Source organism: Adiantum capillus-veneris, chromosome 5, assembly GCF_014529385.1.
Source record: "Adiantum capillus-veneris isolate H3 chromosome 5, ASM1452938v2, whole genome shotgun sequence".
Classification (NCBI taxonomy): Eukaryota; Viridiplantae; Streptophyta; class Polypodiopsida; order Polypodiales; family Pteridaceae; genus Adiantum; species Adiantum capillus-veneris.
Window position 1 is genome coordinate 131,741,634 of NC_140935.1, and position 144,179 is coordinate 131,885,812.

At 45.2% G+C, this 144,179-nt stretch overlaps 1 protein-coding gene and 2 pseudogenes across 9 annotated transcripts; all 3 read right to left on the bottom strand.

The window, feature by feature from the left end:
* Positions 1-6,135: 6,135 nt before the first annotated feature.
* LOC147458125 (uncharacterized) lies at positions 6,136-28,924 on the bottom strand (annotated as a pseudogene).
* Positions 28,884-61,131, bottom strand: LOC147458126 (uncharacterized). Of its 9 annotated transcripts, XR_015188199.1 has the most exons (9): positions 60,977-61,130; positions 36,599-36,723; positions 36,397-36,511; positions 35,761-36,073; positions 35,594-35,618; positions 35,384-35,467; positions 35,272-35,301; positions 32,008-32,113; positions 28,894-28,926 (listed from the first exon to the last, which is right to left on the bottom strand). XR_015188199.1 is itself a non-coding variant. In XM_086512873.1 (8 exons), coding segments are annotated over exons 4-8 (324 nt in total). In that variant the 5' UTR covers positions 35,864-36,073; positions 36,397-36,511; positions 36,599-36,723; positions 60,977-61,130; the 3' UTR covers positions 28,884-28,925. The 9 variants fall into 9 exon arrangements, 8 of the variants coding, with proteins under 8 accessions (XP_086368999.1, XP_086368997.1, XP_086368992.1 ...); XM_086512873.1 differs by lacking the exon at positions 35,594-35,618 and having other exon boundaries at positions 28,884-28,926; XM_086512871.1 differs by lacking the exons at positions 35,272-35,301; positions 35,594-35,618 and adding an exon at positions 39,064-39,183 and having other exon boundaries at positions 28,896-28,926; positions 35,319-35,467; positions 36,599-36,697; positions 60,977-61,131.
* A 7,365-nt stretch (positions 61,132-68,496) lies between these two features.
* On the bottom strand, positions 68,497-69,551 carry LOC147458127 (uncharacterized; annotated as a pseudogene).
* Positions 69,552-144,179: the final 74,628 nt, after the last annotated feature.

Consider the following 144,179-nt stretch of genomic DNA (forward strand, 5'->3'; position numbering starts at 1 on the left):
AAGCCTGAGGTCATGAGACAACCAACTCTTATTGTGCTAGATATGGTGGAAGATTGGCATAATCATCTATTGGATGGAGTGAGAGACTCAAATAATGGTAGCTAGAGTTTAGGATCTACATCATTTGCAAAGTTATGTTTAGAACATCCACCCATGGAAGTGAACATGCGATATTTATATAGAGATTGGGGTTTGGAAAAATTGAGAAATTCAAGAGAAATTTACTTTTAAAACCCCACCATCATTCCTAGGTTAGCTTGAAGAAAAGTATTTAGTTTGTACAACAACCAAAGTGAGGAAAGACAAGAAAAATTTAAATATTGGAAATTTGCATCCTATAATGTCCACAAAAATAATTTCATGTTAACATTAGGAGAACTACTAAAGCTTAGAACTAACCTATGGAGGAACTTATATAGAACTTTTGATAAAATGTAAATCAAGGGTCTAACTCAAGAGCATGTCAAGGAATTAAAACAAAAATAGTCTTAAAAAGAAAATCTATAAAAAAAAAAAATTCAGTGAACAAAGAATGGGACTATTGCAAGGCTAAAGAGAGCAAGCCACCTTGCCTATACTAGATAGTGGGGCTGGAATTTCCATTGACACCAAGAAAGTGTAGGTAGATTGGGGTAAACCCAATACTAGAAAGACACATATGAAGCTACAACTTGTAGATGGAAAAGTGGAAGGACGGCTAGGATTTTTAGAAGGTGTATAGTCAATTCTTATGTATAGTCAATTCTTGTGGCATTGACTATTAGCAAACTTTTGAAATTGTGGATTTTGGAAAGAAATCCAATCAAGATGTCATATTGGAAAAAGAAATTATGAGAGAATTGTAACTAATTCAAAACTTGGAATATAAGTATGTATACCTCAAAAAAGTAGGATCAATCACAATGTTCAATTAAGAAGATCATCCTTTCATAGATGTATCAAAACTTCCTATTCAAGAATTTGATTCATATTTGCACTAGATACAAAACTACCTTCATGATTATATGCGAAACCACAAATTTGGATGTGTGGTGCTTTAGAAGTTGGTAGCTTAACGAGAAAAAATTGTATCCTGGATTGGGAAGTGGAGGATGAAGCATATATTACAAAGCCGTTCCCTGATCACTTATTCAAGCCATTTGAATGGACTCGTGTTTTGGTGATAAAGGATACATCTATGAGTGAATCCACTCCTACTACGTTTTGCGATGAAGAATGTTATGATATGATCCCAATTTAGATACCTGCATTCAAGATACAAGAACAAATTTCCATCAATGTCTTGTATGGGCAAGAAGAAGAGATTGAATTTAACTTTTATGATGTTTCACATGGGATAGAAGAGATCTTATCACTTTTAGTGGCTCCAATTCAAGAATGCAATGCTCAAGTCTGCACTTGCTGGCAAGCAATGGGAATTTTTTATTTTTTATTGAATGAATGACGCAGATAAAAAAAAACATTACAAAAAGAAACAATAGGTTTTTAAAAATAACAACACACACAATTCCTACCATGAGAGTTAAATACTCATTTGCTTGTAAGGCAAAGGTTGTGTCAAAGACAAATTAATTGAGTGTTGTTTGTCACACAATAGAGAACCTAGAAAGGACTCACACAAGCAAATGAAGTAAAAAAAGAAACCTTAGAGGGAAATTGAGGTTGAAAGTGAACTTAAACTTTTCAAAACTAAGTGAAGAGTAAAATATAGAGAATTTGAAAAAGACGTTGAAAGAGATAGAGACAACACAAATAGAACTGTATAAAGATATGCAAAGTGATGTGGCTGTACCATCCCATTATGGAAGTGTATAAGGAATCGGCAAAACCATGACTCAATGGGTGTGTATATTTAAGTATTCATGCATGTATATGAGGGAGTAAAATGTAACCAAGTGGCTATGTCATGATGGTAGAAGCTATGTCTTGATTTGCACACACACACACACACAGAGAGAGAGAGAGAGAGAGAGAGAGAGAGAGAACATTCCAAGTTCACATAGACCATTTAAATTTGCTAGAGGATGTTTTAAAAACGTAGGGTTTACCTATAGTTTTAGCTAAGCAAAAAGAGTTTTTGTGAGATGCAACATTGGATTCACCCTAAGCTAAATGTAATCTCTCTTAAAACTTTTACAATATTGATTGTTCATTTTCAATCGTGTAGAAGGCGCTTCCGGTTTGGCTGATCCTCGACCATGAATCCCCCCTCCACCATCTTTGGAGAAAACTCTCCAAACCACCATATTTTTTCATCCGCCCCCCCAACTCTTGTGCTTACCCTAACCCTCAATACCCCTCCCATCGGCATTAGCCCCTTTCCCGGCTTTGTCTCGGTGGCTAGCCTCATCGACCCACCTCTTTCAAACCTAACCACCGCGATGCAATTTTTTCCTCTTCCCCCTCCACTTTGTCCTCGAAGAAGGTTTTCTTTAGCCCGGAAGAAATCTTGGGGCTTACCGCTAACTTGCCGATCAAAGATCTCGATCAACTCTCCATTCCTTTTACAAAAAACCTTGGAATGGGTAACACCCCTCTTTTTCTCCTCACCCCAGCATAGCTAGCTCCTCTTTCTCCAACACCAGCGGCATCTTCTCCAACACCCTACATAAGGACACCCTCACCAATCCCCCCCTTACCTTCCCCTTTTCCTTCGGCTCTCTGCCCGCTAGCTCTTCAAACTTGACCCCTTCTCCTCCTACAATGTCTCTTCCCATTTTGCCCGCCATTGACAAACCTTTGAAATTTAATAAAATTGTTTTCCTATCTATGGAGGAGTTTAAAGCCCTCAATTTTAAACTCAATAAAGCCAAGTCTCACCTCTCCCACCTACAAAACCTTCACTCCAACCAAAAAGCACCTCATAGTCTTTGCATGAAGCCCCCGCATCTTACCTTGGAGAAATCTCAAGCACAAGCACTCTTTAACGCCAAGATAGAAACCCTCAATATCCAATTTCAACTAGATTGCACCAAAGTCTACATCCAAGCCCAAACCCTACTTGTAAAGAACCTTCAAAAGAGCTTTGATGAATACCACAACATCGTGGAAGAAAGGCTTTTGGAGCTCATAAAAAAGCTTGCATCCATCTCTTTTCCAAGAGTACAACCATTGGCTTGGGCAAGCCAACTACGTGTGTGGAAAGAAGCCTCGCTCAATGAGTTTGATTCTCTCTTGCAAAATGATATTTTACAAACGCATTTGTTCTCTTCATTGAGCAAGGTGGCTCACAACGCTAGAAGGAGATCCCAAGCTTCGCTCCTAGAAGTGTAGAATCTCTACCAAAGGAAGAAACGGTGGGAGAATTGATACACCACAAAGTCACAACCCAAATGAAAAGGCTTCTTTCACCACCACCCCCAAAGAAGCATTCTTACCTGAATCCTCCCCTCCATGCTACCCACCATAAACTCCCTCCTTCCTCTATGATGGATAACACTAGGCTACCTTCCAAGAAAACCCCTCCCTTGGCCAAAACCTCTCATGAATAATTCACCCAGCAAACCTTTAAGAAACCCAAATCCACCCCCGCTTTGTCCTATCCTCGTGCAAACTCTCCCTCTTTTATTTATCCCATCCTTAGCACTCCAAAGAACCCCTCTCCACCCTGTACAAACCCTTCCCGCCTACCATCTCTTCTCCAAACCCCCAACTACCCTCTCAACTCTCCTTTGCCTAACACCTCCCGATTGTCTCAACCTAAACCACCTCACTTTAAGTTTAGCTTGTCAAAGACCTCAAAAAACTTGCAATGGAGGAGGTTGAATTAGGGATTGAGGACCCTACAACTTGGGTCCACTTGCTCTTCTCTCAACCTCCTCTTTTTCAACACATTTGGACCCCTTCTACTTGTACTTTTCCTCTCCTCCTCCAACCCCCCTTTTTTGGTAAAAATCATTGTAAGTATTGGCTTCCTCTCACAAACCCTCACACCTCTCTAAAATTTTGATCTTTAAAAATCTATCTACTTTCTCTCTTGAGCACAAAGTTACCAATCTATCTTCTCACAATCTCTCTAATCGTTCCCCCTCCTACGCCGAATACAAACTTCTAGGTCTTGGGCTCAACTATATTCCTCCCTCTCCTCCACCCTCTTTGGTCTCAATCCTTGAAACTTACTCTAACTTAGAAAGAACCCTTCAACTTAAACTTTTCTTTAAAAATGTTTGCCTTACCTCTCCTTTCTCTTTTTCTATCCATAATCCCTCTTGGAATCCTCGCTCTCCTTCCTCTACCCTTAACCTCGCCTTTGAGCACATCTTCACTTTCCTTAAACCCTTTCTCTCTCTCCCCCCCCCCCTTTACTCAAAACATTTCTTGAAGAAAACCATATCCTCCTTGAAAAATGATCGCAATATTCTTATCAAGCCAGCCGATAAGAATATGGGACTGGTAATCCTCTCCAAAGTTTGGTATAACAAAGAAGCACTTCGCCACCTCTCGGATCACCTTCCTTACTCAAGAATCTCTTCCCCTCCCTTATCTTTTGTTTCTTCCCTCCTCGACTCCATTGTCTCAAATTATCCACTTCTCCCCAACAAAGAACGAGTCTTTATCCTCTTTTCATCTCTTAAAAAACCCAAACCATGCCCTTTTTTCCTCCTACCTAAGATCCATAAACCCTCCCTTGTTGGCCGTCCCATTTTCTCTTACAAAGGATACGTGGTAGAAAATGCTTCTAAATGACTCCATGCACAACTCTACCCCGTACTCTTATCCAAACCCCAAAACCTCAAAGACTCCCACTCCCTTATCTTGGATCTCACCACCACCCCCTTTCCCCCTCATATTAGCCTTTCTACTTTCGATGTAGAATCTCTTTATCCAAGCATCCCCATACAAGAAGTTCTAATGGCTCTCAAAAACTCCATCCAAGACCTCTTTCCATCTCCTAAGGTTCACTTTATTCTATTTCTAGTTTCTCTTATCATTAACCATCACTACCTTTCTTTCAATGGGGAGTGATGTCACCAAGTCAAGGGTACGGCAATGGGTTCCAACTTTACCGTTGTCTACGCTTGCCTTTTTCTTTGCTCCTTAGAAGAAAGCATGAAGCTCCTTTCCTCTCCATTTCTTCTTTATTTTAAGAGATTTGTACACGATGCTTCTGGCGTATGCAATGGCCCTTCTTCCTTAGATCGTGAAATTAAAATGTGTGGCCGTTGTAAGTGCATCCCTCTTAAAATGTTACTACATATTCTAAATCTCCAAATTGGATGTGTGTTAACTCCTTGGACTACGATCACCGAAAGTACAAGCATGGGAACTACTTGCCCCTATATGTGCATCAATCCCCAATTCTTTTTTATCTACTTCTAAAAAATTTGTGGAGTGGTTATGTCTCAGGCATAATGGATGCCCCTACCTTTAAAATCTAAAGAAGAAGAAGTTTCCAAGAGACCTCAAAGTTGACAAAGAACCACATGTGGTCACCTGTCCAAGAGTTGGAAGCCTTCCCTCACTCAATTGAGCACTCTCTCACTCTCTCTCTCTCTCTCTCTCTCTCTCTCTCTCTCTCTCTCTCTCTCCACACTAAAAGATTAGAAAAATGGCATCACACTTGGACATATCAAATGCATATAGGTCCTGATGAAATTAACCATCCCTATCTCCCTTCCACAAAAAATGAACCCCATTCATGAAGATAGAAAAGTTGAAATACCTCCAAATCAGAGTGCCTTGATCCAAAGCACTCTGAAAATCATGAATGAATTGATCACATTACAATGTACAATCCAATTATACAAAATAGTGGAGACTTGTGTTATCAACCCCATTAAAACATTGTGGGAAGCTGGTTTTCCCATTTGAAGTATCTATTGAGTAGTTGTAGGAAGCTTTTGCCGCCATTTTGAATGAACGCACCCACCACTTGTCCTACATATTTTGCTATCATCCAAGATTTATTGCCCTTCTATATCTATGTACCTTTTGAAAGGCAATCATGAGCTCAATCAATAGACATTGACATCATTATCTAGGTGCAGTGTGGTGCCATGAACGCACTAGTTGAGTCGAGCAAAAGAAACCATAATTTTTCTAAAGAATATTTTACATTTGTGGTTGCACAAACACGATTATGCTATCTTCACTTAATTCTTCTACAAAAGACGTGTCCTTCAAGAAGGGGTTGCATTATGATGCCAAGATCACTAGTTCAAAATAAACAGAGGTGCATAGCAAAGCGAAAGAGATCAGCCCCCTACGACACAAAACTTATTATGTTTAAGAGTGGAAATAGCTATAGAAAACAACAGGTGAAGCCTCACATTGGCATTTTAAAACATAAAGGATAAAAGGAAGTCCTAAGGCCCTTAAATAAAGAGACGCATTTGCAAACGGAAAATGCTATTTGAAAACAAAAAGTTGAAAAGAACTCTTGAGCCACTTAAATAAAGGGACCGATTTAAAAAATTAAAAGGTGCACAAAAACTTTTATGCTTTTCTCCCTTCTCCTCTAAAGGTATTCCTAATTGCAACAGTAACAATTGGAAAGGACGGTTACAACATTGCAAAAGAGAGAGAGAGAGAGAGAGAGAGAGAGAGAGAGAGAGAAGAGAAAATAAACGAAAAGAGAAACAAAAATATATCATTGTGAAGTTGACCGTCTCTTTCTATGGACACAAAATGTCTTTTGACTTTCCACTTTCATATGTCTTTTGACTTTCCACCTCCATATGTCTTTTCAATCCCTAAACTCACCCTTCACTTACGCACTTACTATGCTTTGAAAGACTTTTTCTTTTCCTGAGATTGGGGAGACCTAATGGCATGTTTTATGCGAAATATGCGAAAAGGAATGGAATACTCCAACAAAGATCAATGTCGCCTTGAATATGATGGATAGATATATCCAATGTGGATCAGTAAGATATCTAATTAGGACTCTTTCTCTCCCGTCAAATGGGTAGCTATCCAAACCTTTTTAGGATCTTCTCCAGACTACCAATAGCCACATCTCTCTCTCTCTCTCTCTCTCTCTCTCTCTCTCTCTCTCTCTCTCTCTCTCTCTCTCTCTCTCACACACACACACACACACACACACACACACACACACACATAGAGGTCAACCCTTCCTATTTTGGGATGTATAATACCACACATGTACCTTGATTAGTCTCAAGGGCTGACTTCAATCTTTCGAAGACCACGTTCACAGCCTTGGCGACACACCTCAAGGGACACATGCCCAAACAGGTGCATCTCCCTCATAAAGAATTCGTTTCTCTTTCCATTGATGACATTGTGGCTCTTAAAACCCATGCTAGATGCTCTTGATGGTCTGCTTCGGACTTGGAGAAAACATTGTATCATCAAAGAATGTGCAAACATACTGCTTGTGCTCTCTAAAAATCCGGTCCATCATCCTATTGTACGTTGCAAGAACATTGATAAGCCCAAATGGCATCACCAAAAACTATTTTGACATTTCAGTAAGGATGTGACTGATTATTCGAAATCCACTCGTGAGTGCGAGTAAGCTTGTTTTCGTGTGTAGACTATGGAAGCTTTGATGAAGATCGAATTCTCCATAATTACATGAATGCTGAATGGCCTCGGCAAGACCATAACAAAAAATCATTACCACACTTCTTTTTGGGCAGGAACATTTTGCAATAAATCACTTCAAAAGTATATTCATATTATTAACATACAACCCCTCATAACAGACAAAATATTTAATCACTTTTTCTTGCATAAATAATACATTCCTTACTTGGATTTAGTTGGAAGTAAAGAAGCAAAATAGAAGAAAATACAAATCAATAAAGAGACAAACCAGTTCCCATTTTCAAAAATGCATTCAAAAAATTTCTAGTCAACCTACCACAATATGCCCCACATTAGTCCGTTGCATGGACAGGGGCAGATCTCTGCAAACTTCTCAGTGTCACTAGAATGTACTCTCCGTGAAATGAGATCATCATAGATGTCTGCATTAAGAAAACAAGGAAAACAAAATTCATATCCTTCATTGACAAGAGATACAATAAACAAAAAAAAAAAACCTTCAACTTTATATGCACAAATTATCAGTCCAAACCAACTTTCAAACAAGCACAAAAATATGATCTGTTATATTTTGTGTGCCTATGGGCTCATGTAATGCCTTTGGGCCTGTAATTTTAATTACGTGGCACCCCCTTCTTGTGTGTGTGTGTGTGTGTGTGTGTGTGTGTGTGTGTGTGTGTGTGTGTGTGTGTGTGTGTGTGTGTGTGTGTGTGTGTGTGTGTGTGTGTGTGTGTGTGTGTGTGTGTGTGTGTGTGTGAGAGAGAGAGAGAGAGAAGAAGAAGAAGAAGAGTTTTAACGTCGTAGGAAACTATCCCAAGAGACCTTAAAGATCTAGCCGACGAGCGAGAGAGAGAGAGAGAGAGAGAGAGAGAGAGAGAGAGAGAGAGAGAGAGAGAGATGAAATAAAATGATATTAACTTCTTCAAACGACCGAAGTGACCTATGAGACCAAAAAGTTACAAGTGTTGAATCTGATAGAATGTCTAAGTACAAAAAAGAGTTTTACTGTGAGCTACGCAACTAAACTAATTGGGGCTGTGTAGGGGGGATGAGAGTTGTAAAATGAGTGATACAAATCAACAAAGGTAAGTGGATCAAAATTAGAGAGATCCCTCATCGGTCACTAGAAAATCTCATCAATATCCTCCATGGTCAAGACTTTGACTAGGCGTCTCGCATGTCAAGCTAGAGTGATCCGGATCTTCTGTTGCAACCTTCGTCGATGTTGTGAAGCCCCTCGAGGTCATGGGCACTTGGGATCTCGCTAGCTCGATCGCTCGATCAATCAACGTACCTCTGGTGTGGGTGAGATCTGAACTCTGTTGTGATAAATGTTCCTCTGGCTACCCAATGGTTAGTGTGAAGAAATCTGTGATCCGCCTATGAGACTAGCTCTCCCTTGGTGTCCTTAGCAAGCTCTCTATACCTACACAGCTCGAATAAAAATAGTCCAAGACATCTCTGGTCCTCCTGTCTCATGACTCTAGAAAGTGATCCAAAACCCTCTCCGTATAGGCAATGAAAGCGATCGCATATCTCATAGTACACCGGGAAATGACATATGTAGTGCAGCTTTGTCTCTGGTTCTATATGGCATACGCGACATATTCTGGCCTCTGTTGCTACTCCTCGAAATCTGTCAGTCTCAATTTGAAGCTGATGCAAGGGTGTGCGTATATGGCCAATAGCACATGGTATCCCATGAGATAAGTGTGTATCCATGTATCGGGCCTAGTCACAAATCCGTCCTCCATGAGATGGAGAAGATGCTCTCTACAAATCTATCTTCATGCCCAACTCATGTATCAGTTGTATCGATATCCTCCTGGTATCTAGCTGAACCGAATCCGACATATGAGTGATCTTTGCCCGTGTGAGAGATAGGGAGGTGCGTCTAGGGAGTACAAGAATGGAGGCAATCGTCCATGCTGAAAACACGTAATTGAAACCATGATGTCATCTACCCATAACAACACGATGTATCACCTTGCAAGGCTAGCTGAGCATATCTGTCTCAAGGGAGATCCCATAAACTGTGCAATAAGGAGACTGATCTAGTAAGTGCCTCGACGAGACGAGGGGAGGGTCATCTAGCTCAGCTTGAATAATCTCATCTGGCACTAAAGCCTTTGCCCGAATCATGGGAAAAATCATCGAGACTAAAGGCCTCTCCATACATCGATGCTACCAGATCTGCCCTTTGTTCGAGGTTCCCGAAACTGAACCTGCGAACACATCCTCTCCGGTCCTCTCAAGGTTGCATAAGATTTGGTCATTCTAGTCTCTGTTTCTCTCCTCAATGAAAACACCGGTCCATTGAAGGCTACCCCAAGATAGGTGTATGCATCTGTATACTCCACTATCTCCTGACCGTATGTAAATGTGCTGACCTATAATGGAATTGGCCTATTTAACTTGAGAGTAGCGGGAATTTATGAGAGTAATTTTGAGAAATGACTTTGTGAGAATAGCGGGTGAACATAATTGAAGATAGCAACATAATCATAGCAATTAGTTAACTTGGCATGAACAATACTTTTGCAAGAGAGAGAATTTAGAGAACATGAAACCAGATAGCAACATAATCATAGCAATTAGTTACCTTGGCATGAATTATACTTTTTCAAGAGAGATAATTTAGAGAACATGACAACAGTTGAGGACCGGATTTATGTTGAGCCGGCCCCCCCTCCAATCGGCATTTATATTATGATTTCTCATATTAAGAGAGAGACTTGTTACAATACAATCTTTGTGTTCCTTGTGACCTAGGTGATGCAATGAAGATGGAAAGCTTCATGCATCACAAGCATAACATAAAATTGAAAAAAGCTTTAACTATCCCAAGCCTCAGTCGAAAGATCTCAAACACTTTCGAAGGTGGAGAGAGCTAGCAGCGAATGACAGTAGGGAAGAGGAAGAAGAAACATTTCATAGGAGAAAGAATTAGTTCCTCACTTATCATAACTATTCTTGCTAGTATACATAATAGCATAGTAATGAAGAAGGAGAAGGTGAAAAGCTTAAGCATTGAAGCATGGCTCTTGGTTGGATTTGCACTCCATAGCCAAGAGTGTTGGTGTAGGCTCTCAACCTCTACTTGCTTGGAGAAGGAGAGGGAGCTCTTGCGCTTTGCATAGTATACAATGAGAGTGTGTGAATGTGTGTGGGTGAGTATACCCCCTAACCAAACCCCTAGCTTGCTTGGGTCGACCCCCCCCCCTTGTAGCTCATGCTTGAAGCTCATTGGACCCCTCCATGCCTAGCCAATCACAAGCAGGATGCATTACTAGCAACAAGGATACCCTTGGGAAAAGTGTCCCTCTTTCTCCTTTGAGAGAGAGGACTTGATAAATTCAAAATCAATTAATTAAATCTCTTAAATTATCATTGGACCCCTTGGAATAGGCTTCAAGCACACTAGGAGGGCAACATGAGGAGGAACTTGCCAAGTGTCCCTTATGCTTTCTTTGTACCAAGTAGGCTTTGTGTGAGTATGTAGGTGTTCTCTCTCATCCCCCTCTTGTAGGGCTTGCCCCATCCTTCTAGGGATTGGATTTGCCTTTTTGACACCTCAAGCCCCTCATGCATAGGCCCAGTTCCCACCACAAGCTTGGCCCTTAAGCACTTTAAGCTTGGGTTGGGTTCTCACCTCAAGTACAACCCTAGCATCTCAAGCATGTCAAGCACCTCGAGCATCTCAATCTCATCAAGCACCTCAAGCACCTCGAGCATCTCAATCTCATCAAGCACCTCAAGCATCTCAAGCACCTCAAGCACATTAGTCATCAAGCGTGACAAGCAAGACAAGCACCTCGACTTGGGTCGAGTTCCCGCCTCAAGCTTAGTCCTAGCTTACTTAAGGTCAAAGGACTTTCACACACATTATTGGAGGTCTTCAATGAAGCTAACCCTAAGGTATTATGCTCCATTGGTTAGCCTTACTCTTTGATAGACCATCTCTCATTTGGGCCCCTTTATCATTGGCCCCATGTTGAGATAGATCTATAAGCACATGTCTATATCTTAACCCTTGTTCCCGTTTATTCTCCCACATCAAGTGATCGGTTTAATATGAGAAAATCATTTGGGTTGGTTAGATATTAGATTTTATGGCATTACCTATCTCTTGAAATCATAGTCGTCCTTGACTATGAGGTAGAAGAGATAAAGCCTTAGTCATTAGTCCATTTTACTTAGTGGATAGAGGATGCTTTTTTACCCTACGACATCTTTCCAAGATGGATGATTAATCCATTTGGCGCTTGGGAGACATAGCTGTCGCAAGCATGTCTACTCTTTAGTTCATTTTATTCTCCCAAAGTAGAGTGATCAATTTTACTTGGTGTTTGAGAGACGTCGTCATTACAAACATGATTTTAAGCATGCATACTAGTTAAATTTGTGCACAATTTAAAAGAAAACTAGTCTTACAAGACAAAAACATGGGTCATTTAAAAGAAATTGGTACATTTGCTTACTCTAATGTAGCATTGTAAGCATTGACAAGGTTCATACTATCCTTAAGCTGTATTCTTCCTTGCATCCATCTAGCATCTTCAAAAGGATAATTTTTTAATAAGATACCGTCGGATCATCTTACCGTGTCGTAGTACCTTGTCTTCATCCCGAAGGATAGCTTCAGGTTGTAACACCTCTTCTTGGTCTTTAACTTCGGAAGGGTCTTCAATAATTGGTTCACTTGGTGGCTCTCCTTTGTAGGGCTTGAGTAGGCTCACATGAAAAGCATTGTGTATGAGCCAATGGTTGGGCAATTTGAGTTGGTAAGCCGTCTCATTGATGAGCTTCAAGATTTGGAAAGGACCATAGTATCTTTTTGCTAGCTTAGGATAATACTTTTGATGGCCCGTAGGATTTTTGCCTGTCGTTTGCCGTAATCGAGCCCTAGGAAACTTAAGTAAGACGCAATCATTTTCTTTGAACGTTAAAGCCCTTCTATGCTTGTCAACAACAACTTTTTGCCTTTGTTGAGAGATGGATATAGCCTCCTTAATCTTTTGAAAAGATTCTTGTAGGTCACAACTATACTTATGCGACGAAGATCTTCCTATATACTTTCAGTAGCAAGGGACTTTTAGATCTTCCCTCAATGATCTCAAAAGGTGCCTTTCCCGTAGAAGTATGTACAATATTATTGTAAGCATACTCTACAAGTGGTAAGTACTTTTCCCATTGTGAGCGTTGATCTACTTTTGTAACATAAATCTTTAGTAGATCGAGTATCTTAAGATTGGCTATCTCACTTTGGCCATCCGTTTGTGGGTGATAAGCTGAAGAGATTCAATCTTGTTCCTAAATTTTCAAAGAGACCTTTCCAAAAATTACTCGTCATTCTAGGATCTCTATTTGACACAATAGATGTGGGTAATCCATGGTGTTTGAAAATCTATGATATAAAGAGAGTTGACATTTGATATGCCTTAATAGTCTTTTTGACAAGAATAAAATGTGCTTGCTTGCTAAATCTCTCGACTATTGTCAATATTCCCGTATTCCCATGGATAGACTTGGGTAATCCAAAGATGAAATCCATGGATATAATCTCCCATGGTGAATTTAAGATAGGCAATGGCTTGAGTAATCCAAGTTGCTTCCCTTTATCATATTTGGTCTTTTGACATACTACGTATTTTGAAACATACTCTTGTATGTCCACTTTCATGATAGGCCAATAGAAATACGTCTCTACTCCTCGAAGAGTAGGTTGAATACCTCTATGCCCCACTTATGGAGGAGCATAGGATTCATACATAACTTTCTCACAAAGGAAATGTGTAACACATAGCCTATTGCTGTGGAGAAGATAACCATCCTGCAAGGTGAATGGTTCCTCGTTCTTCCCCAAAGCAAGGACTGACATTATGTCTCTAAAGTCAGGGTCAGTAACATACTCATCTATCAAGGAAGATAGATCATTGTGAGTAGCTATAGACACCGCATTAACTTTTGGTGGTTGTGAAAGTGTATCAGTCACTTGATTGTGCTTACCAGTAATGTGAGCAATATGGAGATTAAATTAAGAAAGAAAATATTGGCCCATCTCATTTGTTTGTTGAAAATCTTGGTTTGTGTCATGAAATACTTGAGACTTTGGTGGTCGGTTCGTAGGATAAATGGAGTCCCCAATAGGTAATGCTTCCATGTGTCTAAGGCATGTAGAACAGCTATAGGCTCTTTCTCATAAATGCCCAAAACTCGTTCATCCATATTGAGCCTTTGACTCTCATATGCTATGGCATGCCCTTCTTGAAGCAAAATTGCTCCAAGGCAATCACCACAAGCATCACATTGGACCTCAAATGGGTTTGAGAGGTCGGGGAGCATGAGGACTAGTTGAGAGGTAAGCTTCTCCTTGAACTTGTTAAAAGAATTTTGCTCCTTAGCAGTCCATACATACTTAACATTCTTCTTAGTTAAGTCATGTAGTGGTCCGGCTACTTAGGGAGAATTTTACTATGAAGCGTCTATAGCATGCGCACATACCAATAAAGCTTCTTAGCTCATGTAAATTCCTTGGGTTAGGCCATGCTTTTATTACCTCTAACTTCGATGGATCCATATGGATACCATCTTGAGAGATAATATGACCTAAGTATTGAATCTCTTGAAGGAAAAATTCACTTTTCTTTTGGTTAAGAAAAAACTTATTCTCCATCAATGCTTGAAAAATCACTTAGAGATGTTGCTTATGTTCCTCCAAAGACTTGGAGTAGATGATGATATCATCAAAGAACACTCCAATGAATTTGCGATAAGGTCTAAAAATTTTCTCCATCAGACGATTAAACGTAGTTGGTGCATTAGCCAAGCCAAAAGGCATGACTAGATATTTATAAAGACCAAATGTTGGACGAAACGCGGTCTTTAGGATATCTTTATCCACTATCCTTATTTAATGATAGCCACTTTTAAGATCAATCCTACTGAAGTAGGTAGAACCTTGTAGCTTATCAAACAGACCTTCTACCCGAGGCACGGAAAATCTATTTTTGATAGTGATATGGTTTAGTGCTCGATAGTCCACACATACGGTATGTACCATCTTTCTTTTGCACTAAAAGGACTCGAGAACAAAAAGGAGAGGAACTAGGTCTCACCATCCCTTTTTCTACCAATTCATGTACTTGCCTCATGATCTCCTCTTGTTGAGCTTGTGAGATTCGATAGGGAGGCTTGTTAGGCGGTGAGCTTTCTGGAAGGAGCTCAATGCGATGGTCAACATCCCCTCATTTTGGAGGTAAGTCCATAGGGAGATCATCAATGAACACATTTTGGAATCCTTTTAGAAAATTAAACAAGTCTAACTCTTCTTAATCCCTAATACTTACATTTGATGAAACATTAGGATCTTTTAAAGACTCTTTGACAAAAATCATGTACGCAGAAACTGAGCTCTTCGTTGACTTATCAAAAGCAAGAGGATTTACAAGTGGAATAGTGTGCATGTTCTTTCCCCTGTAGGTGAAGTAGATTCTCCTTTCAGGAAACTTCATATTGACAGTCATGTGATCAAACCATGGCGCCCTTAGAATAGCATCCTCATGTTGGAAAGAAAAGACGAAGAAGTCTTCTTTGTCGACATAGCTTTGGACATGAAGCCTCAACTTCCCAATCAAGGGAGTAACAAAGGCTTGCTGTCCCTTGAAAGCTGCGTCAGCCGTTACCATATCTTGCATCTTGAAAGCTCGAATGTCCAACTTGATGGTCAACTCCGTTGATATGAAGTTGTGAGTAGAGCCAAGGTCAAACAAGATGAAGGCATCATACTCTCTTACATTTTACCAAGCATAGAAAAGTGATGATCCTTTGCAATGAACATCCTCTTTTGGAGCTTCGATGGTGGAAGCCCTAGGAGTCTCATTGCAAGCATTCTTTTTGGGGCAAGAACGATAGCCATGTCCTTGCTCTCACATTTGAAACACTTATAGTCATTGCGAAAAGCTTCAAGCTCTTCTAGAGAGAGTTTGTTTTTACCTTTATAAAAACCCTTCTCCTTGGACCGATTGTTGTTGTTGTTGTTGGAAGTGCCTTGGGAAGATTTGAACATTGGTTTTCCCCTTTGCATCATTTTTGTCTTTGTTTTCCATGGGCTTGACATTCCGTATAGCACCTTGATGGAAATTAATGCGTGAAGCAACAACTGTATGATGGATTACTTCGCTAATAGTACCAGGCCGTTCAGAGTTGATGTATTCGACCATCTCTTCAGGTAATCCGGCACAAAATTGTTGTCTTTGCTCGGCAAAGTCTATCTTTCGAAAGACAATAGCCTTGAGATGTAAATCCCATAACTTGTCTACATACTTCTGGATAGACTCATGAGAGAGAAGCTTCAAGCTACGCCATTCGATAAGCACTTTGTCCTTTGCATCGCTTGCAAGGAATTGCTTATTGATGGAAACTCGTAAAGTTTTCCATGTCTTTGGGGCTTCGACATTGCCATGAAGGCTAGCCCACCATTCACGAGCTGATTTTTGAAAGTGCATAGCTACATAGCGTAGCTTGCAGGACTCCGTAAAGCCCTCGTCTCCAAAGGCCGCATCGAATTGTTGAATGAAGGCCAACACTTTGTCGGTAGCACCAAAGGTGCCATCATAAGTGAGAAAAGAGATACTCTTTCCTTCCTCCTTGAACTTCTTTAGCTTTTTTGACCTTCACTATGCAGGAATGATTTGCGATGACCTCCCCTCTTGTATTCTCTAGGAGAATAGCCATAGCTTTCGTCGGAAGAGGAGGAAGGTGAAGAAGAAGGAGAAGAGGGTGACCTCTTCGTAGCCCTTTTCTTCCTTTGTTTCCTCTCTTCCCTTTCGGAGTGACGAGGAGAAGGGCTATGTGTTGATCTTTTTCTCTTAGGAGAAGTGGGTGATCGTCTAGACCGCCATCTTCGTGGAGCCACATCTTTAGAGGAACTTAATGTTTCATTGCTATCTTGCTCTTTGGATTCCTCCTCTCGAATGGGAAAAAGTCTTTTTTTGGAGGTCTCTTTAAGAGGCCTCCTAAGCTCTCTCTCCTCTTGGAGAGAAAGGGAAATTCCATAAGCACGAAGTTGTTGAGTAACTTCGGCTTGCAAAGCAGGGTTGCCCATAGCTTGCTGCAACCTAGTGACAAGATAATTCACAAACATGGGAGCATCATCATAAGCATCTTCATGTGCAAAATCAAAACTATCAATATTCATTCTGCTCTCTTGATTATTGCAGCCATGTTAAAAAAATTTATGTATGTACTTAGTGTATGCTTTGGCAATTAAAAACCTTAGTTGCCACTACTCTTAGCCTTTAAAAATCAGCTCTTAAATATCTACACCCACGGCTGGAAGTGGTTAATTATAGAGAGTAGAGGAGTAGATCTAACATAGCAGAGTTGCTGAGGGCTAGCTCCTTTCGGACTTCTTATAGCTCAATAATGGTAAAGCCGTAGACAAATGTAAAAAGACTCCATTATTAAGTCCAAAGCTCTCGAGATGTGCACCATATCCCACATAGTGGGTTGAACGAAACCGATAATAGATCCCAGTTCCACTTACCCTAATATAATTAACATCAACCATTTATAAGCTACTTAAAGACCTCTCTGCTTAAGCAAGAAAAGAGAAACCAAATGCTCTGATACCAATGTAATGGAATTGGCCTATTTAACTTGAAAGTAGCGAAAATTAATGAGAGTACTTTTGACAAATGACTTTGTGAGCATAGCGGGTGAACATAATTGAAGATAGCAAGATAATCATAGCAATTAGTTAACTTGGCATAACCAATACTTTTGCAACAGAGAGAATTTAGAGAACATGAAAACAGTTGAGGACCGGATTTATGTGGAGCCGGTCCCCCCTCCAATAGGCAATTGTATTATGATTTCTCACATTAAGAGAGAGACTTGTTAAAATACAATCTTTGTGTTCCTTGTGAACTAAGTGATGCAATGAAGATGGAAAGATTCATGCATCACAAGCATAACATAAACTTCAAGAAAGCTTTAACTATCCCAAGTCTGAATTCCAAGACCTCAAACACCTTCGAAGGTGGAGAGAGCTAGCAGAGAATGAGGGTAGGAAAGAGGAAGAAGAAACATTTCATAGGAGAAAGAATTAGTTCCTCACTTATCATAACTATTCTTGCTAGCATAGTAATAAAGAAGGAGAAGGTGACAAGCTTAAGCATTGAAGCATGGCTCTTGGTTGGATTTGCACTCCATAGCCAAGAGTGTTGGTGTAGGCTCTCAACCTCTACTTGCTTGGAGAAGAAGAGAGAGCTCTTGCACTTTGTATAGTACACAATGAGAGTGTGTATGAGTGTGTGTGGGTAGGTATACCCCCTAAGAAACCCCCTAGCTTGCTTGGGTCGACCCTCCCTTGTAGCTCATGCTTGAAGCTCATTGGACCCCTCCAGGCCTAGCCAATCACAAGCAAGAGGCATTACAAGCAACAAGGGTAGCCTTGGGACAAGTGTCCCCCTTTCTCCTTTGAGAGAGAGGAATTGATAAATGCAAAATCAATTAATTAAATCTCCTAAATTATCATTGGACCCTTGGATGGCCAACCAATAGGCTTCAAGCACACCATAAGGAGGAACTTGTCAATTGTCCCTTGTGCTTTCTTTGTACCAAGTAGGCCTTGTGCGACTGTGTGGGTTTTCTCTCTCATTCCCCCCTCGTGTAGGGCTCGCCCTCTTCTTGTAGAGATTGGATTTGACTTTTTGACACCTCAAGCCTCTCATGCATAGGACCAGTTCCCACCACAAGCTTGGCCGTTAAGCACTTTAAACTTAGGTTGGGTTCTCACCTCAAGTACATCCCTAGCATCTCAAGCATGTCAAGCACCTCAAGCATCTCAATCATCAAGCACCTTAGTCATTAAGCATGACAAGCAAGACCAGCACATCGAGCTGGGTCGGGTTCCTGCCTCAAGCTCAACCCTAACATAACGAAGGTCAAAGCACTTTCACACATTATTGAAGGTCTTCAATGAAGCTAATCCTAAGGTCTTATGCTCCATTGGTTAGCCTTGCTCTTTGATAGACCATCTCTTTTTTTACTTTTTACTTTTTTGGGCTAGAGCCGGCAAGCCAGCAAGGAACTTCCTTTGCTTCGCGTGCACGCAAACGAGTCAAAGACAAATTACCTTGCGGACTTGCCGACAAGGGAAAAAGCGCCTCCATGCCGTATCGTGGCATGTCAACGGGGAATGGAAGCAAGTTTCCCCCTCGGGGGAGTAAAAAGTCTTTTAATGCCATGTTAGTCAGTCCATGTTCCCTTGTTAGTCAAGCCACCTGAGGGTAACGTCGGGAAATCACCAAACGAATTCAGTGATGCATTTAAGGACCAAGGCTGAGAGAGAGGGACATACCCTTGTAACTCACAGACCATGCTGAATCTTGCCCAGGTACTCCAGGATTTTTGCCTGGTAGAAAAAGGCCCCCGTCCAGCGGAGGTCGCCTGGCATTTCTTTATGCCGAACTGCATCCCCCACTTCTCCGCCCAACTATGCAATCTATCTAAACTAGCCTGCAACTCCTCCTTAGACTCCGCAAATAAAACTAAATCATCTGCAAAAAGCAGGCCCTGGATCTTCAAGAGTAGGCCTGGAATAGCCACCCCAAGGTCAGTCGCACTCTCATCCAAGATGTCATTAATGAATATATTAAAGAGAGTAGGCGACGCGGGACACCCTTGACGCACGCCACGGGCGATTTGGACCTCCTCACTCAACTTCGCTCCCACCCGCACTCTGACCTTGGAAGATTGGTACAAGGCTCGAAAGAAATTCAAGCAACGACCTCCAATCCCTATGGCTGCCATCTTTAAAAAGAGCGCCTCGTGTGGCACTGTATCGTACGCCTTTTCAAAGTCAATATATGCCGCAAACGTCGGTTTCTTAACAACCTTTCGTCTGAGCACAATCTCTTTCAAGGCAATCACTTGTGCCACACATTCCTCCTGAGTCCGAAATCCGGCTTGACCACGCAAGAAGAAGTTTCTTTCCTCAAGTTTCACTGAGATCCTATTGATCACGAGTGAGGTCAAGAGCTTCAAAGAGATTGGAATAAGAGATATCCCTCTGTAGTTGTCCGGATTAGAAAGATCACCCTTCTTCGGGATATACACCACTACCGAGGTAGATGATGCCTCCGGCAACTTCCCTGAATCAAACCAAGTACATAGCAGTTTGAAGACTGCTCTTCCCATGTCTGTATTTGGTTTAAATCGATCCGATCTAGTTCCCTTATCTTGCATAAGGATCTTGAAAAATTCAGGGGGAATGCCATCTATCCCAGCTGCTTTATGTCGCTTGATCTTGCGACATACCTCTCGAACTTCAGTCCATCTAATAGAGTCATTGATGCCCTCTATTCTAGGCCAAAGTCGCACAGCATGGTTATGCCAGTGTTCTGGGTCCTTGATGTGTCCGGAGGGATCGACGAAGACGCGAGAAGCATGATCCTTCCAAATGTCTCGGATCTTCTCTTCGTCTGCCTGCAGCTCGCCGTTCTGGTCTCTTAGGGGTTGAGCGGGCCCTCCTTTTCTGCTCCCCCCTAGAACGGCTTTCATATGCTTCCACCAAGCATACCACTCCTTGCGTCTTGCCAATTCGACGCTCTTGAGCATGAATCGTTTGAGAGCCTCTCTCTCGCTTCTCTTCGTTTCAGCTCGCGCCTCTTTTCAGCACTCAACAAACTTCCTCCACGCCCTATCTTCACTAGAGGAATCACTCTCTGCATCCCGCAGAGACTTCCAAGCTTCCCGTCTTCGGTTGATGGATCTCCGGGCTCTCGGGTCTAGCCTAAAGCCTCTATTAGGCCTCTTGGGAGGCCTTACGGAGAACGCACCAACATCTCGAGAGACTCTTTCAGCTGCCTCCTCAAAGCTCTTCGACTGGCGGTTCACCGCCGCCTGCGTGATTTCCCCTTCCTCCGTTGCTTCTGGTAGGGAATCCCAGAAGTTGTGGTGCAAAAAGAGTTGAGCCGCTGGTTCAATTCTAGTCGCATCAATGGAGGGGGGGGGTGGTGGGGGAGGTTCCGCACACACCGCATCACAAACCAACTTCACCTTAACAGGCCAATGGTCCGACACATCCATCGATCTCTGGACACTGGCATGGCCGAGGAACTGAAGGGCCAGATCATTGGCCAAAAAGAAGTCAATGTCTGATCGCCCTTTACCACGGGAAGAGTGATACGAGAGTCCAGAGCCTCTCGTTTGGACAATCTTAAAATCAAGGTCTTCACTCCCCAGCCATCTCTTCATCGGGCACCGTCTAAGATTCCAATCCCCTCCGATCAGGAGAGGAAGGCCCTTTCTGCCCAACCTACGAAGCTTCGAAGCTAACGTGCTTAAAACGTCAGCTCGCTCATCCACTAATTGCCTCTGTGGGACATAAACATTTCCATAAATCCAACCATCCTTCATATTTAAAGGAAAGAGTTGAACAAACAAGGAGTTTACGTCCGACATTCCCAACTCAAAGGCTCTGAGTTCCTGGGAGACCAAGGTCACAAGTCCCCTGGCCCCTGGCTTATCAGACCCTGGCACTTGGAATGTCGAATACCCTGCCATTCTAAGGGGCCATGCACCCTGGAATAGTCGAGTCTCTTGGAGACCATCTCTCATTTGGGCCCCTTTACCATTGGCCTCGGGTTTAGATAGATCTATAAGCACATGTCTATATCTTAACCCTTGTTCCCGTTTATTCTCCCACATTAAGTGATCAATTTAATATGAGAAAATCATTTCGGTTGGTTAGATATTATGGTGTGGTGTTAAACACCATAACCTTGGTTTTGCCACGATTAATAGACAATCCACTATCATGGGCAAACGTATGTAAAGCATCTAAGTGGCGTTGCATCCCCTCTAGAGAGCTAGAAATCAACACAATATCATCAACCCATAACAATAGTGGGATCGATGTCCCTGCCAACTGTGCTCTATATCGCCATCCGTTTCAATGCAAGTGTAAAGAATAGCAAGCAACCTTGCTTCATCCCAATAGTGGAGCATACCAAATCAAAGCCATGATCCCCTAGATCAACTCTGTGAGTAGCTCCATCTCTTACAGTCTATGCACCACGCTAGCTTTGGGCAGTGTCAAAAGTTTTGCGAAATCCACAAGGCTACAATAGAGCCATCTACTATGTGATCTCCCCTCCTCAAAAATGGCTCAGAGTGTCAGAATGTGATCAAGAGTAGAGAAACCCCTCTTCAAATCTGCTAGTCCTACAGCACGTGCACCCTCTTTCTCTGCCCATCTACTCAATTGTTGCTCAAGGATGGATGCATACAGCCGTGCAAATGTGTGTACAATCATGATAGTGTCGTAGTTCCTAGGCTCCATAAGATGCCATGACTTGAAGATAGGTACAATAGTAGACAAACTCCAAGTATCAAGTAGGCCCTCACGCATAGCTCGGTAGAACATCACTGCTAGAAGCTCTACAAGCAAATCTCTGGAGGATCCGGAGGAGGTGGCTAGGGATGATAGATAGTGACTCGAGACCTCCGTGGAGGTGATGGCTCAAGGGGGAGAGTGCCCATTGGAAGGGGGGAGGGGGGGAGGGAGAACAAGAACAAGAGAATTTTAACGCCGTAGGAGGAGAGAGAGAGAGAGAGAGAGAGAGAGAGATGACCTATGAGACCAAAGAGTTACATCATGGTGGACCTCATACACACATATCCACCATATTGTATCTTTCTTTGAAGATACACACCCACCCATTCTCTCAAACAGCTTCCAATATAGAAGTTGTCAGAACTGATTCTGGAACAAGATATTCTAATTCAAACATTCCACCAGCCAAACCAGAACTAAATGGCGTCCTTTAACCATCCCAGAATGGCCCTTCTGTGTCTATGTTCTCAAGCATCAAAATGATAAACCCTCAAGTGGATGCCATGGCAAAAAAAAGGTCCTTCACAAAATAAATTGCAAATTGACAATTTAAACTCGTGCTTTTAATACCAGAACAGTCATAATCTGCAAAAATATAACTCTCATGGCAATCCAGACCAATAAACCAGTATTAGAATGTTTTCAAATCATTAAAGTCTCTTGAGCTTTGACCAAATGCATTATTTTTTAAGTTTATTGGATGAAGCAAATTATGTTCTAATGATTACCATAAACAGAGAACATGCTGTTCATAACACCTGCAAACAAAAAGCACAGTAAATAGTACCTTAAGTTGTAATATCAAAACTTTGAAGTTCATCACCCAAATAGTCTGAACATAAGATGTTTCACCCATGAACAGAATAACATATCTCAATATTCAATTTTGTGCATTGACACCGCTCGCTGCTGCTCCCGCGTACAGATACTTGGACGAGGCTACTATCAGATCGAGTTTGAGACCTCCGAGATGGCATCCAAGGTCATCGCCATGAGTCCTTTGACCATCCGAGTAGCTTGAGCCCACTTTCGATAGTGGAGACATGGTTTTGACCCTGCTTCGGATGTTCTAGTAGAGGAGGCAGACATCCCCATCTCCGTCTGCTTTCCGGTTTGCGGAGGGAGTACTTGCCACTTTTGTCCAGGATCGGCTCAGCCATTGGGACTGTCCTGGAGACACCTCGCACGGCAGCCTCAATAGCTGCCAAGGCGGCTGGCATTCCCTCAGTTCGCATTTTGGTCAGAGACACTCACACGCTCCCAAAGGTTATTCTTCTGCCTGAGGTGAGTGGAGGTTGGTTTAGACAGAGTGTGGAGTATTCGGGCCTCCTGAACCAGTGCTTCATTTGTCGACAGATGGGCCATCTAGCGAAGGCCTGTCCACGGAGGAGGCCTGGACCTATACCACAGACTCAGCCCCAGCCGGCAAGGGCTGGCCAACAGACACAGACAGAGGCACAGCGCACACATGCAGAGCCACCCTCTGAGCATGGGGCTCCAGCGGAGAAGGGATGGCAGCAGGCCCGTGGTCGACGACGACAGGGGCCACAGCAACAGCCTAGCACTCAGAGTGATCCTCAGGCGCCTACTCAGCAGCAGTGGGTTCCCACGGGAAACCGGTTTGGTCCTCTTGAGCAGGATGAGGTCCCTGCTCTAGCCCCCACCCCAGCTTCACCTTCGACAGCCCCTCCCCCCCTAGAGTCCCCCCCCGCCGCCTCTTCCCCCCGCCCCTCTACCTCTGCTGCTCCCCCCCCCGGCCCTCTTCTCCACCGATCCCCCCTGCTGCTCCTCCCTCCCCTCCCGCTTCAGTTCCACAGTCGACCCAAGGGACAGGGCCTTCTCCGGCTGCTAGGAGATCTCTTGGCAGCGCCTTTGCCACGAGTCGCTTGGCGAGAAAGGGACAGCCTTTCTTGCGGCCTCCTCTGCAAGTACAGACGTCTCCCCTTGCAGCTATCCCTCGTGGTCTGACGATCATTGACATCCGGCGCCGATGGGACTTCCTTCGACTACAACTTTACCCGTTTTCTCGACGACCCCTCAGCAGACCATGAGGCAACTTGCTTCAGGATCCATGTTCTGTTCCTTGTAGCTAGGGGGACAAAGGCCTTGGACTCAGCAGTTGGCTTCTCCTTTCCCCTTTGCGGCAGGGACCAGACTGAGTGGACTCTCGACTCAGTGTTGGGATGGTTGCACACACAGGTCCTAGAGTTCTCTCACCACATGGGAGAACTAGGAGTTACAGATATGCTTCAGACTTTGTGGCCATTGGCCAAGTTTGCGGTGACGCCTCCAGATACAGCAAGATGTAGACACATTGTGGTTTACTTCTTTGCCGATACATAGTGCTTGCCATGCTATGTATACATTCATGAGGCCTCCTGGACAAAGGAGGTTGCTTTACATATGGCTCGCACTGCTTGGACTTGGGCCTGGCACTCGTTTCAGTCACGCCTATCTAGAGGATGTTCGGATGCGGACTACTCCCCATCCAAGCCAGCCTCGAAGATAGCCCGTCTAGCTGCTGCGGCGGCAGCATCTGTTCTCTCTCGCTCCCCATGAGGATCGTCTCATGGAACGTGCAGGGACTAGGTAGGCCCCAGTTTCAGCGTCAGCGAGGTCGACTGCGCCAGGAGCTTTAGCGCTGCCTTGTGGGAGGAGAGATTAATCTCCTTATGCTTCAGGAGCACCATCTGTGTGAGAGCCGCATTAGACGTTGTGGTCAGCTCTTGCGTGGACGATATGATACTTTTTGGTCAGCTGCTTTTGGACCTGGAGGCATCCAGGGTGGGGTATGTATGACTATTGCGGACTCTTTGCAGCAGGCCATTGTGGACAGAGGGATTATTGTGTCAGGCAGGGCTCAGTGGATTACTATGCAGGTTCCAAATCCGGAGGATACTTTGACATGGAGTACTGGGACCTGCTCGGCCCATATCTCTGTAGTGCTTTTCAGTACATTTTGCACACAGGAGTGATGCCTGACAGCATGAGTGAGGGCCTGATCTACCTTATTCCCAAGGAGGGTGGCTCCTTGGATGAGATTCGACAGTGGCGCCCCATCACCATCCTCAACTCAGCCTACAAAATTCTTGCCAAGGCTCTGAGCTTGATGATTCAGCCACTTCTAGAGAGCCTTATACATGGGACTCAGACAGGTTTTGTTAAGGAACGCAGTATCCTTGAAAACATCTTTACTTTTTGGGAGGCTTCCGCCCTAGCACGGCTCCGTGGTCAGGACCTAGTGATTCTTCTTCTCGATTTTGAGAAGGCATACGACAGAGTTGACTGAGACTTCTAGAGGACACTTTACGCAGGATGGGCTTCTCAGATGCTTGGATCAGAGGGGTGTCAGCTTTGTACAGACAGGCTCACAATCAGGTGCTTTTGGCAGGAGGTAGAGGTGATCGGTTCATGCTCACGTTGGGTCAGACAGGGCCGTCCTCTTGCCCCCTTCCTCTTTCTGTTCTATGCGGAGGCGATGAGCAGGTTTTTGGTGTTGCAACAGGTTGGTCCACGGGGCTTAGCACTCCCTATTCGGGAGATGAGCTGCTGGACGATGAGTTTGCCGACGACTAAGCCTTGTACTTAGATGGCCAAGGGGCCAACCTTCACAGGTGTGAGCAGGCTCTGGAGACCTTCTGTTGTGCATCGGGCGCACTGATCAACTGGAGAAAGACAATGGCTTTCTCGGTTGGTAGTGCTCCTATGCCCGATTGGATGCCAGGAGAAGGTTTTAGGTGGATCTCCCCAGGGACTGCAGTTCGGTACTTGGGCTGTCAGGTTGCTTTGGACTTGTCTCCCCAGCAGCAGATCGCTCCCCTCCTCTTGACTATCAAGAGGAAGTTGTTACATTGGAGCTCACCACGACTTTCTTTGGCTGGCAGAGTAGTAGTGGCCAACCAGGTGTTGTTGGCGACTATGTGGTACATCACTTCTTACTGGATCTTCTCAAGTTCTTGTATCAACCACGTAGAGAGGCTGATCACGAACTTCCTTTGGTCAGGACGTGACACTCAGATAGCCCGAGCCAAAGTGGCTTGGCAAGTCATCACTCTTCCTTGTTCACAGGGAGGGCTTGGGATCATTGACCCAACACAGTAGAGCAGAGCCCTTCTTGGGAAGTTCATCGTTAGAGGACTCCTTCCAAGTGAGGAGCCTTGGAAGGAGTTCTTGCTACAGCGGCTTTGTGCTAGGGTGCCTCAGGGCAGAGGCCCCTGGCAACCTTCGACCAGATGGATCTTCACAAAGATGCGCAGAGTTGGTTTGAGCAGGAGATTGGAGGACCGCTTCGCTGTGAGTTTGCTTCGATCTTGGGAGCTCTTGCGGCGAGGCCGCCTAGAGCAGAGACAGCCTACTTGCACGGAGGAGCACCTACAGAAGCCCCTTATCTGGAACCCCATGGTTAGCACTCAGAGAGGCCACTTGGTTCGTAGTCGGCCTCATGTTTCCAGGGGTCCCATGGCAGCGGGTCCAGCACGCTCTCTAGGTGACTAGTTAGAGTTTACAGGCTTGTAAGAGGAGGTGCAGGGTCTCCAGCTCTACAGGGCATGAGAGAGGAGCAGAGCATGTGCCAGGACATCTCAGAGGCAGTTCCAGCTGAGTGGCTCACGCCTCTCGAGCCAGTAGCACCCAGGTGGATGGGAGCCTTCACACGACTGGAGGTTCTCATCTCAGTCAGGGCCTGCTCAGAGACTGTTCCAACTCTTTTCTTCGAGCTTCAGGATACGGGACGCCTACAACGAGTTGCAGTAGAGGCTCCGCAGGTGGCAGAGTGTTGTTTTCAGAGGATCCGAGTAGTGGACATCTGTGGGAGGACTTGTATCATAGATCCTGAACCAACAGCTCTTGAGACAGGACACTGGAGGCTGTGGGCTTGGGAGTGTTGTCCACTGGCACGAGTACAATGGGATCCTGGTGAGTAGCTCTGGAGAGACCCTTTCTCTTCTGCAGACCACCCAGGTGTCCCGTTCTTTCAGTACACTGTTCGACTGGGACGTCATATACTTGCAGCACAGAGGGAGGCCCGCCCCGCTACAGCACCTCATTGGCAGGAGGAGGGTCTCACAGCTGAGTTCTTGGCAGCCTTCTGGGAGAGGTTGTGGGACTCCAGGTAGCCGAGGCGAGTCACCTTGAGTGGCTGGTCGCACACACAGCTAGAGCAGTTGGGAGCTGGTTAGTGCATAGTGGTCTCTCGGCCGCATGTGCAGCTTGTGACCATCTTGCAGAGAGTCAACGTCACTGTCTTTGGGACTACCTCTCGGCCAAGCAGGTGTGGCTACGAGTTCTTTGCCTGATGCCTGCTCTCTCCACGGCTCGTCAGTACACTTGGGGAGCAGCGGCTTGGTCCACCCTCACGGGCCCGGCACTTCAGTTTGAGCTATCTTCCACCAGCAGGATGATAGTGATGCAGGAGGGGCGACCTACACTCCAGCTTGCTACAGAGCTTACTCCACAGGAGTGGTGCAGTGAGAGAGAGAGGAGTGTTGGGAGCTCATCAGTGGCCTGACACTCTGGTTCATCTGGCGGGCCCGTTGCTTCCGCATCTTTGAGGCTCGCCCTGTGCCACCAGCAGAGACTGTTCGCGATTTTTCGCTAGAGCTCATCCACACTCTCAGAGGACAGCTCCAGGGACTACAGGGCAGCTCCGACCGCATGCGGAAGCGCAGAGAGGCTTTCCTTCGACTCTGGCATCCTGGGCCTTTCTACACCATGGTCCAGGGTGTACTTCGATGGCACTACCAACCACCTGTGTGGCTTTTCCCTCCCCCGATTTCTTGATTTAGCCCCATTGTACATATGCTGGTTTTTTCATTGGGAGAGTCTCCCTCCATGGTTGTTGTAGCCCTCTCTTGAAGAGGTGGTTGTAGCCCTATGGGCAGTTTCAGTAACTAATAGAAGGATCTTTTTCTCAGAAAAAAAGCATATCTCAATATTCGCACTTTTGTCGTCTCCTGCAATGCCCAGATGGCACCCAAAAAGATCAAGAAGCCTGCATATAAATAATGAACGTGTCACGAGTACATATCATAAATGATGTACTGCACCCATTGTTTTTATGCTAATTGAACCAGGGCAATGTAATAACTATTGAGCTTGAAGGAGTCTACTGCAGTACCAATACAAAGGCCGCGAAGAAACCACTGTTTTTGATACTCATCGTAAGCAGAAATTCAGAAACAGAGAAAGAGCAGATGGTCATGAGCTTATGATGGTGGTATCCAGCTATTAAATGGCAAGGCCAACACAACAAGAAAAAAAAATGTAGAAACGCAAAGAAATTACATATATTTTTGGCAATATGTAATACAACGATCAAAGCAGCAACAAGGCAGGCTGCAGCAATTCTTGCTGACAAAGGATCTGTCGAAGCGCGAACAAGTACCATCCCCCAAAATGATGATCCAAGGTCTGCCAAATATGACAATAGAGCAGATTACAAGCATGAAACTTTTGCGAGGTCAGACTAACAAATACTGTACAAACGATGTGCATCAAAGTCAAAGCCAATACATCCAGCAGGAAAAATTATCCAGGACAGCCCGCTACGAGTGATTGTTGCACCACCTTCATTTGCATCAACCTTGATTCCCTCAACCTGCCAAAATTCCCTTCAAGTCTCAATCACATGCAGTCAACTAGCATCATTCCAAATCAATCCTCTTTCCAGAACACTGAACATTAACGCACTAAGCCTTAATATCATACCAAGGTAAGATTTTTCCTGCACTCCTTAAGAAGACATGATACAGCAACAATGATCCTAGATTATACTGAAAACTGTTATCAGCTTGAAGGGAGTCAAAACTGGTGTACTCCATAACTGGAAAAAAAAAAAGAAATGCCACACCGCAGAAGGTCAAGAACATACTCAACGAAAGAAATAGACAATGCTTAATGGCTCAACTTACAGCAAGAATCGCAAATATGAAGGCACCGACAGTTGCTATGAACACAACCTGGTTATGATTGCAGCAGTCTTGAAGCTTCCAAGTAGTAGACATTGCCAGATTCTGCTACCAAACAAATACAGGATGCCTGCTAAAGTGAGTCTGTTCTGTTTAGCCTTTTTGTCTATTTAAGAAAGAGTATCACTTTGTAGCCAACTGGTTAGAGTTAAGGGGAGAAATCCCAAGCTTGGCTTGTCAATTTCCCTATTCTCTCTCTCGTGGATGTCTGCTGCTGGCATATCTACGCTTCCGCATTGTACTATTCTGGTGGGGACATTTATTGTAAGGAAGAACCAATGACTTGCATGGCAGTTACAAGGTAATATTGTTTAATATCATTTCCCTGGGCTAAAATTTCTTAAACTCTCAAACTAGGAAGGTTTTTGAATATGTAGCACATCAAGTGCTTGTGTTTAAGCACAATCCAAATCAAGACTTCATATTAGCAAAGCATCCTTGTCTGTATTAAATGATGGGACCCCAAGGGCTCTTATATATGTGCCACAGAAAGCCATCTGGCCCAGCCCAAATATAGTATGTCAAATACATAAAATGACTAACTTAATAAATAGGCTATGAACTCATAGTGACTGAAGTTGAAGCAAAAGCGACCGTACTGGATACCAGGCGAGAGGATTAGTAGAGTTGGAGATCAATCGAATGAGGGAACCCAAAACTGAGTCCGCCAGTGCGTGACGTGCAGTGGGAATCACTGGATGCTGATGTGCCGGCAGCTTTTCGGTCCAGTCATGAAAGCAGTTTACTTTTTTGGGCGCTGTAGCTTTTGGGGACGCAGTTGCTTATGGGCCACATGCCTTTAAATATAGAACCTGGGGGACCTCCTCACTGTTGGTTGCAAACCAAAGCTCTCCTGGCTATTGTATCTATGAGAACAATTAACAAAGAAGTACCACAAGGGGCACATGACTTGAGTGGAGACTACGCTCTAGGGTGTCTCGCCTACAGCTTCAGTTATCTCTTTCTAGTTGCCCTACTTGCTATGTCAATTCAAGCATGGTGTGTCGTCTATTTCGCTGGCCTTAACAGTGACTTGCCGATTATAGTGGTATCTGAGCACCAGTTGACTTTTCTTCTGCGGAGAGTTCGATCCTATTTCTACAACCACCATAATGCAACAGCAGTTCCTCCAAATAATGAGGAAGAGTACGCATACGTGGAAGAGGAAGTTGAAATCAAGAAAGAAGTTTAGGCAAAGGAAGAAGCATCAATGCATGAGGAACAAGTGGTACATGGGGAGGGCGAGCGAAAAAAGAATCCTAAATCAGTTACACAAATGAGACTAAGGATGAGAAGCAGCAATAGGAGGTCTAGTTTCTTAGGCAGCATCTTCTTCATGATCCTCATTATGCCAAACACATGAAGGCATCACTGATGGATACAACATCTTGGCAGCAGAGAGGCACTATCAAGGCAAAGACATCCAACATAAGAATCTGCGTCTAATACAAGGAGTGAGGAAGCAAGGTTAGCAGCAACTACGAGAGATCTACTTTCTCTGACACGGCCACCATAGGAGTTTTGGGTGCACGTGCCGATAATAATGGCAGAGGCACAGATGCTGAAGATGTTGATGACTACAAGATGTTGGAAGAAGACAAACTACAGCCTCGAAGGCCTAGAAATTTTTGGATCGCACCCGATTGCCGAATTGGGTGTGGGCCATTGATCCCATCCAACCCATGCCCGTGTGAGATAGTGCTGAGGATCATCGAGCTGACCAGTAAGGCAGCGCGCCTTCAATGCTTATATATGTGCGCACGCAGCTTCTCGTTGCTCATAGCATGCCACCTCTTGCTTGGTGCCCTCTCAGCCTCCTACTTAAGCTTGTCTTCTCCGATAACCACCATCTGGAACTACGGCTCCCTGTTCGTCTTTGACCCCAAAGGCATGATCTGAGTAATACCCCCTACCTTTAAGATCTAAGGAAGAAGAAGTTCCCAACATCACTAGTCCAAGTTGACAAAGAACCACATGTGGTCACCTGCCAAGATCACTAGTCCAAGATAAACAGAGGCGCACAGCAAAGAGAAGGAGATCATTCCCCTGCGGCACTCAAAAAATTTCATGCTTTTCTCCCTTCTCTATGGCATGTTTTATGCAAAATATGAGAAAAGGCATAAAATACTGCAACAAAGATCAGTGTCGCCTTGAATATGATGGATAGATATATCCAATGTGGATCAGTAAGACATGATGTAAGGACTCTTACATTTCCGTTAAATCGGTAGCTATCCAAACCTTTTTAGGCTCTTCTCCAGACTAACAATATCCACCTCTCTCTCTCTCTCTCTCTCTCTCTCTCTCTCTCTCTCTCTCTCTCTCTCTCACACACACACACACACACACATAGAGGTCAACCCTCCCTATTTTCGGATGACAGAAACTATACCACACATGTACCTTGATGTGTCTCAAGGGCTGAGTTCAGCCTTTCGAAGACCACGTTCACTGCCTTGGCAACACACCCTCAGGCGACACATGCCCAAACAGGTGCATCTCCCTCATAAAGAACTCATTTCTCTTTGAACTGATGACATTGTGGCTCTAAACACCCATGCTAGATGCTCTTGATGGTCTGCTTCGGACTTGGAGAAAACATTGTATCATCAAAGAATGCGCCAACTTACTGCTTGTGCTCTCTAAAAATCCGGTACATCATCCTATTGAATGTTGCAAGAGCATTGATAAGCCCAAATGGCATCACCAAAAACTTTTTTGACATTTCAGTAAGGATGTGACTGATTATCCGAAATCCACTCATGAGTGGCAATAAGCTTGTTCTCGCAGACTAAGGAAGCTTTGATGAAGATCAAATTCTCCATAATTACATGAATGCTGAATGGCCTCGGCGAGACCATAACATCAACATCAAAAAAATCCTTATCACACTTTTTTTGGGCCAGAACATTTTGCAATAAATCACTTCCAAGTATATTCATATTATTAACATACAGCCCCTCATAACAGACAGAATTTAATCACTCTTTCTTGCATAAATAACACATTCCTTATGTGGATCTAGCTGGAAGTAAACAAGCAAAATAGAAGAAAATACAAATCAATAAAGAGACAAACCGGTTCCCATTTTCAAAAATGCATTCAAAAAATTGCTAGTCAACCTACCACAATACGCCCCACATTAGTCTGTTGCATGGACAGGGGCAGATTTCTGCAAACTTCTCAGCGTCACTAGAATGTACTCTCCGTGAAATGAGATCATCATACATGTCTACATTAAGAAAACAAGGAAAAACAAAATTCATATCCTTCATTGACAAGAGATACAATAAACAAAAAAAACCAGACCTTCAGCTTTATATGCACAGATTATCAGTCTAAACCAACTTTCAAACAAGCACAAAAATCAGATCTGTTATATTCTGTGTGCCTATGGGCTCATGTAATGCCTTCGGGCCTGTAATTTTGATTACGTGGTACCCCCTTCTTGTGTGTGTGTGTGTGTGTGTGTGTGTGTGTGTGTGTGAGAGAGAGAGAGAGAGAGAGAGAGAGAGAGAGAGAGAGAGAGAGAGGATATTAACGTCTTCAAAAGATCAGAGTGACCAATGAGACCAAAAAAGTTACAAGTGTTGAATCTGATACAATGTCTGAGTACAAAAAAGAGTTTTACTGCGAGCTACGCAGCTAAACTAAATGGGGCTGTGTAGGGGGGATGAGAGCTGATACAATGGGTGATACAAATCAACAAAGGTAAGTGGATCAAAATCAGAGAGATCCCTCATCGGTCGCTGGCGAATCTCATCAATATCCTCCATGGTCAAGACTCTAACTGGGCGTCTCGCATGTCAAGCTAGAGTGATCCGGATCCTCTGTTGCAACCTCCGTAGATGATGTGAAGCCCCCCGAGGTCGTGGGCACTTGGGGTCTCGCTAGCTCAATCGCTCGATCAATCAACGTACCTCTGGTGTGGGTGAGATCTGAACTCTGTTGTGACAAATGTTCCTCTGGCTGCCCAATGGCTGGTGTGAAGAAATGTGTGATCCGCCTCTAAGACTAGCTCTCCCCTGGTGTCCTCAGCAAGCGCTCTCTATATCTATGCAGCTCGAATAAAAACAGTCCTAGACATCTCTGGTCGTCGTATCTCATGACTCTAGAAAGTGGTCCAAAACCCTCTCTGAACAAGCAATGAAAGCGGCAACATATCTCATAGTACACTGGGCAATGACATATGTAGTGCAACTTTGTCTCTAGTTCTATATGGCATAAGCAACATATTCTGGTCTCTGTTGGTACTCCTCCAAATCTGTCAGTCTCGATTTGAAGCTGATGCAAGGATGTGCGTATCTGGCCAATAGCACACGGTATCCCATGAGATAAGTGTGTATCCATGTATCAGGGCCTAGTCACAAAGCCGTCCTGCGTGAGATGGAGAAGATGCTCTCTATAGAAAGCTATCTTCGTGCCCAACTCCTGTATCAGTTGTATCCCTCTCCTCCTGGTATCTAGCTGAACTGAATCCTAACGTATGAGTGATCTTTGTCCGTGTGAGAGATAGGGAGGTGTGTCCAGGGAGTACTGGAATGGAGGCAATCGTCCATGCTGAAACCATGATGTCATCTACCCATACCAGCATGATGTATCACCTTGCAAGGCTAGCTATCAAGAGGACTCAAGGGCTAGCTGGGCATATCTGTCTCTGGGGAGATCCCATAAACTGTGCATAAAGGAGATTGATCTAGTAAGTGCCCCGATGACGAGGGGAGGGGCAGCTAGCTCGGCTCGAATAATCTTATGTGGCACTGAAGCCTTTGCCCGAATTGTGAGAGAAATCATCAAGACTAAAGGCCTCTCCATACATCGATGCTAATAGATTTGCCCTTTATTCGAGGTTCCTGAAACTGAACCTACGAAGACATCCTCTCCAATCCTCCTAAGGTTGCTTGCATAAGCTCTACTCCACTGTCTCCCGACCATATGTAAATGTGGGTGTTGACTTCCTGACCCACTGAGGTGTGGCGTTAAACACCATAACCTTGGTTTTGCCAAGGTTAATAGACAATCCACTATCGTAAGCAAATGCATGCAAACCATCTAAGTGCCGTTGCATCCCCTCTAGAGAGCTAGAAATCAACACAATATCATCAACCTATAACAATAGTGGGTTCCATGTCCCTGCCAACTGTGCTCCTCTATCACCATCCGTTTCAATGTAATTACAAACCTCATCCACATACATACCAAATAGTGTTAAGGATAGCGGGCAACCTTGCTTCAACCCAATAGTGGAGTAAACCAAATCAAAGCCATGATCCCCCAGATCAACTCTCTGGGTAGCCCCATCTCCTATAGTCTGTGCACCAGTCTAGCTCTGGGCACTGTATCGAAAGCTTTGCGGAAATCCACAAAGCTACAATAGAGCCATCTCCTATGTGATCTCCCCTCCTCAAAAATGGCTCTGAGTGTCAGAATGTGATCAAGAGTACAGAAACCCCTCTTGGAACCTGCCTGTCCTACAGCACGTGCACCCTCTTTCTCTGCCCATCTACTCAATTGTTGCTCAAGGATGGATGCATACAGCCGTGCAAATGTGTGTCCAATCATGATAGTGCCGTAGTTCCTAGGCTCCATAAGGTGCCCTGACTTGAAGATAGGTACAATAGTAGACAAACTCCAAGTATCAGGTAGGCCCTCACGCATAGCTCGGTAGAACATCACTGCTAGAAGCTCTGCAAGGAGATCTCTGGAGGATCTGAAGGAGGTGGCTGCCTCGAAACTGTGTATAGGGATGATAGATAGTGAGCCCAGACCTCCGTGGAGGTGATGGCTCATTGGAAGGGGGGAGGGGGGGAGGGAGAACAAGAACACGAGAATTTTAACGCCGTAGGAGGAGAGAGAGAGAGAGAGAGAGAGAGAGAGAGAGAGAGAGAGAGAGAGAGAGAGAGAGAGAGAGATGACCTATGAGACCAAAGAGTTACAGCATGGTGGACCCCATACACACATATCCACCATATTGTATCTTTCTTTGAAGATACACACCCACCAATTCTCTCAAACAGCTTCCAATATACAAGTTGTCAGAACTGATTCTGGAACAAGATATTCTAATTCAAACATTCCACCAGCCAAACCAGAACTAAATGGCGTCCTTTAACCATCCCAGAATGGCCCTTCTGTGTCTATGTTCTCAAGCATCAAAATGATAAACCCTCAAGTGGGGTCCTTCACAAAATAAAATGCAAATTGACAATTTAAACTCGTGCTTTTAATACCAGAACAGTCATAATCTGCAAAAATATAACTCTCATGGCAATCCAGACCAATAAACCAGTATTAGAACATTTTCAAGACATTATTAAGTCTCTTGAGCTTTGACCAAATGCATTATTTTTTTAGTTTATTGGATGAACCAGATTATGTTCTAATGATTACCATAAACAGAGAACATGCTGTTCATAACACCTGCAAACAAATAGTACCTTAAGTTGTAATATCAAAACTTTGAAGTTCATCACCCAAATAGTCTGAACATAAGATGTTTCACCCATGAGCAGAATAACATATCTCAATATTCGCACTTTTGTCGTCTCCTGCAACGCCCAGATAGCACCCAAAAAGATCAAGAAGCCTGCATATAAATAATGAACGTGTCACGAGTACATATCATAAATGATGTACTGCACCCATTGTTTTTATGCTAATTGAACCAGGGCAATGTAATAACTATTGAGCTTGAAGGAGTCTACTGCAGTACCAATACAAAGGCCGCGAAGAAACCACTGTTTTTGATACTCATCATAAGCAGAAATCCAGAAACAGAGAAAGAGCAGATGGTCATGAGCTTATGATGGTGGTATCTAGCTATTAAATGGCAAGGCCAACACAACAAGAAAAAAAAATGTAGAAACGCAAAGAAATTACATATATTTTTGGCAATACGTAATACAATGATCAAAGCAGCAACAAGGCAGGCTGCAGCAATTCTTGCTGACAAAGGATCTGTCGAAGCGCGAACAAGTACCATCCCCCAAAATGATGATCCAAGGTCTGCCAAATATGACAATAGAGCAGATTACAAGCATGAAACTTTTGCAAGGTCAGACTAACAAATACTGTACAAACGATGTGCATCAAAGTCAAAGCCAATAAATCCAGCAGGCAAAATTATCCAGGGCAGCCCGCCACGAGTGATTGTTGCACCACCTTCATTTGCATCAACCTTGATTCCCTCAACCTGCCAAAATTCCCTTCAAGTCTCAATCAGATGCAGTCAACTAGCATCATTCCAAATCAATCCTCTTTCCAGAACACACTGAACATTAAGGCACTAAGCCTTTTCAACCATTATTGTCACTTCCTAAAGTACACGACTGATGGGAAAACTGCCCTTCAGCAAGTAAAAGATTTCTAGTCAACTGTAAAATTGACGTAAAACAGCATGCAGCTTTTGTGCAAAATGGGATAAACGTAGAAATTTACATTTGACACAGGCCCTCCCCTATCACAAAGCAAACACAAAGAAATTGGCCTTGTTGTAGTGAGTTCTTAATATCATACCAAGGTAAGAATTTTCCTGCACTCCTTAAGAAGACATGATACAGCAACAATGATCCTAGATTATACTGGAAACTGTTATCAGCTTGAAGGGAGTCAAAACTGGTGTACTCCATAACTGAAAAAAAATGAAATGCCACACCGCAAAAGGTCAGGCACATACTCTCAACGAAAGAAATAGACAATGCTTAATAGCTCAACTTACAGCAAGAATCGCAAATATGAAGGCACCAACAGTTGCTATGAACACAACCTTGTTATGATTGCAGTAGTCTTCAAGCTTCCAAGTAGACATCGCCAGATTCTGATGCGAAACAAAATACAGGATGCCTGCTAAAGTGCAGTCTGTTCTGTTTAGCCTTTTTGCCTATTTAAGAAAGAGTATCACTTTGTAGAAAACTGGTTAGAGTTAAGGGGAGAAATCCCAAGCTTGGCTTGTCAATTTCCCTATTCTCTCTCTCGTGGATGTCTGCTACTGGCATATCTACGCTTCCGCATTGTACTATTCTGGTGGGGACATTTATTGGAAGGAAGAACCAATGACTTGCATAGCAGGTACAAGGTAATATTGTTTAATATCATTTCCCTGGGCTAAAATTTCTGAAACTCTCAAACTAGGAAGGTTTTTGAATATGTAGCACATCAAGTGCTTGTGTTTAAGCACAATCCAAATCAAGACTTCATATAAGCAAAGCATCCTTGTCTGTATTAGATGATGGGACCCCAAGGGCTCTTATATATGTGCTACAGAAAGTCATCCAGCCCAGCCCAAATACATTATGTCAAATACATAAAATGACTAACTTAATAAATAGGCTACAAACTCATAGTGACTGAAGTTGAAGCAAAAGCCACCGTCACAAGAAGTTTTGGACAAATTCTCAGAATAATTCCCACATTGTGACTTACCTCAACATCATGAGCTTCTGTGAGGGAGGCATTGCATACCTAGCTAGGTATGCGGTGCCTCTCTAGCAGAAGCTCATGATGTTATGCATCGTATGAAAAACACTGAAATAGACTCCGTTTTCTTACATGAGAAAATTTCTAAATCTTCTTGTGCATGGATACCAGGCGAGAGAATGAGTCGAGTTGCTGCTCGTTCGATCGAATAAGGGAAGCCAAAACTGAATCCGCCAGTGCGTGACGTGCAGTGAGAATCACTGGATGCTGATGTGCCGGCAGCTTTTCGGTCCAGTCATGAAAGCAGTTTACTTTTTTGGGCGCTGTAGCTTTTGGGGACGCAGTTGCTTATGGGCCACATGCCTTTAAATATGGAACCTAGGGGACCTCCTCACTGTTGGTTGCAAACCAAAGCTCTCCGGGCTATTTTATCTGTGAGAACAATCAACAAAAAAGTACCGCAAGGGGCACATGACTTGAGTGGAGAACTACGCTCTAGGATGTCTTGCCTAGTTTCAGTTATCTCTTTCTAGTTGCCCTACTTGCTACGTCAATTCAAGCATGGTGTGTCGTCTATTTCGTTGGCCTTACAATGACTTGCCGATTATAGTGGTATCTGAGCACCCGTAGACTTTTCTCCTGTGGAGAGTTCGATCCTATTTCTACAACCACCATGAATGCAACAACAATTCCTCCAAATAATGAGGAAGAGTACGCAGACGTGGAAGAGGAAGTTGAAGTCAAGAAAGAAGTTTAGGCAAAGGAAGAAGCATCAATGCATGAGGAACAAGTGGTAGATGGGGAGGGCGAGCATAAAAAGAATCCTAAATCAGATACAAAAATGAGACTAAGGATGAGAAGCAGCAATAGGAGGTCTAGTTTCTTATGCAGGATCTTCTTCATGATCCTCACTATGCCAAACACATGAAGGCATCGAGGAAGCAAGGTTAGCAGCAACTATGAGAGGTCTACTTTCTCTAACGATAATAATGACAGAGGCACAGATGCCGAAGATATTGATGACTACGAGATGTTGGAAGAAGACAAACTACAGCCTCGAAGAGTATTGTCCAGGGCTCCACCTTGCATGTATAGAGACAAATATGGATACTCTGTCAAGAGGATGGACGATGAGGACGAAGACGAGGAGAGGCCTAGAAATTTTTGGGTGAAAGCGCAACCACATCATCACGCCAATTATGTATGACCACTTCACACCGATGGATTAACCAAAGGACTTCACAGACAGAGGCCTTGAAGTTTGATACTTTTCAGGGCCTAGAGATGCGACCAAAGGACTGCAAAGATGGAGGCCAGAGCCTTGAAGTTTGATACTTTTTCAAGGCCTCAAGATGCAAACAAGGCATTGGATTTTGTACAAATCTTATGAAACCAGCCCGTAGGGCGGTAGACTTAAGCTTTCACCCAAATCTTTACTCTTTTAAACTTTACGACACAGAGGAACTTCACGAATAAACTTGTGACTTGAAATTACACTTCAAATAAAACACGGCTTGGCAGCTAGAGCCGTTCCAAGCAGACAGCGATACCCTATTGGGCCCAAAGATTGGTGCCCCTTTCGATATTTCTTTATTCTTATTACACTTGGAAAAAACCTGTAAACTTCTACAAGCTGTCCCACTTTTATCGGGCTGAAATTTCCCTACTCTAACCTGATTTCGGTAAAATAACCACAATAGAAGTCTCCATGAACAAAATCCCCAATAAACAATGACTTTCCACGCACTTTAGAGCACTTTACAATACCTGGCGAGAAATTACAGCATGCTGAAATCTCTGTTTTTGGCCTTCAACTTGCACCAAAACACATGTACGGTAATTCCCTAGCTTCCCTTGTAAGCATCAAAACTGGCCGAAACCCTAAACCTACAAAAAAAACACAACAAGCTGTAATTTTCTATTTCTCATCATTTTGAGCGGAGCAAACACGTCTATACCTGTGTCAAGAGCTCCCGCATGCAATGGGACAATTACCCTGTAAATTAAACGAGTTTTCACGCGAGAAAACTCTCCGTTTTTGCATTCCTTCGCGATGGAACTGTGCATACTTGAAGGAGATTAGCGATTAGCTAATCCAGTCTACTATACACAAGGCTCTTGCCTTTGCAAACGCGCATAAAACCCCTAGAACTATCCATGGTCATCTGAGAAGCCCAACTAGTTGAGCATTACCATATGTGCAAAGGAGACGCGGGAGAGTAAATCATCGCGCTACATGAGACAAGGGAGAAGGCAAGCTTTCCTTTAAAGCTGTGATCACCTACACCCACTACTCACACACACTATGTAGCACAATAACTCAAAATCAACCTCCAGCCTCAAAAATGGACGCCCCCTCTTGAATGAGACCTTCTCGAGTGAGAGTTAATCTACAGGTTGCTCTCCTACTGCCACGTGTCCAGTTTGCTCCTTTTGGTTTAATTCCTAGTATCCACCAACTTATAAAGTCTTGTTGCGGGGCCTGAATGACTTTAATTGAGCCTAGCCACTTCTTTACTAGTCGGATTCCAATGCCGATTGGCCCAACCATCTCGTGACTACCTGGCCTGGACTCCTAAGGGTGAAACTCTCGGCCAACAACCGTTTCACATTGCCACGCAATGTTTGAGCATTTGTGATTTTAACAAGAGAGTCCCAAAAATTAAATAGAAATCAAGGGAAAGAAACCGGCAGATATAGATAATGGTTGTCACACTCTCGTGAGATACCCTCTCTTAAAATCGCAAACGTCCTCGATTGCATGCCATATATACATGCCATAAATGATTTAGTGTGGTAATCACTCTTACTCTTTTATCATCGCATGTATCCGCAAGAAAGGCTGTCAATCAATCATATGTACAAATGACTTTATGAGACCTTCATACTTTTGTCAAAACAATGTAAATTGTTATTGCATTGAATCCTTATGCACATATGAAGTGTTGTTAAGTGGACTATTTTCTCATTTTCTCGAGTAATTTCTTTTTATTGAAATTAGGATATTTAAAGATGTGCACTTGAACCGTAAGGTTAGGAACTGTAGATCTACTGGAATTATTAAAAGCCATCAGGAACGGAAAACTCTGATGCGTCATATGATGGGTGACATTAAGCATCGCGAAGGGGTTTTACCGTTAGTTCGGTGGGAGAGACCGAGAAACGAATATTCCTGATGTTTCACCTGATGGGGTGACGGGAGCATCAGAAAGGGAATATCTCGTGGGTCTGGCAGGAAACCCGAACTGGAAAGAGGAATACGCGTAAAGACGCAAGCACAAGAATAAAGATGGGTTCTCAGAAGCTTTTCTTAAAAAGCGAAATATTTTAACGAGTTTTCCGGGAAGAGCAGACGCTTTCCCGCGAGGAATCTATCTTTGCATTGCATTCGTGCATGTGGTTGCATCAAGGGACGCCGGGGAAATGTTGTGAAAGGCATTGTTTTTAACTTATACGGTTTTATTGAGTTTGTGGGCAAGTTCATACCAATTTTAAAATATGCCGGCCGCCCACTTAATAAGTGGGCAGCCACTTGGAAAATAAAGCAACAAAACCAGCTAGCGAGCAGCCACTTAGAAAATAAAGCAACAAAACCAGCCAGCGAATTCTCTCTCCCTATTTCGGGTAAAGCAACGCAAAAAAAAACCAAAAAAAAAAAGAACGGCCGCGATCTCTACGCGAGCAGCTATTCGTGCTTGGACCAAGGAGCTATAAAAGCACCACATGCCCTCGTTGAAAAAGGGTTACCAACGTCAGCAAGAGAAGACTCTACCGCAGGAGATCGCGAGACTACGAAGCGCAGAAGTCGATTTTCCCGCGCAAGAGCGACAGGTATCTATTGTGGATTCGCCATATGAATTGTTGTCGCGTGTTTGTGTGTGTGTTTGCAGGTACTTCATCGTGAAGGAGAAGCGAGAAGGCTTCGGCCTACGCTTGGGAATTCCGGGAATGGAATTCAGAAATTGTTTGCGGAGTCTTGACTCCGAGTACAGATAGAAAAAGGATTGAGAGCTCGTCTCTCGGATTTCCCTTACGGGAAGGAACGACCATTGAGTCAAAGATTTAGAACGGAGGGGTTTTCTCCGGTTCTTGTGCTTGTAAAAAGATTCTCCCTAATAAAGGATTCTCTTTAAGGGGGGAGAGGATTCTCTTTAAGGGGGGGGACCAGCCCATCTTCTGGTCCCAAATACTGTGTCGAACTTCTCCCTCAACTTTGTTTAGTTGAAAAATTATTTATTTTCATCTTGTTGATTATTCGTGTGCACTCCTGTTTGTGAGAGTGGTATCAGAGCTCGGATTCCTCTCTTTCTCTTGTCCAAAGAAGAACAATTCCGGGAAGAAACGGGAAGAACCATTACAAGCCACGGAAGAACCGTTGAAGACGAACTTCAGCAAGTGCGAGCCTAACTCACGGAATTGCAACAACTCATTTCGTTACCGGCTGTCCAAAAGGCTTTGGACAGAATCAAGAAGCCGCAAGGAACGGATATCGATGGGCGTCAAGAAAATCCTGTTAATGGAAGCAACCCGCAGGTGGATGGTGCGGAAAAAGGTGCCGAAACGCACAAGGGATCTCCGGATCAGGACAAACGGCCTTCCAAGAGCAAGGGCCAGGAAAAATAACTTTCTTTGCTTAATGAAAGCAAGGATGTCTCTATCTCTTCTCCATCATACTCTCCTGATTATACTACTACATCTACTTCTCATACAGTATCTAAATCTTCTCCCAAGAAGAAAACTCCTACTACTTCCCTACATGCTACTAAAGAGAAGCCCCAGTTCAAGAGGGATAACCGCAGACGTCACCGCAAGATGCGGATTTTCAAATCCGGTGACAAGGATGTGAAGTTTGATAACTACACAGGACGGAGAGATATCTCCAAGGCACTGTCTTTCATCAGGCAGTTTGAAGTTGCTTTTGCCAACGAAAACTTCACTGAAAAATCCAAGTTGCATCATGTTGGGATGCATCTCAAGGAGACTGCAAGCAACTGGTGGCTAGCCAAGATTCTGGAAGGTACTCAAGCCAAAACCTGGACTCAATTCAAAGATGAATTCTATGAACAATTTCTTCCACCTGATTTCGAGAAGGACATTCGGAAGGAATGGGACTAGCTCGCCCAAAAGAAACAAGAGAAAGTCACGGCTTATGTTGACAAGTTTTGGTTGGTTCTTCTAAAAGTTACGCCTTTTATGAAGATTTCCAACGAAGAAAAGATGCGAAAGTTTGAAGCAGATCTTCAACCACCGCTTCGGAAGAGCATGAAGATGTACCCACATGACACCCTTCAGCGGATGATGGAGTCGGCAATCATTGCCGAGGATTTACATTCCACTGGTACCCCCCGACGGATGGAACATAGCACATACCGTGCAAGGCAAAGAGCGGTCTATGATGACCATGGCAACCAAGGCAAAAAGCGTTCCCCAGAGAATCCGGATGAGCGTAAGAAGCCAGAGAGTACCGGAAAACGGCTTAAGTATCTCACACCGAACCAAGTACAAACTTTCAAAGAGCAAGGAAGGTGCTTCTACTGTGGTGAAAAAAGACATATGAAGCCCGACTGCCCTGTTCGGCAGCAACGGCAGGAACAAGCATCTTCGAAGAAGGAACAATCGAAGAAGGAACCCGCTCCACCGAGCTTGAATTCCATTCCTGATGTGCAAGGGAATACAGAAACCGAGAAAGGGAAGCACCAACTCCTTAAAGGCTGGGGATCTGTGAATAACGAGCGGGTGTTGATCCTCTATGACCCTGGATCGACGAACAACTTCATCTCACTGGAAACTGCAAAACGTTTGGGCCTTACACCGGCTCAGCTTGGAACTCCAGTCACTTCCGGATCGGCATTTGAGGGGTTGACCACCAATGCAACTCCCGTGCAAGGACAACTCAATCTCCGGATTGGTGAATAGAAGGACCGCGAATGCTTTTTGATGGAACCTATCGAGGGATGTGATATCATCTTGGTTATGCCATGGCATTACCATATGCAACCGGTCCCAGATTATGTAGACAAGACCCTCGCTTTTGAGCATGAGGGCAAGAACATTAAAATTTTTGCTGATGCAAGGGATTGGCTATTCCCTATTGTAAGCCATATCTCCATTAAGAAGGAAATAAAGAAGTGCGTTTCTGCTTACTTGATTTTCCACGTGAAAGAGATAAAACTAATGAGGGTTCGCTCTCTAGTTTGGAAATTAAACGTTTTCAATTTCTTGAAAAGTATAAAGATTGTTTCACGGATACTCTACCAGACAAGCTACCTCTGGAACGTCCGGAAGATCATCGCATTGATCTCGTACCAGGTAGCTCTCCCCCAAACCTACCCCCTTATCGGGTTAGTCTTGCTCAGCAAGAGGAAATTTTGAAGCAAGTCAACGAGCTTCTGGAAAAAGGTCTAGTACGACCAAGTACTTTGCCTTACTGCTCTCCAGTTCTACTGGTGCAGAAGAAAGATGGCACGTTTCGAATGTGCATAGATTATCGATCTCTAAACAAGATCACTATCAAGAATCGCTTTCCGATACCCCGGATTGATGATATTCTCGATAAGCTACAGGGAGCAAGCATCTTTAGTCGCATTGACTTAAAAAGCGGGTATCATCAGATACGCATAGCCCCTGAAGATGTCCATAAGACTGCCTTTCGCACAACTTTTGGACTTTATGATTTTTTGGTAATGCCGTTTGGCTTGACCAATGCTCCTGCCACATTCAATCGAATGATGGACCGAATTTTCAGCCCACACCGAGCTTTCACAGGAGTGTTCTTTGATGACATACTCGTCTTTTCAAAGACCGAGGAGGAACATCGGAAGCACTTGGATGTAGTGTTTCAGGAATTGCGAAAGCGTGAGTTGCATGTGAATGCCAAGAAGAGTGAGTTCTTCCTCACTGAGATACACTATCTCGGCCATATAGTCTCACAAAACCAAGTAAAAATGGATCCCGCAAAGATCCAAGTCGTGCAAGATTGGCCAACTCCCACTACGGTACATGATGTATGAAGTTTCTGGGATTGTGTTCTTACTATCGGAGGTTTATCCGAGGCTTTGCTCAAGTAGCAGGACCACTTCATGACCTAACAAGAAAAACGATCCCTTTCAGGTGGGAATCGAGACAACAAGGTGCCTTTGGTAGGCTAAAGTACCTATTAAGCCATGGACCTATTTTTATAGTGTCAGACTTAAGGAAACCATTCGAGGTTCATTGCGATGCTTCAGGTGATTGCATCGGTGCAGTGCTTAACCAAGAAGCCCATGCAGTGGCTTATGAAAGTAGACGACTTAAGGATGCATAATTGCATGCCTCGATCTACGAGAAGGAACTTATGGCTGTGATCCACGCTTTGTCTACTTGGAAGCATTATCTTCTAGGAGCAGATTTTGTGATAAAAACCGATCACCAGAGTTTGCAGTATTTTCTCACGCAACGGAAATTATCTGAGAAGCAAATGAGATGAGCCAACTTTTTGTCCATGTTTCACTTCCAGATCCTCCATACGGCTGGGAGTAAGAATGTGGTTGCAGACGCATTGTCTAGACGGCCTAGGGTGAACGCAGTTACTTTTGTGTATCACCAAGAATTGGAATCACTTCCAGAGTTGTATCCGAATGACCCAGACTTCTCCTCCACTTGGAATAAATTACAGAACGGAGAGGATGAATATCCCTATTCTATTCGGGATGGTTACCTCTATCACCACCAAGCAATTTGTGTGGCAGAACCATTGAGAAAGAAAATCATGGAAGAAGCACATGCTTCACCATATGTAGGTCATCGGGGAATTCTCCCTACGACCTTAGCATTGGAAAGATATTTCTTTTGGCCAAAGCTTAAAGCAAACATTGATCAATATGTCAGAGAATGATTGGTTTGCCAAAAAGTAAAGTATGATCGTCATAAGACGCCTGGGTTACTCCAACCTTTACCTGTGCCTAATCAACCCTGGGAGAGTATTGCCATGGATTTTATTATGGATCTCCCAAAGACTCAAACTAGAAATGATGCGATCTAGACTATCGTGGACAGATTTAGCAAGCAAGCTCACTTTATTCCAGTTAAGAAAACAATTAAAGCAGACCATATGGCTAGAATTTTTCTAGCACAGATCTTTAAGCATCATGGGCTGCCCAAGTCTATTGTGAGTGATCGAGATCCTCGCATGACAGGCAACTTTTGGCGTGCCTTGTTTGATAACCTTGGCACAAAGTTGAATTTTTCTTCTACCTATCATCCTCAAACGGATGGGCAGAGTGAGATCGCTAATTCCACAGTATTGGATATGCTGAAATCTTATGTGTCAGAAAGACAGTCTGACTGGGAGAAGTATTTGCCCCTTGTTGAGTATGCGTATAACAATACCATGCATTCGTCTATGGGGAAAGCACCTTTTGAGGTTCTCTATGGTAAGCCTTTGCTTCCACCGATCCTTGTCACTAAGGATAAGATTTTCGCAGCAGATGAGTTTGTCCGGGATTTGGACACGGCCTACGGGCAAGTTAAGAGAGCAATTTTGCGCTCTCAGGAAAAACATAAGAAAGCTGTGGACAAGCACAGAAAGAATCTGGACTTAACAGTCGGTCAATTAGTCTTACTCAAGTTTGAGAAGGCAAGACTAAAGAAACAAGTGACTCATAAAGGGAAAGTGGTAAAACTTTCCAATCGCTATTATGGGCCGTTTAAGATAATTGACCAAGTAAACGATGTGACGTTCCGATTAGACTTACCATCTAATTGGAAGATCCACAATGCTTTCCATGTTAGTTTACTCCGGCCATATGTGGGACAGTCTCCAAGTCAACCTATTGCTGAGGAACCTCCTGAGGTTGAGGAAACGGAAGAAATACTCCAACCGGAACAGATCATTCATCATCAAGAGCGGCCACTTAAGTCCGGGAAGATTACACGGAAGTATTTAGTAAAGTTTAAGAATTATTCTACTCTAGATGCTCAGTGGATGACCGAGCAGGAATTAGCACCCTATCCCGAGATTCTGGAAGGATATGTACAAGCACTACAGTTGAGGACAATTGTTTAGAAGCCAAAGGGATGTTGCTAAATGGACTATTTTCTTTTTTTTTTATTTTCTCGAGTAATTTCTTTTCATTGAAATTAGGATATTTAAAGATGTGCACTTCAACCGTAAGGTTAGGAACTGTAGATCTACTGGAATTATTAAAAGCCATCAGGAACGGAAAACTCTGATGCGTCATATGATGGGTGACATTAAGCATCGCGAAGGGGTTTTACCGTTAGTTCGGTGGGAGAGACCGGGAAACGAATATTCCTGATGCGTCACGTGATGGGGTGACGGGAGCATCTGAAAGGGAATATCTCGTGGGTCTGGCAGGAAACCCGAACTAGAAAGAGGAATACGCGTAAAGACGCAAGCACAAGAATAAAGATGGGTTCTCAGAAGCTTTTCTTAAAAGCGGAATATTTTAACGAGTTTTCCGGGAAGAGCAGACGCTTTCCCGCGAGGAATCTATGTTTGCATTGCATTTGTGCATGTGGTTGCATCCAGGGACGCCTGGGAAATGTTGTGAAAGGCATTGTTTTTAACTTATAAGGTTTTATTGAGTTTTTGGGCAGGTTCAGACCAATTTTAAAATATGCCGGCCGCCCACTTAATAAGTGGACAGCCACTTAGAAAATAAAGCAACAAAACCATCCAAAGAATTCTCTCTCCTTATTTCGGGTAAAGCAGCCCAAAAAAAAACCAAAAAAAAAAAAAAACGGCCGCGATCTCTACGCGAGTAACTATTCGTGCCGTGACCAAGGAGCTATAAAAGCACCACATGCCCTCACTGAAAGAAGGTTACCAACGTCAGCAAGAGAAGACTCTACCGCGAGAGATCGCGAGACTGCGAAGCACGGAAGTCGCTTTTCCCGCGCAAGAGCGACAGGTATCTATTGTGGATTCGCCATACGAATTGTTGTCGCGTGTTTGTGTGTGTGTTTGCACGTACTTCATCGCAAAGGAGAAGCGAGAAGTCTTCGGCCTACGCTTGGGAATTCCGGGAACGGAATTCCAAAATTGTTTACGGAGTCTCGACTCCGAGTACGGACGGAAAAAGGATTGAGAGCTCGTCTCTCGAATTTCCCTTACGAGAAGGAATGACCATTGAGTTAGAGATTTAGAACGGAGGGGTTTTCTCCGGTTCTTGTGCTTGTAAAAAGATTCTCCCTAATAAAGGATTCTCTTTAAGGGGGGGACCAGCCCATCTTCTGGTCCCAAATACTGTGTCGAACTTCTCCGTCAACTTTGTTTAGTTGAAAGATTATTTACTTTCATCTTGTTGATTATTCGTGTGCGCTCCCGTTTGTGACATGAAGTGCTAGCTCTATCATCACCCCTCTCTTGAGCATGTGTCAAACCCTTTGACCTTTGGTCTACTGAAGTGATCCGAGTTAGAGAATATGTGAATTGTAAACCAAAAGCTTCAAGGTAAAGCTGCAATACATTTGTTGAGTCTCAACACGTTCTTCCATCCATTCGCATCCATAGGTGGATAGTTTCTGAACTTCACCAAATAACTTCTTGCAACTTTTCCCTTAACTTTTCTTTCTATTGGCTTGTACTCGGCTGAGTCTTTAGCCTTCTCTGCATTTCCTCACCCCTGGGAAGCCTCAAGAGTCGCTTTTGCAAAGGACCTCTTTACTGGTCTTTTCTTTGACTTACCTACTTTCACGTTTCCCTGAAACCCGTTGTCTTCTCCCTTCAACATGGCACGACTAGTGTTGGCAACTTCCATAATCTGAGTAAGGTTGGCCACTTTATTCTTTATGCAGTAGTTCCTAAGCCCTTTGGGAAGCCCACAACAATGCTTCTCAATCTTCTCTGTCAGTGGCACAAACCTGTAAGAGGTTACTAAGCACAGAACCTCCGATTGTACTCCTCCAGGCTCTTGCAAGTAGACGTACTGAGTTGGTGCCAATCTGTCAAGACATCGGCCTCAAATTCATTTGACAGCCATGCAGATGGAAACATTTGCTTGAAGTAAACCCATGTGGCGGGTGTTTGCCCTTGCATCAATAATGTCGTCCACCATGGACGCGCATTTCCTTTCAAAAAGCTGGTACCTTTCCTGACCTTGGAGGCCTCTGTAAAATTCCCCCATGCATAAGCTGTATCAAATTGTGTGAGGAAAGTAAGAGCCTTTGCCTTATCCTCAATGCCGCAGAAAGTATCAAACTTCACAGTTGCACCACCTTTGTATGCTTTTGGCCTTCCCAACACTCCCAAATTATCATAGTGAATTGTCTACAACATAGATACAGTGGTGGACATCAATTGGTGCCCTTTGGCCATTAACATTTTGGTTCCCTAGTGCCATATTTGCCTACTGGTTGAAAAAACCTGCCATACCAAAATTGCCATGTGGCACCCCAAACTGGCCCTGATGGCACTGAAACCCTTGTTGCATGCGAATTTTACCATACATGGGGTTTGGCATTTTGCCCTGCATAAGAAAGATGGAAGCTAGAGCGCTTCCAAGCAGACAGCGACACCTTGTTGGCCCCAAAGACTAGCGGCCCTTTCGGTATTCCTTTATTCTTATTACATTAGGGAAAAACCTGTAAACTTCTACAAGTTGTCCCACCTTTATCGGGCTGAAATTCCCCTACTCCAACCCAATTTCGGTAGCATAACCACAGTAAAAGTCTCCATGTACAAAAATCCCAAGAAATCAGTGACTTTCCACCCACTTTAGAGCACTTTACAAAACCTGGCAAGAAATTACAGCAGGCTGCAATCTCTGTTTTTGGCCTCCAATTTGCACCAAAACACCTCTTTGGTGATTCCCTAGCTTCCCCGAAGCTCCTAGGACTTCTAGCATCAAAACTGGCCAAAATCCTCAACCTGCAAAAAAAACAGAGCAGGCTGTAATTTTTTGTTGAGCGGAGCAAACACGTCTACGTCTATGTCAAGAGCTCCTGCATGCAATGGAGCAGTTACCCTGTAAATCGGAGTTTTCAAGTGAGAAAACTCTCCGTTTTTGTATTCCTTCGCGATGGAACTGTGCATACTTGAAGGGGATTAGCAATTAGTTATCCGGTTCCTGTACAAAAGGCTCTTGCATGCATAAAACCCCAAGAACTATACATGGTCATCTCAGAAGCTCAACTAGTGGGGCATTACCTTATGTGCAAAGGGGAGAGAGAGAGAGATACGCGAGTAAATCCTCGCGCTACATGAGACAAGGGAGAAGGCGAGCGTTTCTTTATAGCTGTGATCACCTACACTCACTACTCACACACACACTATGTAGCAGAATAACTCAAAATCAACCTCCAGCCTCAAAAATGGGCGCCCCCTCTTGAATGAGACCTTCTGAAGTGAGACTTAACCTGCAAGTTGCTCTCCTACTGCCACGTATCCAGTTTGCGCCTTTTGGTTTAATTCCTAGTATCCACCAACTTATAAAGTCTTGTCGCGGGGCCTCAATGACTTTAACTGAGCCTAGCCACTTCTTTACTAGCCGGATTCCAGTGCCGATCGGCCCAACCATCTCGTGGCTGCTTGGCCACGACTCCTGGGGGTGATACTCTCGACCAACAGCCAATTCACACTAGCCACGAAATGTCCGAGCGTTTGTGATTTTAACAAGTGGGTCCCAAAAATAAAATAACAATCAAGGAAAAGAAACCGGCAAATATAGATAATGGTTGTCACACTCTCGTGACAAACCCCTCTTAAAATCGCACACATTCTTGATTGCATGCCATATATACATGCCATAAATTATTGAGTGTGGTAAGCACTCTTTTATCATCACATGCATCCGCAAGAAAGACTGTCAATCACGTGTACAAATGACTTTATGAGACCGTCATACTTTTGTCCAAACAATGTATATTGTTATTGCATTGAATCTTTATGTACATATGAAGTGCTAGCTCTATCATCACCCATCTCTTGAGCAAGTATCAGGCCCTTTGACCTTTGCTCTACTGATGTGATCCGAGTTGAAGATACGTGAATTGTAAACCAAAAGCTTCAAGGTACAACTGCAATACATTTGGTCAGTCTCAGTTCACTTTCTTCCATCCACTTCGCATCCATAGCTAGATAGTTTATGAACTTCACCAATAACTTCTTGCAATTTTTCCCTGGACATTTCTTTCTATTGGCCTGTACTCGATTGAGTCTTTAGCCTTCTCTGCATTTCCTCACCCCTGGGAAGCTTCAGGAGTCGCTTTTGCAAAGGACCTCTTTGCTGGTCTTTTCTTTGACTTACCCCCTTTCACGTTGTCCTGAAACCCGTTGTCTTCTCCCTTCAACAAGGCACGACCAGTGTTGGCAACTTCCATAAGCTGAGTAAGGGTGGCCACTTTATTCTTTATGCAGTAATTCCTAAGACCTTTGGGAAGCCCACAACAATGCTTCTCAATCTTCTCTGTGAGTGGCACAAACTTGTAGAAGGTTACTAAGAGAACACTTCACAGAACCTCTGATTGTACTCCTCCAGGCTCTTGCAAGTAGACGTAGTGAGTTGGTGCCAATCTGTCAAGACATTGGCCTCAAATTCATTTGACAGCCACGCAGATGCAAATATTTTCTTTAAGTAAACCCATGTGGCGGGTGTCTAACCTTGCATCAATAATGTCATCCACCATGAACGCCCATTTCTTTTCAAAAAGCTAGGACCTTTCCTAACTTTGGAGGCCTCTATAAAATTCCCCCTTGCATAAGCTGTATCAAATCGTTGGAAGGAAAGTAAGAGCCTTTGCCTTATCCTCAATGCCGCTGAAAGTATCAATTGCACCATCTTCTTTGTATGCTTTTGGCCTTCCCAACACTCCCAAATTATCATAGAGAATTGTCTGCAACATGGGTACAATAGTGGGGATCAATTGTGCCCCTTGGCCATTAACATTTTGGTTCCCTGGTGCCATATTTGCCTATTGGTCGAAAAAACCAGCCATACCAAAATTGCCATGTGCCACTCCAAATTAGCCATGATGGCACTGAAACCCTTGCTGTATGCAAATTTTACCATATATGGGGTTTGGCATCTTACCGTGCATGCCAAAGATTGTTCCTAGCATGTATTGTTGGTTTCCAGGCGCATAACGAGCCATGCTCTGAAACATTGATCCACCCCCGCAATACAGAGGATATACCGTGGGTGGTGGAAAAACCTGACGCATTGCCTGGAAATTAGTTTCTTGTCCATTTAAACCAACATTTGGACTCTGAAAGGTGGTTCGCCGAAATGGTGAAGCTTTTGGAAATGGCGTCCTAACCACTTGTTCTTGGACAAAAGGAATTTTCCTTGGGAGTCCCAACTAACTCTGTAACATGCGAGTGCTCCTTGCCTTGCTGGGACACATAAGGGACTTGGGCTTGAGCCTCAACGGGCTCTCCTGCATGAGAAAGATGCCTTGTTTGTTGTGCAATTGGTAGCGTTTGCAATAAATTCCATAAACCTAGGATTTTGCACCAACCAAGAAAACGCATTCACAATGGCAACCAATTGTGTCTTAAACCCATCCTCGTCTAGTTGCCCAGTCATGAACCCTTGAACTTGTAGAGCATTCACATCAACATAAGGCACAGATAGTGGTGGCCGTGAATTCTGCCCAACCTCAAATACTAGAGGTACAACCTGTCTGTACTACGAAGAGGAACTCTCTTCCCTAGCATCATTTGTCCTGTCAGCCATAGTGTAATTCCAAGTTCTTGTGCTTTGTGTCTTTGCCGAAACCATCCAAGGCTCACTCTCTAAGGAAAAAGTGATTCTGTCCCGACAACGGAACCATGAAACCGATCCGTAGGGCATACTTACATGGGACGGCGGGTCGGGGTCGGGAACGGGGTCGGGACAACAAAAGTCAGGAAACGGGGACGGGGGTCGGAACGGCAAAAAAAAAAAGAGAATTTTTTTGGCATTTTTTGACCTACACACATAGAGCATCACTTTGACCATAAATTTACACTAAATAGACCAAAGAACACGAGTCATATAGGCTGAAATGTGCTAATAAAACATCGATGATCGATGGATACAAAATGAGAAGTGCATGCCACAAGGGCTCAAGAGTCAAAAAGCCTAAAGGACTTAGGACAAGCCTGAGGCCTCAAGGATAACAAAAAGTACAAAGGGCTATGTAGTAGGTAGAGTCGTAGACTCAAGAGTCGAGTGATCAATGATCATCAAACTCAAGAAGTGGTCCCCTGCTGAATCTCCACATCGTCGTCGTAGTCGAGGTCGTCAGCGACGTATGAGGGCTCCGGCTCGGGAGGCTCGCATTGAGGCTCGAAATCCTCCTCTAGCTCCTCCAAAAGAGTATCGGCCATAGATGGATTCTCTTGTGCCATCTCCCACTCAGTGAAAGGATCTGCCTTGTGTGTGACGCTCTTGGCAAGCATGCGCAAGTTAGCGCTCACAAACACCAAATCATTGGCCCTCTGAACCCCACGGCAATTCCTCTTCTTAGGGGCAATGTGGCTGTACACACTCCATAGTTGCTCCAAGCAACTAGTGGTACATGCTTGGCTAAGGACACGAACAGCCAAGCGCTGCAAATGTGGGCCATCTCCTCCACAGTCCACCCACCACAAAACCGAGCCAATCTTGTTGCGATCAAGCTGTGCATCTACACATCCATAGGAGCCCTTCTTTTGCCTGTAGTTGAGTAGCTCGTCTCTAATCTTGCACCTAATGTCACTGCTAGGCTCAAGGCGCTCCAATGCAAGCCGCCATCCTTTGCTCACCTCCTTGTCGGTCTCTTGACGCCTTCCTTGAAACTCAGGGTCAAGCACATAAGCTGCCGCATGAAGTGGAGAGTAGTATCCATTCCACCTCGACTCACACAAGCCATGAATCTCCACATACTGAACAGGGTCAGGCACAAGCTTCTCAAGTGCCTCTATCATCCGATCCATGGCTTCGTAGACTTTGTCAATGCATCGCTGCAAGCCATCCACCACTCGAAGTAGGTGTAGAATAGGCTTGACCATGGCGTCAAGAGTCTTCACCTCCTCCCACCAAGCGGCGTCATCGGCCCATTCTCGGCATTTCAATCCTACTGCTGATGTAGACTCCGGCATGGCTTGGAACTCATCACTGAGAAAGAGGCCCCTTAAGGCTCCGCCACATGTAGACAAGCGGCCTAGCATAAGCCAATTGAATGCAAATCTTGTCTCTGAATATTTGAGCAAAGACAAGTGGCTCCTCTTTGAGAATTCATGGCGCACTTTTTGATGGTTGAGCACAAAGGAGACAATTCGAGAGGCGTCACCAATGGTGGGTGAAATCCATGACAAGTTCCCTATGTCCTTGAGGAGGTTATTGAGGCAATGCGCCATGAAAAATGTGACATGGATGCTGGGATACATGCCCTCAATGATAGCTCCGGCTGCCCTATTTGACGCCTCTCCATCTACAACCATACAAAGGACATTCTCCGGGCCGGTGATCTCTATGGTGCTTGTCCACTCCGCAGCAAGCATCTCGGCGGCCTTGCCACTATCGGATGCATCATGTGACTCCACAAAGTACATCTCCCCCCGAGAGTAGGCCACCACCCCGTGGATGGACCGCTTGCGGGTGTCGCTCCATCCATCTACAAGAAGAGAGACGCCATTGGTCTCCCACAAATCCTTTGTTGCTTGGGCCGCTTGCTCCACAACAAGCTTCTCTTTGTCACGGAGGGTGGTGCGAAGCCTCTCTGATGAAGGTGGCACATAAGAGGAGCCATATTTTCGTAACCATGGTTCGAAAGTATGGAGACCTATCCACACAAAATAGAGCATGTTGCGTTAGTATGGAGAGTCGAGAAATTATAACCCATTATGAATACAAAATGGAAGATTGCAATGTGCATATGCCAAGGGAAACTCACCGCGAAGCATGGAAGGCAATGTGGTTGTGGAAGAAGAATTGGGCAACCGACCTATCCACCTCTTCCTTCAATTTAGGATTCCAATTTTCGTTGAGAGTGGTTTGGCGATGCGGAAGGGAAGAGGACGGTGTAGATCCATGGCTCTTGAAGGTTCGAGAGATGTCGTCAAGGTTGGCTTCCCTTTGCTCTCGCGGTGTCGCCGTGGCGGAGGGATCAACGGCAACAAAACGGCCCCTCTTGGCCGCTTCCGCAACCTCATACACCGTGAGCTTCTCAAGAAGATCCAACCTTTTCTCGGGAGCTACATGAGGGCAAAACTTCACCTCGTGACCGGGTTCATGAAGAAGTTGGGCTCACACTTTGTTTGAACCACCCGATCTCTTGTATGGACATAGCTTGCACGTCCATGGTCTTGCACCGCCACCTTTGCCACGCGAGCTAAAGTCGACTTCATCCCACCACGACCACGTTTGCACGGCGGGCCTCCTTCGAGAAGAAGCGGCTTGAGAAGTGGAGTTGGCATGAGATGACATGATGGTGGAGAGACTCGAGAGAGTAGAGCTTAGAAGTTAGAAGGGTTAGAGGAGAGCTTGTGTGGAGAGAGAGTAAAGGAGAGCTTCAAAGTGGGTAGAAGAGGGAGAGGAGAGCTTCAAAGTTCAAACTTGAGCCTTCAGCTTGAGGGAAATGGAATGAGCTTGAGCCTTGAGCTTGAGGGAAATGGAATGAGCATTGAGCATTGAGACTATGAGTATTAAAATTTAAGAGGCCCAAGGGAGCCTTTTATAGCCTCCCAAGGGCCAAGGCTTAAAAAATATGGCAGTTGGGGCTGCACAGAGCCGTTGCAAACGGTCAAAAATGGCCATTTTTTTGAATCTGTTCCGGTCGACCCCGGTCCGGTCCCGGCCGTCCCCCCTGCGACCCGCCTGTCCGGCCCGTTTTCCGTCTGTCCCTCGGCGTTCCCAGCCGTTCCCGGCCCGGTAACGGCCGTCCCCCGGCCCTAGGGCCCGTCCCCTGTAACTATGCCGTAGGGCGGTAGACTTTAGCTTTTACTCTTTTAAACTTTACGCCACATGGGGACTTTACGAATAAACTTGTGACTAGAAATTACACTTCAAACAAAACACGGCTTGGCAGCTAGAGAGCTTCCAAGCAGACAGCAACACCCTACTGGCCCGAAAGACTAGCGCCCCTTTTGATATTTCTTTATTCTTATTACACTTCGGAAAAACCTGTAAACTTCTACAAGCGGACCCGCTTTTATCGGGCTGAAATTCCGCTACTCTAACCCGATTTTGGCATCATAACCACAGTAAAAGTCTTCACGTACAAAAATCCCAAGAAAACAGTGGCTTTCCACCCACTTTAGAGCACATTACAAAACCTGGCAAGAAATTACAACATGCTGAAATCTCTGTTTTTGGCCCCTAATTTGCACCAAAACACCTCTTTGGTGATTCCCTAGCTTTCCCGAAGCTCCTGGGACTGCAGCATCAAAACTGGCCAGAACCCTAAACCAGCAAAAAAACACAGTAGGCTGTAATTTTCTGTTTCACATCATTTTGAGCGGAGCAAACACGTCTACGTCTATGTCAAGAGCTCCCACACGCAATGGAACACTTACCCTGTAAATTGGACGAGTTTTCACACGAGAAAACTCTCCGTTTTTGCATTCCTTCGCGATGGAACTGTACATACTTCAAGGGGATTAGCCATTAGCTAATCCGGTTCCTATACACAAGACTCTTACCTTGGCAAACGCGCATAAAATCCCCAAAACTGTACATGGTCATCTGAGAAGCTCAACTAGTCGGGCATTATCATATGTGCAAAGGGGAGAGAGAGAGATGCACGAGAGTAAATCATCGCGCTACATGAGACAAGGAAGAAGGCAAGCTTTCCTTTAAAGCTGTGATCACCTGCACCCACTACTCACACACTGTGTAGCACAATAACTGAAAATCGGTCTTCGGCCTAAAAAATGAGTGAGAGTTAACCTGCAAGTTGCTCTCCTACTGCCACGTGTGCAGTTTGCTCGTTTTGGTAATTCCTAGTATCCACCAAGTTATAAAGTCTTGCCGCGGGGCCTAAATGACTTTAACTGAGCCTAACCACTTCTTTACTAGTGCGATTCCAGTGCCGATCGGCCCAACCATCTCGCGGCTGCTTGGCCTTGACTCCTACGAGTGATACTCTCGGCCAACGGCTGTCTCACACTGGCCACGCAATGTCCGAGCATTTGTGATTTTAAGGAGTGGGTCCCAAAAATTAAATAAAAATCAAGGGAAAGAAACCGGCAAATATAGATAATGGTTGTCACACTCTCGTGACATACCCTCTCTTAAAATCGCAAACGTCCTAGATTGCATGTCATATATATATGTCATAAATGATTTAGTGTGGTGACTAAATGCCTTCATTATCGAAACTTGAAAGCTCCCAGCTCGTTGCTGTTGTTCATCTCTCCCGCCCCCCTGCTCGCCATCGCGCTCCCCCCCTGTCTCCCGCCCTCCCTCCATACCTGCTCACTGTCCGCTTGCCCTGCCCGATACCCGCCCGCCTGTCCGTTGCCTGCTTGCATGGCCGCTGCCCCTTGTCCACCTCCTCACCCACTTCCAGTCTTGTTTGACTGGTCTTGACATCACTTTTGATGTGCTCAGTCAAGCAAGAGGCCTTCATTCGCCAACGCCCACTTCGCCTTTTCTTCAGAGCGGCAGACACAGATGGAGGCTCAAGCCCCGCCATAGAGGGACTCTGATAAAGTCCCCTCGCCCGACCCCGCTAAGCCCACCATTCGACTTGCTCTCACACCAACAGAGCAAGTGAGCCTAGCTAGCCGCATAGACGGAACGCCTTCAGGCAACTTCCAGCATCTGCAAGATTCTAGGCACCAGACCTAGCAAAGGAGAGCTGCGTGATCTTCTCCAGGCTCGCCTTCTCGCAAAGGTGGGCAAGATCTTGGATGTACAATTCCTCGAACGTGGCTACTATCAAATAGAGTTCGAGACTTCTGAGATGGAATCCAAGGTCATCGCGATGAGCCCCTTGGCCATCCGAGCAGTTCGAGCCAACTTTCGACAGTGGAGACATGGTTTTGATCCAATGTTCTGGCAGAGCATGCAGACCTTCCTATCTCCATCTACTTTCTTGGTTTGAGGAGCGAGTACTTGCCACTCTTGTCCAGGATAGGCTCGGAGGTGGCCAAGATCTTGGATGTACAATTCCTCGGACGCGGCTACTATCAAATAGAGTTCGAGACTTCTGAGATGGAATCCAAGGTCATCGCGATGAGCCCCTTGGCCATCCGAGCAGTTGGAGCCAACTTTTGACAATGGAGACATGGTTTTGATCCGATATTCTGGCAGAGCAAGCAGACCTTCCTATCTCCGTCTACTTTCTTGGTTTGAGGAGCGAGTACCTGCTACCACTCTTGTCCAGGATAGGCTCGGAGATTGGGATTGTCTTGAAGACACCTCGCACGGCAGCCTCTGTATCTGCCAATGCGGCCGTCATTCCTTCAGTACGTGTTCTGATTCGAGACACCCACACTCTCCCAAAGGTCATCCTACTACCTCGGGTGAGTGGGGGTTGGTTCCGTCAAAACATGGAGTATTCGGGCCTCCCGAATCACTGCTTCGTTTGCAGATAGATGGGCCATTTGACAAAGGCATGTCCTCGCAGGAGATCTCGACCCACAGCGCATGTGCAGCCTCCCAAGGATGAGCAAGCCCAGCAATCAAACACACAGGACGCACAGGCTGGTACCTCGATTGAGACCAACGATCAGACAGCTGACGATTGACAGCAGGTGCCTGGCCGCCGCCGACAGGGCCCCACCGCTCCCTCTAGTGGCCAACCTGCTGCAGCTCAGCAGCATTGTGTTCCAACTGGGAACAGTTTAAACCGCCTTCAGTAGGACCCGCTTGAAGAGGCCCTGTCCACTTTAGTTCCTCCTTCTCCACCCCCTCCTCCCTCTGACACTGCCGCTATGTCTCCACCTTCGCCTCCCCCACCTCCACCTTCGCCTCCCGTACCTCCTCTCTCCCCGGTGGGGCCCACAGCCTCATCTCATGGCCCCTCCACCACTCCTCCTCAGACGCAGGGAACTGGACACGTGTCTTCAACGAGGCGATCTCTTGGTATTGCTTTCGTTACGAGCCGTGTGGCTTGAGAGGGACAGCCCCACTTGAGGCCGCCTTTTTTGGTACAGACTTCTACTTTTGCAGCAGTCCCTAGAGGTTTGACTAGCTTTAACATTCGCAGACGCTGGAACTTCTTTGACTACAGTTTCACTCGGTTTCTGGGTGACTCTTCTCCTGAACTGGAGGAGACTTGCTTTCAAGTCCATGTCCTCTTTCTTGCAGCTAGAGACATTGAGGCTAGAGGCATTGAGGCTTTGGACACGGCGGTGGATTTTTCATTCGCGTTGTGCGGTAGGGACCTCACAGAGTGGACCCAACACACAGTTCTTTACCGGCTCCAGACTCAGGATGTTTAGTTCTCACACCACACAGGGGACTTAGGGGTGACGGCTCTGATACAGACACTTTGGCCTCTGGCCAAGTTCAGCGTTGTCATGCCACGTCACCCATTTGTGACATCTCTGCAGTTTTTGGTTAGGGTTGGCTGAACCATGGAGCTTCTTTGTTGTATGATATCAAGGCTAAAACTTGGTCTTCTATGTTGTTTAAAATCGACCTTTAGTCGTCGAGGCTTCAATTTGAGAGTTAACTTTCCCTAACATTCCGTGATGATAAAAGAGACTTCATATTTTTGTATCAAGCCTAGCGAGTTTCTCTTGAGTTTTTGCTTATGCGAATCATTGAAGAGTAGGCCTCGTGTTGTTATCAATTGTTGTATTTGTATCATGTAAATTAAGGAACACACTTTTCTTTATTTTATAAGCGATTGCCATATGCTTTATGCAATGGAAACCAAACCTGAAATGAATTTTTGTTTGTTTCAGATTAGCAACAACAGATGGATTAAGATATCGTTAGAGCAACCGGAGATCTTTTGCTTCCAGAGGTGAAACATTTGAAGAACGATTGATGGCATAAAGCAACATAAATGAAGGAGTTAATTGGAGTACTTAACAAGGCTTACAAGTTAACTCGCTTCATTCGGTTGCGAGGTACATTCATTAGAGGTTTTTTCCATAAGGATTTATTCCATCTATTGTCTATGCAAGTAATATTTGTGTTGTGTTCTTGTTGACATTGATTTTCAATGTGATTTCATGACAATATCTCAAGCTTGGGTATGCATGGGACCGTGATCTGCAACCCTTGAAAGGTTTCACTTATATGTTACAAACTACTCTTGTTATCTACAGGTTAGATACTTCAAAATACTATGAAATTTTAATCTGAACTTCTTCTTGTTTCAAATGTGTACAACGAAATTATGCATGTATAGCGGTGTCACTTATTATATTGTAATTTGTAGCAACATAGTATTGTACTTTATATGATGAAACTTAGCTCTACGATGTTAAGTGTCATTTCAACTACACAACTTAAAAACCTATTGACTACGTCATTTGAAGCTCAAAAATATAAACAAAGATTCACGTATATTTAATCAAAATCTAAGGGAGAGTCAAATTTAAGGCCTAGTGAAGGTTATATCCGTACATTCAGATAGAATCCGTATTAGGGGGGGGGGGGGGGGGGGGGGGGGGGGGGGGGGGGGGTTGAGAGGGTCGGGGGTTCTTGTTTTACTGCTATATTTCAATCGATTAGACCTCTTCTCAAAAAACGCCTTCATACAGCTAAGAGCGACTAGTTTTAGCAGAGATACAGGTACTGTGTAGTGTGTGCTTTTATTTGTAAAAAATTCACAGATAAAGAGTTTTAGAAATAGTCCTTAAACGCACACAATATACACAATTTATACATAATGACCCCCCATAGAACACTCCAAAGCAAAGATCTACTGCAACACACGTTGCACGTGAGAAACTACACACAACTCAATTGAAATTGCACACACACACACACACACACACACACACACAGAGAGAGAGAGAGAGAGAGAGAGAGAGAGAGAGAGAGAGAGAGCACGGTGGAATTTCGAGCCAAGATGCTAAATACAATTTGGAAAGAGAAATAATCATTGTCAAAGAAAGCACAAAAAAGAAATACTCATTACATGTTTATTTTGCTAAATACAATTCGGAAAGAGAGCAATAATCTTGCCGAAGCAAGCACAGAAAAGCAATACTCCTATACATTGACACAATCCCATTAGCATGATAAAAATTCAAGGAGTCTGAATCAAATCACATTAAACTTCTTTAAAAGCATATTTACATATAACTTTCAAAATTGCAACAATCTACCTATTTACTTTGTACATCTCAAACCAAAAGGTGACAGAGTACAAGCTATACAAACATAGCGGCAAATCTGCTACAATCTCTCTATAAGGAAGGCCTCCATAGACATAATGAATCAAATTTCTTCATTTAAAATTGGTGCTTAATGTAAGATCGTTCAAATTACAATACTACAACCAACTAGTAGAAGAGTGAATCTTTCTAGACACTTGGAATTGTTAAAATAGAATAGGAGCAACAACAAGTGAAGTCGTACAGATAGTATTGGCATGACAAATTGCGTTCTTACAGAGGAACTAAGAATCTACACAATTTTGTTCTCCTATTTTACATGGGTCTCATTGTGCAATGTTTTGGGTCGCACTAGCCATTTTGGTCTTCTGCAAATATCTCTCTCTCTCTCTCTCTCTCTCTCTCTCTCTCTCTCTCTCTCTCTCTGTGTGTGTGTGTGTGTGTGCGTAAGCGATTCCGAATAAGGGTGCCTACCTCGAACATCGAACAAAAGGTAGTTGTTGGTCGTCAGCTATCGAAACATGCCTATTTTGTGTGCTGTTATTGTCTTCAATAGGCTAGCGAGAAGGCCTCACTTTTTGTTGCTAATCTGTAACAAACAAAAATTCATTTCAGGCTTGGCTTTCATTGCATAAAGCATATGACAATCGCTTATAAAATGAAGAAAAGTGTGTTCCTTGATTCACATTATACAAATACAACAAGTGACAAAACCACAAGGCCTACCATTCAATGATTTGCATAAGCAAAAACACATGAGAAACTCGCTACGCTTTACACAAAAAATATGAAGTGTCCCTTTAATCATCGCGAAATGCTGTAGAAAGTTAACTCTCAAATTGAAGCCCCGACGACTAAATATTGACTTGAAACAACATAGAAAACCAAGTTTTAGCCTTGATATCATCCAGCATAGAAGCTCCATGGTTCAGCCAACCATAACGTAGGCTTACACTGAATTTATCTAGATATATTTTTTAATCGTATAACGGACATGCAGACTTCACATTGTGAAGTTTTCATCCGAGTTACCGACCAATTCATATTGTGCTAATTCTTTTTATCTTTTGTAATGCATATGCCCTATCAATAACCTCATTTTTGTGCTAATTTTTTTTATTTAATGCATCTTTTAGTGCTAGGCTTCATTATGCTTGAGTCTGCTCTTGGTCTCCGGAGTCATGACAAAAACTCAGTACGCTGAACTTTGTGTTAATGTATGCTTATGTGTGTGTGCGTGTGATGTGTGTTGTGTTTGGGAGCATATATTAGTACCTAGTTCTACACCCACTTTTGGGCACTGACGACGTTAGTGGAGATGTCGTGATATTTAGTCCATACTATGCATGATGGAGCTGATGGTTATATTGTCTTGTGGGTGACTACCATGGGTCTATACCTTGCACTTTCCTTTAAGGGTGAATCTAGGATTATCCTAGACTCATCTAGGTATATTTTTTAGTCGTATAGCGGACATGAAGACTTCACTTTGTGAAGTTTTCGTCCGAGTTAGGACCAGTTGATATTGTGCTAATTCTATCTATCTTTTGTGGTACATATGTCCTATCAACTATCTTATTTTTGTGCTAATTTTTTCGATCTAATGCTTCTTTTAGTGCTAGGCTTATTATGGCTGAGTCTGCCCTTGATCTCTGGAGTCATGATAGAAACTCAGTACGCTGAACTTTCGGTTGATATATACTCATGTGTGCGTGCGTGTGGTGTGTGTTATGTTTGGGAGCATATGTTAGTACCTAGTTCTACACCCACTATTCGGCCCTGACAACGTTAGTGGGGATGTCGTGGTATTTAGTCAATACTATGCATGATGGAGCTGATGGTTATATTGTCTTGTGGGTGACTACCACGGGTCTATACCTTGCACTTTTCTTTAAGGGTGAATCTAGGCTTATCTTGTATTCATCTAGATATATTTTTTAGTCGTAAAGCGGACATGCAGACTTCACATTATGAAGTTTTAGATCGGATTACGACCAGTTGTTATTGTGTTAATTCTTTCTATCTTTTGTGGTGCGTATGTCCTATTAACTACCTAATTTTTGTGCTAATTTCCTCCATTAAAAGCTTCTTTTAGTGCTAGGCTTCATTATGGTTGAGTCTGCCCTTGATCTCTGGAGTCATGATAGAAACTCAGTACGCTGAACAATGTGTTGATGTATGGTTATGTGTGTGCGTATGGTGTGTGTTGTGTTTGGGAGCATATGTTAGTACCTTGTTCTACACCCACTATTGGGCACTGACGACGTTAGTGAGGATGTCGTGGTATTTAGTCAATACTATGCATAATAGAGCTGATGGTTATATTGTCTTGCGGGTGACTAGCACAGGTCTATACCTTGCACTTTCCTTTAAGGGTGAATCTAGCCTTAACCTGGATTCATCTAGGTATATTTTTAGTCGTATAGCGGACATGCAGACTTCACATTGTAAAGTTTTGGTTCGAGTTACAACCATTTGATATTGTGCTAATTCTTTCTATCTTTTGTGATGCGTATGTCCTATCAACTACCTCATTTTTGTGCTAATTTTTTCGATCTAATGCTTCTTTTAGTGCTAGGCTTTATTATGGTTGAGTTTGCCCTTGATCTCCGGAGTCATGATAGAAACTCAGTACGTTGAACTTTATGTTGATGTACACTCATGTGTGCGTGCATGTGGTGTGTGTTATCTTTGGGAGCATATGTTAGTATCTAGTTCTACAACCACTATTCGACACTGACGACGTTAGTGGGGATGTCGTGGTATTTAGTCAATACTATGCATGATGGAGCTGATAGTTATATTGTCTTGTGGGTGACTACCACGGGTCTATACCTTGCACTTTTCTTTAAGGGTGAATCTAGGCTTATCCTGGATTCATCTAGATATATTTTTTAGTCGTAAAGCGGATATGCAGAGTGCACATTGTGAAGTTTTCGACCGGGTTACGACCATTTATTATTGTGCTAATTCTTTCTATCTTTTGTGGTGCGTATGTCCTATCAACTCCCTAATTTTTGTGCTAAGTTTCTCCATTAAAAGCTTCTTTTAGTGCTAGGCTTCATTATGGCTGAGTCTGCCCTTGATCTCCGGAGTCATGACAGAAACTCAGTACGCTGAACTTTCTGTTGATGTATGGTTATGTGTGTGTGCGTGTGGTGTGTGTTGTGTTTGGGAGCATATGCTAGTACCTTGTTCTACACCCACTATTGGGCATTGACAACGTTAGTGAGGATGTCGTGGTATTTAGTCAATACGATGCATAATAGAGCTGATGGTTATATTGTCTTGCGGGTGACTAGCACAGGTCTATACCTTGCACTTTCGTTTAAGGGTGAATCTAGCCTTATCCTGGATTCATCTAGGTATATTTTTTAGTCGTATAGAGGACATGCAGACTTCACATTGTGAAGTTTTCGTTCGAGTTACGACCAGTTGATATTGTGCTAATTCTTTCTATCTTTTGTGGTGCGTATGCCCTATCAACACCCTCATTTTTGTGCTAATTCGATCTAATGCTTCTCTAAGTGCTAGGCTTCATTATGGCTGAGTGTGCCCTTGATATCCGGAGTCATGACGGAAACTCAGTACGTTGAACTTTGTGTTGATGTATGCTCATGTGTGTGTGTGCGCGGCGTGTGTTGTGTTTGGGAGCATATGCTAGTCCTAGTTCTACACCCACTATTTGGCACTGACGACATTAGTGGGGATGTGGTATTTAGTCAATACTATGCATGATGGAGCTGATGGTTATATTGTCTTGTGGGTGACTACCATCGATCTATAACTTGCACTTTCCTTTGAGGGTGAATCTAGGCTTATCCTGGATTCCTCTAGGTATAGTTTTTAGACGTATAGCAAACATGTAGACTTCACATTGTGAAGTTTTTGTCCGAGTTACGACCAGTTGATATTATGCTAATTCTTTCTATCTTTTGTAGTGCGTATGCCCTATTAACTACCTCATTTTTGTGCTAAATTTTTCGATTTAATGCTTCTTATAGTGCTAGGCTTCATTATGGCTGGGTCTGCCCTTGATCTTCGGAGTCATGACAGAAACTCAGTACGCTGAACTTTTTGTTGATGTATGCTCATGTGTGAGGGTGCGTGTGGTGTGTGTTGTGTTTGGGAGCATATGTTAGCACCTAGTTCTACACCCACCATTGGGCAATAACGACGTTAGTGGGAATGTCGTGGTATTTAGTCAATACTAAGCATGATGGAGCTGATGGTTATATTGTCTTCTGGGTGACTGCCATGGCTCTATACCTTACACTTTGCTTTCAGGTTGAATCTAGGCTTATCCTGGATTCATCAAGCTATATTTTTTAGTCGTATAGAGGATATGCAGACTTCACATTGTGAAGTTTTCGTCCGAGTCACGACTAGTTGATACTGTGTTAATTCTTTCTATCTTTTGTGGTGCATATGCCCTATTAACTACCTCATTTTTGTGCTAATTTTTTCGATTGAATCCTTCTTTTAGTTCTAAGCCTCTATTATGGTTGAATGCCCTTGATCCCCAGAGTAATGACAGAAACTCAGTACATTGAACCTTGTGTTGATGTATGCTCATGTGTGTGTGCGTGTGGTGTGTGTTGTATTTGGGAGCATATGTTAGTACCTAGTTCTACACCCACTATTGGACACTGATGACGTTAGTGGGGATGTCTTGGTATTTAGTCAATATTATGCATGATGGAGCTGATGGTTATATTGTCTTGTGGGTGACTACCACGGGTCTATACCTTGCACTTTCCTTTAAGGGTGAATCTAGACTTATCCTGGATTCATCTAAGTACGATTTTTAGTCGTATAGCGGATATGTAGACTTTACATTGTGAAGTTTTCGTCCGAGTTACGGCCAAATTATATTGTGCTAATTCTTTCTATCTTTTGTGGTGCATATGCCCTATCAGTTACCTCATTTTTGTGCTAATGTTTTCGATTTAATGCTTCTTTAAGAGCTAGGCTTCATTATGGCTGACTCTTCCCTTGATCTCCGGAGTCATGATAGAAACTCAGTACGCTGAACTTTATGTTGATGTATGCTCATGTGCGTGCGTGTGGTGTGTGTTGTGTTTGAGAGCATATGTTAGTACCTAGTTCTATACCCACTATTGGGTACTGACGACGTTAGTGGGGATGTCGTGGTATTTAGTCAATACTATGCATGATGGAGCTGATGGTTATATTGTCTTGTGGGTGACTGTCATGGGTCTATACCTTGCTCTTTCCTTTAAAGGTGAATCTAGGCTTATCCTGGATTCAACTAGGTATATTTTTTAGTCATAAAGCGGATATGCAGACTTCACATTGTGATGTTTTCGTCCGAGTTAAGACTAGTTGATATTGTGCTAATTCTTTTGTGGTGCGTATGCCCTATTAACTACCTCATTTTTGTGCTAATTTTTTCGATTTAATGCTTCTTTTAGTTCTAAGCCTCTATTATGGCCGAGTCTACGCTTGATCTTCGGAGTCATGACAGAAACTCAGTACCCTGAACTTTGTGCTGATGTATGGTCATGTGTGTGTGCGTGTGGTGTGTGTTGTGTTTGGGAGCATATGTTAGTACCTAGTTCTACACCCACTATTGGGCACTGACAACGTTAGTGGAAATGTCGTGGTATTTCGTTAATATTATGCATCATGGAGTTGATCGTTATATTGGCTTCTAGGTGACTACCACGGGTCTATACCTTGCACTTTCCTTTAAGGGTGAATCTAGGCTTATCCTGGATTCATCTAGGTATAGGTTTTAGAGTCATATAGTGGATATGTATTGTGAAGTTTTCGTCCGAGTTACGACCAATTGATATTGTGCTAATTCTTTCTATCTTTTGTGGTGCATATGCCCTATCAACTACCTTATTTATGTGTTAATTTTTTCGGTTTAATGCTTTTTTTAGTGTTAGGCTTCATTATGGCTGAGTCTACCCTTGATCTCCGGAATCATGGCAGAAACTCATTACGCTGAACATTGTGTTGATGTATGCTAATGTGTGTGCGTTTGATGTATGTTATGTTTGGGAGCATATGTTAGTACCTAGTTCTACACTCACTATTGGGCATTGACGACGTTAGTGGGGATGTCGTGGTATTTAGTCAATACTATGTATGATGGAGCTCATGGTTATATTGTCTTGTGAGTGACTACCACGGGTCTATACCTTGCACTTTTCTTTAAGGGTGAATCTAGGCTTATTATAGATTCGTCTAGGTATATCTTTTAGTCGTATAGCGCACATGCAAACTTCACATTGTGAAGTTTTCGTCCGAGTTACGACCACTTGATATTCTGCTAATTCTTTCTATCTTTTGTGGTGCATATGCCCTATCAACTACCTCATTTTTATGCTAATTTTTTCGCTTTAATGCTTCTTTTAGTGCTAGGCTTCATTATGGCTGAGTCTGCCCTTGATCGCCGGAGTCATGACAGAAACTTAATACGCTGACCTTTTTGTTGATGTATGTTCATGTGTGTGTGCGTGTGGTGTGTGTTGTGTTCTGGAGCATCTAGTTCTACACTCAGTATTGGGCACTGAAGTGGTATTTTGTCAATACTATGTATGATGGAGGTGATGGTTATATTGTCTTGTGGGTGACTACCACGAGTCTATACCTTGCACTTTCCTTTAAGAGTGTATCTACGCTTATCCTGGATTCATCTAGGTATATTTTTTAGTCGTATAGCGGACATGCAGACTTCACATTGTGAAGTTTTTGTCCCAGTTGCGACCAGTTGATATTGTGTTAATTCTTTCTATCTTTTGTGGTGCGTATGCCCTATCAACTGCCTCATTTTTGTGCTAATTTTTTCGATTTAATGCTTCCTTTAGTGCTAGGCTTCATTATGGCTGAGTCTGCCCTTGATCTCCGGAGTCGTGACAGAAACTCAGTACGCTAAACTTTGTGTTGATGTATGCTCATGTGTGCGCGTGGTGTGTGTTGTGTTTGGGAGCATATGTTAGTACCAAGTTCTACACCCACTATTGGGCACTGACGACATTAGTGGGGATGTCGTGGTATTTAGTCAAATATTATGCATGATGGAGCTGATGGTTATATTGTCTTGTGGGTGACTACCACAGGTCTATACCTTGCACTTTCCTTTAAGGGTGAATCTACGCTTATCCTGGATTCATCTAGGTATATTTTTTAGTCGTATAGCGGACATGCAGACTTCACATTGTGAAGTTTTCGTCCGAGCTACGAGCAGTTGATATTGTGCTAATTCTTTCTATCTTTTGTGGTGCGCATGCCCTATCAGCTAACTCATTTTTGTGCTAATTTTTTCGATTTAATACTTCTTTTAAAGCTAGGCTTCATTGTGGTTGAGTCTGCCCTTGATTTTTGTAGTCATGACAGAAACTCAGTACGCTGAACTTTGTGGTAATGTATGCTCATGTGTGTGTGCGTGTGGTGTGTTGTGTTTGGGAGCATATGTTAGTACCTAGTTCTACACCCACTATTGGGCACTGAAGACGTTAGTGGGGATGTCGTGGTATTTAGTCATTACTATGCATGATGGAGCTGATGACTATTGGGCACCGACGAGACGTTAGTGGGAATGTCGTGGTATTTAGTCAATACTATGCATAATGGAGCTGGGTGACTACCACGGGTTATACTTTGCACTTTCCTTTAAGCGTGAATCTAGGCTTATCCTTGATTCATCTAGGTATATACATAAAAACTGTTGAGATGCCATAACTTGGATGAGGATATCTATTTCCAGAAGACCAAAAGACACTCCTTATCGCAAATACAGAATCTGTAGACTAAGGACTTTCCAAACAGTCAACAACCAAATATCACTCACTACTACAGAATTAGGCACAAAGTACAGAATCCCAAAAGAGACTTTCATTTTAAAACACTTCACAACTAGAATCACGACACCTACAAAAAACCAGAGTTTGAACAACTATACATTTAGCAGCCTGAAATATGTCGAATACATCATGTTGGCACATCCAAGCACGGATCTCCTACTACAATGCAATCAAGAGGAAGAACGTGCCCAAGATGACATTGCACTCTGTAAAGCGACCCTCAAACTCTTCAATTCTTAGTGTCTGCTCCGCTTTGCACTGGAGCTGGACGCTTAGTCTCTCCCCAAGAGCATATCGGCCACCACACTTGCTGCAGCTACTGCATGGTAGTCCCCATCTCCGGCAGTCCTCAATAACCAATAAGGATTGAGACTTAGTGCTACACACCATGTGTTCGTTACACTGCAAAATCAACCCGACATCAATCACAGGCAATCTCAAAAGAACCAACAAAAAATAAGAGCAAGTATAGGCCCTAATATGAGAGGATCCCCTCCACAACTAGCAAGAGAGTGTTAATGTCTTTTGCCCAGGCACATGAAAACTTGAATATCATAAACCTTGTTCCATTCTACATTCTCAATGCTAGGTCCAAGCAATGAAACACGCATTGATGCTTCAAGTGTTTCCACATTGAAGCACTCCCGAGCATGCGTCTTGATGAGATTTTGCTTTGAGAAACCTCTTTCACATGACACAGATGACACAAGAAGAACTAGCATAACCTGCCACAACTTTGTTAGGTTCACATACGTCTGCATCCAATTCTTATTAGAACAAAAAACACGCCATGTATCTTACATATTCATTCCCTCGCAACCATAATACAAAGTATCTGTGAACAATAGCAACTCCGCCTTGCAATTGTCAATGTCAACCAAACTTCCAAACTTCTCAAGCAATTTCTCAACCCATTCTGAGAGCTTTTTCTCTCTTGCTTTTATCTCCTCCGCGATCTTTGTTCTGCAAGGATAGTAATACGAGCTGAAAAGTCTAGCTGCATTGCAGCAATAAACATCTGGAAATCGATCATTTACAGATTCTATCACCTTCAAGACAAAGCTCTTTGTCAAATTTATAACGTCACCCCCTTCCCTATCCAATGGCAACCCATTTGCATCATTGCCTGCAATTTTAGCATACAATAGCTGATGGGAAATCTCCTTGCCATCATCAATAACATACACAAAAACACGGTCCTTTGTGGCATCCATAAAATTCTTCAAGAAGTGAGTAGCATTTCCAAACTCTTGCTCAAGAAATTTTCATTACGAAGAAGCAACAGTGACCACTATTTCAACACTTATAGAAGGAACATCCACATTTTCCTTCTGGAAATGAGTATTCAATGTATTAAGGTCCCTCAACATATCTGCCAACATGTACATACAAAAGAGGACTTTATAAACCCGAAGTTTGTCATACCAACTCTTTGCATTGTCTTACCATCAATGCATAATAGAGACTTTGCAACAATTTTTGCTTCTGCAAATCATCCAAATACTCTAATATGCAAAAGAAGAACTCCTTGTCAGTCATCATATTAGTGTATGAGGAGTAGTCATATTGAATGGGCATTTCTTCTACATTCAAACAATATGCTAAACCACACAAACCCTCATACTTACCGATAGCCAAGTTGTCACGAGGACGTCGCAACTACTAACCTTAGTTGTTGGTTTCTTTCCAATGATTTTGTTTAATTTTTAAACCCTCTTTGTGAAATTGCAAATAGTCGGACATTGTATGGCCAATGTGAACGATAGTTTCACCCGCAAACGGGAAGTTGGTCGGCTCTGGAATTCGTATAGTAAGAGGATGTCTAGGCTCAGTGCAAGATCATGCAGATCCCCTTGTCACACTTAGCATAAAGTCAAGGTGGGATCACCAACAGAAAGTATCCGACAGTTGGGCCACATTGCACTTTTGGATGCGGTCCCAATGGGGATAGATGGTCAAAAGGCCAGTGAACTCAATAAAGGCATAAAGTCAAGGTGGGATCACCAACAAAAAGTACCCGACAGTTGGGCCACATTGCACTTTTGGATGCGGTCCCAATGGGGATAGATGGTCAAAAGACCAGTGGGAGCCCAACGGAAGCATCTCCTAAAATTTAGGGAACTGCTATCTCTCTTATCGATGCTCACACTAGCACTTCTCTCTCTTGTAGCGACTAAGGTCACATAAAATCTAGCAAAGAAGATGCCACAACAGCCAACAAAATGCTGTGAGGCTAGGACCATCCACAAAGGTGTCACCTCAGTCTTTAGGTGCTCAAGAAGGAAAACCAATCATAGAATTTGATGAGGAGAAGATAACGAATGGAATGGACGAGTCAACGATAATTGTAGTTCAAAGTCTAGCAGAGTAGATACAGCAATTGCGTTAGTCAGACTTGATTGAATCTCAAGCTACTAATATGGGGAGGGTATGCTAGTAAGTCCTCACATGCATGAATTTCCACAGAGCATAAATATTGTGCATCTTACTTTTGGCACGTATAGGATTTGAGTTTCAAGACACATGTATGAAGATTGCCCAACATAAGAACCTGATATCCAGATTTGAAACACCCACCTCCCTCCCCCCCCCTCCCTCCAAACCAAATTCACACTACACATAGGATTGAGAAACTTACATTCTTCCACACCTCAGTGTTTGAGGTATCCTCACCTTGACATAAAATAGAGATAGTTTTCTATTGAGTGTATTATCAAGTTTCCATGTAGGTGTAAAGCTGAGTTGACAATTTACTTTAATCCTTAGTGATAGCAGAGTCTCTACGTGGTTTTGAGCATGTGAGTATCCCTTATGGCTATACTCCAAAATGTTCGTCCACTATAATTACTAGATGAGAGTTATCTAATGACTTTTACATCTCTCTTGAGTGAACATGTGTCCACATTTTGTACCTTTATATGGAGGTAACTCAAATTGAAAGCGTGAGCTTTAACCTTCTTAAGGATAATTTAAGGTCCACAATAAAAAAAAAGAGCTACGTTTAGGTTTTACCCTATACCTTTATCAAGAAGCCTCTAATACTTTGGTTTTGCATAACTCTTTTATCTCTTCACAAATTAAGCCCCATCTATTGTTGCATATTATCAAGGATTTATCTCAAGGAATTATCTCAAGGATTTATCTCAAGGCTTCTACTCGAGAATAAATCTATTGTTGCCTTAGGACCTCTCCGTAGCCTTTCAGGCTTCCCCGTCTTTGGCACCTCAATCTAGATCTTTGGAATTCTCTGATCTACCAGTTGCTTCCCTTTCCTTTCTTTCCTTGTGCCCTAGGACCTCTGGGTAGCCTCGCTAGCCTCCTGTGTCCATTGGCACGTCAGTCTCAATCGACGAAACCTTGAGATGCACTATCATTCGATCCTTGTTCTTCTCTGGAATCCTCTGATGAACTTGTGTTACATGCTTGGATACTCCAAGCGTGAATTCAATAGCAACACATGAACAGAAACTTAAAAGTCACTTATCACAGTTAGAGGTATTGGCCCGATGGTTTGACGCCCCTTTCAGTATTTATTTTTATAACCGGTCTTTGTTGATTTGGAGATTCTCCCTTCAACGGACTATTCGAGGACATCGGAGGTTATGGTGACAGATGAGTCGAGACAATCGTGATTGGATTCTTGATAGTGACACCCTCAAAGGATCTTTTGTCCAACAGGCGACGACATTGTGGTACTATCTTCATCGGCGACAAATCTGAAATTTCCATTCACAGTGAGGGTTCCATGGAACTCATTCTCGATGGCAGAGGGGGTATGCATACCTCCAAGGCACTATATGCTCCAAAGCTGGGATTTCATCTTATGTTAGTGCATGAGGTGTGCAAGCTTGGCATGGAGGTGATCTTCACAGAGGACTTGGTATTTATACGGGATCGGCAAACTGGTATAGAAGTCAAAGGGGGCTCGGTAGAGAACGGCCTCTATCAACTTTATGCTCTTTCTTCATCGACTCCGATACCCACATGCGATTTAGACATTACAGGTTTGGCCATTTGAACAATGATGCCCTTCGACTTGCTTTTTGTGAGCAAATGCTCCAAGGCTTACCAGATGTTGAGAGAAAGCATGGGAAATGCATTACTTGCATTCGTGGGAAACAACATCATGAATCCATCCCAAGGCTTTGTAGCAGGCTACAATGTAGCTTTCACAGGGGACACAGTTCGTACAGTTGGTCTAGGTTGGTTCACACTAGACGGACTCTCTTGGCCGGACAGTGACGCCGCAGCAAGGATACGAACGGTGGTCTAGTGGGCATCGTGGCCAGGTCACCACCACTCACTTTGGGATAGATCTAGATGGCTGACATTTATGAGCCGTTGGTGGCTCTTTACGGTTGTACATATGAGTAGTAGCTGTTGGGTCATCGGATCATCTTCTAGCTCTATGGTTCAGCGTCATCGTTAGGAGTAGCGAGTCTATACACACAGCACGTCTTCACCATCCCTGCACATCTGAGCCTCGACACCCCATTGTACCTATGAGTCCTGGGCTGGAGCTGAGTGTGCTACCACGGCAGAGTCTGTATCAGTTCTTTGAGATAGTCGAGTCATACATTGTGGTGTGCTGTTGTTGTGTCTCTGTGAGCTCAGTTGTTGTCTATTGTTCCTTTGTTTTTAGTCTGTTTTGAGTGAGATTGTCACGCACATTGCACTGAGGAGCACCCAATGTAGAGAGCACGACACACTGTCTGCGCTACAGGTGCTCTCATTTTGGCGATCACGATGGGACCTCAACTGAAGTCTCACTCTCTGTTGAGAATATAAACAGTGAAGCTAGTTGGTTTTTACCTAGCTTTGCCTACCTTGCCTTGCACTGTGTGGTCTACTGATCTGGTCTTCTCTCGCCCTAGTCCAACTGCTCTAGTCCTCTCTCACCCCCTAGCCCTCTCTCGCCCTGGTCCAACCAGCCCTCGTCCCTGGACTAGTCCTTCCTCGACCCTGGTCTAGTCCTCCTCGTCCCTGGTCCAGCCTGGGTCTAGTCACTTGCCTGGTCTAGTAGAGTCTAGACTTGTCTTCAGCCAGTTAAAGCAATTAAGTGTCTTCTTGCCCTAAGCTGTGTTATATCGAGCTTTGGTTGGATTTGTGGTCGTTGCATGACACATACAAGGCAGTCATTCGAGCGTCAAAGCGCACTACTGAGTCCTCTAAAGTACTACAACAGAAGACGACCCTTGGTACCTAGTAGAAGTCCATCAACCTCATCACCCATACCTCCACATACGACATCACCCATTCCCCTATCCGGTTCGACATCTTCCAGGTCACCTTCCCCAGTAAAGCTCCCTCCTATTTTGTTACAGCAAGCTATTGAGCAACGGGCTCCTGAGCAAGAGGCCATGGAGGCGTTGGCCAGTGTTTTGGCCAAGGTAAACATCAAGTTTCCTACCTTCAAGGGACTCTCTTCAGAAGATGCAGACGACCATGTAAGAAGGTTTTTGTCTCTCTGTAGGGGTCGTGGTCTTAATAGAGAAGATGCTTATTTGGTACTCTTTCCATCTACCTTGGATGGCTTAGCAGACAAATGGTACAGTCAGTTTGCAGAGAACCATTTTGCAACTTGGGCAGCTTTAAGACAACAATTTTGTGCAACATTCAGGCCAAGTGACTACCAAGAGAAGGTTTTGGATGAGTTGGCCAACATGGTGCTCCAGCCAGAGGAAACTTTTGCAGAACTTATGACTAAAACCAAGTCTTTGGTTGCCAAGCTTCCCCAACAACCCGGTGAATTTATGGTTAAGAAGTGGATGGAGAAGGCGCTTCCCAAAACTTCTCAGCAAAAACTCCGAGAGAGTTTACGACCTGACGCCACTCTGGAGGAGTTCATCGCAGTTGTTACTAGGATAGAGAGGGCTAGGAAGCTATTCAACAACTCCCCTCACGTAGAGACCCCCTCTGTGTTTTCGGAAAGTCATGCTGATCCATTGACTTCTTTACGTAGAGAACTTAAAGCCCTAAAACTACAACGCGCTCTTCAAGAGGAGAAATCAATCTCTCTTCGACAGGAGAAACCACCACATCTTGAGGCTTTGGATCAAATCAAGAGAGAGCTAGAAGAGCTTCGGTCTCAGCAGGAGACTAAGGCTATGGTATGGTGCAGCTCGTGTCGCTCTCCAGGACATCCTCCATAGGACTGTCCCCTTCGGGCTTATTGCCACTTCTGTGAAAAGTCGGGGCATGAAGACAAGGATTGCTACTATATCAAGGGATTGCGGCAAATACAACAAAGTCCAGGTCCTTCTCTCCAACAAGGGATAGCACCTGCATCCAACATGGTTTCACTCTATGGCCATCAAAACCCGATGCCACCTCTGCTGACAACACCTCCTATGCAAGCTATGCAAGGTACACAGAACAACCTTGCATCCCCCAGCTTTTATCATGCTAGTACTCCTTCAGTCCCCAAAGCTTCTACACTTCAGCATCCGGCTCCATGCAACAAGGACCGAGACCACCTCGCCCCTCCAATAGGCCAATTTTGTGCTACAGGTGCGGGGAGTATAGACATTATCAGAGGAAATATCCGTTGCCAGAAGGGTCCCCTCCTTCCCGCCAATGCCCTGAAGCTAAGGATCACTATAGTAAGGACTGCCCAAAACAACGTGCTTCCATATCTTCAACCACAAGCCAGAATCAACAGGAGTTTACATTCCCAAAGGTTAACCTCATCACAGTAAGCACCATTCCACAGGCCCCACCTTCCACTCTTGTAATTGCCTCTCGCGATGGGTTGAAGCAGATGGAAGAGCCGGCTGGTGTGCTCACACGGGCACATAGCTGCTCTTGGTCTCAGCCTCCCTGGCGGTCCAATTTTTTAATCTCCAGTCACACAAATGAGTCAAACTCCCTCAATAGCTGAAAAACCAACAGGTAGTGCCAAGAGCCAACCTACCTCTCTTCTATCAGATATTGATGGTGCTTTCATGGAAGCAGTAGAGGACTTGCAGAAGCTTAAGATACCAGAGCAAGATCTCATCAAAAGAGAGAAGCCTACAGTAGAGTCTATCTTGAAAAACACCTTTCAGCAAGTGTCATTGTACGACATGCTTCGACTTGATACAAATTTTCGAAGTGACACCCTTTCCATCATCCAGTCTCTGTATCATGGTGCAGGGCCTAGTGCCGAGCACCTACCGGTGCAGCCCTTGGAGTCCTACATGATTTTCTTTCCAGTTGCTTCCCTCACCGACTACAAAAGTCCTCATCTTACTTTGTCTATTCTTGGGCATCAATTCTCAGGCGTCATAGTGGATGGTGGGTCTGGGATCAATCTGATGCCAGAATTTACTATGTTGGCCTTAGGTCTGCAGCCTACCCGCCCTGCTCCATTCACTGTTACATTGGCAAACTAGAGGACAGTCAACCATGTGGGCATAGTAGAGAAGGTACGTCTGATGGTACAAGACTTCACATTTAGCTTGGGTTTTGTGGTGGTCAGTCTTCCTCAGGAGGAGGGAGGATTTCCTTTGCTTATTGGTAGACCATGGTTGCGGCATACTAAGGCACTTCATGATTGGGGAAACGACGCCATGTGGATACATACTCCTGGCTCCCCCATGCAACCAATTCGGCTCGAAGGAGGTATGGATCCAGTGGTTCATCACAGCTCATTGTCAGTACAGTCCAACCCCGACCCTGAGCAGCCCATCCCACCTGACGGGTCTGACGAAGACCTACTGCAGTGGTTGGAAGCTACCACCTCGATCCCATGCTATGTGGTCTCTATTCAAACCCCACCTGTGCCGGTAACACACTCACTCCCAGCTCCTCAGGCGGACACCAGTGTCCCAAGCCCTACAGCAAAAAGTGTGTCAGTCAAAGAAGTAAGTGTGTTAGTCCATGATTCCCATGATTCAAGTGTTCCTCTAATAAAAGACGTCAGCCTTGGTGAACCTATAACACATCACCGAAGGGGGAAGAAATCTCCTCTGCATGAACTTGCCAATGATTCCCCCCTTCCTTTTAACATCTCCTAGGTTGGACGTCCCGCCCCCTCAAAAGCACTCTATTATGTCTGTGTCTGAAGAATTACCCCTCGAGGAGCTTCCACCAAGATGGTTACAAGAAGAGTATGCAGAGTTTCCAATCGATCAAAATGTCTCGAAGCTCCAAGAGGCAGCTCACTTCTCAACTTCCGAAGTACCCTCCACAGTTACACCTCCTGACCCGGTCAAAAAAGTCAACCTGGGCGACCTTGACAACCCTCAGCACGTCCTCTTAGCAGCTTGGTTATGGGAACATCCCACATTACTTGATCAGGTAGTTTCTTTTATACACTCTTTTAAGGATGTTTTTGCTTGGTTCTACAAGGATTTGGAAGGGATCCCACCAGAATTGGGTCTCCACACTATCCCTCTAGTTGAAGGGGCTAAGCCTGTCAGAGGCCGAGCTTACAAGCTCAATCCAAAGTATGCAGAGGCTGTTAAGTCAGAGCTCGACAAAATGGAAGAGGCAGGGATCATTGTACCTGTGGAGCACTCTGAGTGGTTAACACCCATGGTGATAGCGCCTAAGAAGCAGTCCAATAAAATCCGTGTGTGCGTAGATTACCGCGCTCTGAACAAGGTAACTATCCAAGATGGTTTCTCCACACCTTTCACTGAGCCTGTGCTAGAAGATGTAGCAGGGCGTGTATTGTACAGTTTCATGGATGGGTTCAGTGGATACAATCAGTTGGGCATCCATCCAAGTGATTAGCTTAAAACGGCCTTTGTGACTCCCTGGGGTATTTTTATCATTTCACGCTTTTCAGTCAATCAGAACCTATCTCAGCACAAAAAGAAAAGAAAAGAAAATAGACCAATTCAAGATGGCTGGTACAAGCAAGAAGGCTCGGAAGAAAGCTTTGTCTTGACAAAGACCTACTGAAACACCTCGAAGTTCTACAGAGGAAGAAGATATAGAAACTTCCAACCATGGCCTCACTGATCTATCCTCCACTATCACAGTGATGAGAGTTACAGAGCTGCTAACTCCGGCTCTATCTCTGACTCGAACTCAGAGTCTTCTAGCCAAGAGAAAAATGATGAACAGGAAGATGATGTGAAAAAGAAAAAGAAGAAGGTAATCACGGAGGTGCTGAGCCATCAAATTCCTCGGCCTCCTTCTTCCAAAACTCAAACCAAATTCACTTCCATCTGCAGCAGTCTCATCGTCCCTTCGAGAAGTTTTATCAAAATATCAGCTACATACGCTAGGTCTGTCAGCATTAGCAGAGGCCGATCTGCCTTCTGATATTCCCATGGATATGGTCCATGAGGTTCTCAAGCTTTTTCCCAAAGTAAGAGGACACCCACTGACTGCTACACGCATTGGTCACGCTTTCGGCATGACAACCTTTCCTGCAGTAAAACCGGCTCCGAGAACCTATTCACAACTTTCGAAAGATGCGACCATTGAGGCATGCAAAGAGCTACTTAGTACTAGTCATGCTTACTATGCAAGAAATAAAAAGCTCTGGGCCATTTTCAATTACTACTTTTTGGTCAAAGCTGCTAAAGTAAGCAAGGGCAGATGTGACGTGCCTACTATATTCTCGCACTGCAAAGGCCTATACTGCCTCATCCACACTATCCCGTGTGGCTTTCATCAAATTCTATGTACCTCCTTCCAATCACGGGCAAAACGATTCAGAGCTCAGGTGCAATCTGTGCAATCTAGCTTTCAATGCTTTGGAGCTCCCATGTTGGCCTGGGTCACTAACATACCTGTTAGTCCCATGGATGTGGATGCGGATATGCAGCGTAAAAAGGGAAAGATATTGAACAGACAATGGATCTACCTGGTAAGCCTAAGAAAAAGAGGACGAAGGTAGTGAGGGACACAGTAGAATCTTTAATATCACTACCAGTTTCGGAAAGCCAGCAGCTTCGAGTGAAGCAACCTGTTCGACGTTCCTCGCATACTCCCGCTACTAGTTCAATGGTAAGTTCAAGCGCTGCAGATCACACTATGCATGTCACAACTGTGGCTTCTACAGTGTGTTCCTCTCTCTACTGCTGCTATTTTTACTCTTACCACAGTGACTAGCTCCCAAGCCCCAGTGGAAGTTGCTTCTTCTCCTATGCCTAGTTCTGTTGCAACCACTCCCATCATCTCTACTCCACCAGAGAGGCATGCTCCCAGTCCACCACCACGAGCAGTGCCACTTGCCACCCCAGTGCCACCAGCGGTACCACTTGCCAGTCCTCTCCCGCCTCACACCGTTACAAGACCTTCCACGGTGTCGAACTCGACATCACTTTTTCGCCTATCTGAGGATATACTGCAGGAATCCAGGCAAGCCATTGCCACCATTGAGCTTGGAGCAGAGCAGTTAGCATCTACACACCAGCGTCACGCAGTGAAGCGGTCTGGGGCGGGCAACAAGAAGAGTGGCCTCCAAGCACTCTTCTAGGCTCCCATGCTGCTCAATTGGGTTGGGGTTGGGAAAAAACAACAAACACACACACAAACCCTCAACCTAACCCTACACAAATTTGGGGCACCACCTAGTTTGGATGCGAACTAGGACGCGTAGAGAGAGAGAGAGAGAGAGAGAGAGAGAGAGAGAGAGAGAGAGAGAGAGAGAGAGAGAGAGAGAGAGAGAGAGAGAGAGAGAGAGAGAGAGAGAGAGAGAGAGAGATAGTGCTCGGGCTGCTTTGAAACGTATCGGCAATGATCAAGAAAACACAACTATATATTTAAGAAAGAGAGAGAAAGGAGGAGGGGGTGCTTGTTGCATTAATACCTTCTTACAAATCTGTCATGACAAATCAAAGTGAGATTAGTATTTGTTCAACATAGCTTGCGTAAATTTCACCACAACACATCACAAGAAAAGCCACCCCAATCACTGTCTTAAGGCCAGGGGAGTCCTCTCCACCCTGTCGCCCTGTTACAGTATGTGGGATTTATGGCTAAATTGATGACAACACTAGAGACAAGCTATCAAGAACTTAACAAAAAAAACACCAAGACACTTACGCATCATTGTTGTCCATTACTTCACGTTGGAAGGGAGACAAAGTATCCAAGCTTAGTCCAAATCCACCCTCCTTGATTCAGCAAATGTTGGGCTTACACTAGTAGGAGAAATGATAGATTTCCTACTCTCAATTGAATGATCACTCTCTCTCTTACAATGGCATAGAGTTCCCTTGCTAATCCCCTATTACAACACATGCACATGCATAAGACAATGAGCTTCTACTCAAGAGCTCCTTCTAGAGAGGTTGAGCTTGGCTTCTCAAGCTATAGCATAGTGCTCTTGCTTATGGCTCCCCCCTTTTTGTGCTAGCTACACCCTCCTTTTATAGCAATTTTGAAGGCTAGGGTTACTCCTCTAACCATGGTTGGGTTAGATTTTCAGCAATTTATCTAATTTCTTTTGCTTGGAATTATCAAGAAGTTGGTGGGGAAAGAGAGAGGAGAGAAATGGAGGTGATAGGACTTTTCATAGTGGGTTAGTGTTAGTATAGTTAGTATTAATTTACAAATGGAATTGGATATTTACAATGGGAGTATCCATGTAGGATACAAATAAGGAAGAAAAACTCTTAAGAGGTAAGAAAAGGTGGATTTCTTACAAGGTTGATGCTCCAAGTGTCTTGAGTAGGGCCAATTTTGACGCTTGTTGACGGTCCACTAGCTTTGACGGTACATTTTTTCTCCACTCTTGACCTTCCTTGAGAGACAAGGTAATTGAAGCTGAGTAATCAACCACCATGATGCTGTCTTTTAAGAGAAGAGGCTGAATTTTGTGGTTTTTTTTATAGATATGGGTAATTTGGAGGAGGAAAAATGAGACTAGGTGGTCAATTTTGGAATGAAATTGTGTGTGGGAGGTATGAGTTCACCATGGTTTCTCTTATTCTTCAAGGTTGAGGAGAAGGTGAGTAGGGTGCAGAGAGGAGTGGTGAGAGAGGTGGGGATGATGAGTGGAGAAGTGTGTGTGAAAGAGGAAAATGATAAAGTGGAAGAGAGAGTGTGGCTGCATAGCATGGGAAAACTGGGGTCCACTAATAAAATCATAGCTCACAGCTCGTAGCTCAAAAAAATATGAAAAAATTTGAGGCAAAAGTTCAGCCCACGAGCTACAACTTTTGTTTGTATCACCTTTTCAAATTCGGAGAGCAAGTGAACTTTAAAAATTCAGCAAAACCGACTGTTTTTTTCCACTGCACAAGGTCTTTGTGGGGTCCTTCTTTGGATGATTCTTTTGAATACCTCCAAGAGTGAGCCCTCCATAGTGTATGTATGCATGCCACCTACCCTTGACCTTATTTGGTAGATCTATAATTGAAGATATTGTTGAGATCATGATATAAGTGAATAGTACAACTAAGAAAATCAAATATTGAGGGGTCTAAAAAATATGTACATGTCAAATATAAATAATATAAGTGGAAAAAATATAAAGGGGTCAAAAGAAATCTCTCTCATTATGAGGCTACCATAAAAAGATAAATATTTTTGGTGTTCTAATTTTTTAGAAAAAGAAAAAACAAAATAGATGTAGGAAGGGAAAAATCACAATAGTGAAAAAATATACACATAAATAAAACTAGTTTTTTTGGATTTTTGTTGGGGTGGAGTTACACCAAATATAAGAGAAGCTTACATGAAAAAATTTCTATATGGAATAAAGAGTATGAAAAATGGTAAGAAAAATTGTGGTAATGGTGAGACAATGTACAGAGCATAAATAACACACACCTAGGTAAAAATATTTAAATAAATACCAAAATAATTATGAAAAAATCTTTTATTTAGGCCCTATATACAAAGAAATATTTACATACGCATGGGCCATAATATACTTATATTTTTTATATTTTTTATTTTTTTGGCTCAACTAGCCCAATGACTAGCTAATTGAGGGTTTTTTATTTCAGTAAGGAGATATGGGAAAAGTCCCCTAACTCACACGCACCTATATACAGTGAAAGGGTGAGGGTAACCACAGTGTTTGAGTGATTTGATAGGGTGAGATAACTCACTATGGCAATTACAGAGAGCCGAAAAAACGGCTATCATTAGCCCTCCCCCAGGATGATGGTATATTCATGTACCATCATAAAGAATCTTTTCCAAAGAGAGTGCTTCAGAGTCCTTGACAAGATCTTCATTGTTTGGCCCCTCAGAATTTTGGCTGGAGATACACTCATGCTTCATGTAACAATACTTACATGAGACAGCGGCCTTTGGATAGATCTTTGATAGATCCTTTGGTAGAAGGCGACTCAAATAGGGTTTCAAGCGATACCCGTTTACCTTCCTGGAGTGCTCTTTACCATTCAAGTCCATAAGCTGATAGTAACTAGAATTGAAAGCCTTCTTGACTATGTATGGCCCTTGCCATCTAGTTTCAAATTTGGCATCAAAACGATTATCGAGTCGATTGTCATACCTTAGCACAAGATCTCCTTCATTGATGCTTTTGTCCTTCAGTTTCTTGTCAAGCTTCTCCTTTGTCTGTGTGGCTTTCCTCTTATAGCACTCGTATGCTGCTTCTCTTTTCCACTCGAGCTCGGCTAAGGTAAGAAGTCGATCCATCCATGCTTCTTGATCATCTTGTGCTGATTTGCCATGAAGTCGCATTGTTGGAATGTTTAGCTCAATTGGCTGTAAAGCCTCTTGACCATAGACCAAGTGAAATGGTGTGAACTCCGTGGCTTCCCTATATGTGGTTCGATATGCCCACAAGGCACCATCCAAGAAGTCATCCCATAATTTTGTGTTGTTTTGCACCATCTTTCTAATGATTCCTGCAATGACACCATTAGCCTTCTCCACCAAACCATTTGACTGTGGGTAGTATGGTGTGCTATGATGATGTAGAATGTGAAGCTCTTCACAAACTTCTGTGAGCAAGCCCTTCCTAAACCCTGGACCATTATCAGAAACAATCTCCAAAGGTGTGCCAAATCTGCAACAAATGTGATTATACACAAACTTGCTAACTGTCCTCTCATTCACTCTTGCCACACTTTGAGCTTCCACCCACCTAGTCATATAGTCTACAGCCACTAGAATGTAGAGTTTACCATTTTTTGTCCTAGGCAGAGGACCCATAGCATCAATGCCCCACTTTTCAAAGGGTCCATTTGCAAGCACTATTTGCCTTGGGCCATGCACCAATCTTCTATTTCCATTTATCTGACAATTGTGACAGCTTTTACACCAATGTTGAACATCCACATGCAAGCTTGGCCAAACATACCCCGCAAGCAAAATCTTCTTCACAGTTGATTCTTGGGCAAAATGACCACCACATGCCTCTTCATGCAAACCTTTTAGAATGGCTGGAATTTCCTCGATAGTTGGTACTCTTCTGCACACTTGATCCTTCCCTCTTTGATAGAGGGAGCCTTCTAGGAAGAGATATGCGCTTGCCTTCTTCATGAGTCTCCTCTTCTGAGCTTTTGTGAATTCTGGTGGAAACTCACCCTCCAAAATGTAGCCAATGATGGGAGCCAATGACTCCAATCCCTGGTACCTCGGTTGCTTCACAGCAGCCGCCACCATGATGACCTGCACTTCTTTCCTTACACATGCAACGGCTTGTTGTGCAAGTAAATCAGCATCTTCATTTTGTTTCCTAGGAATATGATATAATTGCACCTCGTCAAATTGATTAAATAGCCTACGGATGGTATGAACTTTGGCCCTTAGTCTTTCATTTTTGCATGCCCAGATGCCTAAAATCTGCTTCACAATGAGAAGTGCATCCCCTTTTACCATGAGACGTTGTATACCATGGCCAATACATATTTTTAAACCATGAATTAGTGTGTCATATTCTGCTTCATTGTTGCTAGTTGAACCTGGTAGATTGACCTTCTCTTTCATGACCACCTCTCCACTTGGGTTGAGCAATACTAGCCCTCCCCCTGCTTTCCCTGTGGCTCGACGAAAAGCTCCATCAAAGAACAAGGTAAAAGCATTAGGAATACTTTTTGGTGGTGGCAATGGTAGGGTCTTTACTTGAGGCACCTTAATTTCCTTCTCATGTACCCTATAAGTGAGAATCCCTGCCAATTGTGCACGTACACTATCTTCTACCTTGAAAGAGTATTGGAACTCTTGCAACTCCATAATCCACTTTGAGATCCTAGTACTAAGATTCATTTGAGATGACACCCAAGGGAACAAATTTTCTGCAGTGAGAATTACAAAAGGTTTTGGTAGCAGGTAGGATCTAAACTTTCTCACCGCAAACATGAGAGAAAGCATCATGAGTTCTGCTTCTGTGTAGTCTCTCTCCAAAGCATTCATGACCCTACTAGCAAAGTAGATGGGTGGCATCCTTGTACTATGGGGATCTTGTTGTAGCAACACATCACCAATTGTTTCCCTTCCAACACTAGAGCTAACAAAGAATGTGTACTCCCAACAAGGAGGCATGAGTGTTGGTAGCTCTGACAAAATGACTTTAATGTTACAAAAATACTCTTCAAGCTCATCAGACCATGCAAATTCTACTTGTTGTGTCAACTTTTGCAAAGGATGAAGCAACTCCGAGGCTAAGTGAATGAAGCGTGACATATACTTCACCTTCTGAATGAAAGAGATGACCTCCTTAAGACTCTTCGGTGATGGGAGCTCAATAAGAGCCTTTGCCTTTGAAGGATCGACCTCAATGCCTTTATAGAAAACCTTGTGACCGAGCAAGATCACTTCATTCTCACCTATGTGGCACTTGTCGGGGTTGAGTTGACCTCCCATGTCGTAGAGCTTCTTTAAACCTTCTTCTACCCTTTGTAGATGCAATGATTTTGAGCTATAAATACAGAAATCATCAATGAACACCCTAATTGACTTTCCAAAGAATGCTTGAAACACCATATTCATGAAACGTTGGAATGTTGCAGGAGCATTTGTCAGACCAAATGGCATGACTCTAAAAGCATAACAACCCCAAGGAGTGATAAAGGTTGTTTTCAATTGATCCTCCAATGCAATCCCTATTTGAAAGTAACCTGAGTAACCATCGCACACAGTGTACTTCTCATGACCAGCTACCTCATTTAGTATCTCATCCTGGAATGGGAGGGGAAAGTGATCTCTCTTTGTTGCCTCATTGAGGGGACGGTAATCCACACACACCCTCCACTTGCTATTTTTCTTAGGAGTGACAACAATAGGAGAGACCCACTCTGAATTCTCCACTGGATAAATGAAACCTACTGCTAGAAGCTTTCTTACCTCCTTAAGTAGAGCCTGTTCCTTTATAACTCCTAGCCTTCGAAGCTTCTGAGCTTTAGGTGTGGCCTCATGCTTTAACTCAATCTTGTGTTGAACAACATCTACCCCACGCACGTCGGTGTAGTCTTTAGCAAAAAGCCTAGGAAACTTCCTTAGCACACATTTGAACTCCTCTCTTTCATCCTTTGTAAGTGTTGTTGATAGCATACCTTCCAGCATCCCTTCATCTTGAACACCTTCGTTCTCTTGAGGACCTACCTCCTCCAAGCCTTGACAAGAGGTCTCTTGGTTGCTTGGCTTAAACTTTACCCCCATGACTTCGATGGAAGACTCCTCTTCAGTAATGCTGCCGCTACTTTCTTCTTCTGAAGTGCTATCGGTCCAACCTTCTTCCATCTCACTTTGAGATGATTCTTCATGGAGCTCCTCTTGGCGTTGCTCCTTCATGTCAAAGACAACCTTCTTATGATTGTCATTCCTGCAAATTAATTTCCCACTCTCCCAATCCTGCAAAGCTCGCATTTTCATTAGCCATGGTCTTCCTAGGATAAATGGATAACCACTTCCCTTGGTCGACATTACATAAAAATCCACCGCTTTCTTAATGCCAAAGGCCTCTACAAAGACATTTTTACAAATGCCTACACACTTAGCCTTGCTATTGTTTGCCATCTTGAGTTTGATTTCAGGTGTCTCATGGATGTGCATGCCTAGTCTTTGCATGAGTCCCTCTGTCAAGCACCCCCATCCACTAGACCTTTCCTAACCAATCTTCCTTTGATGTAATAGTCTAGCACCGGTGTAATGTCCTCATTCATTTCAGCTTGTGCAATTTTTACAACAGGCACACTCTCTTTTACCTTTCTCCTAGTGCTAACTGCCCTTGTTAAATCCCTCCTAACTTGTGGACATAATGCAAGAAATTGAGGGCATGAAATATGAGGACCCTTACCTCTCATGTCTTCCAACAAGTTGTACGGAGCCATACCATGTCCAAGAGGGAAGTCTTGGAGATTGATACGACGTCGAGTCCTCTTAGCTTCCTTGGTCTCCTTTGCCTTCTTGCCTTGTCCATGGTCACTCTGTGATGGGACACCCTCTTTCTCTTTACCTTTTCCTCGGCCACGCTTAATGCCATTTGCTTCCATGTCAACCTCATTTGAGTTTGTCACCTCTACCACATGCACATTTGGATCTGGCAAAGGTGGAACTCCTTCTACCCCTTGTGGAGGTGGTCTTGGTCCATTTTGCCTTTGTAGAAGCCTTGGTTGTTGACCAGCTCCTTCTCCTGCATTCATCACTGGGTAATTCAAGTTAGGTCTCCCTGGCTCTCCACGGGGCCAAGGACAATTATACATCCCATGTCCAGACTCTCCGCAATTCCAACACTGCAAGACTCTCCTAGTTCGTGGTGGATCTCGCTCTTCTGACTTCTTTGCTTGTCCCTTTGGACCTACAGCTTGTGCAAGGTGAATTGACAGGCTGCTTAAAGATTCATTTAACTTCTCAATCACTTCAGCCGTTACCTCAGGAAGCTCCCTAGATGTTGATGCTTGTGACTTACCTTTGGGTCTAAGACCTTCTATTGGAACCTCTCCCCTTAAGCACTTGAGTTTCCTATACTTCTCAGCAGCCCTAGTTTCCGCTGCATCAAAAGTAGCAGGTGCACCCGCCTCAACTTTTACCTTAAGGTCAGGAAAGAGTCCGGCTATGAACCTCTCCTTCTTTAAAAATTCTGCACCATCACCAGGGTTAGCAACATTTCGTATCCATAGAGCCCAAAGACGTAGAAACTCTTGCTTGTACAAGTAGTAGTCATCTAAGTCTTTTTGCTTATGAGAAACAATGTCTTGCCATAGTTTTTGAGTGTTTTGGGGATCAAAGAAGTATCTCTTAAAACGATTCAAAACTTCTGTGTAATTCCCCTTAACTTCCTCAGGCAAAGAGTCAAACCAAGTACTAGCATCTTTCCTAAGGACCACCTCAAACATTTCTACACGTTCTTGATCGGTTACTATCCTCTTGATACGGCAAGACATCTTGAAATTTGCTAAAAATAATTCTGCATCCTCTCCAGGCTCTCCAAAGAAAAGAGGATATCCAGACATTTGGCGTTGGCTCTCCATTATTATGAAAGATTACAACACGAGTTACAATAAGGGATACAATAGAGATTTAGAACCACTCGCCTGCAAATGAAGAAGTAAGAAAATACCACTCTAGGTTTTCTTCTTCAGCTATCCAAGCTTCAATAAGGTCTCGATTTGTTTGATCAAAACAAAAAGGTAGACTATTGATGAGCTCTAAGAAGGGTTGAAATTCTTAGAACTTTACCCACAGATTCATGTTCAGTACTACAATCAACAACAGTATCCTCAGCGGTTTCAGTCGTCACCAGCGGTTTCATTCGTCACCATTGCCTCAGATGCAAAACGTTACTTGCTGTGACGGTATTGCTGGAGCACACAGCCATGGCTGTGTTACTCGACGTCCTCAGTACACTACAGGTTAGGCGCTACTATCTGCCCAGCAGCAAGTGGCTGGTCCCTTCCCTGGTGTGGCGACTAATCTTTCTCTTTGGTGACTAGGCAGTTCTTTATAATGACAGTGATGTGCAGTAGTGGTTTCTTTGCGGTCGATTAGCAGTTTCAGTTGTTTTTCTCACCGAGACGGTGAGCGGTCTTGTGGCGGGCAACCTGAAGTAGGCTACAGTGTCACTTTCACAGGACACACAGTTCGTACAGTTGGTCTAGGCTGGTTTGCACTAGACAAACTCTCTTGGCTGGACAGTGACGTGGCAGCAGGGATACAAACAGTGGTCTAGTGGGCATCGTGGCCAGGTCACCACCACTCAAATTGCGATAGATCTAGATGGCTTACATTTATGAGCCGTTGGTGGCTCTTTATGGTTGTACATATAAGTAGTAGCTGTTGGGTCATCGGATCATCTTCTAGCTCTATGGTCCAGCGTCGTCGTTAGCAGTAGTGAGTCTATACATACACCACGTCTTCACCATCCCTGCACCTGCACATCTGAGCCTCGACACCCCATTGTACCTGTGAGTCCTGGGCTGGAGCTGAGTGTGCTGCCAAGCCAGAGTCTATATCAGTTCTTTGAGATAGTCGAGCATAATGTTGTGGTTTGCTGTTGTTGTGTCTCTGTGAGCTCAGTTGTTGTCTATTGTTCCTTTTTTTTCAATCTGTTTTGAGTGAGATGGTCACGCACATTGCAGTGAGAAGCACCCACTATAGAGAGCACGACACACTATCTACGCTACAGGCTTACTACATGCAAAGGCACTGCCGTATTAGAGTTGGTTCACACCGACCTTTGTGGACTATGCAGACCCCTTCCCTCAACAAGGCTCTTTATTTCATGTTATTGGTGGATGATTTTCCTGCTTCACTTGGGCATATTTTCTAAAGCATAAGCATGAGGCATTTGGCCTCTTCAAGAATTGGCTTACTTTTGTGGAAAAGGAAAGCAATCATGTGTTGAAGACTATTCGATCGAGCAGGGGTGGGGAGTTTACTTCCAATGGTTTTATTCAGTTCTATGCGGACCATGGTATCAAGTGAGATCCTGCGAATACCAATACACCTTCAGAGAGTGGAGTTGTGGAGCGGAAGAATAGGAGAGTGGTCGAGATGGCACGGATAATGCTGGAGCATCGAGATTAACCTAAGTCGTTATGGGCTGAGGTAATGTTGCTAATTAGACTATTTTCTTAATTTTTTAATGATTAATCTCTTTTTCTATGATATTTTATTGTGTACACTAAGAGCTGTTAAAAGATTGTAGCTACAGGAAGTGCCATCAAGAACGGACAACTCTGATGTGTCATTTGATGGGTGACGGTAAACATCACGAAGGAGTTTTCGTAAGTTCGGTTGAAAGGGCCGGGTTACGAGTGCCCCTGATGCGTCACAGGATGGGTGACGGGTGCATCAAAAAGGGGACATTCCATGGGCTAAGGAGGAAATCCGAACTAAGTAAGAAAATACGCGTAAGAACGCAAGCACAAGAAAAAAGATGGGTTCAATGAAGCTTTTTTACGAAAAGCAGGAACATTCGCGAGAGGGCAGATGCTTTCCCGCGAGGAGTCTGTGTCTGCATTGCATCTGTGCCCGTGTTCTGCACCCGGGGACGCCTGGAATGTGTTCGTGTAGCATTGTTTTCACTGACTAAGTGAGTTTTTAAAGTTTGAACAGGTTCACACTTTATTTTATAAAGTGGCCGGTCACTTTTAAGTGACCAGCCCTCTTAAAATAAAATAAAGCAAGGCTCTTTAAAAACCCAATGCTAATAAGCTACACATGGGCTGAAAACAACGAGCTCTCTCTCTCTCCTCTCTCTAGAAGCGCCAGAAACAACGAGCTCTCTCTCTCCTCTCTCTAGAAGCGCCAGAGCTTATGCTTTTTGTGCCCTATTTCCGCCGGGTGCCCGGGCCTATAAAAAGACAGCCAGCGTTCCAGTTTTATACACGCCGGGAGCAACAGAAGGAGTTAGCGCTAAAGATTTCTGGAGCAAGTGCTGGCGACGGAAATCTACAAGTGTTCGTGTGACGACTGAGTACGGAGGTCGCCTTTCCGAGCAAGGAGCGACAGGTATAATGTGTTGATACGCATTGCGAATTGTTTCTTTGTGTGGTTTGTTTTGTAGGAATCTCCCTTCTTAGGGGAAAGCCCCTCACGCGAAGTACGGCTTCACGCCTAAGTCCCTTACGAGAAAGTGCGGCTTCACGCCTAAGTCCCTTACGGGAAAGAACGGCCTTGTGCCCAAGCCCTTTACGGGAAAGCACGACCTTCGGGTCTAAGATTACAGAACGGAGGGGTTTCCTCGGGTTCTCGTGCTTGTATATGAATTCTCCCTTAATAAAGAATACTCTTGACCGGGGGGGGGGGGACCAGCCCATCTTCTGGTCCCCAATACTGTGTCGATCTTCTCCCTTCTCTCACATTTGCAAAATATTTTATTTTTCAAGATTTCTAAGTGCTTGTGTACGCTCCCGTTTTGTGACAGTGGTATCAGAGCTCGGTCTCCTCTCTTTCTCTGCAAAGAAGGACGATTCCGCGAAGAACGGGAAGAACCATGTCAAGCCAAGGGAGAAGCGTTGAAGAGGAGCTTCAACAAGTGCAAGCTCAGCTTGCGGATTTGCAACAAATCTTACTATTGCCAGATGTCCAAAAGCTCTTGGGCGGAATGAAGAAAATGAATGGAACCGATGCAGCCGGGCATCCAGACCACACTGTTGGTGTGAGACCACAAGAGGAAAGAGAAGAAGAACGTGCCGAGGTGCACAAAGGATCTTCGGATCGGAATGAACGGCCTACCCCAAGGAAAGGCCAGGAAAAAGCGCTCTCTTTGTTAGACGAGAGCAAGGACATCTCTATCTCATCTCCATCTTACTCTCCTGATTATACTTCTACTTCTCGATTGTCTCGTCAGAAGAAGGAAGCCGCTACTACTACTACCCTACATCAACCTAAAGATAAGCCTCGATTCAAGAAGCATGGTCGCAAGTCTCAACATCGCATGAGAGTCTTCAAATCAGGCGACAAGGACATCAAGTTCGAAACCTACAACGGACGGAGAGATATCTCCAAAGCACTATCCTTCATCAGACAGTTTGAAGTCGCCTTTACCAATGGGCGAAAGATCCAAATTGCGCCATGTGGGGATGCACCTCAAGGAAACGGCCAGTAATTGGTGGTTAGCCAAGATTCTGGAAGGTTCTCAGGCTAGAACTTGGGAGAGATTCAAATCTGAATTTTATGAACAGTTTCTTCCGCCTGACTTCGAGCAGGGCATACGGAAGGAATGGGACTGGCTCGCCCAGAAGGAACATGAAAGAGTAACGACCTATGTGGACAAGTATTGGTCGGTTCTTCTGAAGGTCACTCCCTTCATGAAGATTGCCAACGAGGAAAAGAAACGAAAGTTCGAAGCGGGTCTCCAACCGCAGCTTCGAAAGAGTATGAAAGTGTATCCGCATGATACTCTTCAGAGGATGATGGAGTCAGCAATCATTGCTGAGGATTTTCACTCAATTGGGACGCCCAAAAAAATGGAGCATAGCACTTACCGTGCAAGACAAAGAGGGGTCTACGATGACCAAGGGGGCCAAGGAAGAAAACGTCCTCCATCTAGGGACTATGATCATTCTAAGAAGCCAAAGGGCAATGGCAAGCGAACTAAGTATCTCTCTCCTACTCAACTTCAAACCTTCAGAGAGGAAGGAAGATGCTTCTACTGTGGCGAGAAAGGACATATGAAACCGGATTGCCCGCTAAAGCAGCAACAGCAAGAACAAGCCTCTACGAGGCAAGATAAAGCAAGGAAGGAACCCGCTCCACCAAGCTCGAACTCTATTCCAGATGTTCAAGGAAACACAGAAACGGAGAAAGGGAAGCGTCAGCTTCTGAAGGGCTGGGGGTCTTTGAACAACTAGCGAGTACTGATTCTTTATGATCCAGGATCCACGGATAACTTCATCTCCCTTGATACTGCAGAATGTTTGTACCTCACACCGGCTCAGCTTGGCACACCGGTTACATCCGGATCGGCATTCGAGGGGTTGACAACCAATGCAACTCCCGTGCAAGGACAGCTCAATCTTCGGATTGGTGAGTACAAGGACCTCAAATCATTTTTGATGGCACCCATCAAGGGATGTGATATCATCTTAGGTATGCCATGGCACTTCCACATGACACCTATTCCTGATTATGTGAAAAAGACCCTCACTTTTGATCATGGGGGTAAGAAAATAAAGATTCATGCTGATGTAGGAGATTGGCAGTTCCCAATTGTAAGTCATATCTCCATTAAGAAAGAAATGAAGAAGTGTGCATTTGCTTACTTGATTTTTGCACGTGAGAAGGATAAAACTAGTGGGGATTCTCTCTCTAGTCTGGAAATTAAGCGTTTTCAATTTATTGAAAAGTACAAAGATTGTTTCACGGAAGCACTCCCTGATGAACTACCTCCGGTACGCCCAGAAGATCACCGCATAGATCTCATACCGGGTAGCTTGCCTCCCAATCAACCCCCTTATCGGGTGAGTCTTGCTCAGCAAGAGGAAATTTTGAAGCAAGTCAACGAGCTTCTAGAGAAAGGGTTAGTACGGCCAAGTACTTCACCCTACTGCTCTCCAGCTCTACTGGTGCAGAAGAAAGATGGCACGTTTCGAATGTGCATAGACTATAGGTCTTTAAACAAGATCACGATCAAGAATCGCTTTCCGATCCCTCGGATTGATGATATACTTGATAAGTTGCAGGGTGCAAGTGTCTTTAGTCGCATAGACTTAAAGAGTGGGTATCATCAGATACGGATCGCCCCTGAGGATGTCCATAAGACTGCTTTCCGCACAACCTTCGGACTATATGAATTTTTGGTAATGCCTTTCGGCTTGACCAATGCTCCTGCGACGTTTAATCGCATGATGGAGCGCATTTTCAGCCCGTATCGATCTTTTACAGGAGTATTCTTTGACGACATACTCATCTTCTCTAAGTCAGAAGAGGAACACCGGAAGCACTTGGACCTAGTGTTTCAAGAATTGCAAAAGCATGAGTTGCATGTGAATGCAAAGAAGAGTGAGTTCTTTCTCTCAGAAATACACTATCTCGGCCATATTGTCTCTCACAATCAAGTGAGTATGGATCCTGGCAAGATCCGAGTGGTAGAAGATTGGCCTATTCCCACTACGGTACATGATGTACGTAGCTTCCTTGGATTATGTTCGTATTATCGAAGGTTTGTCCGAGGATTTGCTCATGTAGCAGGACCACTTCATGATTTGACAAAGAAGAAGATTCCTTTCAGATGGGGATCGAGACAACAAGGAGCTTTTGATCGGCTCAAGTACTTGCTAAGCCATGGACCTATTCTGATAGTGCCTGACTTAAGGAAACCATTTGAGGTTCACTGCGATGCTTCAGGCGATTGCATCGGAGCAGTGTTAAACCAAGAAGGCCATGCAGTGGCTTATGAAAGCAGACGGCTTAAGGATGCAGAGTTGCATGCATCAATCTACGATGCAGTGGCTTATGAAAGCAGACGGCTTAAGGATGCAGAGTTGCATGCATCAATCTACGAAAAAGAACTTATGGCTGTGATTCACGCCTTATCCAACTGGAAGCACTGTCTTCTAGGAGCGGATTTTGTGATCAAGACTGATCACCAGAGTTTGCGATATTTTCTTACGCAAAGGAAACTATCTGAGAAGCAGATGAGATGGGCAAACTTTTTGTCTATGTTTCACTTCAAGATCCTTCACACGGCTAGGAGTAAGAATGTGGTCGCGGACGCATTGTCTAGGGGCCAATGGTCAACGCTATCACTTCGATGTATCACAAAGAATTAGAAGCACTACTGGATTTGTATCCGAATGATATAGACTCCATTCGGGACGATTATCTCTACCACCATCAGGCCATATGTGTGGCGGAACCATTAAGAAACAAGATCATGGATGAAGCACACGCTTCGCCTTATGCGGGTCATCGGAGTATTCTCCCTACAACCTTAGCAATGGAAAGATATTTCTTTTGGCCTAGCCTTAAAGCAGACATTGATAAGTATGTCAAGGAATGCTTGGTTTGCCAAAAAGTGAAGTATGATCGGCATAAGACGCTTGGGTTGCTACAACCATTGCCTGTGCCTAATGAACCTTGGGAAAGTATTGCCATGGACTTCATCATGGACCTCCCTAGAACTCAGACTGGAAATGACGCGATCTGGAACATTGTGGACAGGTTTAGCAAGCAAGCACACTTTATACCAGTCAAGAAAACGATCAAAGCAGATCATATGGCTAGGGTCTTTCTGGCACAGATCTTTAAGCATCATGGAATGCCTAAGTCTATTGTGAGTGATCGTGATCCTCGCATGACAGCAAATTTTTGGCGTGCTTTGATGGATAATCTTGGTACGAAGCTGAATTTTTCATCTGCCTACCATCCTCAAACGGACGGGCAAAGTGAAATAGCCAATTCCACAGTATTGGATATGTTAAAAGCTTATGTGTCAGACCGGCAATCTGACTGGGAGAAATATGCCTCTTGTCGAGTATGCATATAACAATACCATACACTCATCGACGGGGAAAGCACCTTTTGAGATTCTCTATGGTAAGCCTTTGCTTCCACCGATCCTTTTAACTAAGGATAAGATGTTTGCACCAGATGAATTTGTCCGGGATTTGGACACAACCTACGGGCAAGTTAGGAGAGCTATTCTACGCTCTCAGGAAAAGCATAAGAAAGCTGCAGACAAGCACAGGAGGAATCTAGACTTAACAGTCGGACAGTTAGTCTTACTCAAGTTTGAGAAGGCAAGAATTAAGAAACAAGCGTCTCATAAGGGGAAGGTGGTAAAACTTTCTACCCGTTATTATGGGCCGTTTAAGATCACAGAGCAAGTGAATGATGTCACCTTCGGATTAGAGCTACCGCCTAATTGGAGGATCCATAATGCTTTCCATGTCAGTTTACTCCGGCCATATGTGGGACCTCCTGAGGTTGAGGAAACATAAGAAATACTCCAACCGGAGCAGATAGTAAGTCATCAGGAGCGGCCTCTCAAGTCCATGTCAGTTTACTCCGGCCGTATGTGGGACCTCCGAGCCAGCCTAGTGCTGAGGAACCTCCTAAGGTTGAGGAAACATAAGAAATACTCCAACCGGAGCAGATAGTAAGTCATCAGGAGCAGCATCTCAAGTCCGGAAAAATAACACGGAAGTATTTGGTTAAGTTTAAGAACTATTCGAATCTAGATGCTCAGTGGATGACGCAGGAGGAATTAGCACCTTATCCCGAGATACTGGAGCTATATGTCCAAGCACTACAGTTGAGGTCAACTGTTTAGAAGCCAGAGGAATGTTGCTAATTAGACTATTTTCTTAATTTTTTAATGATTAATCTCTTTTTCTATGATATTTTATTGTGTACACTAAGAGCTGTTAAAAGATTGTAGCTACAGGAAGTGCCATCAAGAACGGACAACTCTGATGTGTCATTTGATGGGTGACGGTAAACATCGCGAAGGAGTTTCCGTAAGTTCGGTGGAAAGGGCCGGGTTACGAGTGCCCCTGATGCGTCTCAGGATGGGTGACGGGTACATCAGAAAGGGGACATTCCGTAGGCTAAGGAGGAAATCCGAACTGAGTAAGAAAATACGCGTAAGAACGCAAGCACAAGAATAAAGATGGGTTCAATGAAGCTTTTTTACGAAAAGCAGGAACATTCGCGGGAGGGCAGATGCTTTCCCGCGAGGAGTCTGTGTCTGCATTGCATCTGTGCCCGTGTTCTGCACCCGGGGACGCCTGGAATGTGTTCATGTAGCATTGTTTTCACTGACTAAGTGAGTTTTTAAAGTTTGAACAGGTTCCCATTGAAACCGGCCTGTTCAATCCAAAAAGGGCGGTAGACTTTACTTCAAACCTTGATTTAGCTTTCACCCATTATTAGTCGTCTATTCTACCTGTACTTTCAAGACACAACAAAGGGGAGAGGGATACAGGCTGCTAGATTGCACCTGTATGAGTAGACCGACACCAGCAGATTGGCCCCTAACTTAGGCGCCCCTTTCGGTATTTCTTTATTGTTTAAAAGAGGGAATAAACGATGTGGTTCCCTACAAGTTGCCCCGTACAAACTCGGCTGAATTTCAACTGTTCCGGCCCGATTTCGGCAACATAACTGTACTAGGACCCTTCACAGTCAGTATTCCCACGCATTGACTGACTTTCCCGACGCATACGGGCACTTTGCAAAACCTGGCGAGAATCTGCAGCACGCTGAATTCTCTATTTTCAGCCCCGAAAATGTGCCAGATCACCTGTACAACGGTCCCCTCGCGTCCCCGAACCTCCCGGGGGTATTAGGGACCGTTTAGGGCCAAAACCCTAAACCTGCAAAAATACACAGCAGGCTGTAATTTACTGTTTCGGGCTTCGTTTCGCGTGCCGGTCGCATCCGTAGCAAGTCCTCGAGCTCCCGCACCTGTAGGGCTACTTGCCCTTTGAATCGGACGAGATTTTTGACGTGAAACCTCTCCGAATTCACCTGTACCTGCGGGGGATTAGCCGCTAGCTAATCCAGTACCTGTGCAAGAGGCTCTTGCCTCGGCAATCGCGCATGAACCCACACAACTGTACATTGGTCAAATGAAAAGCCCACTAGAGGGGCATAACATACTGCCATAGGGGAGAGAGAGGGCAGTGCGTAGCGTGCAGGGCATCACCCCTGGCACCGCACTGTACATAGGAGGGAAAGCAAGCACTCCATAGCTCTTAACCTGTGACAAAACTCAAAATGAGCCTCTCCCAGCTTAAAATTCAGTGCCACTTCTTGTTGCATGAGGAAAGTGCACCAGAAGGTGCCACTTGGCACATTTACAAGCATTTTCCCGTTTCGGGGTTGCCGCCTAAAAATCTCCCAACCGGTCGCCCAGTTGACTTCACGGCAGAGTAAGAAAATGTTCTCCTTGTCATTCCGAAGGTAATGACACAAACACATTTTCAAGTCCCAAAATAGTAGTTCCCTAAATTTTAGGAGATGCTGCCATTGTATCTTTCTAGGTCATCCGACCCTCTTTGTACACTGCAGCCACACCCAAAACTGAAATGTAGCCTCTGTAACAAAGGATTCCAGTTTGGCTAGTCAATGACCCCTCTTTGCTAACCATAGTCCTTGTCCAACTTTAGTGCTCTCTTGCCCTCAGGCCTGGACTCCCTCTGGACAATTCCACACTAGCTATGCAATGCAGGGCAGTTAGATTTCCCGAGGGGTGTTTCCAAAAAGTGAAAGTAAATAGATAATAAGAAAGAAATCAACAAAAAGCATAGATAGTAGTCACACGCTGGTGACACACACTTTATTTTATAAAGTGGTCGGTCACTTTTAAGTGACCAACCCTCTTAAAATAAAATAAAGCAAGGCTCTTTAAAAACCCAACGCTAATAAGCTACGCATGGGCTGAAAATAGCGAGCTCTCTCTCTCCTCTCTCTAGAAGCGCCAGAAACAACAAGCTCTCTCTCTCCTCTTGCTAGAAGCGCCAGAGCTTCTCCTTTTTGTGCCCTATTTCCGCCGGGTGCCCGGGCCTATAAAAGGCAGCCAGCGTTCCAGTTTTATACACGCCGGGAGCAACAGAAGGAGTTTTCTGGAGCAAGTGCTGGCGACAGAAATCTGCAAGTGTCCGTGTGACGACTGAGTACGGAGGTCGCCTTTCCGAGCAAGGAGCAACAGGTATAATGTGTTGATACGCATTGAGAATTCTTTCTTTGTGTGGTTTGTTTTGCAGGAATCTCCCTTCTTACGGGAAAGCCCCTCACGGGAAGTACGGCTTCACGCCTAAGTCCCTTACGGGAAAGTACGGCTTCGCGCCTAAGTCCCTTACGGGAAAGTACGGCCTTGTGCCCAAGCCCTTTACGAGAAAGCACGACCTTCGGGTCTAAGATTACAGAACGGAAGGGTTTCCTCGGGTTCTCGTGCTTGTAAAGAATACTCTTGACTAGGGGGGGGACCAGGCCATCTTCTGGTCCCCAATACTGTGTTGATCTTCTCCCTTCTCTCACATTTGCAAAGTATTTTATTTTTCAAGATTTCTAAGTGCTCGTGTACGCTCCCGTTTTGTGACAGGTAATTGCGAAGGCTGTCCACACCATAAACCGATCCCCAACCTCTTCAATTACAAAGATGACACCATTTGAAGCCTACTTTGGTAAGAAGCCTGATATGTCCCATTTTTGGATTTTTGGGAGCGATGCCTATGTCCATGTACCGAAGGAGCACAGGGGGAAGTTTGACCCCAAGACCCGTAGAATGTTTTTTGTCAGCTACAACTCTTTTTTAGTGGGATATCAACTATATGATTCAGAAAAGACGGAGATTGTTTTCAGCCGTGATTTTTTCTTCAATGAGACCTTACCTTCAGAGGGGCTTCCGCTCCCAAGCCTTCTACGACGACTCCTGACTTGCCAGTAGCTCCTCCAACGGGGAGCAAGCCCAACAAGTTGCCGAAGTTGCTATTGGAGACTTTGTGAGATTCAACAACCACAGACTTTCCACTCAATTGGCGTGAAGCCGGTACCACACGATGCTCTCAGTGACTTCAACTTGTTGAGTTGGTTGAACCATTACTACATGTGAACTATGCATTGATGTCTATGGTGATCAAGGACAAAGTTCCTCTTACAATTGAGGAGGCGCTTTCACAACCAAACTGGAAGTTAACCATGCAAAAAGAGTTTGATTCTATCAAGAAGAAAAACACATGGATGTTGGTTCCGCAGCCTGCCAAACGGAAAGTGATTGGGGTCAAATGGGTCTACAAGGCCAAGTAAAAAGCTGATGATTCTCTGGACAAGCACAAGTCGAGACTAGTTGCCAAAGGCTTTACTTAGAAACCTGGTGTAGACTATGAGGAGACATTTGTACCAACCGCACGTATGGCGACCAGTTGGATTGTTTTTGTCCTTGCTGCCTTTTTCGAGTGGTTGGTTTTTCCGATGGATGTGATTTCGGTATTCCTTAATGGTGATTTAGAGCAGGAAGTTTATGTGGAACAACCTCCAGGGTTCGAGGATCCGGACTTTGTAGACATGGTTTGTAGGTTGCTCAAGGCCCTCTATGGCCTCAAGCAATCCCCTCGAGGATGGTATCAAAAGATTGATTCCTTTTTCCTACGACACTCCTTTCAAAGATCTTCTGCTGATCCAAACTTGTACATTTACCATGAGGGAGGGCAAGTGACACTTATTATCCTCAACGTCGACAATCTTGTGATTACACGTAGCTATGTTGAGCACACCCACAATATTATGACAACCTTGGCAGAGGAGTTTGAGATGACAGATCCTGACTTGCTTCATCATTTTCTTGGATTGGAGGTTTGACAGATAGAGGAAGGCATCTTCCTCTCTCATGAGCGGTATATCTAGGAATTGCTGGAAGCATTTGGTTTGACCGAGTGCTAATTTATCTCTACTCCCATGGATCCCAATAAGAATTTGTCAGAGTTAGATCTTCCTCTCTTAGTAGATGCAATAAAGTAATGGAAACTGGTTGGTTGGTTCTCTCATTTGGGTACTCAACACCTGATTTGATGTCAGTTTCCAGGTGGGTCTTCTCAACTCTTTTATGCAGAAACCCGCCAAGTTACATATGCAGCAAGCCCTTAGGACCTTGCGGTATTTGAAGGGAACCAAGTCATTAGGCATTTTGTACGCGGCTGGAGGTTCGGATTCCCAAGTCATTCTACAAGGATGAAGTGATTCAGATGGGGAAGGTGATCCAGACTGACGACAGTCGACCAAAGGTTTACCTTTTCTTTTGGCTCGGGAGCAGTTTGATGGAGCAGTAAGAAACAGCCAACAGTTGCCTTGTCTTCCATAGACACAGTACCGTGCTGTTTGTAGTACTACATGTGATTCGGTGTGGATTTGGAGGCTAATTTTGGAGATGTGCTTTTTGTAGCAAATGACCATTATGTACTCAAACAATCAGAGGTTGTATTTCTATTGCGAGGAACTCGGTGTTTCATGCGCGGAGTCCGGACCAAGCATATAGAGATTTAGTACCATTTTGCTTATGAGAAGACCAAGGATGGCTCTATTCGACTAGAGTACATCTCGACTTCGGATAACCTTGCTGACATCTTCACCAAACCTGTTCCACAGTGACATTATCCTCTCATGCAAGCTCCATTGGACTACTTCCCCATCTAGGAGCTGAGAGGGGATGTTAGAGTTCATTTTCTTGTCCGGTGGTAGCTCTAGGAGCAAATTAGGGAGTGAGGGTTGTTTTGTGGCTGTGCCCGGCCATACTTGAGGCAAACGTACATGTTCTTGGCGGTGCACATCACTGTGATGCTCACCTGGTAAGTTCGCATGACACGGGACCCCCGTTCCTAGGGTTTCTCGGGGTCAGAGTCTGAAGTCTTCTGCAATTTTGCTACTAAATGTGTGTCCCAGGTCACTTTAGTGAGTTTACATATTTATTAGCCATCTTAGCCGTTTATTGGGATTGTGGGGTTTTCTGGCTGAGTAGGGCAAGCTGATAGTTTCCCTATATAGGCAGCCCTCCCCTTGTACTATTTGGCATGTTATTCAGTGCACCCTGTCTCTCTAGCATTTTGTGTCTGCTAGCGTTTTTGCAATCGTGCTCATCCTCTCTCTAGCGTTTTCTGTAGGCCCATCGATCTCCCTCTTCTGTAGCGTTTTTCCCTGTGATCTCTCTCTACCTCTAGTGCTCCCTCTCCCCAGTGGCCTACACACCCTCCCGGTGTTGCTTTGCACTCAACGAGATCCGGTGCCCACTCGGTGGGCGGTATGCGTTAGCACCTTGACGGCGAGGAGATCCATCGCGATAGATACGAGATCTATTGGTTTCCCCTTACCGACCTGATCAATCTTTTCACACGTGTCAATGTCACGTGCACCCTAACCTGCATGTGGACAAGCTATCCCAGTTCTAGGGTTTAGGACAACCTAGGAAGTGTTCAGGCACCTATGTGAGCCTATGCGCAGGCTGTGCATGTCCAGGCACTTAGAGTAGCTGCATACCTCTGATTGCACAACCCAGTAGCACCCAGCATTAGCATCTTCCACTTCATGAACCAACTCCGCATTGCAGATTGGCCAGACATTATTTATCATTTTATTTATTTATTTATGACATTCTCCAAGGTCGTGGGGAGCATGCTCGGCCCAGCTTGGGATTGCTATATAAGGAGAAGAGGGGGCGCCCATTTCCAACAGAACAGGCAACAACAGAAGTCACCAGACTTGTAGTGTCTTGACTCAGCAGTAGTGGCAGGGAACCCACCAGTGTTTTCAGCATCAAGTTGCAGATCTGCTTGAGCGTTTTCAGTTTCCAGCATTCCAATCGGCAAATCAGGTCAGCATTTTCAGATTTCAACCCTCTGCACTTGCAGATTCACCCCTTAGCCTCGCAAATCTCATCTCCCAAAGCAAATCCTCATCATCTCATCATTTCAGCCAGCGTTTTTCAGAATTCAGCAAATCAGCGTTTTTGAAGCATCGTTGTCAAGTCATCGTCACCATCGTCCTCACCGACACAGTATCAGTTTTCAGCCTCAGATCAGCCCTCGGTTTTCAGCCAGATCAGCCCTAGAGCTTTTGTATTTAACCCATCCTCGTCATCGCCATCATTGTCGTCGACATTGTCTGCAAGTCCATTGTATCTAGAGCATTGTACCAGCTTTGTGCAATCTAAAGCATATACCTCTCGCCATAGAGAGGGGGGCCCTTCGAGGGGGGTTTGATAACCCATCTCGTGTCGTATTCTTCTCTCTCTCTCTCTCTCTCTCTCTCTCTCTCTCAGCACTTTCATTCACAATAGCATTTACTTTGTTTGTGGTCATTGCACTTGCACTCTTTCTCTAAGAAGAACGGAAGGCTCTCCCTTCCGTAAGTAAAAGGAACCCTTGAGCAACGTTCGGAGCACTCAACATGAGCACCATCAACATTCACTTCCACTGCACCTTACATTGGTATCAGAGCTCTTTGGTAGTGGTCTGTATCACTCAAGGAAAGAACCACATAAATTTTTTTTTGCTTGTAACGGTCGCACGTAACCCAAGTCCACTTGGGTGTGTCGATTCATCGTGTTTTTGAAGAGTGGCAGGTAACCCAAAAAGGAGGGCTTGTCCAGCCTCCCCTTGTTCCTCTTCTCACTCATTGAGAGCGGATCGTGCACTTAGCGGTCGGCCAATCGACGTGAGGTGGGAAAAAAAAACTTTGGTGTGAGCGAAAGGCCGCCACGGGGTGCGCTCGCAGTGAAGAGTCGAGCTCGGGTAAGAGAAAAGCCTTCTCAAACACCGACTGCAAACTAAGAACCCGAGTCTTTCAAAACCTAAGTACCTCAAGATCCCAAGTACCCAAGATCTCAATGTATGGTCGTGACTCCAAGCGGAATGGATACTCTGCCCTTAACAACGTACAATTTCTGCCCTTGACAGGTTTGGACAGTTTATGAAAGTTAGGTGTAAATGTACGGATCACACGTGTAGGGCAAGGTTGAACCAATCAACGGATCTCAGGCAGACCATGTATAGGTCTCTCTCTCTCTCTCTCTCTCTCTCTCTCTCTCTCTCTCTCTCTCTCTCTCTCTCTCAAGCACAACCCTAGCTTACAAGCAGGGCCCGTGCTTGAAGGACGAAAATGCGAGCTGGCTTGCTTGGCTCAAAATCCCTTACGGCTGAAGAGAAAGCTGTGGCAAGTTCGTGATAAGCCGAGGAAAAGGTAAAGAGAAAGAAGGTGTCACATCACAGAGTGACCATGGACGAGGCAAGAAGGCAAAGGAGACCAAGGAAGCTAAGAGGACTCGACGTCATATCAATCTCCAAGACTTCCCTCTTGGACATGGTATGGCTCCATACAACCTATTGGAAGACATGAGAGGTAAGGGTCCTAATATCTCATGGCCTCAATTTCTTACATTATGTCCACAAGTTAGGAGGGATTTAACAAGGGCAGTTAGCACTAGGAGAAAGGTAAAAGAGAGTGTGCCTGTTGTAAAAATTGCACAAGCTGAAATGAATGAGGACATTACACCGGTGCTAGACTATTACATCAAAGGAAGATTGGTTAGGAAAGGTCTAGTGGATGGGGGTGCACAAATTTGCATCATGACAGAGGGACTCATGCAAAGACTAGGCATGCACATCCATGAGACACCTGAAATCAAACTCAAGATGGCAAACAATAGCAAGGCTAAGTGTGTAGGAATTTGTAAAAATGTCTTTGTAGAGGCCTTTGGCATTAAGAAAGCGGTGGATTTTTATGTTATGTCGACCAAGGGAAGTGGTTATCCATTTATCCTAGGAAGACCATGGCTAATGAAAATGCGAGCTTTGCAGGATTGGGAGAGTGGGAAATTAATTTGCAGGAATGACAATCATAAGAAGGTTGTCTTTGACATGAAGGAGCAACGCCAAGAGGAGCTCCATGAAGAATCATCTCAAAGTGAGACGGAGGAAGGCTGGACCGATAGCACTTCAGAAGGAGAAAGTAGCGGCAGTATTACTGAAGAGGAGTCTTCCATTGAAGTCATGGGGGTAAGGTTTAATCCAAACAACCAAGAGACCTCCTGCCCAGGTTTGGAAGAGGTAGGTTCCCAAGAGAACCAAAAAGTGGAAGATAAAAGAATGCTAGAAGGTATGCTATCTACAACACTTACAAAGGACGAAAGAGAGGAGTTCAAATGTGTGCTAGGGAAATTTCCGAGGCTTTTTGCTAAAGACTACACCGATGTGTGTGGAGTAGATGCTGTTCAACACAAAATTGAGTTGAAGCCAGAGGCCACACCTAAGGCTCAAAAGCTACGAAGGCTAGGAGTCATCAAGGAGCAGGCTTTACTCAAGGAGGTAAGAAAGCTTCTAGCAGCAGGTTTCATTTATCCTGTGGAGAATTCAGAGTGGGTCTCTCCCGTTGTTCTCAGTTTCCCCTCCCATTTCAGGATGAGATACTAAATGAGGTAGCTGGTCATGAGAAGTACACTGTGTGTGATGGCTACTCGGGTTACTTTCATATAGGTATTGCATTGGAAGATCAATTGAAAACAACCTTCATCACTCCTTGGGGTTGTTATGCTTTTAGAGTCATGCCATTTAGCCTGACAAATGCTCCTGCGACTTTCCAACGCTTCATGAACATGGTGTTTCAAACATTCTTTGGAAAGTCCATTAGGGTTTTTATTGATGATTTTTGCATTTATAGCTCAAAATCATTGCATCTACAAAGGGTAGAAGAAGGTTTAAAGAAGCTCTATGACATGGGAGGTCAACTCAACCCCGACAAGTGCCACATAGGTAAGGATGAAGTGATCGTGCTTGGTCACAAGGTTTCCTATAAAGGCATTGAGGTGGATCCTTCAAAGGCAAAAGCTCTTATTGAGCGCCCATCACCCAAGAATCTCAAAGAGGTCATCTCATTCATTCAAAAGGTGAAGTATATGTCACGCTTTATTCACTTAGCTTCGGAGTTGCTTCATCCTTTGCAAAAGTTGACACAACAAGTAGAATTTGCATGGTCTGATGAGCTTGAAGAGTACTTTTGTAACATTAAAGTCATCCTGTCAGAACTACCAACACTCATGCCCCCTTGTTGGGAGTACACATTCTTTGTTAGCTCTAGTGTTGGGAAAGAAACAATTGGAGCGGTTTTGCTACAACAAGATCCCCATAGTACCCGGATGCGACCCATCTACTTTGCTAGTAGGGTCATGAATGCTTTGGAGAGAGGCTACACGGAGGCAAAACTCATGATGCTTTCTCTTATGCTTGCGGTGAGAAAGTTTAGATCCTACTTGCTACCAAAACCTTTTGTAATTCTCACTGCAGAAAATTTGTTTCCTTGGGTGTCATCTCAAATGAATCTTAGCACTAGGATCTCAAAGTGGATTATGGAATTGCAAGAGTTCCAATACTCTTTCAAGGTAGAAGATAGTGTGCGTGCACAATTGACAGGGATCCTTACTTATAGGGTACATGAAAAGGAGATTAAAGTGCCTGAAATAAAGACCCTACCATTGCCACCACCGAAAAATATTCCTAATGCTTTTACCTTGTTCTTTGATGGAGCTTTTCGACGAGTCACAAGAAAAGCAGGGGGAGGGCTAGTGTTGCTCAACCCAAGTGGGGAGGTGGTCATGAAAGAGAAGGTCAATCTACCAGGTTCAACTAGCAACAATGAAGCAGAATATGACACACTACTTCATGGTTTAAAGATATGCATTGGCCAAGGTATACAACGTCTCATGGTAAAAGGGGATGCACTTCTCATCGTGAAGCAAATTTTAGGCATTTGGGCATGCAAGAATGAAAGCTTAAGGACAAAAGTTCATGCCATTCGTAGGATGTTTAATCAGTTTGAAGAAGTGTAACTATATCATATTCCTAGGAAACAAAATGAAGATGCCGATTTACTTGCACAACAAGCAGTTACATGTGTTGAGAAAGAAGTGCAGGTCATCATGGTGGCAGCAACTGTCAAGCAACCGAGATACCAAGGATTGGAGTCATTGACTCCCATTATTAGCTACATTTTGGAGGGTGAGTTTCCACAAGACTTCACGAAGGCTCAGAAGAGGAGACTCATGAAGAAGGCAAGCACGTATCTCTTCCTAGAAGGATCCCTCTACCAAAGAGGGAAGGATCAAGTGTGCAGAAGAGTACCAACTATTGAGGAAATCCCAGCCATTCTAAAAGGTTTGCATGAGGAAGCGTGTGGTGGTCATTTTGCACAGGAACTCACTGCAAAAAAGATTTTTCTTGCCGGATATGTTTGGCCAAGCTTGCACATTGATGTTCAATATTCGTGTAAAAGCTGTCACAACTGTCACATTAATGGAAACAAGCGTCTGTTACATGGTCCACGTCAGTTAGTCCTTGCAAATGGTCCATTTGAAAAATGGGGCATTGATACTATGGGTCCATTGCCTAGGACTAAAAATGGGAAATCGTATATCTTGGTGTCCATAGACTACATGACGAGATGGGTAGAAGCACAAAGTGTGGCAAAGGTAAATGGGAGGACAGTGAGAAAATTTGTCTACACTCACATTTGTTGTAGATTTGGCACACCTTTGGAGATTGTTTCTGATAATGATCCAGGGTTTAGAAAGGGCTTGCTCACAGAGGTCTGTGAAGAACTTCACATTCTACATCGTCATAGTACACCCTACTATCCCCAATCCAATGGTCTGGTAGAAAAAGCTAATGGTGTCATTACAGGCATCATTAGAAAGATGGTGAGAAACAAGACAAAGTTGTGGGATGACTTCTTGGATGGTGCCTTGTGGGCGTATCGAACCACATATAGGGAAGCCACGGAGTTTACACCATTTCACTTGGTCTATGGTAAAGAGGCTTTACAACCAATTGAGCTCAACATCCCAACAATACGACTTCATGGCAAAGCAGCACAAGATGATCAAGAAGCATGGATGGATCGACTTCTTACCTTAGCTGAGCTTGAGTGGAAAAGAGAAGCAGCATACGAGTGCTACACGAAGAAAGCTACGCAGGCGAAGGAGAAGCTTGACAAGAAACTAAAGGACAAAGGCATCAATGAAGGAGATCTTGTGCTAAGTATGACAATCGACTTGATAATCGTTCTGATGCCAAATTTGAAACTAGATGGCAGGGGCCATACATAGTTAAGAAGGCTTTCAATTCAAGTTACTATCAACTTATGGACTTGAATGGGAAAGAGCACTCTAGAAAGGTAAATGGTTATCGCTTGAAGCCCTATTTGAGTCGACTTCTACCAAAGGATCTACCAAAGATCTGTCAAAGGGCAGCTATCTCATGTAAGTACTATTCCATGAAGCATGAGTGAGACTCGATCCAAAATGCCGAGGGACCAGACAATGAAGATCTCGTCAAGAGCTCTGAAGTACTCTCTTTGAAAAAGATGCTTTATGATGGTACATGAATATACCATCATCCTGGGAGAGGGCTAATGATAGCCGTTTTTCAGCTCTCCATAATTGCCATAGTGAGTTAACCCACCCTATCAAATCACTCAAACATTTTGGTTATCCCTACCATTTCACTGTACATAGGCGTGTGTGAGTTAAGGACTTTCTCCATATTTTCTTAAAACCCTCAACTAGCTAGTCACTGAGCTAGTTGAGCCAAAAAAATAAAAAAATAAAAAATATTATGGCCCATTTGTGTATAAATATTTTATTATATATAGGGCCTAAATAAAAGGATTTTTCATAATTATTTTGGTATTTATTTAAATATTTCTACCTATGGTGTGTTATTTATGCTATGTACATTGACTCACCATTACCATATTTTTTCTTACCATTTTGCATACTCTTTATTCCATATAAAAATAATAACTTCTCTTATTTTTTGTGTAACTTCATCCCTACAAAAATTAAAAAAAACTAGTTCTATTTATGTGTATATTTTTTCACTATTGTGATTTTTTCCGTCCTACATCTATTCTTTATTACTCTCATAAATTAGACCATAAAAAATATTCATCTTTTTATGGTAGACTTATAATGAGAGAGATTTATTTTGACCCCTTTATATTTTTTCCACCTATATTATTTATATTTGACATGTACATATTTTTTAGACCCCTCAATATTTGATTTTCTTAGTTGTACTATTCATTTATATCATGATCTCAACAATATCTTCAATTATAGACCTACCAAATAAGGTCAAGGGTATGTGAAATGCATACATGCACCATGGGGAGCTCACTCTTGGAGGTATTCAAAAGAATCATCTAAAGAAAGACCTCACAAGGACTTTAAGCAGTGGAAAAAACAGTCGGTTTTGCTGAATTTTTAAAGATCACATGCTCCCCGAATTTGAAAAGGTGATACAAACAAAAGTTGTAGCTCGTGAGCTGAACTTTCACCTCAAATTTTTTCATATTTTTTTGAGCTACGAGCTGTGAGCTATGATTTTATTGGTGGACCTCAGTTTGCCCATGCTATGCAGCCACACTCCCTCTTCCACTTTATCATTTTCCTCTTTCACACACACTCCTCCCTCTCCTTCCCACTCCCAAACCTGCAACTCCCATGTGCTAATTCACCCTCTTCACCATTGCCACATCTCTCACACCTCCATAGCCTTCATCCTCCATTTCTACACCCTATGTGTCCCCCTTTCTCTCTACATATTTGTCTATATTACCATACTCTCTTCAGCTTTGTAAAGAACTTCAAAAAATCAGCAAAAATCCAAGGATAACCTCTGCAAATGAAGGCTTTTATCATGAATTTTCCAAGGTTTGAAGATAACATAGCTTCATCGACACGTGCTACTTCGCCATACTGACCGCTTCTTCTATCGGTGCTGTAAAGAGGTGAATGTCAACTTCTCCAAGCTTCAACCTTGCTTTACAAGATTATCCCTTCTCTAACTTTTCTCATCATATATCTCACCATTTGGTGAATGATTTTGTAAATATTTTTTAGTGATAATTACTAACTACTAACCACTAACCTTATTGTAAAATGCACCCTCTACTAGAGTAGGCCCTCCCAAATTATTCACTCAATCCCTCTCTCCTTTCATCTTCAATAATTCTCTTCCCTTGAGCCCACATCCATGTGACTCAAAGGACAAAAGAGACCCACCCTCATTAAAAAAAATAAAAATATACATAATCTTTTATTCCTTCAAATAAACTTGATTAGGCCTAATCCAAATCGGGGCTTCTAAAACCTATAAATAGAGCCCTTCTCTCCCTTGTAAATCATCACATGATCACACTACACCACACCATTCTCAACACATAACACACCACTCTTCAAGCCTAGTTGTGTAGAGTGTGTACATTGTGAGTGCTCTATTTCATCACTACACATAGGTGCATGGAGAAGCTTGAAGTTAGTTATGCCATCTAGAGGAGTGGAGTGTATGCCATACTCTTCACCACACTTGTAGCCTACTCTTGTGCATAAATAAGATTTATAGGTTTGGGTGCAATTGTATGCTGCAACTACGACTCTTCTCTCCAAACTGACTTGATAAGTTGGCTCATCAGGTGGTTGAAGGTATATTGTCCTTGAAGTTTGTTGTGCCATTTCATGCTTGGTGGTTTGAGGGCTTGTTGAATTGTTTGCCTAAAAGGTGAAGTGTAAGAGGGTGCTCAGTGAGAGGGCTCCCGTGACCCCAAGACAATTTGTGTATTGACAACAAGGTCAAGTTTTGTGTTGTCTCTCTATTTCTCATCAAGCTTTGTGTGTATCTAGTCTTTAAGGCTAAGACTGAGTTGCTCAAGTTGATTTGTGCTCTTTACCTCTCTCTGGCGTGGTGAATGTTTGTGTTTGGTGTGTGTGGCTATCTTGCATTCCCCTCTCTTTGTGCATTTGAGTACAAGGAGATATCACGTGCGTCCTAGTTCGCATCTACAACTAGGTGGTGCCCCTTTTCTTGTTTGGTTTCTGGCTGTGGATTGTTGTTGTCTCTGATTGTGCTTGCCCCAGCCCCAACTGAGCAGCACGGGAGCCTCGAAGGGTGTTTAGAGGCCGCTCTTCTTGTTGCCCGCCCCGGACCGCCTCAGCACCAAAGTCCATAAAAGAGAGCTGCGTTGGAGTTGGTTCAGACAAAGCGTGGAGTATTCGGGCCTCCCAAATCAGTGCTTCATTTGTCGACGGATGGGTCATCTTGCGAAGGCCTCTCCACAGAGGAGATCCCGACCTACTCCACAGGCCCAGCCCCAGCCCTCAAGGACTGGCCAATAGCAGCCAGCATGCAGAGTCACAGAGTATGCAGCCAGAGCCATCCTGCGAGCCAGGGACTCAAGCAGAGGAGGGTTGGTAGCAGGCTCGTGGTCGGTGTCAGCAGGGGTCTCCGCGCTAGCCTGGCACTGAGAGTGGTCCTCAGGCTCTTGTCCAACAACAATGGGTTCCCACGGGGAACCGATTTGACACTCTTCAGCAGAACGAGGTCCTTGCTCCAATCTCCACTTCAACCTCACCCTCGACAATACCTCCCCCCGAGTTCCCCCCCTCTTCCGTCCCCCCCCCCCCCCCCCCCCCCCCCCCCTCCCCCTTCTCCCTCTGCCTCTCCATCTCCTCCCCCATACCTTTGTCGACCTCCCTCGCCTACCCTCTCCCCCTTCTCTCTTCGCTACCTCACCTCCTCTCGCTCCAGTCCCGTAGCCGTCCGAGGGGTCAGGGCCTTCCTCGGCTGCTAGGAGATCTCTTTGCAACGCCTTTGCCACGAGTCGCTTAGCGAGAGAGGGACAGCCTTTCTTGCGACCCCCTCTTCTGGTGCAGACATCTCCCATTGCAACAAATCCTCTAGGTCTGACGAGCTTCGACATTCGTCGCCGTTGAGATTTTTTTCCTACGACTTTACACGTTTTCTCGGCGATCCCCTCACCAGACCTTGATAATGCCTGCTTCAGAGTTCATGTACTTTTCCTTGCAGCTAGGCTGATAGAGGCATTGGACTCGGTGGTTGGCTTCTCTTTTCCCCTATGCGACAAGGACCGGGCTGAGTGGACTATAGACTCGGTGTTGGAGTGGCTACGGACACACACCCTAGAGTTCTCTCACCACATGGGAGACCTAGGGGGTACAGACTTGCTTCAGATTCTTTGACCATTGGCCAAGTTTGTTGCGACACCTCCAGACGCATCAAGATGTAGACACATTGTGGTTCACTTTTTTGCTGACACGCAGAGCCCGCCATGCTGTGTATACATACATGAGGACTCCTGGACAGAGGAGGTTGCTTTACGCGCGGCTCGGTCTACTTGGGCTTGGGCTAGACACTCTCTACAATCACGCCTATCTCGAGGATGCTCGGATGCGGATTACTCCCCATCCAAGCTTGCCTCGAAGATAGCACGGTTAGCTGCTGCGGCAGCATCAATTCTCTCTCGCTCCCCATGAGGATCATCTCATGGAATGTACAGAGACTAGGTGGCCCCAGTTTTAGCGTCAGAGGGGCCGACTGCGTCAGGAGCTTCAACGATGCCTTGCGGGAGGAGAAATTGACCTTCTTATGCTACAGGAGCACCATCTGTATGAGAACCGCATTAGACATTGTGGTCATCTTTTGCGTGGACAATCTAAGACTTTTTAGTCAACTGCATTTGGACCTGGAGGCATCCAAGGCGAAGTATGTATGACTATTGCGGATTCTTTGCAGTAGACCATCGTTGGCAGAGGGATTATTGTGCCAGGCAGGGCTGAGTGGATCACTATGCAGGTTCAGTGTTGTCTGGTGGGCTTCTTGAACATCTATGCGCCCAATGTGGCGAGTGCACGTGCAGAGCTTTGGTCTCAGATTGTTGAGTCTCTGTCGCAGGCAGAGCAATGGTGTGTAGGGGGTGACTTCAACATGTTAGAGGAACCCTCGGACAGAATTGGTGGTAGCAATACTACTGTGCATGAAGTTGAGCTGGCAGCTTAAGAGAGGTTTTGTTCGACTCTGCGGGTTTCAGATGTGTGGAAGCATTATAGTTTTGTGAGGCCCCCATAAAATATGGCCTTCTCTCGTTAAACCGTAGAGTGGGAGGCGTGAATCTATCTCGGATAGATCGCTTCTACACTAGTGACCACTTCTGTGACTTGGGTGGGACAGTTGGCATTCTAGCAGGGACTTCCTTTTCGAACGATGCTCTAGTGATCCTTACAATGACTAATAGGTGGAGGAGTGGGAGCACGTTGCTTCGCATCCCAGAGAGGGTCTTGTTGGACTCAGCGCTTAGAGAGCGAGTGGAGGCTCTTTGGACAGAGAGAGCAGAAATGCAGGATTCTCTTGTTGACAGAGTGGCCTCGGGACTTGCTTAGCTTAGTCGACTCTTTCTTCAAGAGTCTTCGGCTCGCCTAGCTACAACGAGAGAGGGGGAGCAACGTCTCCGACGAGGCGTTGCTTCCTTATAGAGGATACAGGAGCAGCATCCAGACAGTCCTTGGTTGGAGGAGCAGTTACAGCAGGCTCGCCAGGAGCTTGTCAACACAAAGGAGAGGCGCCATGAGTTTGATTTTCATCAACAGGCATCTCAGTGGACCCAGGTGGGTGACAGAGTGACATGCGCTTTCTTTGAGGCAGTGGGACCTCAGCATATGCATGCTAAGGTCAGTCAGTTGAGGAGGCCCGACAAGTCAGTTGCTTCAGAGCCAGAGGACATGCGTGCAGTTGCCACTAACTCCGACCGTGATTTACTGTCTGCAGAGCCTCAGTGAGTGTCAGGATGCATGCAGAGAGCAAGTGTGGGCACAGATGCCTTGTCTTGTGACTGAGGAGATGCGCCATAGGCTTGAGCTGCCTCTTCAGCTAGAGGAGCTACACACGGCTCTGAGAGCACTTCCCCGTGGTAGCTGTCCAGGTGAGGATGGCTTGACTCCCAGATTTTCTTCGAGTATGGGACTTGCTTGGCTCAGATCTATGCAGTGCTTTCCAGTACATCCTACACACAGAAGAGATGCCTGACAACATGAGTGAGGGCTTGATCTACCTCGTTCCCAAGGAGGGTGGCTCCTTGGATGAGATTCGACAGTGGCACTCCATCACCATCCTCAACTCAGCCTACAAAATTCTTGCCAAGGCTCTGAGTTTGAGGATTCAACCACTCCTAGAGAGCATTATACATGGGACTCAGACAGGTTTTGTCAAGAAGCATAGTATCCTTGACAACATCTTTACTTTTTGGGAGGCTTCTGCCCTCGCGCAGCTCCGTGGTGAGGATCTGGTGATTTTTCTTCTCGATTTTGACAAGGCCTACGACAAAGTTGACTAGGACTTTTTGGAGGGCACTGTACGCAAGATGGGCTTCTCAGATGCTTGGATCAGAGGGGTGTCAGCCTTGTACAGACGGGCACAGTCAGGGACTTTTGTTAGGAGGTAGAGGTGATCGATTCATGCTCGCACGTTCGGTCAGACAAGGCTGCCCTCTTGCCCCCTTCCTCTTCCTTCTCTATGCTGAGGCGAGCAGGTTTTTGGTTTCACAGCAAATTGGTTTACGTGGCTTAGCGCTCCCTATTCGAGGAGATGAGCTACTGGATGTTGAGTTTGCAGACGAGTCAGCCTTGTACTTGGATGGCCAAGAGGCCAACCTTCACAGGTATGAGCAGGCTCTTGAGACTTTCTGTTGTGCATCTGGCGCATTGATCAACTCGAGAAAGACAGTGGCTTTCTCGGTTGGTAGTGCTCCTACGCCTGTTTGGATTTCAAGTGGATTCCCAGTTCGGTACTTGGGCTGTCAGGTTGGTTTGCAGGACTTGTCTCCCGAGCAGCAGATTGCTCCCCTCCTCCTGTCTGTCACAAAGTGATGACGTGGCTACCAACAACAGAAACCCTATTTTATGCGAGAAACCCTAATTTTGCAAAAACCCTAACCCTAACTGCTGGCTAAAACCCTAAAATGGCTGGAAACCCTAAAATCAAGCGGCCATGCCACGTGGCAGCAGTGTACGGCCGGAAATCACGGAAGCTGAGAAAAAAGCTCTAGAGACGCAATTCCTACTTTATTTTTGCTACACAAGGAATTGGAGAGAGAAAAAGGAGTTGACTTGCTTTATTTTGACTCTCAGTGAGAGAGAGAGAGAGAGAGAGAGAGAGAGAGAGAGAGAGAGAGAGAGAGAGAGAGAGAGAGATTGCTTTTGTTCTGAAGCTTTTGGGGCTCTGCTTTTGGGCATCCCTTGTAATCTTTTTATACGCGGATTAGGGCTCACTTCTCAAAGCATCTGGACGCAGAGTCTGAGAGTGAAACCCTAACCGCTCTTTGTACTTTGACATTGATTTAAATACATAAAGAAATACCGAAAGGGGCGCCATTCTTTGGGGCCAATATCTCTAGGCACGGAACTCCATCGGACCAGTACAAATCTATTGTCATCTGTGAATTGTCTTGAAGTGGTTATTTGGTGCTGTTGCGATTGATTCTTCACTTGGAGTGTCCAAGTCTGTTACAATGGTATCAGAGCATGGCCGATTTCTCTTACAATGGTATCAGAGCATGCTCCGATCCCCAATTTGTTTTCCGTGGCACCTATGGCTTCACGCAAGCATCAGTTGACTCCCTCTGCATCTGGAGATGCGGGCAACGATCACAACGAAGATTCCAACAGAGTACGGCCCGCCTCGGCCTACTCAGGCGGAGCAAAGAGATATAAAGCGTCGTCAATTGATCAGCGATGCAACAAAGATGATGCTCAGTTTTGCGAAGGATCCAAAATTGGCAAAATATATGAGCGAGACTTCTTTTCAGGAAGTGCATGCGCAGTGGCAAAAAACCACTACACCCCTAAAACCCGCTCTCAAGAAACCTTTTGATCACAAAAAATATTCAGAGAAGGAATTACAAGAGGTGGTCGATGCACGGATTGCTCAGCTTTTTGACGCACAGAAGAAAGCTAAAAAGCACGGCAAAAAGCAGAAGAAAGGCACTGACTTCCCGAGATATTTGGGTCGTCAGTCGACATTTCACAAGGCAAAGAAACAAAAGAAGCGTGTTCGATTTGAAGGAGTTCCCAGTTCTTCTTCTTTTGACAGTTCTTCTAGCTCTTCAGATTCGAGCGAAGAAGACAGAAAAGGTAAAAAGCGAAGCAAGAAACAAAGCTTCAGAAAGAGCAAGAAAAAGGCAAAGAAGGCTATATCTTGCCTAGAGAATACAGTTCTACTGAGGCCTCGGCTACAGATAGCTCAGATTTCGATGACGGAAACTTTTATGCGAACAAGAAGAATTTTTACAAAGCCAACCAGTATGACTTTCTCGAAGACAATGACAGGGGTGCTCCGGGCACGCGAGTGAAGTTCTACTCAAGATCCCTTGGTACCACAAGAACTACGCCGTGGTTGACTACCGGGCCGAGAAAGTGACTTTGATAAATGAAGGGCTCAGAGATTGTACTTGATGAACTTCAGTTTCTTTACTCATTCTTTTGGGAGAGAACTGAACGATGAATAAAGGTTGAATATGTTTTGACCTGATCAAAAGAACACCAAGATTTTTCTCCACACTAATGCCGATTGCTTTTCAGAGGGCCTGAAGATCAGACCATTGACCTGATACCTGAAAGCACGCCACTAAACCGGCCACCTTACTGTGTGAGCCGAGTACAGAATGAAACGATTAAGAACCCAGTGAAAGACCTCTTCAGCAAAGTACTTCACCATATTGCTCTCCACTGTTGTTATATTTGAAGAAAGACGGATCTTGGAGAATGTGCATCGATTATAGAACTCTCAACAAAATCATCATCAAGAACAGATTTTTGATTCCTAGGATCGATGATATACTCGCAGGTTATAGGGATCCTCGTGCTTTAGCAGGATTGATCTGAAGAGTGGATATCTTCATATCCGAATCGCGACGGGAGATGTCTACAAGACAGCCTTCCGAACTACCTTTTGGATTATTTGAGTTTTTGGTGATGCCTTTTGGCTGAACCAATGCTCCTGCGACATTTAACCGGATGATGGACAAGATTTTTCGAGAGTGCAGGCTATTTGTTGGCCCTTTCTTTGACGATATCATTGTTTTCTCCAAGAATGAAGCAGAACACAGAGATCATATGCTTCAGAGATACATTTTTTTTGGGACACTGTGTCTCAGCAGCAGGAGTGCAAATGGATCCGGCCAAGATAGACACTATCCGTGATTGGCACGATTTCAAGAATGTCCATGAAGTTGAAAGCTTCTTGGAACTGTGTTCGTACTACAGACGTTTGCAGAGGTTGCTTCCCTTTTGCATATCTAGATACAGAAAGGAGTCCCTTTTCTCGTGGGGATCCACAGAGGTGACTGCCTTTCAGACATTGAAAGAGAATTTGACTACAAGACCAGATTTGACTTTGCCGGACTTGCAGAAGGCATTTGAAGTATTTTGTGATGCTTGTGATCGTAGTCTGGGTGCGGTCTTAATGCAAGAAGGCCATGTCATTGCTTACGAGAGCCGATTGTTCTCTAGGCCGGAGATGACAGCACAGATTTATGAGAAAGAGCTTTTGGCGGTTATCCATGCTCTTACTCAGTGGCGGGATTACCTACTCGGAGCGGACTTTACTGTCTTTATAGACCATCAAAGTTTGCACTACTTCTTGTCACAGAAGCAGCTTTCGGAAAAGCAGATACGGTGGGCGAACATCTTGTCACAGTTTCACTTCCAGATTGTCCATGTGCAGGGATAGAAGAATGTGGGTGCAGATGCTTTGTCTCGGGAGCCATTGGTTCTGGCTATTTCCGCGATATATCTTAGGAGCTTCGAGGATATGGTCGATCAGTATGCCACAGATACAAATTTTGCAGATATTTTCACACGGATACGGGATGGGGAGACAGTAGCTGGATACTCCCTCCGGAAAGGCTACTTGATGAGAAAGACTATGTTGTACGTTACACAGCCGTTGAGGGAAAAGGTTATGACTGAATGCCACTGTCCACCCTTTACAGGTCACCGCGGCATTGCTACCACCATGAAGGGGGTAGAGAGATATTTCTTTTGGCCGAGACTCAAAAAGGATGTGGAAGAGTTTGTGTGCAGTTGCCTAGTATGCCAGAAGGTCAAGTTTGACAGGCATAAGGCACAAGAATTGTTACAGCCTTTACCCATACCCACTCGCCCCTTGGAAAATATTGAAATGGATTTCATTTTTGATCTCCCAGGAACACAGAATGATCACGATGATTTTCCGATTACATGGCACGTCTGAGACGATTGTCTCAGACAGAGACCCCAAATTTATGAGTTTGTTTTGGAAGGCAATTCGGAGAACATTGGCACGTGGTTGCAGTTCTCGTCATCGTTCCACTTGCAGATTGACGGGCAATCTAAGATTGCCAAATTCAGTGGTTTTAGATTTATTGAAGTCTTGTATCTTAGATCAGAACACTCAATGGGAAAAGAACTTACCTTTGGTGGAATTTGCCTACAATAACACCATACACTCTTCGACGGGGAAGACGCCATTTGAGATTGTTGAAAGTGTTGCGAAGGTTCCATCCTTCCTGAGCACGAAAGATTAGATATTTTGAAGCGGATGAATATTCGCGAGATTTGGATACGACTTTTGCCAAGGTTCGCGAGACTTTGCAGAAGTCTCAAGAACGATAGAAAAAGGCCGCGGATCGCCATCATTGCGACTTGAAATTGAAGGAGGATGATTGGGTGCTCTTACGTTTTGAAAAGGCACCCCTAAGAAAGAAAAATTGAAAGGAGAGTCTTTTTCCAAAGCTTAGTATGCGATACTACGGACCTTTCTAGATTACCGAAAAGATAAATGATGTCTTCTTCCGATTGAAACTGCCAGATACTTGGAGGATTCACAATGCATTCCATGTGGGTCTCTTGAAACCTTTTAAGGGTGATGTGCCTGATTAAGGGAAGCCTGATGAGCAACCCGAACTGGAAGTAAACGAGGAGATCCTTGTTCCTGAACAAATTTGGCACATAGGGATACGAAGAAAGGTAAAGTCTGAAGGCCGTTCTTGGTTAAGTTCAAGAACTTTCAACTTTCCTGCATTTGATGCAAAGTGGATGGAGGAGGAGGACCTAGCAGATACTCCTTGGATTGTGAAACTTTACCTCGATATTTTGGTTTAGCATAGTCTACTCCAAACGGAACCTAGAAATTCAACTTGGCCGGAGATCTGGTGCAATGGGATGCACAAGAGGGAAGTTACTCCGCTCCTTTGTCAACAGATGCCTTGATTTTGATACTAAAGTCACTGATGTCTCTGTGAGCATCAGGGATACTGAGAGCTGACAGTATTCTGTTGCATGACTTTATGAAATGGAATTCCTAATTATGATACTGATTTGTTCTTGACTTCATTTAAGTGCAGGAACTGATAGACGAAATGACTGCATCATTTTAGTCTGATTGATCTCGAATAGACATGGTTGCAATAGGGGTTAGTCAATCGGACATCGATGAGGTCCCGATTGGATCTAGATGCGATTGCTAGCCACATTAATTGCCGATAAATCATGGTCTAAGATCCGAATGAATGTTGAATGGCATGTGATGTCCTGTGATGTCCCGTGATGTCGTGTGATGTGAGTGTCGATTTGATACATGTGCTAGATGTGTGTTCCTAGTACATAGGTACTAACAGTTAGTGTCTACTAAGACGGTTTATGGCTTTTTGTCGGTTTTGCAGGCGTAATCATGGTCGATTACAATGCTTTCAAGAGGGGGGTATGTCACAAAGTGATGACGTGGCTACCGACAGTAGAAACCCTAATTTCTGCCAAAAACCCTAATTTTGCAAAAACCCTAATTTTTGGAAACCCTAACCCTAACTGCTGGCTGAAACCCTAAAATGGCTGGAAACCCTAAAATCAGGCGGCCATGCCACGTGGCAACAATGTACGGAACAGGAAATCACGGAAGTTGAGAAAAAAGCTCTAGCGACGCAATTCCTGCTTTATTTTTGCTACGCAAGGAATTGGAGAGAGAAAAAAGAGTTGACTTGCTTTATTTTGACTCTCAGTGAGAGAGAGAGAGAAATTGCTTTTGTTCTGAAGCTTTTGGGGCTCTGCTTTTGGGCATCCCTTGTAATCTTTTTATACGCGGATTAGGACTCACTTCTCAGAGCATCTGGACGCAGAGTCTAAGAGTGAAACCCTAACCGCTCTGAAGAAATACATAAAGAAATACAGAAAGGGACGCCAGTCTTTGGGGCCAATATCTCTAGGCACGGAACTCCGCTGGGCCAGTGCAAATCTATTGTGATCTGTGAATTGTTTTGAAGTGGTTATTTGGTGTTGTCGCAATTGATTCTTGACTTGGAGTGTCCAAGTCTATTACACTGTCTATCAGGAGCAAGTTGTTACATTGGAGCTACGCACGACTTTCTCTGGCAGGGAGAGTTGTAGTGGCCAACCAGGTGTTCTTGGCTACTATGTGGTACATCACTCCTTGTTGGGTCTTCCCGAGTTCTTGTATCAGCCTGTAAGAGAGGATGATCAAGAACTTCCTTTGGTCAGGGCGTGACACTCAGATAGCCCGGGCCAAAGTGGCATGGCAAGTCATCACTCTTCCTTGTTCTCAGGGAGGGTTGGGAATCATAGACCCAACACAGCAGAGCAGAGCCCTTCTTGGGAAGTTTTATCGTCAGAGGACTTCTTCCAGGTGAGGATCCCTGGAAGGAGTTCTTGCTTCATCGATTTAGTGCTAGGGTGCCTCAGGCTGGAGGCCCCTGGCGACCCTCGACTAGATGGAATTTCACAGAGATGCGCAGAGTTGGCTTGAGCAGGAGATGTGAGCAGGCTCTTGAGACTTTCTGTTGTGCATCTGGTGCATTGATCAACTGGAGAAAGACACTGGCTTTCTCGGTTGGTAGTGCTCCTACGCCTGTTTGGATGCAAGGTGAGGGTTTCAGGTGGATTACCCTAGGGACTGTAGTTCGGTACTTGGGCTGTCAGGTTGGTTTGAACTTGTCTCCTGAGCAGCAGATTGCTCCCCTCCTCCTATCTATCAGGAGGAAGTTGTTACATTGGAGCTCCTGGCAGACAGAGTTGTAGTGCCCAACCAGGTGTTGTTGGCTACTATGTGGTACATCACTTCTTGTTGGGTCTCCTCGAGTTCTTGTATCAGCCAGGTAGAGAGGATGATCAGGAACTTCCTTTGGTCAGGGCGTGACACTCAGATAGCCCGGGCCAAAGTGGCATGGCAAGTCATCACTCTTCCTTGTTCTCAGGGAGGGTTGGGATCATAGACCCAGCACAGCAGAGCAGAGCCCTTCTTGGGAAGTTTATCGTCAGAGGACTTCTTCCAGGTGAGGAGCCCTGGAAGGAGTTCTTGCTTCAGCAGCTTAGTGCTAGGGTGCCTCAGGTTGGAGGCCCCTGGCGACCCTCGACTAAATGGATTTTCATAGAGATGCGCAGAGTTGGCTTTAGCAAGAGACTTGAGGACCGCTTTGCTGCTGAGAGTCTGCTCTGATCTTGGGAGCAAGTGCAAAGAGGCCTAGAGCAGCATCAGCCTACTTGCACGGAGGAGCGTCTGAGACAACCCCTTGTTTGGAACCCTGTGGTTAGCACTCAGAGAGGCCACTTGGTTGGTAGTCGGCCTCATCTTTCCTGGGGTCCCATGCCAGAGGGTCCAGCACACTCTTTAGGTGACTGGATATAGTTTTTAGGCTTGTCAGAGGAGCTTCACGGCATTCAGCTACAGGGCATGAGAGAGGTGCAGAGCATGTGTTAGGACATCTCAAAGGCAGTACCAACTGAGTGGCACACACCTCTCGAGTCAATAGCGCCCAGATAGATGGGAGCCTTCACGCGACTGGAGGTTCTCATCTCAGTTTGGGCTTGCTCAGAGACTTTACCCTCCATGTTTTTCGAGCTACAAGGTGAGGGACGTTTACACAAAGTTACAGTAGAGGCTCCATAGGTTGCAGAGTGCTATTTTCAGAGGATCCGAGTGGTGGGCATCTATGGGAGGACTTGTGTCATAGATCCCGACCCAGCAGCTCTTGAGACTGGCCACTAGAGACTGTGGGCTTGGGAGAGTTGTCCATTGGCACGAGTATAGTTGGATCCTGGAGAGTGACTGTGGAGGGACCCTTTCTCCTCAATAGACCATCCAGGCGTCCCTTTCTTTTAGTACACTGTTCGACTGGGACGTCTCATACTGGCAGCACAGAGAGAGGCTCGTCCTGCTGCAGCACCTCATTGGCAAGAGGAGGGTCTCACAGCTGAGTTCTTGGCAGCTTTTTGGGAGAGGTTGTGGGACTCCCGATAGCCGAGGCGAGTCACTTTGTTCCAGGGTCTGGTAGCACACCGAGCTACAGCAGTTGGGAGTTGGCTTGTACATAGTGGTCTCTCGGCCGCATGTGCAGCTTGTGACCTTCTTGTGGAGAGTCAGCGTTACTGTCTTTGGGACTGTCCTTTGGCACAACAGGTGTGGCTTCGTGTTCTTCAATTGATGCCAGCTCTTTTGACCGCTCAGCAGTACACATGGGGAGCAACTGCTTAGTCCACTCTCACGGGCCCGGCACTTCAGTTTAAGCTATCCTCCACTAGCAGGATGATACTGATGCAAGGGGGTCAACCTACACTCCAGCCTGCTACAGAGCTTCCTCCACAGGAGTGGTGCAGTAAGAGAGAGGAGTGTTGGGAGCTCATCAGCAGCCCGACACTCTGGTTCATCTGGCGAGCCCGTTGCTTCCGCATCTTCGAGGCTCGCCCTGTACCACCAGTAGAGACTGTTCGGGATCTTTGTGTCACGTGACACATCCAACCCTATGTGTCGGTGGACAAGCTACAATACGACAAGGGTTCAGTCAGTCCAGTCAGTCTAGATTAGCAAGTGTTCTAGCACTTTTGTGAGTCTGTTCGCAAACCGTGCATACCTAGGCACTTAGTATAGATGCATATCCTTTGGTTGCACACAGCATGATCATAAGCACTCCCATCACAATCCATCACAATCCTTCAAGGAAATTTTCCAGCGCATTTAGCCTATTTTCCCTATTTTTGATAGTTTTCACTTATTATTTTTAAGTGACTTTTGTTGGAAAGTAGGTGGGGCAATTTTGCTAAGTTTGTATAAGTAGAAACCTAGCGCTAGCACTTTCTAGCAGAAGAGGCAACAAGAGCACACGCTCAACAAGCAACTTCTCAGCAGAACCCCCAAGAGGCCTAGCGTTTTTCCTCCACAGCATCAACCTAGCGTTTTGGACCAGATCAGCCAATGTTTTTGGATCTTGCAGATTCTTGGCGATAGCAAGAAGCAGATCAGCCTAGCGTTTTGCATTTGCAGAACATCCGGTGACAGCATAACCATTTTCAGTCCTAGCGTTTTTTATTTGCAGATCAGCCCTAGCGTTTTGCAGATTTACCGCGACGGAACATCAAGAACCATCAGCGTTTTCAGTTTTCAGCCCTTAGACACCGCAGATCAAGTCCCAAACCTCGCAGACCTCACCTTCCTGCAGCAGTTCCTCGCTGCACGGTCAGTTTCCGCAAGGTTTACAGTTTCAGCCCGGAAAACACAGATTTCAGCATCTGCGTTTTCAGCGCATCGTCGTCAGCATCGTCGCCATCGACATCGTCACCGACATAGAGTCAGAATTCAGCAGATAGAAGATTTGCAGATTTCAGCCCGTCTCGTCGTCAGCTAGAGATCATACAAAAGCCTCATGCTGCCATACATCCGAGATCGGCAAAGTCAAACACAATCTCTCCCATGCTACTAGCTCATGCCCATGCACTGTCACATGACTGCCCCCAATGCTATCTGCCAGATCCTCTAGCATGTTGAAGTCCCCTCCAACACACCAGTGGTCCACCTCAGGTAATGCATCCAACATCTGTGCCCAAAAATCTGCTCTAGCACTCGCCTAATTAGGCGCATATGCATTGAGAAACCCCACAAGCTCCCCATGTATCCTCCACGTTGGTGCAGCCAAAGTTGGTCTGAGTTGGAAAGTGGTCTTTGTTGCAGGCAGGTGCAGTGTTGAAGGCTAGAGCAGGTATGGAGTCCTTAGGCAGACTGGTGGCAGTGGGAATGTATGTTTAAAGTGGATTTTTAGGCCAAAAGGCTCAAGATAGGTCTAGATGGGATAGCAAGTGAAGGTGTCTGAATTGCCAAGTCAGTGCTCTAAAATGTAGTGTTCAATGTGCTCTAGAAACCGATCCAAATGGCTCGTCAAACGGAGCCCCGATGTGCAAGATATTATAGTTCAAAGTTAGAAGGTTTAGCAGATCCCCGACGGAGAGGGCAGCTGGGGACAGATGGCCCGAGTGGATGTCAGAAGATAGATGTGTAAAGCTCAAATTATGGAGCATGCTTGTCTTCTCGGATTGCCAATCAGAGCTATGGATAGGAAGTTATGATTATCAGAAGTTTTTTCGGGGGCCATTTATGGCCAAGTCGACCGCATTGGAGGATGCGCCATCTAGCATCTTTTTGGCTTTGACCAGGCCCTGGAAGGTGGAGGACATCATGTGAGGATGGCACAAATCAACGGCCCGTCAATTGGATGCTCAGTCAGCAGGATACAATGGGATGAAGCCTGGAGCTAATGTTAAGGAGGGGATTGGCAGATGTTTTTTACCTTTTTTGCAGCCTTGGATAGCAAGCTTAGAGGAGTCAGAAGACGGTGGGGTTTAAACGGCCTGGGGCCGACCCAATGAAGATCCGGCACGGCTTGGTGGATCAAGCTTCCGACCATCAGACAAGATATGGGAGTCGAGGGAAAAAGGCCCAAGAAGGAGGTTTTATGTATACCTTTTTGGAGGGTTTTTGTAAGCTTGAAATGCTTGGGAATATCCCAAGGGCTGCCACGTGGTGATAAATAGCCCCATAGGCGCATATTCAAGTCAGTGAAGCAGGGTATAAGGCTGGGATGGCATGCCACTTGAGGCGTGTGCAAGGGGGAGAAAGCTGCTAGGAGGGACGGCTATGGCGCAACTCTGCTGGGTGCAGCGCAGGCGGCTCCTGGGTGTAGAGTTTGGCGGTTTTGGTGGCGATGGTTGGCGCGCACCACTGGCGCCCCCGTGTGGGAGGTTGGCGGACTTGGTGATGACGTGGCGTGCCCGCAAGGGTCCAGTCCTGCGGCCCTTGAAGGCCCATTTTTTGAAGGCAAGGGAGGAGGGCATTAGCGATATCGGTAATGCCTCCCCGGCATGAGATAGGGGGCAGTCCCGCGAGAGAGAGAGAGAGAGAGAGAGAGAGAGAGAGAGAGAGAGAGAGAGAGAGAGAGAGAGAGAGAGAGAGAGAGAGAGAGAGAGAGAGAGAGAGAGAAACAGAGAGAGAGCAACCGGGTAGCATGAGCCAGTTCAAATGCAAAGGGAAGCTCCAATGACGTGAGGGAAACAGGGAGAGTTCAAAGGCCGCCCAAGAGGGGCCGCCATGTGTACAAGGGGTGGGCGGGTCCATTTCAAGGCCAGGCAAGCAAGAGCAAGGGCAAGGAGGATAACTGAGTCGCGCAGAGAAAAAGGCCACCAAAAGGCAAAGACCATGAGCAAAGAGAAAGAGAGAGAAGGCAAGTCAAAATTAGGTCAAAGGGGCAGTGCAAGGCTAGGCTCCCCAAAGGGTAAAAAATAAGGGAAAAGGAAAAAATTAAAAAATGCGTAGGGGCACTAGCGATGTCGCTAGTGCACCCCCCTCAAGTGCAAAGAGAGAAAAAGAGAGCAGATGAAGCCAGAGGCGGCTACCTCCTCCCAAATTTACCAAATGTGGATGCAAGGTGGACCAATCAGAGCCCAGATGCCCAAATTGAAAGGGGCATCTCTATATAAACCATTTTTTAGCCATTTTTCATGCTTTTTGCCAGAGTAGGCTTCTTGCCAGGGCCTTGAGCCGGTGAGCCTGCAAAGAGCCAAGATAGAGAGTGTGTGTGAGTTCTTGGGTTGACTTTTTTGAACTGTTTGAAGCCTGCAAAGGAGAGCTCTCTCACACAGGAGTATGCCTGTCAAATGGCCATGGTGATGGCATTGCAAGCCTTTGCACATGCCTTTTGAAGTGTAATGAAGCCACTCTTGCCCCATTTTGTTGTCGTTTCCCTTCCCTCTTCTCTTTCTCCTGCTCTCGTGTTTCCCCTCGGTGTCGGAAGTGTGGATGTGTGTGCCCCCCAGACCGACGGTGTTTTCTATGAGAGAGTGAGATTGAGTGGCTGTGTGCGTGTGTAAGGGTGGAGACCGACCGTGGCAATAGGTGTGCGTTGTGTGGTGGACTTGCGAAGTGTGTGAGCAGTGGAAAAAGTGCGAGCGGTGGTCTGCTAGTGTGAAGTGTGTTTTTGAAGTGTTTTCTAGAGAGGATAGGGGTGTTATGGATACCCTGAGCTATAGAGAGGCCCTTGTCTTTGTTCCGGATGTGTTCCCCCATTCCCCCTCTCCAATGCCATAAATTGGGCTCTCCCCGACACAATCACCCCTCTGTCACAATGGCATGCCGCCAAGCATCCACAATAAACATACATACCCCTCCCTGCCCACTCATGGGTCCAAAACATGCTAACCAAAACGGCTCACATCGGCCTGGCAAAACTGAGCCATATGTGAAAATCCGGCTCCCACTCAGATGGTGCTCCTGTAGCATCAAGATATCAATGGAACCCCCTACCAAGCATCACTGAATCTCATGACTAAGCATGCCTCTATAACAAAGATACTGGGAGCCTCCAAGACCCTCACATTCCACGAGATGATCCTCATGGTCTGCCAATATATGAAGTAGTTGCGTCAACATTCCAGCGAGCCTTCGCAATCGGTTTGGAGGGAGAATAATCTCCATCCGAGCGACTGCGGATCTGACCTCCTTGAGCGCCGCACACACTGCGCACCGTCCTCCAATGGGTATATGCCATAGCTAAGGCTGATGCCTCCACGATCTCAACCTCATGAATGCATACATAGAGTGGGGGCCTCGTGAGGTTTGCTACAATGCAAATCACCAAGTGTCCGACCCCACGAGCATCAGTCCTACGTGTAACTGTGTAATGGGCGAGCTCCCAAAAAGGTGCAAGCATATATGTCACATCCAGGTCTCCCAAGTGATGAGATAACTCTATAGCCTGTGTGTGTAGGCACTCTGATCCCAAGTCCATGGACAACTCTCTATTACTCGCTCCACACAACATGAAGGAGAAGGCTACTGAGGAATCTAGTGCCTCCTCTCCCCGCGCTGGGAGGATGCGCAAGCATATCTGTCACATCCAGGTCTCCCAAGTGATGAGAGAACTCTATAGCCTGTGTGCACAGGCACTCTGATGCCAAGTCCATGGACCACTCTATTACTCGCTCCACACAATGGGAAGGAGAAGGCTATTGAGGAATCTAGTGTCTCCTCTCCCCGTGCTGGGAGGATAACCACGTGGACCCGCACAGGTGCCGGCTCATGTGTCTCCTCAATACCGAACAACCGCATGAAAGAGTAGTCAAAAGATGCAGTCCTGTGGCGCGAATCAAAGCTGAGTAGCCGACTCCGTATCGCTGACATGCGTGAAGCTCTAATCGGCATCGTAGCTCTCTCCACTGGCCCACGAGCAAAATCGCTACTCAGTGAGCGTGGCACTGCTGGAGAGTGCCAAGAAAGTGGTGGCTCCTCTGTAGAAAGCAAAGACAAAGGTGAGGAAATGGCAGTGGGGGCGAGGTGCGGAGAGGGAGCAGCTGGTGCTGCAATGGGAGGTGGAGAGGCGGGAGGAGGCAAAGGCGAGGGTACTTGGGATGTTGAGGTACTTAGGTGGAGAGGCGGGCCATTATCTCCACAAGGGGGAGATAAAACCGACTGCTCATGCACTGTGGGCATGATGGATGGGGCAGAAGGTGGTGGAGGAGGGTGTGGAGAAGTGGGGAGAGGTGCTGCCATCTCCTGATCCATGGGCTGCTCTCTTGAGCTCTCTGTCTATAAAATCTCAAACCGGTTCTGCATCGGCACCCACTCCTGCTGTTGACCCTGCCGGTGGATCGGCTGGTCAGGCTGGCTCCCTCGATGCCGTCCCTACACCTGCTACCACTCTGATGTAGCAACAAGTAGGGAAGGCCTCTCTGCACTGGACTGAGATGTGGCTCCAGTGGATGGTTGGGTCGTCAAAGCTCTAGCCGCCAGTCTGTATCTGTGTCGGTGGTGGAGCCCGGGGTCTCCGACGAGGACAGGCTTTGGCCAAGTGGCCAACCTATGGATAGATAAAGCACTGGTTCAGGAGCTCCGAATACTCTACTCATTGATCAAACCATCCCCTGCCAACCTTAGGTAGCTGAAATACATTTGGCAAGCAAGAGACATCTGGTACCAGAACTCTGACTGAAGGCATAACAACTGCTCTGGCAACAACTGACCCTGCTGTATGTTCTATCTCCAGGACCGACCCCACTAGAGAGCCAATCTAGGAAAGTAGGGGGAAGTACTTCCGACGGACGCTCGGGAAGCACACTGTCACTGGGAAAAACGCTCAGCCCTCTATGCCGCCACACTGTCGGATCAAAACCGTGATGCCACTGGCTAAAGAAGGCTTGATCTCCACGTATATCCAAGGGGCTCATCCCAATGACCTGTGAGACACACTGTGCTATCTCAAACTCGATCTGGTAGTGTCTACGTCCCAGTAGCTTGATATCCTGAATCTTACCCATATCTGCAAGCAGTCGGGCCTGTAGTAAGTCTCGAAGCTTACCGTGACTGGGATGGGTGCCAACAATGCGCCAGATCAAAGAGGTGGCTTGGAGTCTCTCTACCTCTGCTACTAAGCTCGCTTCCTCTTCTGGCGAAAGAGAAGGTCTGATGCGTGTGTCCTCGGGGGCGATCGAGGGGGCTGCATGTGAGTCCCTCTGAGGCGGAGCGGGAGGAGCCTCCGTTAGAGTCTGAAGCCGGAATGAAGGCGGAAAGACGTCGATGAAGAGGAAAGGGGATGTCGAAGTCACGTTGCTGCTAATTCTCTAACACTCTCTCTCTCTGCTCGTCACAGCAGCAGTAGGGGAAGCACCTGGCGAAGGGGGGGAGGGGCTAGATGTGATGGCATTCTACAGAAGGGGGGAGGGAGGCAGGTGAAGGTGATGGCGTAGTTTCTTGGCGAGGGCGACGGGCTTCAGCGAGCGCTCGATGAAGTTTCTATGGTTTTGTGTTTTTGTTTTTTTCCGAGAAAAAGATCCTTCTATTAGTTAATGAAAACTGCCCATTGGGCTACAACCACCTCCGCAAGAGAGGGCTAAAACAATCATGATGGGGAGACTCTCCCAATGAAAAAATAGCATTTGTACAATGAGGCTAAATCAAGAGATGGGAGGAGGGAAGTGCCATCTGAGCACACCCTGGACCATAGTGAAGAAAGGCCTAGGACGCCAGAGTCGAAGGAAAGCCTCTCTACGCTCTCGCATGCGGTCAGAGCTACCCTGGAGTTACTCGAACTGTCCTCAAAGAGTATGGATCAGCCAACTCTAGCCAAAGATCTCGAACAGTCTCTGTTGGCGGTACAGGGCAAGCCTCGAAGATGCGGAAGCAACAGGCCCGCCAGATGAACCATAGTGTCAAGCCGTTGATGAGCTCCCAACACTCCTCTCTCACTGCACCACTCCTGTGGAGGAGGCTCTGTAGCAGGCTGTAGTATAGGTCGACCCCCTTGCATCACTATCATCCTACTGGTGGAGGATAGCTTAAACTAAAGTGGTGGGCCCGTGAGAGTAGACTAAGCGGTTGCTCCCCATGTGTACTGCTGAGCGGTGGAAAGAGCTGGCATCAATCGAAGAACACGAAGCCACACCTGCTGTGCCAAAGGGCAGTCCCAAAGACAGTGACACTGACTCTCCACAAGATGATCACAAGCTGCACATGCGGTCGAGAGACCACTATGTACAAGCCAACTCCCAACTGCTGTAGCTCGGTGTGCTACCAGCCACTGGAACAAGGTGACTCGCCTCGGCTATCTGGAGTCCCACAACCTCTCCCAAAAAGCTGCCAAGAACTTAGCTGCTGTGAGACCCTCCTCCTACCAATGAGGTGTTGCAGCCGGACGAGCCTCTCTCTGTGCTGCCAGTATGTGACGTCCCAAGCGAACAATGTACTGAAAGAAAGGGCCACCTGTATGGTTTGCTGAGGAGAAAGGGTCCCTCTAGAGTCACTCTCCAGGATCCCACTGTACTTGTGCCAATGGATAGCACTCCCAAGCCCACAGTCTCCAGTGGTGAGTCTCAAGAGCTGCTGGGTCGAGATCTATGACACAAGTCCTCCCACAGATGCCCACCACTCGGATCCTTTGAAAACAGCACTTTGCGACCTGTCGAGCCTCTACTGCAACTCTGTGTAAACGGCCCTCATCCTGTAGCTCGAAAAACAGGGAGGGTACAGTCTTTGAGCAAGCCCAAACTGAGATGAGAACCTCCAGTCGCGTCAAGGCTCCCATCTATCTGAGTGCTGCTCACTCAAGAGGTGTGAGCTACTCAGCTGGTACTACCTCTGAGATGTCCTAACACATGCTCTGCACCCCTCTCATGCCCTGTAGTAGCTGAATGCCTTGAAGCTCCTCTAACAAGCCTAAAAACTATAACCAGTCACCTAAAGAGTGTGATGGACCCTCTTCCATGGGACCCCAGGAAACATGAGGCCGACTACCAACCAAGTGGCCTCTCTGAGTGCTAACCACAGGGTTCCAAACAAGGGTCTGTCTCAGACGACGCTTCTCCATGCAAGTAGGCTGATGCTGCTCTAGGCCTCCCCGCACTTGCTCCCAAGATTGGAGCAGACTCACAGCAGCAAAGCGGTCCTCCAGTCTCTTGCTCAAGCCAACTCTGTGCATCTCTCTGAAAATCCATCTAGTCGAGGGTCGCCAAGGGCCTCTAGCCTGAGGCACCCTAACACTAAGCCACTAAAGCAAGAACTCCTTCCAGGGCTCCTCACCTGGAAGAAGTCCTCTGATGATAAACTTCCCAAGAAGGGCTTTGCTCTTATGTGCTGGGTCTATGATCCCCAACCCTCCTTGAGAACAAGGAAGAGTGATGACTTGCCATGCCACTTTGGCCCGGGCTATCTAAGTGTCACACCCTGACCGAAGGAAGTTCCTGATCATCCTCTCTACCTGGCTGATACAAGAACTCGAGAAGACGCAACAAGAAGTGATGTACCACATAGTATCCAACAACACCTGGTTGGCCACTACAACTCTGCCTGCCAGAGAAAATCGTGCGAAGCTCCAATATAACAACTTCCTCCTGATAGACAGGAGGAGGGGAGCAATCTGCTGCTCGAGAGATAAGTCCAAACCAACCTGACAGCCCCAAGTACCAAACTGCAGTCCCTAGGGGATCCACTTGAAACCCTCACCTCACTACAAGAGGTTGTGTGCTCTTGTGACGCTGTTAGCGACGGAAATACATTGGGTTTTTATAACCCCCGGCGTTGCTACAACCGTCGCTACGAGCGTCGCTATAGGCGTCGCTATGAGCGTCGCTATATAGCGACGCATATAGCGACGCCTATAGCGACGTTTACACAGAAGACTATAGCGACGCTAAAGAGCCATAAATAGCGACGCTTATAGCGACGCCCGAGAGAATTTTTTTTTGGTGGCAGGGCATCCATATTTTGTACTTGATTCACTTTTTAAAAAAAGTGCAAAGGTAGATAATAGACCCAAAATAGTCACCCACAAGACGCATTGTTTGCAAAATTGACAATTGTACACATCATAGGCAAAATGAATTGATTGGCAAATGTAATAATGACAATTGTACAACATCATAGGCATAAAGAATTGATTGGCAAAAGGAACTGCGGTGACAAATGTAATAATATACATGGTTCAAAAAGACGTATAAAATCCGTCTCATGATACATAAGCTATGAGAAACCCTAAACTAATGCTATCTAGCTACGGCTAAACTGACGTCGTCTAGTCAGACGTCTCATCGCGTCCAAGCGGCGTATCTGTCGGATTCTGCAAAAAAAGACAATAAGACAGCTTTCAGTAAGTATAAACATATAACGACATTTATAAAACAATACAAAAAATAAAAAAGAGTAAACCCTAATACTAATCATGCCGCCGCGAGAACTGAGAATGTCCATCAGGGCGTTTAAGCCCTTCCTGCCTGCGTACTCGCGCTCGTACGGTGTGGGATCACGTCCTGTCATCGACCACTGTCAAAACATACAAAGATTTCATTATGTTAGAACTAAAAAACTCATAAACCCTAAACTATCGAACATGCATAAAGAGCAATGTGAAAAGACTTACAAAATTGGCCTCAAATGATGCCCATCCACCGCTCCCCAAGTGGTGCGAGCTCCCTGCCTCTACTCGCGCTCTGGCTGCATCCTTTTGTTGCTTCCACTTGTCGGGATTCTCGCGCGCTGCTTTCTTCGCATTCTTCCAATCTTCTTTGGCCAGCCAATCTGGCCTGTTCCACCCATTCTTGATTGCTTTTTGCACTTCGGAACGCTTGTGTTTGCAGTATTCGCGCATTCGAATCTTCATCAGGTCTTCATTGAAGCGCTGATCCCGTGTTGGAACGGGAAACTCATCATGAAGTATGCTGATGACTCTGTTTTTTAAATCACTTGGTACTTCACTCCATTTGTTTAGTATGTAGTGTCTAAACAGCTGAGAGCAAAGACCACGCATGCGCGAGATCACCTTCTTGTCGTCATCATCCATGATGATGCCGCCGCTGAAGTCGACGGAGTAAGACAAGCCCTCTGGCCGGTGACGTGTGAACCTGGGTGTCCCGGCAGGGGTCTCTAGCGGCGTGTCGATGGGGGTACGGACGTCAGGTGTCTCCACCGGCGTCTGGGCCCCGAAGCAAGGAGTGTCGAGTGGGGTGGCTCCTGGCGGAGTAGGTAGAGGTGTGTAGCTTCTAGGAACAGTCAGCCGTGCAAAACCTGGCGTAGATGGCGATGCTGTGGCCGGTGTGGGGGCGGGCAAAGAAGGGGAGGGTAAAGAGCCTCGTCGAACACGAGGCGGTGTGGAGGCATCGGTGGCGGAATCCCCACAACAACCGCCACTGCCACCACTAGAGCGCCGGTGTCTAGACGAGTGTGAAGCTCGTCTCGTCGACGCCGAAGCTTCGGAGCGCGCCGAATGCTCCGAAAGAGAGGGAGATGCGGATGGTGTAGGAACGCGCGATGATGCGCCAGAGCGATGACGCTCCACGTACCACTGTCTCTGCTGCGGTGACAAAGAAGAAAGAAACTCCTCATCATCCATACCTGCATTAAACATACGAATATTTAAACTTAATATTGAATGAATAGAGTAGACAATGACGCAAAGACCATTAAATACAATGACGTAATGACGCATATAAATACAATGACGCAATGAATCGAGTGATAGAAGAGGCAAGTCGAAAACTCAGAATTTTCAATCAAAAGATGTGAGCGCGAGTAGAAAAGAGCGTTATACACCATGGAAGGTACTTAGAGAGCCAGAGCTTTTACAACACGGAGCAAAATTGTTCAAATACAATATTTGTGGCTTTAAGAGATCTCTCTCTCATCCTCGCATAACTCAGCATAACTTCCTATATCTATATAGAGCTCTCCGTTTAAACACATATCCTCTGTTTCATTTTGTAGCTCCTCTGCATGCACCCCATATAGAGTAGTAGCATCTTGATGCTAGTCTGGCACCACCGCAGCGGCTTCTGATTGAGCATCTTCTCTGATCTCCTCCATTGATGTCGTTGTGATTGGCACATGGTAGCCTTCATACGTCCTTGCACTACGAGGGGCTACCTCTATGACGTACCACCAGTTTGATGTAGACTTTGTAGGATGAAATATTACCTGCCAGAGCCACATAACTTACATGAGAGCTTTCAAGCACATAACTTGTAAAAGGGGGATGTTAACTATTTATATACTTACTTGTTCACAATGCTCGGGTAGTACGAAAGTGTCTCTTAGGTCAGTCCATTTCTTAGTAGAATCTAATCTAATATAACGTAAATCTAAATCTAGCTTAAATAAATATAAATCTAGTTAAAAATAAACCTAAATCTAATTTAATGTAAGTCTACATATAACCTAATCTTTAACGTCTTTTAAGATAGTTTCCTACGACGTTATAACTCTCTTCTTCTTGTGTGTGTGCGCGTGTGTGGATGTGTGTGCCAATAAAAAGAGATAAATGGTATAACCTTTCTATCACCCATGCCAAGTATGATAGATTGATTATGCCATTTCCCTCTTGAATAATAGGTCTTGAGTTCAACTCCTCGTTGGTTAGATCTTTAGGTCTTTTAATTTTAATTAGTTTCCTACGACGTTAAATTAGTTTCTCTCTCCTTCTCTCTCAATGTGTGTGCGTTTTTTTGGATCGTATGCATGTTTTCTCTCTCTTTTCCTCTCTCAATGTGTGCGTTTTTTGTTTATGCATGTTCTCTCTCTCTTTTCCTCTCTCAATGCGTGCGTTTTTTGTTTATGCATGCTCTCTCTCTCTTTTTCTCTCTCAATGTGTGTGTGCATTCTTTGTTTATGTATGTGTGTGTGCGTTTTTGTTTTTTGTTTGTACTCTCTCTCTCTCTCTCTCAAAAACACTATGTGTGTGTGTGAGAGAGAGAGAGAGAGGGAGAGAGAAAGAGGGGAAGGGAACATGAGAATGAGGAGAGGGAAGGAGCATACCTGGCTCTCCTTCCTCTCCTCGTGTGTGTGTGTGTGTGTGTGTGTGGAGAAGAAAAAGAGAGAGAGAGAGAGAGAGAGAGAGAGAGAGAGAGGGAGAGCGTTACCTGCTCCTTGCTTGAGGGCGCCGAAAAACTCAGATCTGAGATCTGAGTTTTTGGGCGCGCTTGGTTATTTTTTTACCCCAGCCGGCGTCGCTATGAGCGTCGCAAATTTCTTTGTAAATTTGCGACGCTCATAGCGACGCCGGGAAATTTTTTTTTGAGCGTCGCTGTGTGAGCGTCGCTAATATGAAGAGCCTCTTGTAGTGCCTGGAATCCAAACAGGCATAGAAGAACTACCAACCGAGAAATCCACTGTCTTTCTCCAGTTGATCAATGCGCCAGATGCACAACAGAAAGTCTCAAGAGCCTGCTCACACCTGTGAAAGTTGGCCTCTTGGCCATCCAAGTATAAGGCTGACTCGTCTGCATACTCAACGTCCAATAGCTCATCTCCCCAAATAGGCAGCGCTAAGCCACGTAAACCAACCTACTGTGAAACCAAAGACCTGCTAATCGCCTCATCATAGAGCAGAAAGAGGAAGGGGGCAAGAGGGCAGCCTGTCTGACCGAACGTGTGAGTATGAATCCATCACCTCTACCTCTTGACAAAAGTACCTGACTGTGCTCGTCTGTACAAAGCTGACACCCCTCTGATCCAAGCATCTGAGAAGCCCATCCTGCGTAGAGTGCCCTCTAGAAAGTCCTAGTCAACTCTGTCGTAGGACTTCTCAAAATCGAGAAGAAGAATCACTAGATCCTCAGCATGCAACCGCGCTAGGGTAGAAGCCTCCCAGAAAGTAAAGATGTTGTCAAGGATACTACGCTTCTTGAAAAAACCTGTCAAAGTCCCATGTATAATGCTCTCTAGAAGTGGTTGAATCCTCAAACTTAGAGCCTTGGCAAGAATTTTGTAGGCTGAGTTGAGGATGGTGATGTGGCACCACTATCGAATCTCATCCAAGGAGCCGCCCTCCTTGGAAACGAGGTAGATCAGGCCCTCACTCATGTTGTCAAGCATCTATCTTGTGTGTAGGATGTACTGAAAAGCACTGCATAGATCTGAGCCAAGCAAGTCCCACTACTCCAAGAAAAATCTAGGAGTCAAGCCATCCTCACCTAGACAGCTACCACGGGGAAGTGCTCTCAGAGCCGTGTGTAGCTCCTCTAGCTGAACAGGCAGCTCAAGACTCTGGCGCATCTCCTCAGTCACAAGACAAGGCATCTGTGCCCACACCTGCTCTCTGCATGCATCCTGACACTCTCACTGAGGCTCTGCAGACAATAAATCATGGTAGAAGTCAGTGGCAGCTGCATGCATGTCCTCTAGCTCTGAAGAAACTGACCCGTTGGGCCTCCTCAACTGACTGACCTTAGCATGCGTATGTCGAGGTCCCACTGCCTCAAAGAAAGTGCCTGTCACTTTGTCACCCACCTGGGTTCACTGAGAAGCGTGTTGATGGAAAGAAAACTAATGGTGCCTCCTTTGTGCTGACAAGCTCTTGGCGAGCCTACTGTAATTGCTCCTCCAACCAAGGACTCTCTGGGTGCTGCTCCTGCATCCTCTATAAGGAAGCAACGCCCCGTCGGAGACGCTACTCCCCCTCTCTCGTTGTAGCCAGGTGAGCCGCAAACTCCTGAAGAAAGAGTCGACTAAGCTGAGCAAGTCCTGAGGCCACTCTGTCAACAGGAGAATCCTGCATGTCTGCGCTCTCTGTCCAAAGAGCCTCCACTCGCTCTCTAAGCGCGGAGTCCAACAAGACCCTCCCTGGGATGCGAAGCAACGTGCTGCCACTCCTCCGCCTATTAGTCACTATAAGGATCACTGGAGCATGGTCCAAAAAGGAAGTCCCTACCAGAATGCCAACTGTCCCACTTAAGTCACATAAGTGGTCACTAGTGTAGAAGCGATCTATCCGAGATAGATTCATGCCTCCCACTCTGCGGTCCGAACGAGAGAAGGCCAGACTGTCTGGGGGACTCACAAAACTAGGATGCTCCACACATTTGAAACCCACAAATTCAAACAAAACCTCTCTTAAGCTGCCAATTCAACTTTATGCACAGTATGGCTACCACCAATCCTGTCTGAGGGTTCCTCTAACATGTTGAAGTCACCCCCTACACACCATTGTTCTCCCTGCGACAGAGACTCAACAATCTGAGACCAAAACTCTGTACGTGCACTCGCCACATTGGGCACATAGATGTTCAGGAAGCCCACGAGACAACCCTGAACTTGCATAGTGATCCACCAAGCCCTACCTGGCACAATAATCCCTCTGCCAACAATGGTATACTACAAAGAATCCTCAATAGTCATACATACCCGCCCTGGATGTCTCCAGGTCCAAATGCAGCTGGCCAAAAAGTCTCATATCGTCCACGCAAAATCTGACCACAATGTCTAATGCGGCTCTCACACAGTTGGTGCTCCTGTAGCATAATAAGGTCAATCTCTTCTCCCACAAGACATCGATGAAGCTCTTGACGCAGTCAGCCCCTCTGACACTGAAACTAGGGCCCACCTAGTCCCTGTACATTCCATGAGACGATCCTCATGGGGAGCGAGAGAGAACTGATGTTGCTGCAACAACTAACCGTGCTATCTTCGAGGTAGGCTTGGATGGGGAGTAATCCGCATCCGAGCGTCCTCGAAATAGGCGTGATTGCAGAGAGTGTCTTGCCCAAGCCCAAGTAGACTGATCTGTGCGTAAAGCAACCTCCTCTATCCAAGAGTCCTTATGTATGTGTACATAGCATGGCGGGCTCTGCATGTCAGCAAAAAAGTAAACCACAATGTGTCTACATATTCTTGCTGCGTCTGGAGGTGTCACAACAAACTTGGCCAATGGCCAAAGAGTCTGAAGCAAGTCTATACCCCCTATGTCTCCCATGTGGTGAGAGAACTCTAGGGCCTGTGTCTGTAGCCACTCCAACACTGAGTCTATAGTCCACTCAGCGTGGTCCTTGCCATATAGGGGAAAAGAGAAGCCAACCATTGAGTCCAATGCCTCTATCAGCCTAGCTGCAAGGAAAAGTACATGAACTTAGAAGCAGACAGTCTCAAGTTCTGGTGAGGGGTCGCCGAGAAAACGTGTAAAGTCGTAGAAAAAAAATTCCCAACGGCGAGGAATGTCAAAGCTCGTCGATCCTAGAGGAACTGCTGCAAAGGGAGACGTCTACACAAGAAGAGGGGGTCGCAAGAAAGGTTGTCCCTCTCTCGCTAAGTGACTCATAGCAAAGGCGCTGCAAAAAGATCTCCTAGCTGTCGAGGAAGGCCGTGCCCCCTCGGACGGCTGCGGGACTAGAACGGGAGGACGTGAGGGAGCGGGGGGAGAAGGGGGAGAGGGTGGGCGAGGGGGGTCGACAAAGGTATGGGGGCGAGATGGAGAGGTAGACGGAGAAGGGGGGGGGGGGGGGGGGGGGGGGGGGGGGGGGGGGGGTAAGGGGGGCGAAAGAGGGGGGGAACTCGGGGGGAGGAGGGGCTGTTGAGGGTGAGGTTGAAGTGGAGACTGGAGCACGGACCTCGTCTTGCTGAAGAGGGTCGAATCGGTTCCCCGTGGGAACCCGCTGCTGTTGGGCAAGAGCCTAAGGACCACTCTGAGTGCCAAGCTAGTGCAGAGGCCCGTGCCGACACCGACCACAAGCCTGTTTTCATCCTCCTCTTCTTGAGCCCCTGGCTTGGAGGATGGCTCTGCGTGCCTACTCTGTGACTCTGCCTACTGGCTACTACTGGCCAACCCTTGAGGTCTGGGCCTGAGCATGTGGTGTAGGTCGGGGTCTCCTCCGTGTACATGCCTTCACAAGATGGCCCATCTGTCGACAAATGAAACACTTATTTGGGAGGCCCGAATACTCCACGCTCTGTCTCAACCAACCCCCACTCACCCGAGGAAGTAGGATAACCTTGGGGAGAGTGTGGGTGTCCCTAACCAAAACACGTATTGAGGGAATGCCAGCCGCCTTGGCAACAACTGATGCTGCCGTGCGAGGTGTCTCCAGGACATTCCCAATCTCTGAGCCTATCCTGGACAAAAGTGGTAAGTACTCCCTCCTCAAACTAGGAAAGCAGACGGAGATGGAAAGGTCTGCCTCCTCTACTAGAACAACTGAAGCTGGGTCAAAACCATGTCTCCACTGTCAAAAGTGGGCTCAAACTGCTTGGATGGTCAAGGGGCTTATCGCGATGACCTTGGATGCCATCTCGGAGGTCTCAAACTCTATCTGATAGTATCCGCGTTCAGGGAACTGCACGTCCAAGGTCTTGCCCACTTCTGCGAGAAGGAGGGCCTGGATAAGATCACACAACTCTCCTCTGCTAGGTCTGGTGCCAAGAATCTTGCAGATGACAGAGGTCGCCTCTGCGGCTAGGCTCGCTTGCTCTATCATTGAAAGAGCAAGTCGAATGGTGGGCTCAGAGGGGTCGGGCAAGGAGACTTCATTGGAGTTCCTCTATGGCGGATCTTGAGCCTCCATCTGTGTCTGCTGCTATGAGGAAAGGGTGGAGAAACATCGACGGGACGGGGGAAGCTTCTGTTGGACCAAATCTGTCAAGGGTGCTGGCGAGGCCCGACAAGCAAGAGAAGGTGAAATGCAGGCGAGCGGGGAAATGGGAAAAGATAGTGTGTAGGTGGGTGGGCGGGGCAAAGGGTAGGCGGACAAGGCAGCGGCGGCTGGGGATAGGTAGGCAGCGGGTGGAGCTGGCGTTGGGCGGCAAAATGGGCTGGCGACGGGCAACGTGAGGGGAGGGCTGGCAATGGGAAGCGGGCAGTGGGCAGCGTGTGTGGCATCGTGTAGGGCAGGGCGGGTAGGGGGACTACGCGTAGGAAAGTGGGTGGAGGTGCTACGCGAGGGTAGCAGGGGATGGGGCGCATCGATGGCGAGGGGAGAAGGGGGGGGGGGGGGGAGCGGCGATGGCGGGGGGGGTGCGGGCAGTTGCAGCGAGCCTGAGGTTTTAACTATGGTTTAGTGTTTTTGTATGCATTCTTCCAAATTCCCACCAACAATTTGCCGTTTTCTTTGCATGGGTCAGATTTTCATCGCTATGATCCTTGTGGCACCGCCGCAATCTCTGCATGTTTCATCAGCATGATGCATATCATGGCTCAAGTTTTTGTTGAGGCAATCGTTACATTTTGCCTTTGACATTGGGGACATATCCCTTGAAATCTTGCAACTCTTCTATGTTTGCTTTTAGCACTTTTGTATCGCAAAGCACTTCAGTGTTCTTCCCTTCGTATATGATCTTTTTTGGTGGGTTTTCCTCGCCTTGAGGTTTCCCACAAGTAAATTAATCAAAACAGAGCTACAAAAAAAAAGTGTGTGTGTGTGTGTCTGAGAGAGAGAGGGAGAGAAAGAAAGAGAGAGAGAGGTGTACCCATCCTGCACAAACCCTAATTGCTACATCCCACCCTCACGTTCAGTTCTGCAACCCACCGCCTCAGCCATTCTCTTCTCGCCCCCCTCTTGGTGTTTTCTTTATGCAGCCTAGTTGGTTGTTTTCCATATGTATTTTCCTTACAATTGGCCCGCTAGTTGCCCCCTCCCTCCACCAAGGCGCACTCCACATTGCCTCACTGGTGTTCAGCCGAGTTTTGCAACCCTTTTCATGCTTGCTCTCGCTGCCCCTATCGCTCGCTGTTTTGCTTGCTTACCAGTGTCTGCACTATAGCAATGGAGGTTCTTTTTATTATCACGAACTTGCCACAGCTTTCTCTTCAGCCGTAAGGGATTTTGAGCCAAGCAAGCCGGCTCGCAATTTCCTCCTTCAAGCACGGGCCCTACTTGTAAGCTAGGGCTGTGCTTGAGAGAGAGAGAGAGAGAGAGAGAGAGAGAGAGAGAGAGAGAGAGAGAGAGAGAGAGAGAGAGAGAGAGAGAGAGAGAGAGAGAGAGAGAGAGAGAGAGAGAGAGAGAGAGAGAGAGAGAGAGAGAGAGAGCCCAATACATGGTCTGCCTCAGACTCGCTGATTGGTTCAACCTCGCCCTACACGTGTGATCCGTACATTTACACCTAACTTTCATCAAGCTGTCCAAACCTGTCAAGCGCAAAAACTGTACGTTGTCAATGGTAGAGTATCCATTCCGCTTGGAGTCACGACCATACATTGAGATCTTGGGTACTTGGGATGTTGAGGTACTTAGGTTTTAAAAGACTCGGATTCTTAGCTTGCAATCGCTGTTTGAGAAGGCTTTTCTCTTACCCGAGCTTGACTCTTCACTGCGAGCGCACCCCGTGGTGGCCTTGCGCTCACACCAAAGTTGTTTTTTCCCACCTCACGTCGATTGGCCGACCACTAAGTGCACGATCCACTCTCAATGAGTGAAAAGAGGAACAAGGGGAGACTAGACAAGCCCTTCTTTCTTGGGTTACCTTCCACTCTTCAAAAACACGATGAATCGACACGCCCAAGTGGACTTGGGTTACGTGCAATTGCTACAAGAAAAAAAAATATATGTGGTTCTTTCCTTGAGTCATACAGACCATTACCAAAGAGCTCTGATACGAATGTAAGGTGCAGTGGAAGTGAATGTTGATGGTGCTCAGGATGAGTGCTCCGAACTTTGCTCAAGGGTTCCTTTTACTTACGGAAGGGAGAGCCTTTTGTTCTTCTTAGAGAGAGAGTGCAAGTGCAATGACCACAAACAAAGTAAATGCTATTGTGAATGAAAGTGATGAGAGAGAGAGAGAGAGAGAGAGAGAGAGAGAGAGAGAGAGAGAGAGAGAGAGAGAGAGAGAGAGAGAGAGAGAAGAATACGACACGAGATGGGTTGTCAAACCCCCTCCAAGGGCCCCCCTCTCTATGGCGAGAAGTATATGCTTTAGATTGCACAAATCTGGTACAATGCTCTAGATGCAATTGACTTGCAGACAATGTCAATGGCAATGATAGCAATGACAAGGATGGGCTAAATGCAAAAACGCTAGGGCTGATCTGGTTGAGAACTGGGGGCTGATCTGAGGCTGAAAACTGATACTGTGTCGGTGAGGATGACTATGATGATGACTTGACGACGATGCTTCAAACACGTTGATTTGCTGAATTCTGAAAAATGATGGCTGAACTGATGAGATGATGAGGATCTGCTGCAAAATATGAGATCTGCGAGGCTAAGGGGTGAATCTGCAAGTGTAGAGGGTTGAAATCTGAAAACGCTGACCTGATTTTCCGATCGGGAATGCTGGAAACTGAAAACGCTCAGTCAGATCTGCAAGTTGCAAAACACCAAGTGCTTGAGGCTGAAAACGATGGTGGGTTCCCTGCCGCTACTGCTGAGTCGAGACACTACAAGTCTAGTGACTTCCTTTGCTGCCTCTTCTGTTGGAAATGGGCACCCCCTCTTCTCCTTATATAGCAATCCCAAGCTGGGTCGAGCATGCTCCCCTACAGCCCCACGACCTTGGAGAATGCCATAAATAAATAAATAAAACGATAAATAATGTCTGGCCAATCTGCAATGCACAATTGGTTCATGAAGTGGAAAACGCTAATGTTGGGTGCTACTATGTTGTGCAATTAGTGGTATGCAACTACTCTAAGTGCCTAGACATGCACAGCCTGCACATAGGCTCACAAAGGTGCCTGAACACTTCCTAGGTTATCCTAAACCCTAAACTGGGATAGCTTGTCCACATGCACATAGGGTTAGATGTGCACATGACATTGAAACGTGTGAAAAGATTGACCAGGTTTGTGAGGGGCAACCAATAGATCTCATATGGATCTCCTCGCCGTCAAGGTGCTAACGCATACTGCCCATTGAGCGGGCACCGGATCTCGCTGAGTGCAAAGAAACACTGGGAGGGTGTGTAGGCCACTGGGCAGAGGGAGCCACTAGAGGTAGAGAGAGAGATCGCAGGGAAAAACGCTGCAGAAGAGAGAGGTCGATGGGCCTACAGATAATGCTAGAGAGAGGATGAGCACGACTGCAAAAATGCTAGGAGACATAGAAAATGCTAGAGAGACAGAGTTCCCAAACGCTAGAAATCTGCACTGAATAACATGCCAAATAGTACAAGGGGAGGGCTGCATATATAGGGAAACTATCAGCTTGCCCTACTCAGCCAGAAAACCCCACGATCCCAATAAATGGCAAAAATGGCTAATAAATATGTAAACTCACTAAAGTGACATGGGACACACATTTAGTAGCAGAACTGCAGAAGACTCGAGACTCTGACATCGAGAAACCACAGGAACAGGGGTCCCGCCCCATGCGAGCTTACCAGGTGAGCATCACAGTGAAGTGCACCGCCAAGAACAGGTACGTTTGCCTCAAGTATGACCGAGCACAGCCACAAAACAACCCTCACTCCCCAATCTTCTCCTGGGAGATACCGGAGCTACCACCGGACAAGAAAATGAACTCTAACACCCCCTCTCAGCTCCTAGATGGGGAAGTAGTCCAAGGGAGATTTCATGACAGGATATTATCTCTGTGGAACACGTTTGGTGAAGATGTCAGTAGGGTTATCCGAAGTCGAGATGTACTCTAGTCGAATAGAGCCATCCTTGGTCTTCTCATAAGCAAAATGGTACTGAATCTACATATGCTTGGTCTCGACTTTGCGCATGAAACACCGAGTTCCTTGCAATAGAAACACAACTCTGATTGTGTGAGTACATAATGGTCGTCTGCTACGAAAAGCACATCTCTAAAAGTAGCCTGCGAATCCACACTCACTCACATGTAGCACTACAAACATCACGGTACTGTGTCTATGGAAGACAAGGAAACTGTTGGTTGTTTCTTACTGCTCCATCAAACTGCTCCTGAGCCAAAATAAAAGGTAAAAACTTTGGTCGACTGTCGTCAGAGTCCGAACCTCCAGCCGCATACAGAATGCCTAATGACTTGGTCGCCTTCAAATACCGCAAGGTCCTAAGGGCCTGCTGCATATGTACTTGGCGGGTTTTTGCATAAAAGAGTTGAGAAGACCCACCAGGAAACTGACATCAAATCAGGTGTTGAGTACCCAAATGAGAGAACCAACCAACCAGTTTCCATTACTTTATTGCATCTACTAAGAGAGGAAGATCTAACTCTGACAAATTCTTATTGGGATCCATGGAAGTAAAGATAAATTTGCACTCGGTCAAACCAAATGCTTCCAACAATTCCTAGATATACCGCTTGTGAGAGAGGAAGATGCCCCCCTCTATCTGTCAAACCTCCAATCCAAGAAAATGATGAAGAAAGTCAAGATCTGTCATCTCAAACTCCTCTGCCAAGGTTGTCATGATACTGCGGGTGTGCTCATCATAGCTACATGTAATCACAAGATTGTCGATGTTGAGGATAATAAGTGTCACTTGCCCTCCCTCACAGTAAATGTACAAGTTTGGATCAATAGAAGATCTTTGAAAGGAGTGTTGTAGAAAAAAGGAATCAATCTTCTGGTACCATGCTTGAGGGGATTGCTTGAGGCCATAGAGGGCCTTGAGCAACCTACAAACCATGTCTACAAAGTCCGGATCCTCGAACCCTGGAGGTTGTTCCACATAAACCTCCTCCTCTAAATCACCATTAAGGAATGCCAAAACCACATCCATAAAAAAAACCAGCCACTCGAAAAAGGAAGCAAGGACAAAAACAATCCAACTGGTCGCCATATGTGTGGTTGGTGCAAAGGTCTCCTCATAGTCTACACCGGGTTTCTAAGTAAAGCCTTCGGCATCTAGTCTCGCCTTGTGCTTGTCCATAGAATCATCAGCTTTGTACTTGGCCTTGTAGACCCATTTGACCCCAATCACTTTCCGTTTGGCAGGCCGCGAAACCAACACCCATGTGTTGTTCTTCTTAATAGAATCAAACTCTCTTTGTATGGTCAACTTCCACTTTGGTTGTGAAAGGGCCTCCTCAATTGTAAGAGGAACTCTGTCCTTGATCACCGTAGAAATCAATGCATAGTTCACATGTAGCAATGGTTCAACCAACTCAACAAGTTGAACTCACTGAGAGCATTGTGTGGTACCGGCTTCACGCCAATCGAGTGGAAAGTATGAGGTTGTTGAATCTCACAAAGTCTTCAATAGCAACTTCGGCAACTTGTCGGGCTTGCTCCCCGTGGGAGGAGCTACTGGCAAGTTAGGAAACATCGTAGAAGGCTTGGGAGCGGAAGCCCCTCTGAAGGTAAGGTCTCATTGAAGAAAACATCACTGCTAAAAACAATATCCTTCTTTTCTGGATCATAGAGTTGATATCCCACTAAAAAAGAGTTGTAACTGACAAAAAACATTATGCGGGTCTTGGGGTCAAACTTCCCCCTCTGCTCCGTTGGTACATGAACATAGGCATCGCTCCCAAAAATACAAAAATGGGAGATATCAGGCTTCTTATCAAAGTAGGCTTCAAATGGTGTCATCTTTGTAATTGAAGAAGTTGGGGATCGGTTTATGGTGTGGATAGCCTTCACAATTACCTCAGCCCATAACGAATTAGGTAAATCCCGATGCTCCAGCATGATCCGTGCCATCTCGACCACTGTCCTATTCTTTCGCTCCACAACTCCACTCTCTGAAGGTGTATTGGTATTCTCAAGATCTCACTTGATACCATGGTCCGCATAAAAGTAAATAAAACCATTGGAAATAAACTCCCCACCCCTGCTCGATTGAATGGTCTTCAACACATGATTGCTTTCCTTCTCCACAAAAGTACGCCAATTCTTGAAGAGGCCAAATGCCTCGTGCTTATGCTTTAGAAAATATGCCCAAGTGAAGCAGCAAAATCATCCACCAATAACATGAAATAAAGAGCCTCTTCAAGGGAAGGGGTCTGCATAGGTCCACAAAGGTCGGTGTGAACCAACTCTAATACGGTAGTGGCTCAACATGTAGTAAGCCTCAGGATGGATTCATGATGTTGTTTCGCACGAATGCAAGTAATGATTTCCCATGCTTACTCTCAACATCTGGTAAGCCTTGGAGAATTGTTGGTATCATTGTTCAAATGGCCAAACCTGTAATGCCATAAATCACATGTGGGTATCCGAGTCGATGAAGAAAGAGCATAAAGCCGATAGAGGTCCTTCTCTACCGAGGCCCCTCTGACTTCTATACCAGTTTGCTGATCCCGTATAGATACCAAGTCCTCTGTGAAGATCACCTCAATGCCAAGCTTGCACACCTCATGCACTAACATAAGATGAAATCCGAGCTTTAGATCATATAGTGCCTTGGAGGTATGCATACCCCCTTTGCCGTCGAGAAAGAGTTCCATGGAACCCTCACTGTGAATGGGAATTTCAGATTTGTCGCCGATGAAGATAGTACCACAATGTCGTCGCATGTTGGACAAAGGATCCTTCGAGGGTGTCACTATCAAGAATCCAATCACGACTGTCTCGACTCGCATGTGTCACCATGGCCTCCGATGTCCTCAAAGAGTCTGTTGAAGGGAGAATCTCCAAATGAACAAAGACCGGTTATAACAAAAATACTGAAAGGGGCATCAAACCATCGGGCCAATACCTCTAACTGTGATAAGTGACTTTTAAGTTTTTGTTCATGTGTTGCTATTGAATTCACGCTTGGAGTATCCAAGCTTGTAACACAAGTTCATCCAGAGGATTCCAGAGAAGAACAAGGATCGAATGATAGTGCATCTCAAGGTTCCGCTGATTCAGACTGACGTGCCAATGGACACAGAAGGCTAGCGAGGCTACCCAGAGGTCCCAGGGCACAAGGAAAGAAAGGAAAGGGAATCAACTGGTAGATCAGAGAATTGCACAGATCTAGATTGAGGTGCCAAAGACAGGGAAGCCAAAAGGGCTACCAACAGATCCTAGGGCAACAATATATTGATTTTTGAGTAGAAGCCTTGAGATAAATCCTTGATAAAATGCAACAATAGATGGGGCTTAACTTGTGAAGAGATAAAAGAGTTATGCAAAACCAAAGTATTAGAGGCTTCGTGATAAATGTATAGGGTATTTTGAGTAAAAACCTAAACGTAGCTCTTTCTTTTATTGTGGACCTAAATTATTCTTAAGAAGGTTAAACCTCACGCTTTCAATTTGAGTTACCTCCATATAAAGGTACAAAATGTGGACACATGT

Coding starts and splice junctions, on each gene's coding strand:
- LOC147458126 (XM_086512871.1), bottom strand. CDS start 35,863: ATGGTACTTGTTCGCGCTTCGACAGATCCTTTGTCAGCAAGAATTGCT. Junction 35,468..35,760: donor ACGTATTGCCAAAAATATAT/GTAATTTCTTTG, acceptor ATTTATATGCAG/GCTTCTTGATCTTTTTGGGT. Junction 32,114..35,318: donor TTTTGATATTACAACTTAAG/GTACTATTTGTT, acceptor TTCTTAATGTAG/ACATGTATGATGATCTCATT.